Source organism: Schistocerca nitens, chromosome 9 (genome assembly GCF_023898315.1).
Source record: "Schistocerca nitens isolate TAMUIC-IGC-003100 chromosome 9, iqSchNite1.1, whole genome shotgun sequence".
In the NCBI taxonomy this organism is placed as follows: Eukaryota; Metazoa; Arthropoda; class Insecta; order Orthoptera; family Acrididae; genus Schistocerca; species Schistocerca nitens.
Genome location: NC_064622.1, coordinates 301,971,051 through 302,115,229, shown reverse-complemented (window position 1 = coordinate 302,115,229; position 144,179 = coordinate 301,971,051). Strand labels below are relative to the sequence as shown.

The 144,179-nt window shown below is 42.8% G+C and overlaps 2 protein-coding genes across 2 annotated transcripts; both read right to left on the bottom strand.

Annotated features, from left to right (window-relative positions):
- Positions 1-33,953: 33,953 nt before the first annotated feature.
- Positions 33,954-74,594, bottom strand: LOC126204195 (cytochrome P450 6k1-like). Its single transcript, XM_049938596.1, has 4 exons — positions 74,212-74,594; positions 49,287-49,411; positions 39,906-40,165; positions 33,954-34,214 (listed from the first exon to the last, which is right to left on the bottom strand). Exons 1-4 carry the CDS (start codon positions 74,592-74,594, stop codon positions 33,954-33,956), a joined length of 1,029 nt encoding a protein of 342 aa, XP_049794553.1.
- Positions 74,595-117,113: 42,519 nt separating this feature from the next.
- On the bottom strand, positions 117,114-143,927 carry LOC126203759 (uncharacterized). The gene is made up of 3 exons (XM_049938128.1): positions 143,822-143,927; positions 131,347-131,587; positions 117,114-118,378 (listed from the first exon to the last, which is right to left on the bottom strand). Exon 3 carries the CDS (start codon positions 118,142-118,144, stop codon positions 117,554-117,556), a length of 591 nt encoding a protein of 196 aa, XP_049794085.1. The 5' UTR covers positions 118,145-118,378; positions 131,347-131,587; positions 143,822-143,927; the 3' UTR covers positions 117,114-117,553.
- Positions 143,928-144,179: the final 252 nt, after the last annotated feature.

The window sequence follows — 144,179 nt, the reverse complement described above, 5'->3', positions numbered from 1 at the left end:
TCGCCGATAGAAAACATGTGGTCCATGGTTGCTCAACGAGTGACCCAGATTACATCCCCAGCTGCCACACCAGATGATCTTTGGCAACGTGTGGAAGCTGCTTGGGCTGCTGTACCCCAGGAACACTTCCAACGTCTCTTTGACTCAATGCCGAGACGTGTGGCAGCGGTGATCTCCAACAATGGCGGCTACTCTGGCTACTGATCCTGGCAGGAACCACATGTCACAGACGTCTGTAAACGTAATCATTTGATACTTGGTCAACATGTTATCTACAAAATAAATTTTGTTGTGCTACCTCTTGTCTTTCTTGGTGTTGCATTTACTGTGGCCAGCAGTGTATATAGGATAATGGGTGCGTTACAGTTTTGCAATAGCAATAAGTACGGGCAAATTCGAAAATCAATCAAAATCAATACTGTTGGTCAGAGCCAGTACATTCTATCATACCGTAAACGTATAAAAAAGTGTTACTCGCATAGTAACTGTTCGCGACTTCTTCGTCTGACTGTAATGGAAATGACATGTCAAGGCAATCGCAATTCACAACAGATCAATTTCGGCGACCTCGTCGCTCTCGTTAGGAAACCTTCTCGAAGGCCAGCTCAAACGATCCCTCTGACTTTCTTATCAGCTTCCGACGGTTTGCAGCCTGAGGTACTGGAGTCTTCTCAGTGACGCTCACACGGAAGTTTATCAGGACGTTCGCCAGGGCGATCTTCATTTGCGTTTGTGCTATTCTCAGTCCTGCAATAGAAAGACTTTGTATCAGTACAGTGTTGCCTGTATTGATGTGGATCCATTTTATTCCCATTAAGCAGGCTTATCTGTAAAAGCACATATAAAAGCGATCCAATCTCAGTCTCATTGTTTCACTTCTACAAGAAATAATTAGAAAATGGATAATGTTATAGAACCATATTTACTCAGAAAATACTGACAAGAAGTTTCTGTTTAGTTCTCCTTAAGCAGGTGACCGCTTCTTCTCCCTCATTCTGGAGGAATGAATTTTTAACAACAGTATGACGCATTTTATATAGTTTTTTCTTTGTTTCTCTTTCTAGTACACCGAAGAGTGAGATACCCAGGCATAAAGATCTTTGATCAGTTACCTAATAATGTTAATGTGGTGATGTTGCGGTCTTCAAACCCCAGACTGGTTTGATGCATCTCTAGTCTATACTGCCCAAGGCTCTTCATCTCTGAATAACTACTGCAATCTACATTCCGTTGAATCTGCTTACTGCCTTTGAGCCTTTGACTCCTTCTATAATTTTTATCCCCCACCTTCTCCCCTCTTACCAAATCGACGATTCCTCCATGCCTCAAGATGTGTGATATCAATCTATTCCTTCTTTTAGTCAAGTTGTGCCATAAATGTCCTTTTTTCCCCAATTCGACCCAGTACGTCGTCATTAGTTACCCGATCTACACACATAGTTTTCAGCATTCATCTGCAGCGCCACATTTCAAAATCTTCTACTCTCGCAATTCGCAACATGACCATCGCGAGAGGGTGAGCAACCGTGTGATACTTAAAATATTTCGTTTATTTTGTGATATGACTAGTTTTGATAAAAGTTGATCTTCAGGTCTGTGTAGTTGCATAAGCAACCGCTAGCATCCATACAGAACTACACATCGGAATACTGTAACGAAATGTAATCGAACTAAATTAGGCGTTACTTAGGGATTTCATTAGGAAACTGGAGAACTAAAGTAGTAGATGAGTTTCGCTATCTGGGCAGCAAAATGACTGATGATCGCAGAAGTAGAGAGGATATAATACACTTATTGAAAATTACAAGAAAAGCATCTCTTGTATGAACTGTCAAAAGTCAACATTTTATTTCCGTACAAGGCTACACCCCAGGCAAGCATCTTCAGAAAAAGACTTCGTAACACTTAAATTAATATTCGACTAGCGACCAGCCACGGCTGCGCACTGATAGTGCCAAGCATCTACAGTCGTAAGACTTTTTTATAATATGTGGTGATAAACACAAACCTTTCTCCTGAATCAGTCTATCTATTAGCAAAAACCCTACAGTAGTTCCTGAGATTAGCCATTACACACAAGACAGAAAAACGCAGTGGTTTACTTTAATTTATAGTACGTATAAATATTAACAACTTTCTTCAGAAATGATTTTCTTGCTGTTGTGAGCCTCTTTTTATGTCCTCTCTACTTCTGACACTATCAGTTATTTTTCTGCATAAACAGCAAAACTCATAAATAGCAAAACTGCGTTTAGTACCCAATTTCCTAATCTAACTGCATCAACAACGCCTGATGTAATTCGACTACATACTGTTACCCTTGATTTACTTTTGTTGATATTCGTCTTAGAGGCTCTTTGCAAGACACTGTCCATCACTTTCAAAGATATTTAGTCAAGAAAAAGTATTCCTTTACATAGGTGGAACAATCAAGAAGACAAAATTTCAGATTATGTCTGAAGCTAGTTCTATTATTACTAGATACATGACAACATTAACTAAGCGGTCAGAGAATTTTGTAGCTGAATGTCTCACACGGATGTGATCTGCGAGTTGGGGTGACACATTCAAACAAAGTGGTTTTTTTGTTGCAGCTGGATCTTCTCATCAAACTTTAATCACCAGCTTTCTCCTCAGAGTCTGAAGATATTTTGTTAACGTCCACCTACATAGAGAGAAATGATCATCATCATCCCTCTCTCTGTCTCTCCCCCCCCCCCCACCATCACCACCCCCACGTACACTGGGGAATGCGGCTCAGCTCGCCAGTCTAAGGGAAACTGAATTTTCGCGAAACCATTGTTTCTGACAGAAGATTGCCTCCTATATATTTTGAACGCATATATTATAACGCGTCACACGAAATATTTTGAGTGAAAGAGGAAATAATGTATAGGAATTATATGCATTTTTTGAAGCCTAAGATAGTGACCACTTTTCACAACCTAGAGGTTAATGTGGCCAGCGCTATCGCCAGAACATTCCATGTTTGTTGTTTTGATTTACAAAAATGGTACAAATGGCTCTGAGCACTATGCGGCTTAACTTCTGAGGTCATCAGTCGCCTAGAACTTAGAACTACTTAAACCTAACTAACCTAAGGACATCACACACATCCATGCCCGAGGCAGGATTCGAACCTGCGACCGTAGCGGTCGCTCGGTTCCAGACTGTAGCGCCTAGAACCGCACGGCCACTCCGGCCGGCTTTTGATTTACGGGCTTATTTCCTAGGCACCTTGATACTCCATACCTAAAGTAATGTCATGTGACTGGAGCAGACCGTTTTCAATTGCATTTTTCTATTAGGCCGAATACAAACGAACAGAAACGGTTTCAAACGACATAAATTTATTAATTCAGAATCGGCAGAAAGGGATAGGTTGACGGATATGTAAAAGGGTTTAGAACTCAAGCTGATCTGTAGTATTTTGTATGTTACCTGGAACTAACTAAATCTTATTGGGGTAAACACTGTAGCCACTATCTCCAATGGGACTCCATGTCGGCATTAGTGGTTCACGATATACTATCAAACTGAAAGAAACAAGGAACTACGTACTTTGTGAGACAAAAGACGATTTCAAAAAATGATTTGATGAAAAATTATTGTTCTGCGTGTGGGTGAGGGGATAATATAAACAATTTACTTTACACAAGGCGACTGAAAATCAGTAAAGTTGGTACTAAAAAGTAATAGGACAAGCTTCCTCTCTAAACTGACAACAGAGATAGTGTAGAATAGAACTAGTTTGACAACATCTCTGCAGGCAGCAACACTGTTAGAGGCAAACAATATGCAATGCCCGCTTTTGGTTCAAATGGCTCTGAGCACTATGGGACTTAACTGCTGAGGTCATCAGTCCCCCAAGAACTTAGAACTACTTAAACCTAACTAACCTAAGGACATCACACACATCCATGCCCGAGGCAGGATTCGAACCTGCGACCGTAGCGGTCGCGCGGTTCCAGACTGTAGCGCCTAGAAACGCACAGCCACTCCGGCCGGCAATGCATAAGTGCATTAAAACCTAAAGAAAGTTTAAGATTATTGTAAAAGACAGAGCTCAACTTGTTCTCTTTCCACCAAGAATGTGTGTTATAATAACAAACTGATTCGTTTCACAACATAGCGAGAAACCGTAATTATGATTTATAGAACGTGCAAATACCGAAGTAGCTGACTATAGAATTATGCACGAAAGTTGTAGTGCGACAGCGCAGCGCACTCACCAGGGCACTGCCTCGGGCCGTCCCCGAAGGGCAGGAAGGTGTGGCTGGGTCTCGCCTTGCCGCCCTCGCCGCTGAACCTCCCCGGCAAGAAGCGCTCTGGGTGCTCCCAGTACCGGGGGTCGTGGTGCAGGCCCAGCACGGAGACGACGATGCCCGTGTCCTTGGGTAGCACTATGTCTGTGCCCGGGATCCGGAAGGGCTGCGTCGTTTTGCGGTCCAGGAAGTTCATCGGAGGGTAAAGCCGCATCGTCTCTGCACAAAGCGGTGAACTTATTCACTCATCATTCTCACACACCGAAAACAGTTTCAGTGGGCAAAAATTAGTCGCCCCTTAAAACAGCATTGAAGATGGTGTGACCCCCCATAAATGAGAATGAAGTGTCTGCGCACCAGGAGATTGTATGCACACAGCGCACTGAGGTGCAACGATGTGGAAACGTGACAGGTTGCCAGAAAGGAGCTATCGTGTTTGTGTTTCCTCCGTGGCCCGCCGTGAAAAAAAGGCCGAATTATCTGCAGTACTGATGTCGAGTGTCCAACGTGTCTACAAGGACTGGTGTACCACTCGTAGGCTTGTAACACGGCGTAGGAACAATGGTCGTAAAAATAATTCAAGTGTAACAGACCTGGACGAGTGTCACACCTCGTGAATGGTAGTAATTTCAAACACGATGGGAACTGTTGCTGAGAAATACGGCTAAGTGCATCTCAACCAGTTTCGGAGCGAACATTGGACGTTTGGAGTTGGTTACGTCCTAAAAGCCTATTGCTCGTAGCAGCAAATAAAGCTGTCGATTTTCAGTGGGCCAGACAGCACAGAAACTGATTGGCAGACGACTGAACGTCTGTAGTGTTGTCCCAGGAATCGCGATGGTGCCTCTTTTCAAGCGATTCAAGATGTAGAGTGTACAGGCGGCCCAATCGAGCGTTTAGGACTTATTATATGGAGGCTGTGTAAGGGGCAGTCAAATGAAAACCCAACACCCGCGCCGGCCGGTGTGGCCGAGCGGTTCTAGGCGCTACAGTCTGGAACCGCGCGACCACTTCGGTCGCAGGTTCGAATCCTGCCTCGGGCATGGATGTGTGTGATGTCCTTAGGTTGGTTAGGTTAAAGTAGTTCTAAGTTCTAGGGGACTGATGACCACATATGTTAAGTCCCATAGTGCTCAGAGCCATTTGAACCCAACACCCGCAGCAGTGGGACCATGGAATGGTTCCATTAAAAAAAATCGCCCCACGCGGTAAGACATTTCTCCCACTGGGACAGGAGATTATCAGTTCCTGTTTCATACAATGCAGTCGGCCTTTGACGGATCCACAACCGCACCCACTCTCGCACTGACTCGTTCCGCTGAAACAGACGTCCACGTATGTTTTTCTCCAACGCCAAAGATAAGAAAATCACACGGTGAAGGATCGAGGGTGCACGGAGGATGTTGCGGTGTTACGCAACCAAATCGTTGAAGCATTATAGTCTTCGAGCGATTGGAAGGGTGAGGGCGAGCGTTATGATGTAACAGGGTTATTCCGTCCAACAGCATTTTGACTTGATGGCCCTTCGAGGAACAGGCGAGAAGAGGGCCTCTGCAGTCGGAGACCATCATGACCTTATCGGAATCTGTGTGAACAACTTTGGAAGTCTTTAGAGGGGGAGATGTGGAATGTTTCGGATGCTAGCTTTGCGGTTTGCCGTGGGACTGCCGGAATACTGTCGGACGGGATCACGACAACGGCCGCCCCCACCCTGCCAATTAGACTAAGGCTACGCTTCAGCAATTTGTTTGGCAAACACTGGACCACCCTCCGTAGAGTCCGGATCCTTCACAGTGTCATTTTCACATCTTTGATGACCTGAAAAAAGACGCTCATTTCAGTCGGACGGGAAAGTGCAAGAGTGGAGGCATTTGTGGATCTGTCAGCGGCCGACCGCGTTCTATCAAACAGGAATTGATCGTCTCGTTCCCCAAGAGAAACGTCGTAACGCATGCTGTGATTACTTTGCAATGGATCCACTACGTGGTCCCGTTGTCGCGGGTGCTCGGGTTTCATTTGACTACCTCTGGTAGTTCAGAATGGAGGAATCCCTATGATTACTTTTGAATACATTACGGGAGTGGCAGTGATCAATGTGTTACAAATATTTACTATTAAAAATGGTCTTGATCACAATTTATATATATCAAGACTGTTTTTAATAGTAAAAATCCCTATGCTGTTTTGCGGGGTGTTAATCGTACCATGACTTAGACTCACTCATCATGTAGATTGAACATGAACCAGAATGTTTATTTCAACATTCTCGGTGACTGAGTGTTGCCTCTTGTAACGGGACATCAAGCTCTACCATTACATTTCCTCAACAGTACTTGTCGATACCAGTATTATTTTTCGAATTTTGGACAGATTAATATATCTCAGTTGCTTTTCTGAAAACTTTCATATAGTTTTATGTGTGTGTGTTTGAGGTTTACGGGCGCTAAACAGCGGGGTCATCAGCGCCCCATATAGTTTTATACCCAGTATGTTATATTTAAAGCTAAAATTTATGAAAAGGAATTACTTTATAAAATATTTTAGTTTCTATGTTATAGTCGACATGTACTAGTTCTGAATGTACAGTAAAAATTATATTTTCTTTAGAAACATTTGAAATTACGAATTATTTGAACACTTAAAGTTTCTATTATTATTTACTCAATGCTGTACTGTTTACTATGTTTATTTGTGGAATCATTTATGAAATAATAATTAAAATTAGAATTTATTTGGTAAGGAAAATTGTAAACCCTTTCTAATACTGTTATTTCCACAGAGTGTGAGAGTGGTAAGCTTGCTTCTGATGCGATCGGACGTATTTTTGTATAATGGGTGCGAACGATGTAATTTCGGCTTTGTTAATGTGAAAAATCAAAATACCGTATGACACACTAAAATGTGAGAAAATCAGTGGAAAATATATTTAAGCAAAAAATTCTGCAACAACAATCTCCCAATCTATTTAGTTTAAACCAACCGTGAGGACCTGATCTTAGATATCCAGCTTCAAGAATCAGACCCTGAAAGAAGTCTACTGGGCCCCACTTGCATGTGGCACCGGAATATGATAATAATACTAATGTAAACTAAACTGAAAGTATGATATTATAAACGATGTATGTCTCTGATAGGCTTTATGAGGCGGATCGCTGACTGTGCACGACCGCAGATCCTAAGTTACTGTTTCTGGTCTGAGATTGTAGTGTTTGAGTAAAAGAACGCTTGGCGCACAGTCGTAGGTGTAGGCAGTTTTTGTGGTGTGCTCTGTGAAGCCACCAAGTGTTGGATTAATGTAGATATTACGAGAACATGGAAGCAGAAGTTTTCATGCGAGCAAGGTAAAGATGTTAAACAATTATGATTTTCGTTTTGCCAGCGCGTTAGTATAGATGAGTTGGCTGATAATTTGAAAGTGTTGAGTAACCCCAGAATTTATGTAAACTAGTTAGATATTTCACTTTTGTAATGCTTCAAAGATTTGTTAACAGAGCTATATGTAATTTGATGATTTGCATTTATGCTGGTTAATGAGGTTAGATAATACGAGTACCTGCTCTAAAAATGTCATTGTTTGTGGATCAGTTAATAGATATGATTTTTTGACCGATGTAACTTCAGTTGCCAAATATTTTTGGAAAACCAAACTTAACTTGCAATATAATTTCGCACAAAAACATCAGTGTCAGTAATTCACCACAATCATTACCGTCTCCCTGTCCAGGTCATATATTTTTCAAAGTAAAATTTTCTTAAATGTTCTTGTTTATCAGCCAAAAGAATTTCGTATGCATTTCATGTATAACGGCCAGCATTGCACACTGCTGAGCCTGTAGCTAGCATTCACATTTTTTTTTCTTTTTTTGTGAGAGACCAGAATACATCACGTTCCGCAAGTTGCTGCTTCAGAGGTAAGACAATTTAATTTATTGTTACGTGCACAGGGACCGAAGTTATCAGTTTTGCACAGGGCCAGAGGATTCAGTGCCTAAGGAGCTGAATGTACACTCCTGGAAATGGAAAAAAGAACACATTGACACCGGTGTGTCAGACCCACCATACTTGCTCCGGACACTGCGAGAGGGCTGTACAAGCAATGATCACACGCACGGCACAGCGGATACACCAGGAACCGCGGTGTTCGCCGTCGAATGGCGCTAGCTGCGCAGCATTTGTGCACCGCCGCCGTCAGTGTCAGCCAGTTTGCCATGGCATACGGAGCTCCATCGCAGTCTTTAACACTGGTAGCATGCCGCGACAGCGTGGACGTGAACCGTATGTGCAGTTGACGGACTTTGAGCGAGGGCGTATAGTGGGCATGCGGGAGGCCGGGTGGACGTACCGCCGAATTGCTCAACACGTGGGGTGTGAGGTCTCCACAGTACATCGATGTTGTCGCCAGTGGTCGGCGGAAGGTGCACGTGCCCGTCGACCTGGGACCGGACCGCAGCGACGCACGGATGCACGCCAAGACCGTAGGATCCTACGCAGTGCCGTAGGGGACCGCACCGCCACTTCCCAGCAAATTAGGGACACTGTTGCTCCTGGGGTATCGGCGAGGACCATTCGCAACCGTCTCCATGAAGCTGGGCTACGGTCCCGCACATCGTTAGGCCGTCTTCCGCTCACGCCCCAACATCGTGCAGCCCGCCTCCAGTGGTGTCGCGACAGGCGTGAATGGAGGGACGAATGGAGACGTGTCGTCTTCAGCGATGAGAGTCGCTTCTGCCTTGGTGCCAATGATGGTCGTATGCGTGTTTGGCGCCGTGCAGGTGAGCGCCACAATCAGGACTGCATACGACCGAGGCACACAGGGCCAACACCCGGCATCATGGTGTGGGGAGCGATCTCCTACACTGGCCGTACACCACTGGTGATCGTCGAGGGGACACTGAATAGTGCGCGGTACATCCAAACCGTCATCGAACCCATCGTTCTACCATTCCTAGACCGGCAAGGGAACTTGCTGTTCCAACAGGACAATGCACGTCCGCATGTATCCCGTGCCACCCAACGTGCTCTAGAAGGTGTAAGTCAACTACCCTGGCCAGCAAGATCTCCGGATCTGTTCCCCATTGAGCATGTTTGGGACTGGATGAAGCGTCGTCTCACGCGGTCTGCACGTCCAGTACGAACGCTGGTCCAACTGAGGCGCCAGGTGGAAATGGCATGGCAAGCCGTTCCACAGGACTACATCCAGCATCTCTACGATCGTCTCCATGGGAGAATAGCAGCCTGCATTGCTGCGAAAGGTGGATATACACTGTACTAGTGCCGACATTGTGCATGCTCTGTTGCCTGTGTCTATGTGCCTGTGGTTCTGTCAGTGTGATCATGTGATGTATCTGACCCCAGGAATGTGTCAATAAAGTTTCCCCTTCCTGGGACAATGAATTCACGGTGTTCTTATTTCAATTTCCAGGAGTGTATTTTGCAATGACTGTATTTCTTTATTGGTAATGGGAGTTGCATTGCCCAATCAGTTTGTATAAACTTTTGCTAACAATAACACAGAGTAACCACACCACTTGCAGTTACAACACGCTACACGATAATTCGAGTTTAGTACCCATTCCACAGTTCAGACATTCATTCAACGTAATCTAGCACTGATAATATTTTTTAAAGAACGTTACAACCCCTACACAAGAAGAACTAGAGCCATCTCAATATGACAAGCTAAGGAAACTTGAAAGTTTATTGTAATCTTCGATCTTCTCAAACCTTCATAAAAGACTTTGCTTATGAATTACTTGGACTGGGCATTGATCAATGTTAAAGGTAGATGGAAGAAGGAAGTACGGGGGAGATTACACCCCTCTTCTACTTCTTCATCACGAATGAGGTGTGAACACTCCCGTTTTCCATTAGGACAACAACATGTTCACAGAGCTGCAAGCATACATTCCTGGTTTGACGAAGAGTCAGGCATCCTATAGCTCCTCGGATGGCACCCTAAATCATCCGACCTTAATCCTATAGAAGAAGCCTGGGACTATTTCTCACAGCGGGTGTAACGCAATAGTCAACATCTCCGCAATTTAGTGTCTCTAGGGGGCCTAATCACATTCGCTTCAGCAGTACACGGCGTTCGTAAAGAATCTTCTGGACTCATCTTTTCTCGCCGAATTGAGGCCATTTTCAAAGATAGATACGGTGTTACAGGATATCGGCCTAATGCCTACTAGTGGTTGTCGATGTCTTGTCCGTTGTGATCATTGTCGCTACTTTACACGGATGTGGAGTTCCTAAAATATTAATAAGTTCCACCATTATGTAACACTACAGCTCAGTCAGATGTATTCTAGAAGTAAGAGCCGTTCAGACATTAAAAATAATCGTTAGAAACAGTTTTAATTGGCTGTTTCAGTTTTCTATCAATCTTCTTCGCATATCCGGCTCACCGCCGTTAAATTCTAAGCACTATTCATAACGTGCAGCTAGCTTCTTTAGTCCCTCAGCATAGAAGAAAACCCACTACAAATTGACACAGCTGATAACGGCCGTCTTGATTTTCTCGTCATTATGACGGAAGAAGTGGTACCCACTGGGTGTGAGGTCGGGACTGTAGCGTCAATGGTCGAAAAGTCCTCAACATAAATGTTGCTTTTTGTTCTTGGTACAGGCAGGTCTGTGTGGGCGCATGCTGTCGTGGAGGAGAACTATCCCGTGACAACAGTCTAAACGGAGTGCGTCTGACACGACGAAATTCACTAGTGTGAGCGTCATCGGTTAACTGTCGATCAGATTGCAGTTTCTGATTCACTTGTACGATTTCATTCCTTTGGACATACTGAGCGCTTCATCAGGCACATTTACACGGCCGCTTTCAAAAGTTCCTACACCATTGTATTACCTTTCATCACTCACTACTGTAGCCTCTAAAACTAAGTACAACGCATTGCGAATTTAAGCAACTGTAGAAGCATTTTCACACAAAACCGAATTACAAAATGCACATCACAACTGCAGGGAGCAAAGATTTTCGATGCCATTGTCGTTTGCTTTTATACACAGTCCAAGTAAATGGGTCTTATTTTCAAATATCCTTCGTATACTAAACATGTATAATAATTTTATAATTAGCTTCGTAACTGATTATGCAACATAATGTATATGAATGATCTCTGTTTTATTTAGTATAGCAATTTTGATGAAATAATGTTGAAAAGATTTTAAGTAATATTTTGGAAAGTCGATTACCGGAACCACATGTAGGGCTTATCGGCAGTTGGTAGGTAAAGCGGAGTAGGTGGGAGTGGGACAGACAGACCATAGCAAAGCCACCCACACTGTCCTTGTTAGTGCCGGAAAACAAATACACGGAGTGAAATAAAATTAACCCAGAAAATACGATTACAGATTTATGAAGCCGACAAGATGACTAGCTTACTCGTACCAGGCATGGAGCTATCAATTGGGTACTTAAAGAGCTACCTACTTAAATCAATCAGAACTAATTAAATCAATCAGAACTAATTTTCTCTATCGACGAATATTACCAATGTCATCCATACATGACAGACTATCGGTTGCAGGGGGCTAATCACTATCTCTGACAATGGAACGCGGCAACTTGTTTACATTGTGTACTTGTTCCCTAGTATAGTAGATAATCTGTGCATTCATAAACTATACTCATAGCCCAAAAAATGGTAGTTCGAGCGATTTGCTGTGGCAGTTCGCGAATTTCGCATAGACCGTTGTCCAAGCATGTCTGAATTGTAACTCTGCCATCGCTGTACAAATCTCCCACGGATTTTGTGGATAACAATATGGACTCATTCATAAGGTACTGCCGTATTCATTCTGTAAAAACGAAACGGAAAAAAATGTACACTTGGTTAATACTCTTTAATTATTGTACAGGACAGGCAGGAACCAATCTGAAAGTTTCATTTGTATCAGGTTTCTACATCTATACAGCTCAAGCCACTTTACGATGTGCGGAGGAGTGTCGGAGGATACTGGTTGTACCACTATCTTCCTCCACCAACACATCTTTCCTTGTCCATTCATGAATGACGCTTGAGAAGAATGACTGTCGGTAAAACTCAGTATGAGTCAATTTCTCTGAGTTTCAACTCGTGGTAATTTCTCGAGACATACGTAAGAGCAACCATGTTTCCCGAATCCTCTTGCAACGTCTGCATTCAAAAATTCAACGGTAAACATCTCCATGATGCATAATGCCCTCTTGTAGCGACTATGTTCGTTGAGCATCTACGTAATGCTCATCTGCTGACTAAACCGGCCCGTGATGAAACACACCGTGATTCATTGGATCTCCTCTATCTGCGAGTAACACTAGCGTCCCAATCTAATTACGGCACTCAAGAACAGATGGAACTAGTGTTTTATAAGCCATTTCTTTCGTGAATGAATTCCGTTGCCTTAAGATTCTCGCAGTGAATCTGAGCCTGGAATTTGCTTTTCATACTATTTGTCTTATGCTGTCATTCCACTGCTGGTCGCTCTGGATAGTTGCCGGCGCAAGAATATTCTTGACAGGTGGCAGCGGTCTTGTCAGCTTTCAGCTGCGATACTCAAACGGCTGCACACGCAACAATAGACTTGCGACAATACTGAAGCATTGCCGTAGAAACATATACAAAGTCTCTTTATGTGAGTGATTGAGGAAGGCGCGTGAAGCAGCAGCGCCACATCTGCTGCAGCTGTCAGGGATCTTCTTTTGCTGACTCTACTACAGTTTATTTATGGTAAATAATGTTTATGGTGTTTTGTTGCCAATAGTGTAATCGAACGGAACCGAAAATTGTTAATGATAACTCCAAGATTTTCAGATTTTCTTTTATTCTGCACGGAAGTTCCTTGAAGTAGTTTGTGCCTTTCCTGTAAATTAGTTACACACCGAAGAGCAAAAGAAACTGGCATGGGCATGCGTATTGAAATACAGAGATATGTAAACAGGCAGAATACGGCGCTGCGGACGGCAACGCCTGTATAACAAAACAAATGCCTGGCACAGTTGTTAGATCGGTTACTGCTGCTACAGTGGCAGGTTATCAAGATTTAAGTGAGTTTGAAGGTGATATAGTCGACGCACGAGCGATGGGACACAGCGTCTCCGAGGTAGTGATGTGAAGTGGGGATTTTCCCGTACGACCATTTCATGACTGTCAAATGCCTTCACAAAAGAAGACGAAGTAAATATTCCAGAATTCGAATCGAGAACAGCTGCCAACATGAGTAACGTAGAAGCAAATATCCTCGGAGTAGTGAAGCAACTTATCACTTAATAAAAGCAAGTCTTCTGGTCCAGACTGTATCAATTAGGTTCCTTTCGGAGTATGCTGATGCATTAGCTACGTACTTAACAATCATATACAACCATTCGCTCGACGAAAGATCCGTACCCAAATACTGGAAAGTTGCTCAGGTCACACCAATATTCAAGAAACGTAGTAGGAGCAATCCACTAAATTACAGGCCCGTATCATTAACGTCGATATGCAGCAGGATTTTGGAACATATATTGTGTTCGAACATTATGAATTATCTCGAAGAAAACGGTCTATTGACACACAGTCAACACGGATTTAGAAAACATCGTTCCTGTGAAACACAACTAGCTCTTTATTCACATGAAGTGTTGAGTGCTATTGACAATGGATTTCAGATCGATTCCGTGTTTCTGTATTTCTGGATCTCTGACATCGCTGCGGCCGGAAAAAGGTCCTGCAACAACGGGGCCGGCCGGCCGGTGTGGCCGAGTGGTTCTAGGCGCTTCAGTCTGGAACCGCGTGACCGCTACGGTCGCAGGTTCGAATCCTGCCTCGGGCATGGATGTGTAGGATGTCCTTAGGTTAGTTAGGTTTAAGTAGTTCTAAGTTCTAGGGGACTGATGACCACAGATGTTAAGTCCCATAGTGCTCAGAGCCATTTGACCCATTTTTTTGAACAACGGGACCAACGACGACTGAAGAGAATTGTTCAGCGTGACAGAGGTGCAACCCTTACTCAAATTGCTGCAGATTTCAGTGCTGGGCTATCAACACGTGTCAACGTGCGGACCATTCAGCTAAACATAATCGATATAGCCTTTCGGCACCGAAGGCCCACTCGTGTACCCTCGATGACTGCACGACACAAAGCTGTACGCCTCGCCTGGGATCGTCAACATCGACATTGGATTGTTGATAATTAGAAACATGTTTCCTGACCGGACGAGTCTCGTTTCAAGTTGTATCGAGTGGATGGACGTGTACGGGTATGGAGACAACCTCATGAATCCATGGACCCTGCATGTCAACAGGGGACTGTTAAAGCTAGCGAAGGCTCCGTAATAGTGTGGGGCATGTCCAGTTGGAGTGACAGTCTGACAGGTAACACGTACGGAAGCATCCTGTCGGATCACCTGCATCCATTCATGTCTATTGCGCATTCCGACGGACTTGGGCAATTCGAGCAGGACAGAGTGACACCGCGCACGTCCAGAATTGCCACAGAGTGTCTCCCGTAACATTCTTCTGGGTTTAAAGACTTCTTCTGGCCACCAATCTCCCCAGACATGAACATTATTGAGCGTATCTGGGATGCTTGCAACGTTCTGTTCAGAAGAGACCTCTACGCCCTCGTACTCTTAATGGTTGATGGACAGCCCTGCAGGACTGATGGTGTCAGTTTCCTCCAGCACTACTTCAGATATTAGTCGAGTCCATGTCACGTCGTGTTGCGTCACTTCTGTGTGCTCGCTGGAGCCCTAAACGATATTAGGCACGGTATCAGTTTCTTTGGCTCTTCAGTGTAGTACCTGTTATTATAAATCTAATTGTGTATATTTTCGTTTTTATAGTTTCCTTTAACTTTCAAAATGTGTTATTATCAGCTGTCTGTGAGCTATGTAATGACTCATTCCATGACGAAGTAACATGGACCCACATGGTACCTCAGAATCTGGTGAGTTAAAAAGAAAAAGAAAAAGCTGAAGGATAAAGGGACTCACCGTTGATAACGCAGTCGAGCTGGTTCATGGCTCCCAATGCCTGATATGTAAACTTGTCGCCGTGGCGAAACATGGCCTCGCGGATGTCCAGGCGGACCCTGTCTTGTATTTGCTGGTTGACGGCAAGCTGGTACAGAGCGTACGTCATGGTCGAAACAGACGTGTCAAGCCCACCAATCAGGAAAGCGACGATGTTGCCAACTATTGTCTCGTCATCCATTTCTGAAAATGTGAAGTGCTGTCATAGGAGACGTAAACCAAAGAGCAAGGAAATTTTTGGTACTGTATATTGCATAATTTCTTTAAAATCAACTTTACAAATTGAAAACGACATCGGAATTGAGGGTCGGACTGAAAGCTATGTGTAATAACACCTATACACGATGAGTAAAACAGAGAGACTGAGAGACTGTTCCGTGATTACTAGCTGCCGCCAGGATGTAGCTGTTCTGGTGTCTGGAGGCCGATCACGTGGAAGAAGTAGCGCTGCTACATTCTTCCGTCATGCGGTTGCTACTTTCAAAGATAGTTAGACTCCGAAGACGTAGTCACTGCCTCATTAAAGTGGGTGGCACGCAGAAGCGACCCGTGGTGAAGGGTGCAGTGTTTTGCATAGGTTGCTGATTGTGTCTGAACACGGTGCTCCAGCTACAAAATTTAGGGTGAGGTCATTTTCAGTGAACAATTCAATAATTCTGTGAAAAACTTCACCTACAGTTCCTTTTGTTGCTTTCTGTCTAAAGTGGTTTATTGTAACACTAGTATCACCCGAAAAAAGTAACAATTCTGCTTGAATCGGAAATGGAAGGTCATTCACATATGTAAGGAAAGGGGCGGTCCAAAAATTGAAACTCGGGGGGACTCCTATAATTTCTTCAGTTACTAAAATATCCTCTCCTTCAAACACTGTTGAACTGTTCAGCACACCTTTTTGTATTGTGTTTTCAGTAACTAGTTACGTGTAAAGTCATCAGTTACGAAAAATTTAAGATTTTCTAAGAGAGTATCACGATACATGCAAGCTGCAACCAAACACTTTAGAAAGTTAAAAAAAATACGTACTTGCGATATTTTATTATTTAATGCGTGAATGTACACAAATAGCATTCTCAGTAGAGCAGCCCTTCTGGCACCCAAACTGTGCTGTGTTAAGTAAATTGTTTCTGCTTATATGAAAGACAGCTCTTGAATACATCACCTTTTCCAATATTTTGGAAAAGACGTCAGTAATGAAAGTGGACGATAATTATTTAAGTCTTTCTTGTCTCCTTCCTTATGAAAAGGTTTAATAAATGCGTATTTTAATCTGCATGGTAAAGTTCTTGTGCCGGTAACGCATTACATATACCAGTAAGGACATTACATTATTAAGTTAGAACAACTTTACAGAATTCTGTCTGAAATTCCATTAACAGCGTTTGAGCATTTGTTTTTTAGAATTTTCAATATTATATTACTGTTAGTGATAGATGTTGGCACTATTTCCAATTGCTTGAAACTTCTTCTATATGCCGACAATTTAATTTCATTTTTGCTGCTATGTTAAAAAGTCATTTTTAAAAACGCCCACAGTTTGTGTTTTATCAGTCATAACATTGTCATTTAGTTTAACTGTTGTGGTATATTGTACAATGACTGGTTTTCTTTCTCCCGTTTCAAAACATCACATACAATTTTAATCTTATCATCTATATTATTAATTTATGTCAGCACAAGCTTATTTTTGGGCATTTTAACGACTTTACTTAAAACATTACAGTATTTCTTGTATAATGCAAGTATTGTTGTATATGGCGTATTCTCGTTTATGTATAAAATTTTTACATGAGATTTTAATCCTGTTATTTATCCATGGTTGACCTTTTTTGAATAAACTCCACAAATAATATTTTAGGAACGCTACTTTCTAATATCGATAAAAATTTACTATAGAATACATTGAAGTTCACTTTAGCATCTCTTTCTACACATAAATCATCGCATACCATCTCTTTTAGCTTATTCTTAAAACATTGTACCGTGTTTCATCAATAGGCTTCCTGCTTTCTATGAACATGCCACAGAGTAGTTCGGCGCTATATTGTTTACTTCTATTAATTATGCATCGTGGTCAGACAGCGCATTAACAATTTGTACACATTAACTGTTTCAGCCTAAGCATTGTATATAAAAATGTTAACCATAGACCTGTATCTTACTGCATGCGAGCTGGAAAATCCTCTACTGAAATCAGATTAAAACAGCCGAATAAAGATACCAGACCATTTTTACCTGTCAGAAACGTTTAAGACACTGTATTTAAATCTCCACAAACTACAGTTTCTTCTTGTCGGACGGGTAGCTCAATAAAGCATCTAGATTTCTCATACAAAGCTGAATGTTTTGTAGATGGTACTTGTAGAGTGCTGCAATTTCAAGAGAACTGTTCTGAAGTCACAACTCAGAAGTTCATGCCTCTAGGTTCTGATCTACAAAAAGCTGCTTGATTCAATATTCTTGACTTTGTGTCCAACTTTTACATATGTTGCAATCCCTCCTTTTTACCCTTGACCCCTAACCGAAACTGCTTTTACGATGTTCAGAGAGGCACAGAACATCTATCATTTCAAAATTTTTTGCATCTTCTAGACACACAAGAAGTTGATTTGTCTTGTTCTTCAGGCCTCTAATATAGTGGTGAAACAAATTCATTTAATTTTCTGGAAACTGTTATATACATGATGGTCCTGTTCTGTCAAGACTGTCTGTCATTAACCTGATCTTAACCTAAAAAATTGCCCCTCTGACTCCAGCAATCGCAGAAATTTTTGATTTCATGCTTGTACCCCCTTAGACTTTTTGTAAGATGCTCAGCTAACCTGTTCTACCCTCTCATTTTCAGGTGCAAGCCATGATTCGTACATCCTCATCTTCCAATTGCAGTAACAGGTACAGTGCAGATATGAGACTCTGTTTCAGACAAAAGCAATCCACTCAGCTCTTTGTTTACTGACTGACAGTTGCGTTAACCCAGTGCGAGTCAGAGAGTTGCAAAACCTCTACATACTCCACACGACTGTGTGCTCTGTTTACTCCTGTCTCCTCCAGTTCATCTTCAGTACTTTACTCTTAAGTTTCTATCCGCTCCTCCTACTATAAGTATCTGATCTTCATTATAACCTCTGTACAAAACCTCTACGTTCCCTGTCATTTGGCTAAGTTTGTCACTAGGCTTCACGATGCCTATGACCTTGTATTCCATCCCAGACTTTTCCTGAACCATTTGGCCTACATCCCTTCCATAATCGGTATCTAACAGTAGGACTCTTTTCATTCTATTTTACTTTTGTACCGACTTAGCCTTAACTGTTCCTATGAGGCTGCTCCATTCTACTTTGCTTAAGAGCTGGTTGAGAATCTTCTTCTAATTCAAGTAAGGAATCAAACTCATGGTTAACCAGAATTTGCATGTGATTTCTCAGGTTTTCTCCTTTCGTTTATGAATGATGTCCGTTCTTTTGGACATGTCCAAAGCAATAGACACCATTCGTGATCCCCCAGCCGTACACATACGTGATGAAATGAAATAAACCCTGACATCGACTGCAATTTGGCACTGAAATGAATTCAGTGGCAACAAGTGAAAATTTGTGTCGGGTCGGGGCACGAATCCGGATTTCCCATTTTACGCAATTACTCGCCTTAGCCACTCCGCCTTTTTTTTTTTTTGCCGAAGGAACTTTCCTGGCGCCGAAGAGAGGGGTGGGGACAAACTGGGCAGGGGTTGCAATCCGAGACCTGACGTCCATGTCCCATTCCCCCCCCCCCCAACCTCCAGGAACCAAGGAAAGCTTAGGGTAAGTGTAGTAGAGATATAAAACACATAAATGATTTATTTTATTTTATTCTAATAACACCAAGCATAGCAGAGGAAAGAGCAGCAAGTCGACACTCAGTGGGACTGACAATGCATATTTTTTCAGAGAAGGACATTCCAGTGACTAGTAAATACTAAGAGTGGAAAAGGCGTCGATCAATTCCTCATTGCAATAACAATCCAACTCCAGGGTGGGTTAAGGAAGACACTACAAAGAAAATTGAACAAAAATTGGCTGTATATGGGATTGCGGACAATTGCAAAACACCAAAAATCAAGGACATTTTTCTCGCCATCAGAAAGCAAATAGTGATCTGCGTGTCTTCAAATCCCCTTCGCGGAGTTCACTTTTCTTTGTCGGGAGTATCTCAAGCCCGGGAAGAGGAGCAGGTGAGGAGATATCTGATGAGGAGTCATACAGGTAATTAAGGCCAGCACATGTCGCACCAGAACTAGGCACCTATCACCGATCTGCTTACTAGACGATCCTCATCCATGTCCAGAAAATCATAAGTGACATACAAGGGGGGCCTGCAAGGTGAATCCCGTGATGGCGTGACAGGCATACCTGCTTCCCACAGACCATAAGATACCACGCAGAGTGGACGTCAGTGGCAAGATAAGGAGCACACAAGAGTCGCCAGGTGGCACACCAGAGTCGACGTGGTGATGCTTCCCATCAACTACATTCGGTGACCTGTTCTGCTGAAGAAAGCCATAGATCGCCTTCGTGGACATCAAGCGCGTTGGCAATATTGCAGTGCAGACATTCGAAGAAACAATGGCGAAAGTGAAAGAAGGGCGGATGGACGTCCGAAAGCTGGATACGACTGAGAGAGAGCGTGATGCAAGGACCTCCAGCAAAAGGCTGGTAAGGCACGTGGTACAACAGCCCCATACCACCATTTGAGAGCTGACGAAAAGGGCTATCACTATATCAGGGACATGGTACAGACCTAAACCGCTGCTGTACCGCGGGAGGGTGAGGGTCCCATACCGTATGTTGACCAGTAAGCTGTGGCAAACATATGAACCCAATGTTGCTAGCATTGAACGGTGGAATGGGGAGTGCCTGTGTCCATTGCAGAAGATGGAGGACTCGCAAACGATGATCTAGGAGCCTAGCTCGTAACTGGGACAGGAGGCACCGGTACACCGGTAGTTGAGGGCAATCATGCGCCACAGGCCACCCGTAAAATGGAGCCCTAAGCATTTGATAGTAGCCGCTGCATGCAGTGGAGCAGCGCTACCTCAGGAAGCTCTGCATCTATAGCCATAGCGCTCGATTTGTGGACGTCAAGCCAGCTACCAGAAGCTTTGCTGTAGGTGGTGACCCATGGCAGTGACTCGCTGACTTCAGCACCGCTACGAAGAACGAGAACGAGATCGTCAGAATAAGCAGTGCAGATGGCCGCTGAGAGACATCCAAGAAGACCGGCGTTGACAGACGCCGCAGAGCAACCGTTTCCTGGCAAAACTAAACAATAGTGACGAGAGCGGGTAGCCTCGACAAACTGACAACCGATCAAGATGAGAAGAGTGAGACTACTATTGTACAGTACATGGGAAGTTGCTCCGCGAAGGAGACGCATTACTACGTCGACAGTGGTACCAAGGTATTCCGTATTGCAGAGCATTCCTTCCAGGGGTAGCTGTGGTCGATCCGAACACCTGTCTGAAGTCAAGAACGGACAAAAGTCCAGGCACAGAATGAGTATGAGCAAGAGTGATTATGTCTCGATAGCGACAGAGGGTAGTGTGGATGTTATTGGCACCTTCCAGGGAGGTCTGATCAGGAGAAAGCATGTACCAGGCCATTCGTTTAAGCTGTGCAGCCAACAGCCAAGTAAAGATCTTTGTATCACTGTTGAGTAACGTCAAGGGGCGGTAATGACATAGGCGTGATGTTCCTTGAGGCTTGTGGATGGGAACGTCGAGGAAACCATCTTGGAATCTGCACGATAGGCGACATGTAAGTTCCCGACAAATTTACGTTCACATCCGAGTCAGTGGAGGACGAAACGTCCAATAAAACTCTAGTCGGTGACCATCAGGGCCACGTTACTCGTTCGTAAACCTGCCTGCATAGCATCATAGACTTCATCCTTCATGATGTCGGCAAGCAGAACCATTGTTGCATCCAAACGTACCGAGCCAAAGGAGTGTTGGCGGACCACAGTAATGTTGGCAGGGTGGTGAAGTTGGGCAGAGTACAGATTAACGTAATGTGCGTGGAGGGCAGACCCTATATCATGTTGAATAGCCAATCATCAGTCTGATGGTGGCGCCATTCCACTAACATTTGGTACATAGACGGCCCTCATGGACTAACCCATCAAGTGTGTACGCCCTGGCCACAGCTCCTTCAAGGTGAAATCAAGAGAGGACAGTGAGCTGTGGCCTGGCATGATTCACCATCACCTGATGCTCTGGCGAATATGGCATCATAACTCATTCCCAAATAACGGTGAAGCAGAATACTGGGTTTGTCGCCGCCATGCCATGACCTTCCTTTCATAAAACATCATCGCCTTGCAGAGGGCAGGCTTTGCACAGCGGACCCATCATAACAGAGCAGATTGGTATGCGTTACGGCCTCGACGACAAGCTGTCTATGTGGTATCGTTGAGGTGCGAGCAGTCTATTGAAGTAAGATGGATGGTGTTCAGTTTCCATGGCCCCAGGCCGCGCAACACTCTTTGATGGCAGAGACTGACAGCACAGTATCCGCGCCGTGGTCAGAGAATGCAACGGGCCAGACTTCAACAGCCTGCATCCCCCAACAGTATCGCAGTAAATATAAAAACGATCGAGGCAACTCGAAGTGAAATGCACCCGATCACATGAACATGCTACCAAAAATCCAAAATATTGAAGTGCTGGGCAATTGCCGCTAGCGACCCTCATGAAGAGTGATGCGGGAGTTCGTCTTTGGGCGCCTAGGTGGTGCTGAAGTCACCACCAATGACTGGGTGACTGCCTCGGAGAAGAAAGTTGAACGTTCGCGGCAGCGACCAGAACCAGAATCTGCATAGACATTGAGAATCCTGACGCCACTAAACGTGAGAACCATACGTCTAGCAGCAGCTGTATCAGCGAGGATATTGTCATGTAGGAGGATCACTACTCCACAACCAGTAGTGGAAGTATGGGAGACATATGCCTTAAAGCAATGGGGAGCATAAAAAGTTGCAACATGCACCTCCTGAAGCACGGAAACGTCAACGTCCACAGCATACAGCATTTCATGGAGTAATGCCAGTCTACAGTGCGCGCGAATGGTATTGTCACTGATGGTCCAAATGGCTCTGAGCACTATGGGACTTAACATCTGTGGTCATCAGTCCCCTAGAACTTAGAACTACTTAAACCTAACTAACCTAAGGACATCACACACATCCATGCTCAAGGCAGGATTCGAGGTATTGTCACTGACCACTTCTGGGCGGAGGGGGGGGGGGGGGGGGGGGGACAGCAGCGTAAAGCGTAATACGCCGTTCTGCAGCCTACAGATAAAGTTAAAAAACATAATGAGGAGATATAACAATAAAAACAGGTGATAAAACGGTGACTGCTTAAAACAAACATGGTGAAAAGTTGCGAAGAAAATATAAAAAACAAAGGGTGGGCGATGCTGATTAAAACACATAGTAATCATACAGGCACAGTTATTACACATGGAGACAGTCTGGTTTCCGTTCACAACACCTATAAAGGGGGATGCACAACACTGAACACTCACAGAAACACTTCACTATGGAGTAACAATGCATATGGGGGGGGGGGGGGAGGACCTGGACAGATGATGGGAGAAAAAAAAGAGGGGAGGAGAGAAAAATCAAAACATGGGGGAGACAATGGAGGGAGAGAACACAGAAAAGGAGGGGCAGGGCAGATGCGAGAAGGAGTGGGGAAGGCAGTGGAGGGGAAAGCAAAAGGTCTGGGGGAGAGAATGGAGTCAAAGAGAGAGTAGGCAGGGAGTAGGAAACAGGATGGAAGGGGGGGGGAGGTAGCCTGGAAAAAGGACAGAGGGAGGGAGGGGGAGGTGAGGATCACAGTTGAGAGGAGGGATAAATGGAGGGAGAGAGGGCATCATCTGGATGGGAGGGGGGGGGGGAGATGACGGAAGCCACCATGGGAGAGGAGATGAAGAATGTAGAGGTGGAGGGTAGGTGGGACACAACGGTCAAGACGCAGCAGTGGGCGAAGGTTGGAGAGAGGAGGAGCAAACCAGGGGTTGGCAGATCAAATCAGTGGGAGGTGTAGAGGACTTGGATATGTCTGGGGAAGAGGAGCAGATGGGGGAAAGGCATCAGGTCATAGAGGATCTGCATGGGGGACAGGAGGCGTATACAGAAGGCGAGGCAGAGAGCATGGCTCTCGAGGATCTGGAGGGAATTATAGAATGGGGGGGGGATATCTAGGTGGGACTGGCATTACAAAGGATGGGACGGAGTAAGGACTTGTAGGGTAGGTATGGAGGGTGGTAAAGGGATTCAAGCCCCATGTCCAATTAGAGAGGAGTTTAAGGAGACAGAGGCAGTTGTGAACTTTGGATTGGACTGAGTGGAGATTAGGAATTCAGGTGAGGTGACGGTCAATGGTGAGTCCAAGGTAGGTGTGCGTAGGGGAGAGGTGGACAGGACAGGCACAGATGATAAGGGAAAAATCAAGGAGCCGGAAGGAGCGACTGGTGCGAACTACGATGATTGCCTGACAAAATTCTGAGAGGGGTGCTATGTAATGGGAGAAGCCACAGGGTGTATTTTTGAGCGACTGTTTTTCTTGATTTTTTTATTCGCTTAGGTCAAAAGGAAGTGAAATGAACTAGGACGTTCAATAAGTAATGCAACACATTTTTACTCGGCTCATTTCCTGTGAGAACAAGCGGAACTTTTAATGGGACATCGTGGCCAATTCCCGCTTTAGCTCCTGTAGTGTCTTAAAGTTCCGATAGGTGGCGACTCTATACACAGCCTTCAAAACGGCGCCTCTAATGGGATGCGTTCCTTTTGCTGGAAAATCAGAGCACCGCAGATATTCTTAGGCGCTTGCATAACGTCTATGGAGACCTGCCAGTGAACAAAAGCACGGTGAGCCGATCGGCGAGGCGTCTGTCATCATCGCAACAACATCCGATCTCCCTCTTGCCCGCCGGCCGCACATACTTTCAGGAAACTGAAGAAACGACTTCAGTGTGTTCGTCGCCCAAAGTCAAACTATTTCCTTCTCCATGACAACGCAAGGCCTCACACAGGTCTGCACAACTGGGAGGAGCTCACAAAACTTCATTGGACTGTTCTTCCTCATCCACCCTAAAGCACGGATCTCGCACATTCCCACTTCCATCTGTTCCCAGTCAAGGATGCACTCCGCGGGATACAGTACGTTGATTATGGGGAGGTTACTGATGCAGCAAGATGTAGGATCCGACGTCGACAAGTCGAGTGGTACCATGAGGGCATATAGGGCCTCCCAGCGAGGTGGCGTAAAGCCGTCGCATTGAACGGAGATTACGTTGAAAAAATAGGATTTTGCAGCCAAAAGAGTGGGGAATAATATGGTGTACTGTAATCCTGAATAAAACCAACCTGCTGTCAGAAAAAAATGTGCTGCTTAACGTACTGAACTCCTTCGTAGTGTAAATAATGTATCACGTTTAGTGGCGGGCGATATTAGTTCGTTAGCACAGATTGTCGTTTAATTGCAATAAAACACTTTGCTCTTTTATGAAAGCTAAATTTTGCTATCATACGATGATCAAATAATCATTCAAGATGAACATTTTAACTCCTAACACCGAAGTCACATGTGGAACTCTAACATTCGGATATTTGTGCAGAAACCGAGTGAAAACAGTTATGCACTCTAAGAATGAGCTTCACGATCAGTGAGAGTGAAACGAGGAAACTTTTTTGCTGTTTTACTGACATTGTAAAACCTCTTTGGTGTCGTATTTTCTACATTCGGAAGCAATGTGTTCAGGCCAGACACTTCCACAAACTTCGTGCATGCCATTGTTCAGTAGACCTCGGAATTATAATTCCGCTATCCGTGTAATCCTTTGATTAATGGGAGGGTGTTCAATAACAATCATTAAAAAGAAACTGCACCATATACTCAGTGTAACTAAACAGCAAAGCTATATACTAGGACAACGATTCTACGAACTTGCATTTCAGTAGGCTACCAACAAAATTAATAAGTGTGAGTAATAAACCAAAAATTTCGGTTGAAAGGTTTACTTGTTGCACATTTCCTTTTTTCTGTACAGGAATTCCTCATAGCAGTTTACCATTTTTCACTAATTCCTTGCGGTCCCAAGGGATCTGGGAAAAATGTTATTGTCACGGTAGTATATCCCATGCGAAAATGAAGGCGGACACTTGTCTTCATAATTATAGCACTTCCCCCCTCTCCACACCCCGAAAAAGAAAATGCTATGGAACATATGGATTTCTTCAAGAGACGACGGAGATCAAAGTTATCCCTCTGCTTCACTCACAAAATATGAACTATCGAGTAGGATGAAAGATCAACAATAGCTACTGTAGCACAAAATCTTTCTTGTTTTTCTTTCGTCTCATACACTACAGGCCCTAATTTCTTCTGGTTTACCTCTCCGCGGTAATACTTGCCGTAGGCGTCTTTTAAGTTTCTTTAACGTCCCATAATTTCACGTTCCAGAAGCATCCGACGCAATGATAGTACATGTAATCATACAACAGAGGATCCTGATGCGTGTCATTAAATTTTCCATCCTCCTTCGAGAAAAATTTCCTCTAGATAATAATCGTTAACAGTACGATAAAGTGTTGTTTACTTTTCGTCTCTGGGTGAAGTACATGCCAGATTTCATTAAACCTGCAACTGTTTGCTTATCGTAAAACCGATATGATACCAAAGAGTTTTTGAAGAGTAGTTCAATGTTCTGGAAATAAACGCCTGACAAAAAGAAGTGAAGCACCCAGAAGATATGTCAGGATGTAAATGTACCTTTGTACATGCAAAGACCAACGGCGTGTATGTAAATGATTGAAATAGCTTATCAATAAAGGAAACAAATTTACGGTGTGAATCCGCGATCACCATGAATATTTTATGAAAGGAACCGCCTAGATCACAAAAAAAGTCTTTATTTATTAGTATGTTTCAGCATCTCCCATCATCAGATATCGTAAACTCTGAGCTTGCGAAGAACGGCCCAGTGTCAATCAACTGACACTAAACCGCGTTTCGCAGGCTGGGGGTTTTCTGTATCTGATGATGGCAGAAATGGCGTAATAAATAATGACATATTATTTAGCGATCTGGAGGATTTATCTATAAAAAAATTAGAATTGTAATTCTGCGCGTCACGCAGAACGGCAATCAGAGTGCATGAATGTTTTTCGTGGTTAGTATTAATACCAGGGACATGAACAGCGTTAGACTGTTGAGTCATTCAAAACAGCAGATAAAAATTCACTTGACGCCTTCCTGAGAGACAATCTCCACTCATTCCAAATTAATAATGTTAGTTTAGACCAGATGTGGCTTGAATTGAAAGAAATAGTATCGGCAGCAATTGAGAGATTTATGCCGAATAAATTAACAAACGACGGAGCTGAACCTCCTTGGTACACAGAAACAATGAAACAAACATGCAAAATTTAAACAGATGCAAAATCTCAAAGATTGGCGACATTTTACAGAAGCTCGAAATTTAGCGCGGACTTCAATGCGAGATGCTTATAACAGTTTCCACAACGAAACTTTGTCTCGAAACCTGGCAGAAAATCCAAAGAGATTCTAGTCGTATGTGAAGTATGTTAGCGGAAAGAAATAATCAATGTTTTGTCTGCGCGATAGCAATGGAGATACTATCGAAGACAGTGATGCCAAAGCAGAGTTACTAAACACAGCCTTGCGAACAGCCTTCACAAAAGAAGGCGAACAGTCATATACAACCGCCCGCTCGACGAAAGATCCGTACACAAAGACTGGAAAGTTGCACAGGTCACTTCAATATTCAAGAAAGGTAGTAGGAGTAATCCACTAAATTACAGGCCCATATCGTTAACGTCGAGATGCAGCATGATTTTGGAACATATATTGTGTTCAAACATTATGAATTACCTCGAAGAAAACTCTCTATTGACACACAGACAATATGGGTTTAGAAAACATCGTTCCTGTGAAACACAACTAGCTATTTATTCACATTAAGTGTTGAGGTCTATTGACAATGGATTTCAGATCGATTCCCTATTTCTGGATTTCCGTAAGGCTTTTGACACTGTACCACACAAGCGGCTTGTAGTGAAATTGCGTGCTTATGGAATATCGTCTCAGTTATGTGATTGGATTTGTGATTTCCTGTCAGAGAGGTCCTCGAGTAAAACAGAAGTGATTTCTGGCGTTCCCCAAGGTAGAGTTATAGCCCCTTTGCTGTTCCTTATCTATATAAACGATTTGGGAGACAATCTGAGCAGCCGTCTTAAATTGTTTGCAGATGACGCTGTCGTTTATCGACTAATAAAGTCATCAGAAGATCAAAACAAACTGCAAAACGATTTAGAAAAGGTATCTGAATGGTGCGACAATTGAAAGTTGACCTTAAATAACGAAAAGTGTGAGGTCATCCACATGAGTGCTAAAAGGAACCCGTTAAACTTCGGTTACACGATAAATCAGTCTAACCTAAAAGCCGTAAATTCTACTAAACACCTAGGTATTACAATTACGAACAACTTAAATTGGAAGGAACACATAGAAAATGTTGTGGGGAAGGCTAATCACAGACTGCATGTTGTTGGCAGGACAATTGGAAAATGTAACAGATCTACTAAGGAGACTGCTTACACTACGCTTCTCTGTCCTCTTTTAGAATACTGCTGCGCGGTGTGGGATCCTTACCAGATAGGACTGACGGAGTACATCGAAAAAGTTCAAAGAAGGGCAGCTCGTTTTGTATTATCACGAAATATGGGAGAGAGTGTCACAGAAATGATACAGGATTTGGGGTGGACATCATTAAAAGAAAGGCGTTTTTCGTTGCGACGGAATCTTCTCACGAAATTCCAATCACCAACTTTCTCCTCCAAATGCGAAAATATTTTGTTGACACCGACCTCCATAGGTAGAAACGACCACCACGATAAAATAAGGGAAATCAGAGCTCGTACGGGAAGATATAGGTGTTCATTCTTTCCGCGCGCTATACGAGATTGGAATATTAGAGAATTGTGATGGTGGTTCGATGAACCCTCTGCCAGGCACTTAAATGTAATTTGCAGAGTATCCACGTAGATGTAGATGTAGATAGATGTTATGTGATAAGTTTGAAAAGCTGCTAACGCCTGGAGGACAGGAGATGCAAACATGGAGGAAGCACAGGGAGCTCCCTGTTAGATCCCCGTGGAAGAGTGTAAGTGGGCTGCTTCTATGTTGCCAGCGCTGTGTCGCGCTTTGCATTGGATCTCTGACTGCGTTTTCTTTGTAAGAGACTCTGTGGCTGGTTGGACTCGTTGTCTGAAGTTAATCGCCAGTAGTGTTGGGCAGTTGTGGAAGTTTGTCGCCAGCAGCAATGGAAGTATTGTTGGGCAGTTGGAGGTGAACAGCCAGCAGTGATGGATGTTAAATGTGAGAAGTTAGCATTGATGGAGGGTAGAGGTGTGAAGTGTTAGCGTAGGCTAACGATCTGGAAATATCCAACTTGGAGATGGAAAATTATTCATGATTATATATCTTTGTACTGGATGTCAATGACGATTTATATTCGTGTTTGAACTGGATGTCACATTATTAAGGTAAAACATATATTATTTGGCTTGCGACAAAATCTTTCCTTTGCTAACCGCATGCCTATTAGTAGTTAGTGGCTTTAGTAGTTAGAATCTTTTTATTTAGCTGGCAGTATTGACGCTCGCTGTATTGCAGTAGTTTGCGTAATGAAGATTTTTGTGAGGTAAGTGCTTAATGAAATGTATAGGTTATTGTTAAGATTTCTTTTTAGTCATGGCCATTCTTAATTTTTTTGAGCAGTCAGATTGCGTTGCGCTAGAATATTGTGGGGTCAGTGTTGATATGATAAGAAAAAGTAAAGAGAAAGTAAGCTCAGTACTTTCAGTTATACTCAGCTGTTTCAGAATAAAATAACGTAGAAGTTTATCTTCTCAGTCATTCAGCAAGTTAAGTTCAGACACACTCATTTAAATAAAGAAGTTTCAAGAGTAATTCACATTCATGGGGAGAGAACCGACCTCATCGAATGGGATCCATCGTTCTGCACACCTCCAGAACGTCCATCATCAACATGACGTCGTTGGCGCAAGAAACAGACGTCTCACCGGGCTGTTTCAGTGGAACACTGTGAGAGGAGCGCTCATAGGTAGCATAAGGCGCAGAAACGAGGACAACAGCACCAGATGCAGGCGGGGAAATTTATATGTCCATAGATCTACGCTGATTGGAGACGGGCGCGGGAAGAGACGTCGCGTCGTCCGGTGTGAGGGCGTCGGAGGACAGCGCATCATCTTTAGCACAGCCTTCACCCTTTGCACACATCCGATGGAAGCAGTCATCAGAAGGGGTACGTCGATGTCTCTTTCGTTTCCTCGGCGACATTTGCGTCCTAACATGTTGTTCCAAACACGATGGCGATCGGCTGTCGTCCCACATGCGGCCACGCGGCAGAAAAGTAGAGGTCAGTACAGCTCCGCGATCAACAGCCTTGGAGTCGGGACAGATGTCTTGTTGTTGCTGACGGCCATCGTCCGTTGGTACTGCCTCCGGTGGCAATGTAGAGAGACAGGTAAAACGTCTATCATGACGTCGAGAGGAGTCGACACAGGTGCCGACTGGTTCAGAGTGGGCGCAGCAGGAGGCACGTGAGATAGAGGTGGGCGCCGCAGGGAGAGCGACGACTCCGAGTGGCGTCTGGACCAGTCTAAGTCGGAGACATTGAGAACGGACATGGCCTTCCTGACCAGAATCTGAACAAGTGAGCGGCTGGTCATCGTACATGACGACAGCCCTGCAGGCGGGAGTAACAAAGGAAGAAGGCACGTGTTTCCTCAGTTCAGTTTTTTTTTTTTTTTTTTCTGACAGCCACCATTGAGGACACAACCTCTTAAGGGGAGCCGGAGGTGGTCAAATCCAAAAAATTACGATTTTTTTTTTTGCTACCGAAAATTAATTGGAACATTCCTCTTTAATGTAAACTTTGAATTATTGTTCTACTCGCCCTAGAAGTGGCGTTATTACCATTTTCCCCCACGCCTGCAGAGGAAATGGGCGGCCGCTGAATGCATCTAACACCCTCTCGTGACTTCCTGGCGAACTGCTTGGGATTTTCTCGGCCTGTTACGTATACAGCGCCTTATGTTACGCATACAGCGAGTGTGCAAGGGCTGGCTACATTGTTTTCTGTGACAAATATTACCCGTATTTCCTTACAGCTTACTCCTATTTTCCTCAGAATTTCAAACATCTTGCTCCATTTAATATTGTCGTACACTTTTGTTCTGGTTACGATGCCACGTTTTAGTAACCGTGTATATAAGAAGAGGAAGAACGTAGGGAAAAGAAAATTAACTCCAATACCAAATTGCGATACTACAATGTATAAGAGCGCGGAACATCGTCTCTCTGCTGTTTACCGTTTCGAATTAGTTCAGTGTTGCGCCTGTTGTTGGTAGTATTATACTTCTTGTGTAAAGCGGGTAATATGCAGTATGTACAAGAATCAGGAGGGAACAATAAAACCAATTTTTCATGACTTAGCACAGCCAGAATTGTTACACAAATATCTACACGGAAAGACGCAGAATCCTAATGAGAGCGTAAACAATTTGATTTGGAAAGTGATTCCTAAAAGGGTGTTTGTAAGCATAAAAACACTGCACTTTGGCATTTATGATGCAATAGCAACCTACAAACAAGGGAACAGTGTGAAGTGTGAAGTTCTGAAGGCATTAGGATTTACAGCTGGGATGAACACTGTACGAGCACTAAGAAATATTGACAGAGAAAGGATAAGAGGAGCAGAAAGAAGAGAAAGGCATATGACGTATGATGGAACAACAGGCCAGAAAAGAAGACAGAAGAGGAAGCTTTTGGAGGATGAAGACCCTGATAATCCATCCTATAGTGCAGGAATGTATTGAGAAACTTTGATAGCCATTTCCCGTAAATTAGAATTTTTCGAATATAAGGAACATTTTCTCAAAATCCACTCAAGCTAGAGAGATGAAATTTTTATACAGCACTCCTAGTGGTCAAACTTACATTGCAACACAGCCATTTGGCAATATGTTCAGTAGTTTCATTTCAGTTTAATTATAAAGCAATTATTTGTAAAAAAAATTGGGTCATTAATAAAAAAAATAATTGGAAGGAAACTAGAAAAGATACTCCAAAATCCCTCTGTTATAACTGCAATACTAAACCACTCTATATGTAAAAAGAAATTCAAATTTTTCTATTTGGTAGTTTATTCATAAATGTTCCTCAAACTTAGTGATTTTAACATGGGCAGCATAGGCACCTCCGGCTCCCCTTAACCTCTTCCACACTTCAGCAACGTGACTAACGACGTTGCCATAAGGTTGAAAGGCGGCCTCCATGACGTCCAACAGCACCTCAAACGGAAGTTCTTAAAAACCTCAACGTTCGGAAGACAAAACCAGGATGGCACGAAGGACAGAAAAATACATCCCGAAAAGATCTTGCGGCAGAAGAGGCGTATCGTACCGAATAAACCATTCTATTCATCTGCTTCTGGTCGTTGATGATGTTAAGTGAAAGTTGATTTAATCGTGGCTTGGCGATAGGAAAACGTCATGACGATCGGTGAATTCAGACATAAAGATTAGCCGCTGCCAAGCATCACAACAAGTGAGACGCAGACAAGACGTGCTCGCCACACCACTGCCGAACTCAGACTTAAAAATGACTTCGACTATCCGAGAACGCTCTCTGTATGACCCAGATTCCCATCTTGTGGGACACTACTTAACGTACCGGCCCCTCTCTACTACACTCGTTGCTCGCCGCATGTTGCTGCATTCAAATGGCTTTAAGCACTGTGGACTTAACATCTGAGGTCATCAGTCCCCTAGACTTAGAACTAATTAAACCTAACTAACCTAAGGACATAACACACATCCATGCCCGAGGCAGAATTCGAACGTGCGACCGTAGCAGCAGCGCGGTTCCGGACTGAAGCGCCTAGAACCGCTCCGCCACAGCGGCCGGCTGTCACAGCATTCCCGCAAGAGTTCAGGAGAAAAGAGTGCATCCGCACTAAATTGATCTTAATGACCGTCCGGCCCTATTTAGTTATTTATGAGTGGTGTCTGTTCCTTCGAACATGTCAACAAGCTATACTAGTTTCTCAAACAATTAAATTCAAGAAGTAAAAAAGTTAGGCTTTGGGATTACATAAATATCACAAACTCAATTAAAAGACCCACTACGTAAAGTTAATGAAATGCTTTGCAGGGTTACTGTTAGAGGTGACTTAAAAATGAAGAAACTAGTTTATTCTGCATATTTCTATTCATTAACAAGTTATCGGATCATTTTCCGCGGTAATTCAAGTGACAAGAATAGTATTTACAGAAAATAGAAGCTTATTACAAGAATTATATCTGATGTTCATTCAAGAACATCCTGCAGACACATCTCGAAATAACTACTTCACAATATGAAACGTCCCCTTTTATCAATTTTACTAGACTGTGCTTAACCTGACACACAATATTTTGTTAGCGCAACGCAATCTGACTTTCAAAAATCTCTACAAGAGAATGGCCCTGACTAACATTAACCTGTACTTTTCACAAATCACTTACCTCACAAATATCTTGGTTACTCCCACTACTGCAATACAGCAAGCGCCACTGCTGCCAGCTAAATAAAAGATTCAAACTATGGAAGGCACTAACTACTGATAGGGATAGTTAGCAAATGAAAGATATTAATAGAGAACAAACAATGTATTTACCTTGATATCATCATATATATATATATATATATATATATATATATATATATATATATATATATATATATAGCAGTTCATGACAAATTACAAAACTCCGCCATCTCTCTCCCCACATCCACCACTGCTGGCGGCTCACCTCCGACTGCGCAACGCTACGCGCTGTTCGCAGCCAGCTGCCTAACACTACAATGGCGAGTATTACAACAATGCAAAGCAGCCACAGACTGCACACGGCACAGCCAGTGATTTTCATACTGAGGTGGCGTTACCAATAAAAAAACCTAAACAGCCTACTTACAACAATATAAATATTTTTAATGACCTTTGTCCCTACCAATACTTCTCTTTTCACAAAAAATAGTGAAAAACATGAATGTAATACTAGGACCAAAATAAAACTCTACAATGACTTCAAGGACTTAACATTAGTTCAGAAAGGAGTCAGAAACATGGATACACAACTATTCAGTTACCTACCAGAGTACATAAATGTCATGTAGATAATTTAGTGGAGTTTAAGAGTGAACTTTTTGTTGGACATCGCCTTCTGTTTCATTGCAGAGTATCTTCGCAGGTGTCTTACATTTAGCGTTCAATGTTAATTTACAATTAGAATTTGCACTGCAATACAGTACCGTATACTATGTTTACAATATTGCACTTTAATTTAATTAAATATACTATATATCCTTGACTTCTCTCCGCATCCCAGGGACCACCCTCCGTGGGGTCCATGAAATACGACTATGAGATGTAAAGTAATACCCTGTAAAGTAGCTGACAACTAACTGTCAATAAAGAACTCTTTATTTTTTCTTTTACTTTTATTGCATTTGTTCCTCCCAGATACCAGAAAGTCCTGTTTTCTGATGGGATCTATCGTACACGATTAATGAACGATTGAGTGAGGTAGGAGCATAGAAATGCAGTAGTGTGGTTCTGATGTGAAGGTGAGAGCACGTCTAGAAATGACGAATGGTGACAGTGTAGGTTCATACCCATATGATTTGTACCGGCTGACGACTTCCTGTCCGCACTGCTTTTGGGCTGTTTCTTATTTGCTGATGTCCGCAGCTGCATCAGCGTGTCCACCATGTCTGCACGGACTATTCCTTTCTGCCTCCGCTCGTTCATCATCTGCAAGAAGTAAGTGTCATTTTACATCGCGCAGTCTGAAGGAGTACTTCAGGTATAAAAGTCGCCACAAAAGTTAAATACGTAAAAAAACAAACATTTTTTTAAAAAAGAAGACATACGAACACTTCATTTGAAAAAGGCACTAGTATAAAGCAGTGAGGGAAATTCCTTTGGCGTACTGAGCGAGAGAAAAATTACCTCTATGTCTGTGTACGCACCTTGTTCTCAGTCAAATCAAATGGTTCAAATGGCTCTGAGCACTATGGGACTTAACATCTGTGGTCATCAGTCCCCTAGAACTTAGAACTACTTAAACCTAGCTAACCTAAGGACATCATACACATCCATACCCGAGGCAGGATTCGAACCTGCGACCGTAGCGGTCACGCGGTTCCAGACTGAAACGCCTAGAACCGCAAGGCCACACCGGCCGGCGTTCTCAGTCATCTCGCTCTCATGGCATACGATAGTGGAACAAAGAAATTGCATAGTAGAGTTACTTGAGTAACACAAGAGATATAAAATTTAATTGATGAAAGGGGAAAGTACAAACACGTAACAAATGAATTATCAAAATCGAATACAGACATCTGAAAATGAGACTGACAGGAAGCGCAAGCCGGCCATGTGGCCAAGCGGTTCTAGGCGCTTCAGTCTGGAACCATGCGACCACTACGGTCGCAGGTTCCAATCCTGCCTCGGGCATGAATGTGCGTGATGTCCTTAGGTTAGTTAGGTTTAAGTAGTTCTAAGTTACAGGGGACTGATGACCTCAGACGTTAAGTCCCATAGTGCTCAGAGCCATTTGAACCAAGGAAGTGCAAAATGGGAAAGCAGGAAGGTGTAGGGGAAAGGAAATAGATGAAGGTACGATAGGTGATGTAATACTGCGCGTAGAGCATGACACAGCACTGAGAGACGTAAACGTCTTCTGGAGCAGACGACATTACCTCCTAACTTTAAGCTTCACACACTGGAACGTAAATATTCTACCTGGAATGTAGGGTACATGAGACAGACGAATAACGTGATATTTCAAGAAGACTGTAATAATCCAAATTCTAAAGAACGCAGTTACTGATAGGTGTGAGCATTACGGAACCATCAAGTTAATAAATGATGATTACAAAACAGTAACGCGAAACATATGTAGAAAATGGAACGATTAAAACATGATTGCAAAATGCTAACACGAAATATTTCAAGGAAGATAGGACGACTAGTGGAAGTCGACCAAGGCAAAGATGAATTTGGTTCGGAAGAAATATCGGAATAAGCGAACCAATCCTTACGCTACGACCTACAAGGTAGGTTGAGGAAATGAGAACAGACATTTATAGCAGTTGTATATTCAGAAAAAACATTTGAAAATGTTGACTGGTGTACACTCTTTGAAATACTTGAATTATTAACGATAGCACGCAGGTAGCGAAATGCTATCTACACCTTGCACAAAAACCGGACTGCAGCTAACAGAGTGTTACCGTCATTTCCGAATGCCCCACAGATCTGCATATTAGATGATTCGACCAGTTGGCCAAATGGAGATCTATAACGAGAACCCTTTAAAACTCTGTCAGATGCTGATAACGCTGTCTCAGACGAGTGCTTGGCATCTCAGTGCTCTTAAAAGTGATCGCTCAACATATAACGCTGTTCACGCCCCCTATATGCCCTACCAAGCCTGGCAAAAACGTAAGCGTGAGTAACACTAATGCTCTCTGGTGGGCATTCTACCCGTCACAGAGAACTGCAACGCTAATCATTTACATACACAGTGCACGAAATTACATCAACATCCGACGTATCCTCTGGGTGCTTCACCTTTTTGTCAGGCAGCGTACTTTCAGAAAAGACTTCCTAATATCTAAATTTATTTTACATGCTGATAAACATCATTTCCACCCTTTTTTTGCTCATGAAAACCACACAATGTATGTTGTACCACCATGCAGCGAGACCTTCCGAGATGGTGTTCCAGATTGCTGTACACACCGATACCTGTAATACCCAGTAGCACGTCCTCTTGCACTGAAGCATGCCTATATTCGACGTGGCATACTATCCACAAGTTCATCAAGGCACTGTTGGTCCAGATTGTTTCACACCTCAACGGCGATTCGGCGTACATCCCTCAGAGTGGTTGGTGGGTCACGTCGTCCATAAGCAGCCCTTTTCAATCTTTGTCTCTGAGCACTGTGGGACTTAACATCTGAGGTCATCAGTCCACTAGACTTAGAACTACTTAAACCTAACTAACCTAAGGACATCACACACTCCATGCACGACGCAGGATTCTAACCTGCGACCGTAGCAGCATTGCGGTTCCGGACTGAAGCGCCTAGAACCGTTTGGCCATTTCAATCTATCCCAGGCATGTTCGCTAGGGTTCATGTCTGAAGAACATGCTGGCCACTCTAGTCGAGCGATGTCGTTATCCTGAAGGAAGTCATTCACAAGATGTGCACGATGGGAGCTAGCATTGTAGTCCATTAAGACGAATGCCTCGCCAATATGCTGCCGATGTGGTTGCACTATCGGCCGGAGAATGGCATTCACGTATCGTACAGCCGTTACACCGCCTTCCATGACCACCAGCGGCGTACGTCGGCCCCACATAATGCCTCCCCAACATGGGGTTGCTGTCAGGTTTCCTCCGAACCATAATGCGTAGATAGCGGTCATCCACTGCAGTAGTAGCTCTTGGGCGGCCTGGAGTGGGACATGTCATCGACGGTTCCTGTCTCTCTGTATGTCCTCCATGTCCGAACAACATCGCTTTGGCTCACTCCGAGACGCCTGGGCACTTTCCTTGTTGAGAACCCTTCCTGGCACAAAGTAACAATGCGGACGCGATCGAACCGCGGTATTGGTCGTCTAGGCGTGGTTGAACTACAGACAACACGAGCCGTGTACCTCCTTCCTGGTGACTGGAACTGATCGGCTGTCGGACTCCCTTCGTCTAATAGGCGCTGCTCATGCATGGTTGTTCACATCTTTGGGCGGGTTTAGTGACATCTCTGAAGAGTCAAACGGACTGTGTCTGTGATATAATATCCACAGTCAACGTCTATCTTCAGCAGTTCTGGGAACCGGTGTGATGCAAAACTTTTTTGATGTGTGTATGTTTCATTCATTTGGATTTGCAGCTCCTTGTGCTTACTGTGTTTGCAGTTAAAATTGTTGCATGTAAGGTCGTGACTGGGCTGGGACACAAAACAACCACGATTACAGTGTGTTTTGTTGAAGTGCAAAGTGCTTTTACGACCATATTTCTGAAAATATGTGTTATATTTACGTGTGCTTCACAACACCTCATCAGAACGATGAAAAAAATGGGCTTGCCACACAAAAAAGTAAGTAAGTAAATATAGGTACGAAATACCGCGACAAACTAAATTACATTTAAAGCATAAAATGATAGGTTAACTCCCAACAAAATTTCTCATCAACATCGTTTGGTTGCAGAAGACAAGCTACCTGTAATAAATAATACACAAGTGGTCCTGAAAAACCATGCAAACTGACTGTAAAGGTATTAACTAAAAGAAGCAAATTGTTGATTGAACTAAATATTCCCGTAATTTTGTAATTATTTAGTAAAAATGTTCATATTACAGATTAAATAAAACAGAAACCCACTGATGATGACACAGAGGTGCTGAAACATGTTTGGGAACTTAGAAAAAACGGCTTTTGCATAACTGGCGGACCTTACATCCAACAGTTACTGCCTTCACTTCATGTCCTTCGACCTGCACTCTGGTTTCTGTGTAAAGCCGCGGTCACAGTCGCATCGGTATTCGTGGATTCTCCCGGCGACCGATGTCGTCCGAACATCGTCCGAACACATCCGATCTTTGCAAGTCAATACGCCACCACGTGCGCGGTCACAATGTAGCCGATCTCATCGCCCGACTGCACAGATTTCGGACGACACGCGGTGAAATTCAAATCAGTTTTTTTTTGTCATAATTGCCGACACGACACGAAACATGTACTGTGGGAAACTGGTATGTTAGTCAAAGGAGGAATTTGTGGCGTCTTGAGAATGAAAAATATCGTAATCGGGATATAGCTCGGAATCTATGGACTGAGATCGCAGGTTTATTGGAAACCACAAGTAGGCAAAATCTTTACCAGAAATTTTATGTGTCGATTATAAGTTCGAAAAATAATTTTTTCAAGTGAAAAGAATGGTGTATCTTACGATTAAAGTTACTGTAGTGGATCTTTTGGGGTTGTGTAGGTGGACATTAGCTGTCTGCAGATTATTGTTACTGCTTTATGCCAGTAGGCTTGTTATTGTGTTCCATGACGTGATTTACGAATACGGCGCAGGAATGCTTTTCCGCTATACAGTGCTTTAGGTGTTCCGAGCACCTTAGTCCAGACCAGTGTTTGTCTTTCACACGTGTGCTGAATGACAGTCACTGAATGTTAACAGACATATGTTTGCACAAGTTCAAATAAATTCATCAAAACAGGTTTTTGGTTCTTGCCTAGAGGTGTGATTTGAGCTGTGTTAAAAAATCCTATACTCACATTAAAGATGCAATTATGGGTCATCTAAAACTAAAAGTGACAGTTTGACATTTTACCCCTGGCGATTACGTCCTTCCAATGATTAGGACTATACTGTGTTCTAAAAAGCACAATTTCAAAGTTTTTGTGTGATATGTTGGATGTTATTTACCATCCTCTAAATACTAATCTAAAAGCTAATATTTTCACTCTTGCACGCCAAATACTACGAATTTTTTTATTTATTCGATATCGAATTCTGGAGCTATGCTTTGGGCAAGTACCCAAAAAGACATTCTAATATAGTTGATTTTATTTATTAAAAGCTACATTGAATTCGAAATAACAGAGCAACCAGAAGGCTTGATACGTCCTTTCTCAAATCCTCCGGACAAGTGTGCAAAGAGTAGTGAAGTTTCCTGTACTAGAATCTCACTATCTGAATATACTTATTGCCAGTCCTGCATTAAAATAAATCGTTTTTAGGATAAAGTGAGCTGCTATGAAATCGAAAATCTATTTTTCATTAATTAAATAATGTTTGCTTACTCACACACAAATTTTATAATTCATCATATAATAGAAACATCTAGTTTCAAAATAAACCATACTCTGAATAATGTGTTTTGGACAGATCCTTAGTGAACCTACATATTTCCGTAATACATGGGTGTTTCGTAAAACATGGCTGGTAGTTCCAATAACTGAAGACAGAGTGTTCGGTATTCGAAAAGTTCTTTTCGAGGCAGATATAAGTGATTCGGCATATTTTTAATAGCAAACGGGACATTGTAGCACTCGTCTCCAAGCGCAGAGGCGTCCTGGTATCCATCCCACCCGTAGACGTTAAAATCTAATCTACTTCATACACAGACTAGATTCTAGCTTAACCTAACCTGCTCGATCCCGTCAAAAACTTACGAATGAGGTCGGTCACACAGTAACCAAGTTGTCGTCTGATCTTATCGGGCGACTTCTGGCGACGAAATCTGACGACCGTTGTAGGTGCCATTGTGAACGCAGCGTAAGGTGTAGTCAACCATTTGGTGCGTACACTTTATATCTGATAACTGCAGAATTCTGGAGAGTGTATTCCAGTCAAATTTATATCTGTGTTCATTACACACAAAACATTTTAGCTTTCTCGACTATCGCAGGCTTTCTTACCTGGACGGTGGAGAAGTAGAGTAGGGTCTCTTCCCTCTCGGATGTGAACGTCAAGGGAAACAGCTTGAAGAGTTGTGGAGCCAGGAGACTGATGGCGAGGGACAGCTGAGCCAGCACGTCTTTGTGTGTGAGGCTCATGACGTGTTCTCTCATCGGCGATTTGGCCTCCGACATGGAGCAGGCGTCCGCCCCCAGCACTATCGTACACAGCACGTGGGTCGTGTACCGAGCCATCACCTGCCACATGTCAATGGCCTCACCTGCAACGATGTGGTGAATGTCTTGAGCACTTACTTAACCATACTTAATGGACAGAAAGCAAAAAGTTTTGCTGAATAGCGCAAATAATATTGGTAGGGTGGTAAATTCTAGTGAATGGGGAGTTATCACAAAGGGAGTCCCACAGGGTTCAATTTTCGGTCCTCTGCTGTTCCTTATTCATGTGAATGACCTCCCACTTAACGTTCAGCAAGCGGAGCTAGCACTTTTTACAGATGACATGAGTGTTATAATAAGTCCCATTCCATAAAAAGCAGCTGAAGATATTGTTAAGGATGTCTTTCAAAGAATTATTAAGTGGTTCTCAGAAAATAGACTCTCCTCTAATTTTGAAAAAAACTCACTATATCCAGTCTGTACACTGAATAGAGTCATACCGACAATTGATGTAGCATATGAACAGGGGTCAGTTAACAGGGTAGATTTCTCCAAATTTTTGGGTGTTCACATTGATGACAACTTGAACTGGAAGAAGCATATTACTGAGCTTCTCAAACAACTAAGTTCAGCTTATTTCGCTCTTCGTAGAATCGCTAGTGTTGGTAATAAACATATCACTCTCCTAACGTACGTTGCATATTTCCTTTCAATAATGTCTTATGGAATAGTTTTCTGGGGTAACTCACCACTTAAACATAAAGTATTGATTGCACAAAAGAGATCAGTGAGAATAATTAGTGGTTTTCACCCAAGGCCGTCATGTAGGCTCCTTTTCAAGGAGTTAGGTACTTTAACTGCACCATCATAGTACATATATTTGCTAATGAAATTCGTTACAAATAATCCATCTCAATTCGTGAAGAACAGTGATGTTCATAAGTACAACACTAGAGGGAATAATGATCTTTCCTATCCGTTATTGAAGCTGTCAGTTGTTCAAAAAGGAGTACATTATTCAGCAAACAAAAATCTTTGATCATTTGCCCAACAACATAAAGTGTCTGGCAGGTAGCAGATCAAGTTTTAAATCTAGCTTAAAATCATTTCTGTTGCACAACTCCTACTCCATGGACGAGCTTCTGTTTCAGAAATGGTAAAAAAAATTGTACCTCTAAATGTAGTTGCATGTGTAGAAATAAAAACTTCAGTAATATCAATATTAGCACTATTCATGTGTGTTTGTATATCCTTTAATCTGACTTTTTCCACATCATATCGATAAAATAATTGAGGCAACAAAATAACTCCACATAATTCAAGATTAACTTTAATGCCAGAAAGAGAGCCAAAAGAAGTGTCAAAAGCCCACACTAGCATTTCTCGTTAACAGACGGAAATAATTTAATAATGGATAGAAAAGTATCGTTCTTTGAAGCTTTAAAGTCCATGTAGTGTAACCCAGGACTCAAGTAATATTACAATCTAGGTTTGTGGTTATACAGCAAAGGAACTAGATCTTCGATGACCATAACGTAAGCTGTTAATTACCTGAACTTTGGGAGGTCAACTAAGACAATTTTTGACGGGCTGTTGATTGATCATTGAATTTAACATATGTAGATCTCGTATGGGACGTCTATGAAGTAGTTAAAAACTCTTTCAGGCGATCGATAACACGAACATTACAAGTTATCAGCATCACATGATTGGCAAACATAGACTGTGTTGCCATAAGTACGCTAATTCTGTACATTATTTTCAAATCAACCATGATATAAAATCATAATTTTTTTGAAAGGAAACATCTTCCGCGTCACTCGTGAGAATGTCCTTTGTCGTAATGCTAGGCAGACATCTACTAAAGTTCACGGTATTTATTCACACTTTTCATCAACAACGGTACCTATGTTCTTAATGTACTTACCGCTCAGTAGTCGTTTTCTGTAATGGCAACACAACAATGTCAAATTTCGTGTTTCATGGTACCTTAGAAGCAACAGCCTGTAGACTTGTTTGAAAGCAGCAGAACTTTCCCTGATCACTCTCAATTCGACGGTGTGCTCCGTCTCTAATGCCACATTCGTCAGCTGACTATCTTGTCTTCGGTAACGCAGCAAAAAATGAAGGGTGATTGTGCAAAAATTCAACATTATTATTATGAAACGCGAAATTTAGTCGCCGTTAGAGTGAAGATGTTTGTGGCTGCTCCATCTGATGTGTAGATATAACGAAATGTCTTACGTCAGAGAAATCGATTACAGCAGATCGACGGATGGCGGCTACAAAGTTTCAAAGTGTTACCAATAATCCCGCTAACAGCTAGCACTATGATTGCGCGTAGGGACTTAAAAGAACGTGGTGCAATGTCCGAGCAGTTCCTCATAAGCCACACATTTCTGTAGCCAGTGCTAACTGACATTTGAGGTGGTATAAAGAGCGACAGCACTGAACAATGGATGACTGGAAACGAGTGATTTGGAATGATGAATCACGCTATACCCTGGGGCAATCAGGTGGAAGGTGAATGCCTGGAAAACGTTACCAACTATCATATGCCGTACCAACAGTGAAATACGAACAAGGTACTATTAAGGCATGGAGGGTGTTTTTCGTGGTTAGGGTGTGGTTCCCTAAATCTCGAAGGGTACGAACACATTTTACGGCATTATGTACTGCGTACAGAAGAGGTACAGTTCGGAGACGATGACTGTATCAGCATGACAATACAGTCTGTCATGAAGCAGCATCCATGAGGCGACAGAGTGACGACTTCGCTTCAGGCCCTAGCGTCCAACATCACCACCTTCTCTGGTTTCAAATTTTGATATAAAAGAGTTAGTGACCTTAACGATGAAGCTGAGATTAAAATGCACTTCCGGTAGTCCTACTGCCCTTTAAATCCGTTCAAGGGATTATCTGCTGTGCCCCAGAAACTACACTCCTGGAAATGGAAAAAAGAACACATTGATACCGGTGTGTCAGACCCACCATACTTGCTCCGGACACTGCGAGAGGGCTGTACAAGCAATGATCACACGCACGGCACAGCGGACACACCAGGAATCGCGGTGTTGGCCGTCGAATGGCGCTAGCTGCGCAGCATTTGTACACCGCCGCCGTCAGTGTCAGCCAGTTTGCCGTGGCATACGGAGCTCCATCGCAGTCTTTAACACTGGTAGCATGCCGCGACAGCGTGGACGTGAACCGTATGTGCAGTTGACAGACTTTGAGCGAGGGCGTATAGTGGGCATGCGGGAGGCCGGGTGGACGTGCCGCCGAATTGCTCAACACGTGGGGCGTGAGGTCTCCACAGTACATCGATGTTGTCGCCAGTGGTCGGCGGAAGGTGCACGTGCCCGTCGACCTGGGACCGGACCGCAGCGACGCACGGATGCACGCCAAGACCGTAGGATCCTACGCAGTGCCGTAGGGGACCGCACCGCCACTTCCCAGCAAATTAGGGACACTGTTGCTCCTGGGGTATCGGCGAGGACCATTCGCAACCGTCTCCATGAAGCTGGGCTACGGTCCCGCACACCGTTAGGCCGTCTTCCGCTCACGCCCCAACATCGTGCAGCCCGCCTCCAGTGGTGTCGCGACAGGCGTGAATGGAGGGACGAATGGAGACGTGTCGTCTTCAGCGATGAGAGTCGCTTCTGCCTTGGTGCCAATGATGGTCGTATGCGTGTTTGGCGCCGTGCAGGTGAGCGCCACAATCAGGACTGCATACGACCGAGGCACACAGGGCCAACACCCGGCATCATGGTGTGGGGAGCGATCTCCTACACTGGCCGTACACCACTGGTGATCGTCGAGGGGACACTGAATAGTGCACGGTACATCCAAACCGTCATCGAACCCATCGTTCTACCATTCCTAGACCGGCAAGGGAACTTGCTGTTCCAACAGGACAATGCACGTCCGCATGTATCCCGTGCCACCCAACGTGCTCTAGAAGGTGTAAGTCAACTACCCTGGCCAGCAAGATCTCCGGATCTGTCCCCCATTGAGCATGTTTGGGACTGGATGAAGCGTCGTGTCACGCGGTCTGCACGTCCAGCACGAACGCTGGTCCAACTGAGGCGCCAGGTGGAAATGGCATGGCAAGCCGTTCCACAGGACTACATCCAGCATCTCTACGATCGTCTCCATGGGAGAATAGCAGCCTGCATTGCTGCGAAAGGTGGATATACACTGTACTAGTGCCGACATTGTGCATGCTCTGTTGCCTGTGTCTATGTGCCTGTGGTTCTGTCAGTGTGATCATGTGATGTATCTGACCCCAGGAATGTGTCAATAAAGTTTCCCCTTCCTGGGACAATGAATTCACGGTGTTCTTATTTCAATTTCCAGGAGTGTAGAAATTAAAAATGGTACCGGGAACTGTTTTGATAATTCATTTAATTTCATTTTAAAATTTTATTTTTAACAAGTTGTAGAATATGCACACACAAACTTAAGCACTCCTGTTGTTAAATACTATTTGTGTAAGCTAGAGTTGAAATTCTGGGCTCTTTCTGTTCAAATACACGGACTAAAGTGACTTCCAGTGAATCGGGACTTTTTGTTTTAATTTTAATATACAGTTATAACTGACTTATAAATTACCGTCCGTGTATGCTGAACGGATACGCGAAGAATTATAAGTCTAGATGTTGACAAAGGTCTGAAACTAAACAACTTTGGGATAACGTAATGACAATGGGCAACTTCACGGTTCAGTCACATTAATGCGACCACCGTCTAAGTTCGACCTTAACGAACCAATAAGCACCCACAGACAGCAAGTTGCAATGCTAGCAGTGGCGGATATATAAATCGTGTCGGGGGACGCGAAAAGCAGTGCAGTCGTTTTGGTTATGAGAAAACGGAGCGGTTTATCTGACAACCAAAATGGCATGATCATTGACTTTCGGGCCAAGGGTGGAAGCACATCCGAAACGAACTAGTTTGTAAACAGTTAGCGTGCCGCCGTGGTTAATGTGTACCGTGAGAGAGGCGCAGGAGGAGGAGGAGGAGGAGGAAAAATGGTTCAAATGGTTCTGAGCACTATGGGACTTAACATCTATGGTCATTAGTCCCCTAGAACTTAGAACTACTTAAACCTAACTAACCTAAGGACATCACACACATCCATGCCCGAGGCAGGATTCGAACCTGCGACCGTAGCGGTCACGCGGTTCCAGACTGAAAAGCCTAGAACCGCACGGCCACACCGGCCGGCGAGGAGGAGGAGATTAGTGTTTAACGTCTTGTCGATGAGGAGGTCATTAGAGACGGAGCAGGCGCTCTGATTAGGGAAGGATGGACATCGGCTGTGCCCTTTCAAAGGAACCATCCCGGCATGCGCCTGAAGCTATCGAGGGAAATCACGGACAATCTAAATCAAGATGGCTGGTCGCATGTTTGATCTGTCGTCCTCCCGAATGAGAGTCCAGCGTGATAACCACTGCGCTGTGCGACCTCGCTCGGTAAAAGTGTGCCTTGTGTGTATGACAAAATTACGCTATTCAAATCAGGTACTGAGGCAACTATGGTGCACCGTGGACCATAGATGACAGGGTTGAACGACGGCTCCGGATAGAGATGGGGACCCTCCACGCCCGCACCAACGTGTTGACCAGACCAAAAGTTCTACTGTCACCTCCGTCAACATGTTAGTTATCTAACAGGTGGATCACAGGATGCTAGGCTGTGATGTTATCCGTGCGTCTGGGTAAGACTATGCACTGGCACGGTTCGTCAGGTGATAGAGAGTGGACGAAACGCGAATGAGGGAAAAAAGTGCCAAGGCTCGTGCCGTGGGAAAGAAACCTCTGCGACAGTGGGATAGGTAGTAAGAGCAGTAGTGGCTTATTAGCTGCGATAGTTCATGCAAGGTTGGATTTGTTAGTATGGGTATCATGCATCGTTGCCGTGGCAAGCGATGGCCATGTATCCCAGCTTGCTGCAGCCGCTGCATTCCTGCAACAATCAAGATCGTTATATAGTAGTGGGAGATCGGCCATAGATCATTTCACTGTGTGTGGGGGGGAGGGGGGGGGGAGGTGGAGCTTGTCTGTATGCAGTGTACGGTACGGCTTCCCTGCGTCGTGCCAGTTATTCGTCAAGTGTGTTCCAGCTGGATATCCAGTAATGGCGTCTGATTAACAGGGGCTCACCTGTACCGTTGTGTTTACGTGTACTTGGCCATAGATGTTAGGTCCTTACAAGTATGTCTTTTGGTCTTTTATGTTTCCATCTATGGTTGTAGTCGTAGTTTCCCAGATTCAGAATAAACGGTTTCTGCGAATGTCTGGAGTTTCTGTATAGTCTTGTGGTGATTTTGTGGATTACCTCCGCGAAAGTCTCAAGTCGGTATTCCCGGTGAAGGTCCACGATGCGTGTATATCGTGGAGCATTGCTTATGATTTTGAGTACTTTGTTTTGTATGAGATGCAGACGGCGCAGGCGTATGGGTGCAGCGTATCCCCAGACAGGAGCTGCGTACGTCATAAGGGGTCGAATAAGTGTCATGTACATGGACCTCGACACCCTTCTGTTCAGTGTGCTACGCCTGTTGAGCATAGGGTAGAGCTGTTTGAGCCTCGCGCTTGCTCGGTTGGTCATGTGTTATATGTGGTCCCCTCCCCCCCCCCCCCCCGAGTAATTTCCGGTCCAGCCAGACACCGAGGTATTTGACTTGGCTCCGGAGATACGCGCGGGCTGATAGACGTGCACCTGTTGAACAGTTGATTGCTCAGATGAACCACGGAACTACCAATAGTGTCTCCTCAACGACTCTTCAGCAAACGTGGCTGCTTATTTGTGTCCGCAGCAGGCGCCTGGTCCATGCACCCATGTTGGCTGCTGTTCATTGTCGACGAAGGCTGGAATCTGCACCCCAGTAGCGCAACTGGGCGTCCAATGAGTGGCCACAGGAGGCATCTTTAGATACATGAGGTTTTATGCTCTGTCAGACAGACGGCCTATGGTGTGAACGGCCCTACAATAATCGTCGGAAGGGTCCTGCCAGAGGAGGGAGCGTTGTGATCTGTGAAATGTCTTACTGTTATCCCCTGCGTGATCTCGTCATTCTGGAAGGCACAACGGATCGATACAAGAATGCATCTATACTTGGGAACCCCATATGTGCACTTTGTTTCTCCTTGCCACGACGGCATCCACCAGCATGACAATGCAACGTGTTACACAGACCACAGTAAACTACGTGTTTCAAAGAGCACCAGGATGAGTTTACAGTACTCCGCAGCCCACCATACTCCCAGGATGTAAACCCAATTGAGAATCTGTGCCACCAACTCGATCGGGCTGTTCGCATCATGGAACCGGCAAAACTTAGCACAGCTGGTCGGGGCATTCAAGTTGGCACGGCTCTACATCCCTGTCGGTATTTCTAGATCCTCATGACACTCTTCCTGCACGTCCACGTTGCAAATGGGAGCTATTCAGGCATTTGACAGGTGGTCACGTTAATGTGAGTGGTCAAGGTATAACTGAACGAAAAAACGCTGGAGCTGGAACTAGGAACGTGTGACCACCCGAGATAGGACGAGACCGACGGAACGAGACCGAGTGGGAACGAGGTCGACCTGAAGGGATTGGTGAGTGGCCTCTCCTCTGTCAGTTTAGTGAAGCGTTCCTTTGGGTCCCTTCAATGCGTGAACGACCCAGTTCTAGTGGACACACACCTTGGCTCTGCGGAGGGCCACAGGGCAGCACACGTAGGCCCGCACAGATAGGTACAAGCAGACTCGATGGTTCTGGTCGCTTGATGCTATGTGCCTACTCTGGCCGCTTCACGGATGACGACTCTTGCTTATCCCAATAACTCCCTACGGATTATTGAGCTGACAGGACCTTCGTGTTGTGTTTAAAGACAACTTCATCTGGACTTGGGTCTGAACAATGGATTTTTGCTGTGTGTGTACTGTTCTTGTGCCTTGTATTCGATAAACGTAACATTTACCACGTCAGAACAGTTCAGTTTAACTACCTGTCAAATTTCGTTATTTCATTTTGCTTACATCATTTCGCTAACGTTCTAGAGGCATGAGATTTAATAAGAGTAACTTTTTGGACAATACTTTTTTTTGTTCTTATAATGTGGAAACAATAAATGGTTCAAGGGATCACAAGAATATATATCTTTTATAATTTGTTCTTACACTGAAGCGCCAAGGAAACTGCTATAGGCATGTGTGTTCAAATACAAAGATATGTAAACAGGCAGAATACGACACTGCGGTCGGAAAAACCAATATAAGGCAAAAAGTGTCTGGCGCAGTTGTTAGACCGGTTACTGCTGCTATAATGGCAGGTTAACAAGATTTAAGTGAATCTGAACGTGGTGTCATAGTCGGCCCACGAGCGGTGGGACACAGCATCTCGGAAGTAGGGATGTAGTAGGGATTTTCCCGTACCACCATTTCACGAGTGTACCGTGAATATCAGGAATCCGGTAAAACATGAATATCCGACATCGCAGTGGCCGGAACAAGATCCTGCAAGAACGGGACCAACGACAACTTGAGAGAATCCTTCAACGTGACAGAAGTGCAATCCTTACGCAAATTGCTGCATATTTCAGTGCTGGGCAATCAACAAGTGTCAGTATGCTTTTACGGATTTATGGACAGCCCTGCAGAATTCATGGTATCAGTTCCCTCCAGCACAACTTCAGGCATTAGTTGAGTCCATGCCACGTCGTGTTGCGGCACTTCGCGTGATCGCTGAGGCCCTACACGACATTATGCAGGTGTACCAGTTTGTTTGGCTCTTCAGTGTATGTGATAATACTGTGTGATAATGAAAAACTATTTTTAACTCTTAGTGATATTTATTACCTTCAGAATAGCTGATATTGTAACTGCAGGCAAACTTTTAATTTTTGCCGTCAAAAGCTAATATTTTCACACCTGTAAAGGACACGGAAGTCAGAGACACCAGACGTCTGGATACTCCGTCTCAGTCCGAGAGGAGCACATTGTCATTTGAGTATTCACTGGCTGTTTCGCTTTTAAATAATGACAAATAACACACATTCTTTATAAACACCATGTCATACCATAAATAGCTTCAGGATGGACCTCTGCCACCCCGTAATTGAACATGCAGTGAGGTAGCCCGTAGCACCATAGTAAGTCTCAAAGATTTAATGTGTCTGTCGTTTCATCTTAATTTTGCTTCACATCTTGCTGCTAGAAAAACAAGCACCGGTACCTTTCTCAACTTCGGCAGCGAGGTGCTGCACCAAGTCCTGTCCAACGTCCTCCATCAGTGGGAACATCGTCTTTATCTTGCCGGGCGTGAATACTGGCGCCAGCTTCGTCCTCAGCGTTTCCCATCTGCGAAATAAACGTGGTTGTTAATTACGAGCTTCGTAAAATAAAGCACTTCCTCAGCATCTATTCATTACACTGACAACAATACTTCTATAAATTTTTGGTCGTATCGTGACAACAGACAAAGGAAGAATTATACAAATGGTTTAAATGGCTCTACGCACTATGGAACTTAACATCTGAGGTCATCAGTCCCCTAGACTTAGAACTACTTAAACCTAACTAACCTAAGGACATCACACACATCCATGCCCGAGGCAGGATTCGAACCTGCGACCGTAGCAGCAGCGCAGTTCCGGATTGAAGCGCCTAGAGCCGCTCGGCCACAGCGGCCGGCGAAGAATTATACAGATTAGATTAGATTAGATTTACTTTCATTCCAATTGATCCGTAGTGAGGAGGTCCTCCAGAATGTAGAAAATGGCTCTGAGCACTATGGGACTTAACTTCTGAGGTCATCAGTCCCCTAGAACTTAGAACTGCTTAAACCTAACTAACCTAAGGACATCACACACATCCATGCCCGAGGTAGTATTCGAACCTGCGACCGTAGCAGTCGCGCGGTTCCGGACTGCGCGCCTAGAACCGCTAGACCACCGCGGCCGGCCAGAATGTAGAACATGTCAGAAAAACAACAATACATGACAAATATTTACAACTCAAACAAATAAGCTAATGTGCCATTCCACAGGTCCCAAGTGGAATGATTGTCATTTTTTAATGAACATTATATGAAAGAATCACTTTAGAAATACTAATGCACTGAATTTAAAATAAAAAAGTTTTTATTTATTTATAAGGTAATAAACGTGTAATACAACTACTATAATACTTATTTACAATGAACACATTACTGCACAGAAATGGTGCAGAAGATAGATTGCACTTACACACACACACACACACACACACACACTCATTTACAATGAACACATTACTGCACTGAAATTGTGCAGAAGTTTTATATCAGTTGGTTCTACTGAGAAATTCATAAATGGAGTAGAAGGAGTTGGCCACCAATAAATCCTTTAGGCTTCTCTTAAACTGAATTTCATCGGTTGTCAAGCTTTTTATGGCTGCTGGCAAGTTATTGAAAATGTATGTTCCTGAATAATGCACACCTTTTTGCACAAGACTAAGTGATTTTAAATCCTTGTGAAGATTATTCTTATTTCTAGTACTGATTCCATGAACTGAGCTGTTGGTTTGAAAAAGTGATATATTTTTAATGACAAATTTCATTAAAGAATAAATATATTGGGAAGCAGTAGTTAGTATCCCTACAATAGACAAACATTCTCCTTAACAGCCTAGACAGGTGACTTTTGCTAATACGTTGCGTTCAAGCATTAATTTCAGTTTTTTACTCCGATTTAAGCGCAATATGCTCTCCATAGGCGAATAAACAACGAGAAAAAACATCGTAACTATCTTACAATAGAGCTTTAAAATTGAGTTGCTATTAGTTGTAGTCTTCTTTTCATTGATAATTTGTGTTTGTCAATACCAGATGACTTTCATAATGTTTTACTTAAAATTTAACTTTAATCGTATAACTGGAAGAATTTGTAATGTTTATTGTGTCTTTCATATCAGAATTCAGGCATATGCTCGTCCTTTTATTTCCACTTGATCATGGTCCACAAATCACTAATGGCACTTTTGGAATAGGTTGCTAGTTTCACTACGCACATCAGATAAATATGCAACGGGAGATGTCTATATGGTCAGTAAACCGAACGCCTCTAGAGAATAAATCAGTCAGAAAGATGTGCTTGCTTGAGAATAAGGACATTACTGAGATGTGTTGTACTTTAGAAGGGCGCGGCCACTGATTTACCCAAAGTAAATGTAATACAGAAAAGTAAGTAAGTATAGTCATTTGCGTCTCCGCTGAAGAAGTGCAACGGGCTAACATCAAGGAAGCTCCAGACATAAGACTCCTAATGTAGTTCCAAAATGCACCATTATTCTTCTAGGCATATATTTTGATCGCTCAGATTATAATTCCAAGTCTCTCGCTTATCTACAATACATAAACAAGTGTGCATGAGTGGCTGCCACCAATCCAAAACGGTTCATCCACATCTACATAAGTATGTACCCAACGTCAGCCTACAAAGTAAAAACCACAGAAGTTTCTGCAAATGAAAGATAGGTTGTATGGATCACACTTTCGGAATGATTAAAAGAGCGTTGGAGCGAAGCTAGAACGCTACCTTCCATGTGAAATTGTTTTACCGACTGAGATATCCCCGTAAATGGAAATGCCGTGTGGCTAGGGCCTCCCGTCGGGTAAACCCTTCGCCTGGTGCAAGTCCTTCGAGTTGACGCCACTTTGGCGACCTGCGTGTCGATGGGGATGAAATGATGGTGACAAGGACAACACAACACCCAGTCCCTGAGCGAAGAAAATCTCCGACGCAGCCGGGAATCGAACCCGGGCCGTTAGGTATGACATTCTGTCGCGCTGACCACTCAGCTACCAGGGGCGGACTGGCATGACTCCCTAGCTAGTGTTTACTGTTTTATTCAGCCAATATCTTGATCTATGAGGACGGGTCTTGAGTTGTGCCCGGGTAGCACAATCACTAAGAGCGCTGACTTGATAAAAGCAAGAATTTGGGTTGGACCACATGTAAGAGGTAGCTCTGTTGTGCACCCAAAAGTAGTCGCCAGAGGCAGATAACGTTGCATTTTCTGCAAACTAGCTTCAGAGACACTGTTGTATAATACGCAAACTTACTATTTGTACTTGCAGTTCAGTTTATATCGAGTCGTCATGTACTTGGGTAGGTACAGATGTTTTTTACATTTCATGAGTGTGAGGCTTTTCGTTCTGTAAGGAGGAGGAAGTAAAATTGGCTTAAGTGTATCATAGATAAGTAGTCTTAAAAATAATATACACGCTCAAGGATCTGTACAGTGAAACGCACTGCGCAAAAATTTGTTAGTGCAGATTAGTTTTTTGAAACTGTTAATTTTTTTATTATGACCCAATTTATTTCTGACGCTGCTGCATTATCCTCAATGATTGTTTTTCATTTAAAGATTCAATTTAAAAAAAAAACAAGTTTTGGCAATATAAACGTATTATGGATTAATAATAATGTTTCTGTGGCACTTGGTTGCGTTCTTAAATGTTCTGCGGTTACAGCATCTCATATGCAGCTATATCGATATATTAAGGAAAGTTTGATTGAAAAATAACTTATCAATCGTAAAAAAAGAATAATAACCGCAGACATGTATTAGTTCTTTGGTGGCGGTTCTGACTGGCAACGTTCAAATGGTTCAAATGGCTCTGAGCACTATGGGACTCACCTTCTGAGGTCATAAGTCCCCTGGGACTTAGAACTACTTAAACCTAACTAACCTAAGGACATCACGCACATCAGTGCCCGAGGCAGGATTTGAACCTGCGACCGTAGCGGTCGCAGACTGTAGCGCCTGGAACCGCTCGGTCACCCCGACCTGCTAACTGACAAACGTGTCTCCATGTGTTTGCTCTCGGTAAATTGTTACAATCTGTCAAACAATTAGATCCTTCTGGAAGAGCTGATGGATGAAGTCCAAACTGCAGTTTGAGAAGGTCCTAAATGGTGCTTGTTTAGCTTTTCTCAGATAGAGGGGTGCAGCTTTGCACTTGTAACTAAGAACAAGGTCTTTTGTGTGTTCCTGAAGAGAATCGCGACGTTGACACATTGGACTTACAACCTGGGCAGTAAAACTAGGCCACGGCGAAAGCGCTATCGCTGTCGTGTTTACAGCTCACAAACGTCACAAGTGGACGTCTGCAGCCATGACTTGGAAGTGGAGGCCAACTCCGCCTGTAAAGGGACGACTCCAGAAGTTTCCACTCCCTGGAGAACGATTTATACCAACACGCGGCATCGTTGCTCAAGAGTAAAAGTCAGGCGCCACAGCTATAAGTGTCTGTTTTTGTCCCAGTAATAGACGGGAGACAAGAGCTTCGATACCACAGACTACTTTTCATGGTGAATTCAAAAGTTATCTGTTGAGGTACTGGTCATGTAGCTAAAGTACCTATTGTATGCTGTTACACATGGCAATATATAGTTTCTTTAGTTAAAGGATAAGAGGGAATGGGAAGTATTTTACCCTCGTAGGTGACGCATTGAAAAAATGGTTCAAATGACTCTGAGCACTATGGGACTTAACATCCGAGGTCATAAGTCCCCTAGAACGTAGAACCACTTAAACCTAACTAACCTAAGGACATCACGGACATCAATGCCCGAGGCAGGATTTGAACCCTCGACCGTAGCGGTCGCGTGGTTCCAGACTGTAGCGCCTAGAACCGCTCGGCCACTCCGGCCGGCTTGAGACGCATTGAACAGTGGGTTTTATTCCACTAACTGAATACGTCCCTGAGGAATAGTGAAGGCAAAACGCACATCGTAAGTCTAGTGTTGCAATGGATCCAGAGATTTCGTGTGGTAAGAAGATAATGTAATAATGTGATCCGTGTAAAAATTAGTCTCAGTCTTTGTTATCAAACTGAAGAATAACTTCAAGAAAAGTTAAGAAATCTCTACAAGCGCACATAAGTTTGGTTTGGTATACGGCAACTCACGTGCGTGCGTGATTTGTGTGTTGGCCAATGATGATATCAGCCTTAACTGAATGGGAGCACAGGACGCAATGTTTTTACCAGTATTGTGTTTGCTTCTGCCAGTGTAATTCGTGCAGTACTGTTGCTTTTTGTCGCCTTTGTTTTGAATAACATAAAGTTTCTACTGTTTTAGTCGTTGGAAATGTAAGTACGGGAACACGTTTCCTAGGTTATCCTAACACAACAAAAATTGTTAGATTCACAACCGTTTATCAAAAATGCACGGTGCGAACACCGGAGAAAATTTTCGAAGCTTAGTGGCTGCTACCTTCGAAAATGAATATCCCAGCAGTAAAAACTGAATTCTCATCAGAATTGTCTGGAAGTATACTCTAAGACAACAAAAAAAAAAAAAAAAAAAAAAAAAAAAAACAAAAAAAAAAAAAGAAAGACGACGCTCCCGGATGTGACGGAGATCGCTGGCTGTGACGTACATGAACAGACAAACAAATGATTGAAAATTCAGAAAAATTGGGTGATTTATTCAAGAAAAAGAGCTTCACAAATTTTGGAAGTCAATAACGCGTTGGTCTAGGTCTGGCCCTTATACAGCCAACTGTATGTCCTCTTGAGGAATATCGGGCCGTTGTATAGTCAAAATCTCGAGCTGGCTAGAAGGCACTGCCCATAATGCTCCGAACTTTCTCAATTGAGGCGAAATTCGGCGAACTTGCTGGCCAAGGCATGGTTTGGTAAGGATGAAGACAAGCAGTACAAACTCTCATCGTGTCCTGCGGTCATAGTCTTGCTGAATGTAAGCCCATGAAGGCTTGCCATGAAAGGCAACAAAACGCGACACAGAACATCATAGACGTTCCACTGTGCTGTAAGGGTGACGCGGATGACAACCAAGAGGTCATGCTACGAAATTAATTGCCACCCCTAACCATCACTCCTGGTTGTCGGACCGTAAGGCTGGCGACAGCCAGATTAGTATTCAACCCCTGTCCGGGACGTGCCTGGACACGTCTTTGGCCTGGAATCTCATTGGCTGGAATAAAATTGTCTTCAGTGAAGAGTCCCGCTTCGAACGGAGTCCCGATGACCATCGAAGACATGTCTGGAGACGCCCCGGACTGTCACCTGAAATATGGCTTGATAACCAAGAGTGGTAGTCTGGTGTCATTTCATTTCATAGCAGGATCCCTTTGACCAGCGAGATCGTCTCCTCAGCTGAGAACGTTTGGAACATTATGGGCAGGATCTTCTACTAGCTCGTTATTTGGACTATCTAACGCGCCAGCTGGACAGAATTTGGCGCGATATCCCTCCGGAGGACGTCCAATAAGTCTTTTAACCTATGCCAAGCCGAATAACCGCTTGTATAAGGGTCAGAGGTGGATAGAAGCGTTATTGACTTGTTCAATTTGTATGGCTCTTCCCCATGAGTAAATCATTCATATTATTTATTTATTGTATTAGAGTGGGTCTTATCTATATTTACACGACACCGTATTTTGCTTCAGCCAGCGTTAACAGGAAATTTTTAACTACATTGTCAATTGGCTTATTTGAACCACCGTGAGATATTGCCGTGAAATCTACACATGGATGATACTGTTCTGTTATCAGCTGACTTTAGGAAACAATGTTCTCTAGGAACCTCTTCTGCCACACCTAAGTCGACGTCGAAAACGTTGTGCAGCAGACGGGTGAACGTCGAATCCATACTGTGCCGCTGATGCAATTACAGTTGTGTGTGATGAACCTCGCTTAAAACTATGACGAATCTTTGTAAGAGCGCTATCCTGAACTTCATCATCGGGAGTTAGACGTACAAGTGCCCAGTCATTAAATACGTTTTTTTTAGAAATGAAAGGACAAGAAAAGACACAAGAAGTCGAACTACAAGCTACTGGGTTCTAAGAGTGGTCTTAATTTGTGAACGAGCTCGTAAATGTGACTACTAGAAGACAAGAGCAAAGTAGAGTGAACACGAGTATCAGAAATGTTACTAGCGTTGCAAATCAGCCGAACCCGCTGGAGAATTGTACTCCAGGTTTTCATTAGTGACAACGCTGGCAAAGATATCAATAGTGTCGATGCAGCTGGTGATATTTTCTCCCGCTCTGCTGCATACTTCTCCCGCTTCTGTTTCCGTGGTATATCGAACCGGCTCTGAACATGATGCTTTTGTACCTGCTGCAGTTGCAACTTCAGCTACTGTTGCTACCACAATTCAGTAAACTATGCGTCGCAGAATATGAATCAGTACTCGCCGCTTCTGTGTCGTAGCCTGATGTACACTAGGCAGATCACTGCCTCGTACAACATAGTGCCTGAAAGCCACTATAGAGTAGACGTTACGACTGACAGTGACATAAGTTCAAATCAGTACCAATGCACAATGCCAGAATTATCTTAAGCAACAAAAAAAAAAAAAAACAAAAAAAAAAACGATCGAACAGACTTTTAATTCAAAGTCTAGATCTAGAAAGTGAGTTAATGGTTGTATTCAATAATCAGTGTACTGAATCTTCAATAACGATATACGAACTGCCGATCCACCCACGGAATCGGATGATTATCTCATGTGAAAGGTCAAGGACATCCCATGTAATGTACACTCCTGGAAATTGAAATAAGAACACCGTGAATTCATTGTCCCAGGAAGAGGAAACTTTATTGACACATTCCTGGGGTCAGATACATCACATGATCACACTGACAGAACCACAGGCACATAGACACAGGCAACAGAGCATGCACAATGTCGGCACTAGTACAGTGTATATCCACCTTTCGCAGCAATGCAGGCTGCTATTCTCCCATGGAGACGATCGTAGAGATGCTGGATCTAGTCCTGTGGAACGGCTTGCCATGCCATTTCCACCTGGCGCCTCAGTTGGACCAGCATTCGTGCTGGACGTGCAGACCGCGTGAGACGACGCTTCATCCAGTCCCAAACATGCTCAATGGGGGACAGATCCGGAGATCTTGCTGGCCAGGGTAGTTGACTTACACCTTCTAGAGCATTGTCCTGTTGGAACAGCACGTTCCCTTGCCGGTCTAGGAATGGTAGAACGATGGGTTCGATGACGGTTTGGATGTACCGTGCACTATTCAGTGTCCCCTCGACGATCACCAGTGGTGTACGGCCAGTGTAGGAGATCGCTCCCCACACCATGATGCTGGGTGTTGGCCCTGTGTGCCTCGGTCGTATGCAGTCCTGATTGTGGCGCTCACCTGCACGGCGCCAAACACGCATACGACCATCATTGGCACCAAGGCAGAAGCGACTCTCATCGCTGAAGACGACACGTCTCCATTCGTCCCTCCATTCACGCCTGTCGCGACACCACTGGAGGCGGGCTGCACGATGTTGGGGCGTGAGCGGAAGACGGCCTAACGGTGTGCGGGACCGTAGCCCAGCTTCATGGAGACGGTTGCGAATGGTCCTCGCCGATACCCCAGGAGCAACAGTGTCCCTAATTTGCTGGGAAGTGGCGGTGCGGTCCCCTATGGCACTGTGTAGGATCCTACGGTCTTGGCGTGCATCCGTGCGTCGCTGCGGTCCGGTCCCAGGTCGACGGGCACGTGCACCTTCCGCCGACCACTGGCGACAACATCGATGTACTGTTGAGACCTCACGCCCCACGTGTTGAGCAATTCGGCGGTACGTCCACCCGGCCTCCCGCATGCCCACTATACGCCCTCGCTCAAAGTCCGTCAACTGCACATACGGTTCACGTCCACGCTGCGATGGAGCTCCGTATGCCACGGCAAACTGGCTGACACTGACGGCGGCGGTGCACAAATGCTGCGCAGCTAGCGCCATTCGACGGCCAATACCGCGGTTCCTGGTGTGTCCGTTGTGCCGTGCGTGTGATCATTGCTTGTACAGCCCTCTCGCAGTGTCCGGAGCAAGTATGGTGGGTCTGACACACCGGTGTCAATGTGTTCTTTTTTCCATTTCCAGGAGTGTATTTGTCATTCCCTTTGGAGTCGCTGCAGCCGAAAGTGAAACTATGTGCTACATAAAAATCAATGCTTGTCTTCGACCCGGTCTCCAAGCCACTGGAATGGCAGAATATTATAAGGGGGCGATGAAACAGCTATCCTTTGAAGACCTTACAGTTCAGAATCGGCATGTCAGTCAGACAAATCGCCGTGGGCATAGAGGAGGCCGTCATCCCACCGACGCACCAGGTTGGAAACACCCATTTGATAAACCACCATGTCCTGCTGCGTGAATGAGTCCATAACTGCCTGCTGCCCATCCTCGTCCGACAGGAATCGACGACCCATGAAGTCCTTTTTTAAGGGACCTAAGAGCCGGCTATTGTGGCCGATCGGTTCTAGGCGCTTCAGTCCGGAAGCGCGCTGCTGCTACGGTCGCAGGTTCGAATTCTGCCTCGGGCATGAATGTGTGTGATGTCCTTAGGTTAGTTAGGTTTACGTAGTTCTAGGTTCTAGGGGACTGATGACCTCAGATATTAAGTCCCATAGTTCTTAGGGCCATTTGAACCATTTTGAAGGGACCGACGGCGCGATAATCGCATGGGGAGAGATCGGGACTCTAGGACGGGTGCTTGAGTGTCTCCCACATGAGTTCGCGTAAATTCTGCGTTAAAACACTTGCAATGTGGGGACTTGCGTTATCATTAACGTGCCGCACCATCCCACATCGGTGGTTTTCGACTGACATACTGCCCGATATGCGTTCTTCATTCTCCGGTGGATGTCTGCAGTTGTTTGTCCTTCGGCAGCCAAGAAAAGTGTAACAGCACGTTGGTCCTGTTTGGACGCATTTTTTAATAACGTCGCCGTAGTTGACGTTTCCATGTTTACCACAAGCAGTCGAAAGTACATGAATGTCACACTAATTCCTGGCCTACATGCTTATCACCCGCATTGGAGTCGCGCTACTCTGTATATACGCTGCAGCAACGCTATCAAATGGTTCAAATGGCTCTGAGCACTATGGGACTTAACTTCTGAGGTCATCAGTCCCCTAGAACTTAGAACAACTTAAATCTAACTAACCTAAGCACATCACACACATCCATGCCCGAGGCAGGATTCGAAACTGCGACCGCAGCGGTTGCGCGGCTCCAGACTGTAGCGCCTAGAACCGCTCGGTCACGCAGACCGGCCAACGCTCTCAAACAGAAACATTTTGGTAGCCTCTTGTAGAATTGTATTAGGCAAAATGAGATCTATCATTCAGTCTAATTAGTAATCAGCAGACTTCTCCCACTTCCAAGAAAATAGCTAATATTAAACAGGAAACATTTTCTTATGTTCTGCACAATTTACATGTATTTGGCTACAAATCGGCTTCTGGCATATTTTTAAGCCACCTTCAAGTGACAACTGATCAGGGCAAACAAAGATAATATTACGTACGACTTGCAGAGATATTATTTACACAGAAGAGACAAAAGATACGACAATGATGACATACAGAGTGCCCGCATCTCGTGGTCGTGCGGTAGCGTTCTCGCTTCCCACGCCCGGGTTCCCGGGTTCTATTCCCGGCGGGGTCAGGGATTTTCTCTGCCTCGTGATGGCTGGGTGTTGTGTGCTGTCCTTAGGTTAGTTAGGTTTAAGTAGTTCTAAGTTCTAGGGGACTGATGACCATAGCTGTTAAGTCCCTTAGTGCTCAGAGCCATTTGAACCATGACATACAGAGTGTTTACGCATTACGTTATGACCAAGGAGCAATAACTGTTTTATATATTAAAATTATAGAGCTTACGTGAATAACATAGTGTCAGGAAGGCAGTTTCGAAGGTTTTGCTGTTTTGTCTGAAACTGACATAATGAGACCGTGGCTGTGTACAATTAATGTAGGTTGATTCTTACAAAGGAGAAGACAGCAACCAGCCACTATTAATATTGCTATTTATTTAAGTAAATAGCGCCGTAACCGGTTTCGAACTGGCAAGTTCATCATCGGACGGCTGTTCACATGATTTGCAAGATACACTTTATATAATCGTCAGTTTTCGATTTTTATTCTTCCACTGTGGCGAAATATTCTTGGTGTGTTGGTGCTCTAAGGTAGAAAATAGTGTTAGAAGCGCCCTATGTGAACATAACTAACCTCTGAACGATGAAACACAGAGTAAATAAATATGTAAGGTTAAGTGGTTATGGTCCTTACATCGAAAATTCCGCGCGATTTTGGGGTACCAACACACCAAGAATATTTCGCCACAGTGGAAGAATAAAAATCGAAAACTGACGATTATGTAAAGTGTATCATGCAAATCATGTGAACAGCCGTCTGATGATGAATTTGCCAGTTCTAAACCAGTTACGGCGCTATTTACTTAAATAAATAGCAATATTAATAGTGGCTGGTTGCTGTCTTCTTCTTTGTAAGAATCAACCTACATTATTCGAAAGTTTTTATGTTCTTGAATGCGTATTTGCCCTAGTACTACGACACAGTCAGAGTGACGTCATGGAGAAGTGTCACGGCGGAACTATGGGGGTATGAACGCGGTGAACCTAATGTTTTGGGCTAGTGGAGATGGCGGACACCAGCTTCAAGTTGTGACGTAAAGCCACCTCCCTTCTTTTCCTAGGTCCATGGTTATGACGTCGCTGTCACAATGTTACGTTATTGCCACATGTCACTATGCAATATTGTTACATTCTGCAGCAGATAGCTGATGAATATTCTGGAGTTGTGTGCCTGAGAAGGCAGCCCTGCTCCTGCTCAGTGGGCGATATGCCACCAGAAGCATCTCTGTAACCTCTTCTCAATGACAGGAAGACCGTCGCTGAATCTCATTAGCGCGAACGGACCTGCTGCGGGGAGAATGGGCAGTTTGCAGAGGTCGGGCAACGACCTGATATGCGGTTACTGAAAGCTGCGCTGGCTCCTGCACATCCTGGGGTACGTGTACACCACGGCCACCCACAGCCCCCCAGTGAATAACAGCGTGCGACATTGCTTCTTCTGTGCGCAGCTACAAACAGCAGACGCCGCTGTGCCGTCTAACCAGCATGGGAGGGTCAGCTCCTTTCGCTCTAGAAATTTGGTTCAGCCATATAATGTTGCGTTGCCCTGGACGGGGTTCTTGGTACATGAGACTGACCAGTTGTAATGTCTCTTGCAGCGGTCTCTCCGCGATATTTTCAGAAATTTTATAAATTATATAACTCAGTACATATCTCGAAATATCTCTTCTTATCTTACCGATTATCAATGCAAAGTAGTTTCAAGCCCAATTATTCCTTGGAGCATCCATTTACTCCATGGAATAGCTTCTCTGCTATCTATGTTTTCTCTTATGAAAAGAATGAAGGAATTCTTGCCGATTAGCCGTTAAAGAAGGAGGATGTATATGTATGTATTGTTGAGCTAGTCGCCATCTTGATGAGATTCTGCATGAGAAGGAATTTAATACATGAACTAAACTAAAGTAAGTGTGTTCGCGTATTATTTAAGTGATTATTATTGACAGTGTCTGCTTACTACGCTGTGTTGCACGGGATCAGTGGGGAACGCCTGATTTACACTGGACGAACCTGCCGTTTTGTATGCTCAAGAGATCCAGTTATTTCAAATAAATAGGCTAACACGGTCTTACCAGCAGATCTCCGGTCTTCCCCATGTGATCACCGAAAGTTAATAATTATTACAAATGTTTTCAGGAGATCGACTGACAATTTTCGTCGCACCGAGACTTCGAAATTGCTTCACTGCCTTATGGAATTTAAGTTAAGCTCAATTGAATAAGGATAGAACAGTATTGAACTGTGTGAATGTGATAAGCCTGCTTTGTGAATGAAAATTCCCTTAACATACGCATGTTTTTACTATCCTGATCAGTGAAGCTAAATCAGGCCGGTGTCAGAGAGGTTTTTAAATTTTAGATTCCACACAAAAAATATTAAACAGTCATGAAGACACTGGCCGGCCGGAGTGGCCGAGCGGTTCTAGGCGCTTCAGTCTGGAACCGCGCGACCGCTACGGTCGCAGGTTCGTATCCTGCCTCGGGCATGGATGTGTGTGATGTCCTTAGGTTAGATAGGTTTAAGTAGTTCTAAGTTCTAGGGCACTGATGACCTCATCTGTTAAGTCCCATAGTGCTCAGAGGCATTTGAACCATGAAGACACTACCCGAGGTGAGTGCAGACTTCGTATGCTTTCTCCTGCTTTTTCATGGATGTAGGAACAATTCTCGCCCGTCACATTCACGACAGCATCCTCTCCATGCAGAAGTTTCAGAGAGCTGAGGCCCATAAACTTGGATTCTCAAGACTCTGCTCTCGGCTTTCGTAGAGAGGGCACTCTGCTCAGGGCTGTCGAGCGGAGACCGTTAACTCCAGCTGCCTTTCATTGCTAGTCGGCGCACAAAAGCTGTATAAACGAATGTAAGTGACACAATTACAGTTCGCAGTCTGATCCATATTCTGCGCAACTCATTACATGCTTGCTTTGTCACCCAACCTGTGTTGCTATTTTGATTATACGTGTGGCTTGTTGTAGCATTGTCCTCGATTACGTGAGCCGCCCAAATGAGCAGATATTGCGCACTAGTTGTATACAGTCTTCCACAGTTTTTGGTATTTTCACTGGGTTAGCATCATTTTGTAATCTAATCTGAACTACACATAAATTTTATTTCTGTTAATTTCATTGTGATTCATGCCAATCATCTTAGCAATAAATAACTATTAGTTTTAGTCTTAGATTTCAAGATCCTCCAACTTGTCCTACAACATGTCCTGGTTAGGCGGCCCTTTAAAACTGAATATAAGTGATTGTATTCTCATTTGGTTCACTGCACTGTGTCAGCCATGTCCTTGAGCGCAGTAGCCCACTACAAAGATAACTTATTATTTTGTCAAAGCAATGAACATGGCAGTCCCTCGTCTTATACTAATACGACTTCAGGTATTATTTTGTCAAAGCAAGGAGCATTGCATTCACTGAGTGTGCATCACTACACAGTACTCTTTAAGTGTTGCTTTGTGAAAATCATGAGCATTGCACGGCCCGACTGCATCACCAATGATGGCCTCAGCAGATTATGTAGACCCAGGTCTAGGACCTTACCTTTGGCGTCTATTGAGTCTCCTGCAGTCAGAACGGCACAAAGAAACGACTCTTGGGGTAAAAAGTTATAGCGACCATTTTCTCCTATTTCACTTTCTTGTGTACTTGAATTAGCAGCTGCAGCATGGGATAGTGTGGCGCAAACTGACATTTTACTTATGTAGTACGTACTTGAATTTTTTGTTTTGTATCCAAGTGTAAACGAAATTTAATGCTTTCTATAAGTGTCTTGTAAGGTGTTATGTAGCTCTGACTGTATGTAATTCACGTGGGAAAGAAAATACTTCGGTGCAGTAGGAAAAGTTTTACCCATGCAAAATTTTATTAAGGAGAAAGTGACAAGTGAATGGAGTCAGTCTACTCTGGGACGCAGTTCTGTAATGACAGATGGATGAGACATGTCATTTAATTACTGAAAATAGTGATAATTTTGCGGAAGTGGAGGCAATTTCTTTGTGGTGAAGGTCCAAGGCTTTCATATACAGGACAGAATTACAGTAGTGGGCCGGATGAAGTAGTTTGAGTACGCAGAGACAAGCAGAAGTTTCCAGCAAGCTATTATTGCCACAAAATATTAAATTTTAATAAGAGACGCAGATTTTGAGGTTGTAAACGAAGAAGAGAAAGACGCAAGAGGCGAACTACAAGAAAGAAGATGGCTAGAAAGAAGATTCAAGACTAAAATTTGGTGGTGGATCTACCTAGAAGAACAGACAACCGGTCATCACTCCAAAACCCAAGTATGAGCACACCGTGAATTCGCTAAGGCTGTGTAGCGAACAATTATCAGCTTTATTTTGATTGAGAAAAGACTATAAATTACAGTAGTAGTACAGATTGCATTATTAAAAGCTACTGTTACTGTGCGCTACTCACTTATTACTCATGATCCCACTCACGGATTCCATCGGCGAATACCTGTTTCCTACTTTCCTGGCTCTACAAATGGTACTGCGTATACATTAACGAACTAGCACCTCCTAGAGGCTAGATTTTATTGTTGTGATGGATCCTGATCAAACGACTGTGTCTGACTCTTGGTCCAGGGCACACTTTGAATCGATTCAGAAGCCTCACTTTTATTTTTAAGTAGTGTAACAAGATCCCACCCACGAAGATGTTTTGTGATGTGTTGAAGGCGTCTGAGTGTGCAAATCACAAGTTCATTATTATGGAGAAGCTTGTAGTTTATGGCGTTTGAGGCATAATGAGAAAGTGGTTCACTTCGGAGTTAATTGATAGGACACAACGGCTCCCAATATGAATCTTCTTCTTAATGAGAAAAAATTACTACTGAGGTTCAACAGGGTTCAGTTCAGGCACCACTTCCGTTCTTGCTATACATAAATGTCCTACCACTCACATTCATAAAGCAGAAGTAGCTAGCGTTCTTTGACGATGTTTCAAACATAATACTGAAACTCAACAGAACTTTAACAACAGAACGAACAATACATGAAGTATTTAAAAGTATTATTGATTGCTTCTCATTTAATGGCCTGTCAAACTTCCTGGCAGATTAAAACTGTGTGCCGGACCGAGACTCGAACTCGGAGCCTTACCCCGGGAATGGTCTGTCAGTTAACTTATAAAAACACAGGTAGTTGTCCTCGAAGGTGAGTGTTCACCGGAGGTGATGGTATCATCTGGAGTGCCCCAGGCAAGTGTGGTAGGTCCGCTGTTGTTTCCTATCTACACAAATGATCTTTTGGATAGGGTTGATAGCAATGTGCGGCTGTTTGCTGATGATGCCGTGGTGTACGGTAAGGTGTCGTCGTTGAGTGACTGTAGGAGGATAGAAGATGACTTGGACAGGATTTGTGACTGGTGTAAAGAATGGCAGCTAACTCTAAATATACGAGGGCAGTTCAATAAGTAATGCAACACATTTTTTTTCTCGGCCAATTTTGGTTGAAAAAACCGGAAATTTCTTGTGGAATATTTTCAAACATTCCCGCTTCGTCTCGTATAGTTTCATTGACTTCCGACAGGTGGCAGCGCTGTACGGAGCTGTTAAAATGGCGTCTGTAACGGATGTGCGTTGCAAACAACGGGCAGTGATCGAGTTTCTTTTGGCGGAAAACCAGGGCATCTCAGATATTCATAGGCGCTTGCAGAATGTCTACGGTGATCAGGCAGTGGACAAAAGCACGGTGAGTCGTTGGGCAAAGCGTGTGTCATCATCGCCGCAAGGTCAAGCAAGACTGTCTGATCTCCCGCGTGCGGGCCGGCCGTGCACAGCTGTGACTCCTGCAATGGCGGAGCGTGCGAACACACTCGTTCGAGATGATCGACGGATCACCATCAAACAACTCAGTGCTCAACTTGACATCTCTGTTGGTAGTGCTGTCACAATTGTTCACCAGTTGGGATATTCAAAGGTTTGTTCCCGCTGGGTCCCTCGTTGTCTAACCGAACACCATAAAGAGCAAAGGAGAACCATCTGTGCGGAATTGCTTGCTCGTCATGTGGCTGAGGGTGACAATTTCTTGTCAAAGATTGTTACAGGCGATGAAACATGGGTTCATCACTTCGAACCTGAAACAAAACGGCAATCAATGGAGTGGCGCCACACCCACTCCCCTACCAGGAAAAAGTTTAAAGCCATACCCTCAGCCGGTAAAGTCATGGTTACAGTCTTCTGGGACGCTGGAGGGGTTATTCTGTTCGATGTCCTTCCCCATGGTCAAACGATCAACTCTGAAGTGTATTGTGCTACTCTTCAGAAATTGAAGAAACGACTTCAGCATGTTCGTAGGCACAAAAATCTGAACGAACTTCTCCTTCTTCATGACAACGCAAGACCTCACACAAGTCTTCACACACAAGAGGAGCTCACAAAACTTCAGTGGACTGTTCTTCCTCATGCACCCTACAGCCCCGATCTCGCACCGTCGGATTTCCATATGTTTGGCCCAATGAAGGACGCAATCCGTGGGAGGCACTACGCGGATGATGAAGAAGTTATTGATGCAGTACGACGTTGGCTCCGACATCGACCAGTGGAATGGTACCGTGCAGGCATACAGGCCCTCATTTCAAGGTGGCGTAAGGCCGTAGCACTGAATGGAGATTACGTTGAAAAATAGTGTTGTGTAGCTAAAAGATTGGGGAATAACCTGGTGTATTTCAATGCTGAATAAAACAACCCCTGTTTCAGAAGAAAAAAATGTGTTGCATTACTTATTGAACTGCCCTCGTAGATAAATGTAAATTAATGCAGATGAATAGGAAAAAGAATCCCGTAATGTTTGAATACTCCATTAGTAGCGTAGCGCTTGACACAGTCACGTCGATTAAATATTTGGGCGTAGCATTGCAGAGCGATATGAAGTGGGACAAGCATGTAATGGCAGTTGTGGGAAGGCGGATAGTCATCTTCGGTTCATTGGTAGAATTTTGGGAAGATGTGGTTCATCTGTAAAGGAAACCGCTTATAAAACACTAATACGACCTATTCTTCAGTACTGCTCGAGCGTTTGGGATCCCTATCAGGTCGGATTGAGGGAGGACATAGAAGCAATTCAGAGGCGGGATTTGTTACTGGTAGGTTTGATCATCACCCGAGTGTTACGGAAATGCTTCAGGAGCTCGGGTGGGAGTCTCTGGAGGAAAGGAGGCGTTCTTTTTGTGAATCGCTACTGAGGAAATTTAGAGAACCAGCATTTGAGGCTGACTGCAATACAATTTTACTGCCGCCAACTTATATTTCGCGGAAAGACCACAAAGATAAGATAAGAGAGATTAGGGCTCGTACAGAGACATATAGGCAGTCATTTTTCCCTCGTTCTGTTTGGGAGTGGAACAGAGAGAGAAGATGCTAGTTGTGGTACGAGGTACCCTCCGCCACGCACCGTATGGTGAATTGCGGAGTATGTGTGTAGATGTAGATGTAGATGTAGATGTAGTACATTTCTGTGTAATTCATACCTTCATCAATAACAATATTATACAGAGGACAGGAAATACCAATATGTAAAATTGATAGTTCAAAATTGCTGTGTGCGCAGACTGATCAAAGATTCAATTGAAAATCATATACTATTATAGATCGTCTCAAATGCTTGGTTCAGAAACATTTGCTCTACGTGTAATTACTGATTTGTTGACTAAAATACCAGAAGATTAGATTACTTTGCATACTTTGGTCCTATGATGTCATATGGAGTAATTTTCTGCGGCAATTCAGTACAAAGACACAAAGTATTCACTGCACAGAAAAGTGCTGTAAGGATAATACATATTCGAACATAATTTAAGAAATTGTTTAAAAAATTGGTGTACTAGTAAAAACCCACAACACATTTACTGTCTTATGAAGTTTGTTATGAAGAATTTTGTAAAGAATATTAATAATACACTGCTCTGCAAACACTTAAGGATGATATACACTGAAGCGCCAAAGAAACTGGTATAGGAATGCACATTCAAATACAGAGACATGTAAACAGGCAGAAAACAGCGCTGCGGTCGCCACGCCTATATAAGATAACAAGCGTCTGGTGCAATAGTTAGATCGGTTACTGCTGCTACAATGACAAGTTAACAAGATCTAAGTGAATTTGAACGTGTTGTTACAGTCGGCGCACGAGCGATGGGACACAGCATCTCCGAGGTAGCGATGTAGTAGGGATTTTCCCGTACCGTCATTTCACGAGTGTACCGTGAATATCAGGAATCCGGTAAATCATCAAATCTCCGACACGCTCCGGCCGGAAGAAGATCCTGCAAGAACGGGACCAACGACGACTGAAGAGAATCGTTCAACGTGACAGATGTGCAGTTCTTACGCAAATTGCTGCATATTTCAATGCTGGGCCATCAACAAGTGTCACCATGCTAACCATTCAAAGAAACATCGTCGATAGGGGCTTTCGGAGCCGAAGGCTCACTCGTGTACCTTTGATGACTGTACGACACAAAGCTTTAAGCCTGGCCTAGGCCCGTCAACAGCAACATGGACTATTTATGACTGGAAACATGTTACCTGGTCGGACGAGTCTCGTTTCAAATTGGATCCAAGGACCCTGCACGTCAGCGGGGGACCGTTCAAGCTGGTAGAGGCTCTGTAATGGTGTGGGGCGTGTGCAGTTGGAGTGATATGGGACCCCTGATACGTCTAGATACGACTCTGACAAATGACACGTACGCAAGCATCAAGTCTGATCAACTGCACACATTCATGTTCACTGTGCATTCCGGCGGACTTGGGCAATTCCAGCACGACAATGCAACGCCATACACGTCCAGAATTCTACAGAGTGGCTCCAGAAACACTCTTCTGAGTTTAAAGACTTCCGCTGCCCACCGAACTCCCCACACATGAACATTATTGCACATATCTGGGCTGCCTTGCAACTTGCTGTTCAGAAGAGATCTCCACCCCCTCGTACTCTTACGGAATTATGGACAGCCCTGCAGGATTCATGGTGTCACTTTCCTCAAGCACTACTTCAGACATGAGTCCATGCCACGTAGTGTTGCGAGATTTCTGCCTGCTCGCGAAGGCTCTATGCGATATTAGGCAGGTGTACCAGTTTCCTTTGCTCTTCAGTGTAGACAAAGTAAAATAACAAACAAACTACTCGGTCGAAATGAGTGAAGGCACATGAGCTTGATCCCGAAGGTCTTCCTGTCTTGCACAGAAAGTTGGACTCCATACGCTGTGAGGTCAGCTTGACTATAGCGCCAAATGGTCCTGCAATACGAGGCAATTCAAGGAACGGGAAGCGACAGTGTGTCTGCACTATGGTGATGTTCTTTGCTACAACACGGCGCGGCGACAACATTTGGATGACTTCGTACGGCAGGAATCATCGGGAAACTGGATGGAGGACGAATTGTGAAGAGGTTAGCCAAGGAGTTTGGTATTGCTCACAGCATTGTTTCACGTGTATCGGTAGCATTCCGACCCAAAGGCACTGCTGCCAGGATTGAAATGATGTGGTCGACCACGGTCAATTACGGCAGCAGATGACCGCTACAGTGTGCATGCAGCAGGCAAGAAGGGACCCATGTCAATCAACAGCTGCAATTGCACCCACATTTAACAGGACTGCAAAGCTGAAAACTCGTGCTGCACAGTGGAGCGACAGCGCCGGGGGGGGGGGGGGGGGGGGGGAGGGGGGGGGAATCTCTTTTCCCGACGACCAGTACTTTGAGTTACTTTGATACCCGCTCATTGGCGGCACTGTTCACGATAATGCCACGAACACAGAGACAGGACCAGTGAGGATTGGAGTCACATGCTCTTCTCGGAAAATGATGATGATGTTTGGTTTGGGGGGCGCTCAACTGCGCGGTCATCAGCGCCTGTACAAATTCCTAATTTTTCCACACTACAATTTTTTTCGCAGTCCATTCTGGCCACTGTCACGATGATGATGATGATGATGATGATGACATCATGATGAGGACTACACAAACACCCAGTGCCCAGGCAGAGAAAATCCCCATCCCGGCCGGGAATCGAACCCAGGAACCCGTGATCCACAGGCAGCAACACTGGCCACTAGATCACTAGCTGCGGACTTTCTCGGACAGTACATGATCATTTTGGTGGTCCAGATGTTAAGGTTGTGGGGGGATAATGCTGCAAATCTTTGAACACGGTACACTCGCCGACCAACGTTTTTGTGACACCATATTCGTACCCCATGTGCGTCGTATCAGGGATGCACTCGGCCCTGACATCATTTTTATGGATGGCAATACGCAACTGCATCGAAGAGCATGTTTGAAGGAGCTCTTGGGACGAGCGGATATTCGGCGAAGGAACTCGCATGATCGCCCCCACCCCCACCCCCCCCACCCCCAATCCCCCACCCGCACTTAAATACCTCAGAGCACGTGTGGGATGCGTTGGAGAAACCTACTGCAGCACGTCCACATGCACCAAGGACCATCCAGCAGTTGTCAATCGCGCTGGTGGATGAATGGAACGGCCTACCACAAGAACTGCGCCGGCCGGTGTCGCCGAGCGGTTCTAGGCGCTTCAGTCTGGAACCGCACGACTGCTACGGTCGCAGGTTCGAATCCTGCCTCGGGCATGGATGTGTGTGATGTCCTTAGGTTAGTTAGGCTTATGTAGTTCTAAGTTCTAGGGGACTGATGACCTCAGATGCATTTGAGCCATTTTTAACAAGAACTGCTTACCAGCCTTCCAACCTGCTTGGAAGTACATTGCAGAGCATGCATTGCTGTCCGTGATGATCAACTGCTGATGGCATAATAAGCCGAAAGCCGGCACGTAACCAAATAGATGTTCTCCAGGATATCAGGAAGTGTTCCTATTTAAAATTGTTGTCAGGTTCTGTCAAGCATTGAGGAAAAATTAAGTTCCTGGTTATCGGGCTTTATTTGAAAACAATATTAGCATTCATAAATACACTCCTGGAAATTGAAATAAGAACACCGTGAATTCATTGTCCCAGGAAGGGGAAACTTTATTGACACATTCCTGGGGTCAGATACATCACATGATCACACTGACAGAACCACAGGCACATAGACACAGGCAACAGAGCATGCACAATGTCGGCACTAGTACAGTGTATATCCACGTTTCGCAGCAATGCAGGCTGCTATTCTCCCATGGAGACGATCGTAGAGATGCTGGATGTAGTCCTGTGGAACGGCTTGCCATGCCATTTCCACCTGGCGCCTCAGTTGGACCAGCGTTCGTGCTGGACGTGCAGACCGCGTGAGACGACGCTTCATCCAGTCCCAAACATGCTCAATGGGGGACAGATCCGGAGATCTTGCTGGCCAGGGTAGTTGACTCACACCTTCTAGAGCACGTTGGGTGGCACGGGATACATGCGGACGTGCATTGTCCTGTTGGAACAGCAAGTTCCCTTGCCGGTCTAGGAATGGTAGAACGATGGGTTCGATGACGGTTTGGATGTACCGTGCACTATTCAGTGTCCCCTCGACGATCACCAGTGGTGTACGGCCAGTGTAGGAGATCGCTCCCCACACCATGATGCCGGGTGTTGGCCCTGTGTGCCTTGGTCGTATGCAGTCCTGATTGTGGCGCTCACCTGCACGGCGCCAAACACGCATACGACCATCATTGGCACCAAGGCAGAAGCGACTCTCATCGCTGAAGACGACACGTCTCCATTCGTCCCTCCATTCACGCCTGTCGCGACACCACTGGAGGCGGGCTGCACGATGTTGGGGCGTGAGCGGAAGACGGCCTAACGGTGTGCGGGACCGTAGCCCAGCTTCATGGAGACGGTTGCGAATGGTCCTCGCCGATACCCCAGGAGCAACAGTGTCCCTAATTTGCTGGGAAGTGGCGGTGCGGTCCCCTACGGCACTGCGTAGGATCCTACGGTCTTGGCGTGCATCCGTGCGTCGCTGCGGTCCGGTCCCAGGTCGACGGGCACGTGCACCTTCCGCCGACCACTGGCGACAACATCGATGTACTGTGGAGACCTCACGCCCCACGTGTTGAGCAATTCGGCGGTACGTCCACCCGGCCTCCCGCATGCCCTCGCTCAAAGTCCGTCAACTGCACATACGGTTCACGTCCACGCTGTCGCGGCATGCTACCAGTGTTAAAGACTGCGATGGAGCTCCGTATGCCACGGCAAACTGGCTGACACTGACGGCGGCGGTGCACAAATGCTGCGCAGCTAGCGCCATTCGACGGCCAACACCGCGGTTCCTGGTGTGTCCGCTGTGCCGTGCGTGTGATCATTGCTTGTACAGCCCTCTCGCAGTGTCCGGAGCAAGTATGGTGGGTCTGACACACTGGTGTCAATGTGTTCTTTTTTCCATTTCCAGGAGTGTATAACAGTAAGAACAAAAATAGCCTCCATTATTCAGAGCCGAACTTTACTCTTGCACGGGAAGTAGCAAAGTACACAGCTACAAGAGTATTTGACTCTTCCCTTGTGAATTAAAGGTGCTGGAGGATAATGAAAGTTTTTGCAAAAATTGAAGTTATTTCTGCTCGAGAACTCCTTCTACTCCATAGATGCATTTCTGAGAACGTAATATGTATAAATTATATTTATCTAATTTTGTTGTAGATGAAGATTTAAAAAGACAGTTATGTAAGTATACACTTAGAGGGACATCCAAAACTCTCGCTAAATTTTTTCGTGTTGAATAAATCCGCTCCAGCTGTACTTTGCGATTCCTTTATTCGGATAAAATCGTAGACACAATTCGGGTTTCAGGATGTAAATCCTACCTTCAGGCACTATTAAAAACAAGAGGAACTATCAGAAGAGTCCGTACAAATGTGAATATCAGGTCATACTTTTATTGTGTACGAGAAAATCATACCAGTCAAGTACAAAATCCAGTAAATTTATGAAGTAGCATTCGAGATTCCGTGCGGGTGAGGCTTGGGAACTTGCTTTGAGTCAACTAGTACCAGTAAAACGGAACCTCAGCCAAAAACCGTGAATGTATCAACAAATAAACACTCATTGCCAGCCTAACATAACCTACGAACTAACTGCGAACCACGAGACATGTGGCATGGCCCTGAGAAAGTAACATGAATGACTGCCCGTTCATACAGTAATATGGTTTTAGCGCTATTATTAGTGGGTAGCGTTCGAGAGTAAACGTGAGGGTATGGCCATGTTATTAGTTATGATTTCTGCAGTTGTCCCTGCCGATTAGTTCTGGCGACGGCCACTCTATGGCGTGTTGCGTACTGAGACGTCTCATTGCAGCTCACGGGGCAATCCGTTGACAGGTCCTGCTGGGCGTCCACGGCATGCGGTGGGCTGGGCGCGCATATAGGGTAAGCCCTTCTTTTTACTTTCTTATGCTACACATCTGATAGTTCGCAGTCGGTGCGTAGGTCATATTAGGCTGGCAATGATTGTTTAGTGATACATTCATGTTTTTTTCGGTTAGCTACCGTTTACCTCACGTACTACTTCATAAATATGCTGGATTTTTTACATGACTGATTACGCAAACAGAGTATGACCTGATGTTAATATTTTTATGGACAATTTTAATGTTAATTACAAGGTGTACAACTTTGCTTCCGCTGTTTTTTCCCCAACATTTGAGGTTTTAATGAACCAAATTGGTTACATATGCATCATTCAAAGTATATTTTCCATCGCTGGCCACTACTTTCTCCCATCCTCCGGGCAGTGTTCGAATCCTGCGTCGAAAAAATTGTTCATCTTTTGAAGCAATCCACGAATCGATCCAATTTATGACTTCTTCATGAGATTACAAGTGTTGGTCAGCCAGGCCATGCGCCATTGATCTGAACAGGTGATAGTCAGAGGGAGCAATGTCTGGAGAATCCGGCGGGTGGGGTAGGACTTCCCAGTTTAACGTTTCCAAGTACGTTTTGACCTCTTTTGCAACGTGGGGTCGAGCGTTGTCGTACTGCAAAATCACTTTATCGTGCCACTCGCTGTATTGCGGCCGTTTGTCTTTTAATGCTGTGCTCAAACGCATTAACTGCGTTCGACAACGATCACCTGTGATTGTTTCACTTGGTTTTAACACCGCATAGTACACGACGCCGAGCTGGTCCCACCAAATGCAGAGCATGATCTTGGAGCCGTCAATATTCGGTTTCGCCGTCGACGTGGAAGCATGGCCGGGACATCCCCATGATTTTTTGCGTTTAGAGTTATCGTAATGAACCCATTTTTCGTCCCCGGTCACAATGCGATGCAGAAATCCCTTCCGTTTTTGCCTCTGAAGCAACTGTTCACAAACACACAAACGCCGTTCAACGTCTCTTGGTTTCAGCTCACACGGGACCCAAGTTCCTTCTTTCTGAATCATGCCCATAGCCTTCAGATGTTTTGAAATGGCTTGCTGTGTCACTACCTCGGCAAACGGCGGAAGCAAAGTTGTACATCTTTTAGTTTCTCTTGGTTTTGGCAGCGTCTGAAGACGGAATTTACATCCTGAAATCTGGGGCGTCTGTACGGCTTTATCCAAATAAAGAAGTTGTAGAACTGACGCGCATTTATTCATCGTCAAACAATTATGTAAATGTTCAGTACCTAGGCACTTTTGTATTCACAGAGAAAATGTATCTTATTTCTGAACCTACTGACACGTACTACATCATATTGAGTTGTCGCAAATATGATCCACGGGGCTTACAATAATAATAATAATAACAATAATAACTACTCTCACCTGCCTCCATTTACACCCAAGACAGACTTTGTCAACAGTGAGTCACTTCCGACAGCGAAGTTACGGCTGTTAAATGCTGGAAAATCCGTCGCCAGCACACGGGACAACAGTTCCGGGTCCTTGACCATGAGCAGCGGATTGCCGAATGCGAACATGCCCATGAAGGGCGCATCAGCAGCCTCCAGGTAGCAATCGTATATGGGATCTCCGGCGTGTTGCTCTCCGATCGCCATCCCGCCCATGTTGCCGAGGAACGACGTGGGCTTCAAGTAAGGCACTCCCAGCTTCTCCCAGAAGAAAAAGTTGCGCCTGCGGTGCCAGTACGCGAGAGGCAGGACCATCAGTAGAGCGTCCACCACCCAGCTCCCAGTCACCACACACATCTCCGACGCTTGGTTCCTCAACCTGGAACAATAAAAGATAAGTGGAGGTGTTAATCACTGACAGAGTTATTAATAGCGGATATTACCGGGCAACTATTATTGGACATTAATATGGAATTCGTTCACCATTCGCATTTATGAAGTCCTGAATTCTGCTGGGGGACACCTTCAGTGTGGTCTCTGAATGTGTCTGAAAGAATGACAGCCCATTCTTCCCCAAGAGCCGAAACCAGAGTTAGTGTTGATTTTGGACGCTGCGGTCTCGATCGAAGACGACGTTCTAACTCATCCCAAATGGTGGGAACAAACAAATGGAAACAATCGATTCCGTCGCTTGTTCATAAACGATCACTCGGCTGTAGTTCTACGTATCGGTTGAATTATTCATTCACTCCTTAGAGTGGACCCAGTCTATTGGAGCAACCGATTCAGTCGGTTGTACCTTTACGTATCGGTTTTATGAGGTTTATTCAAATGAAATCTGGTCAGTGCATCTACCTCTGCCTTATACGTAAGGTGGCACCACGTAACTGTGGGTATGGTGGCGCCATCTTTTGGTAGACAGACAGACGCTTGCGCACTATTTGATGTTGTTTAGCGCTAGTGTGGTTTCCACGCCGAAGAGAAGGTGGTCACACAAGCTATCGTCCGCTACCTACAATGCAGGCGAGTAAGCAGGAACAATGAGGAGTCATTCGATTTTTGGCGGCGGAGGGAGTTGGAGGCCGTGAAATGTATTGACGGATGAAGGCTGTGTACAGTGAGTACAGTCTGAGTCGTTCAAGTGTTCTGGAATGGCGCAAACGATTCCTTGAGGGGCGCGAGTCACTAGAAGGCGATGCTCGTCCCGGACGGGCTCATCGTGTCATCACACCGAAAATGATTGCGGAAGTGAGTGCTTTAGTTTTGGACACCGAGGACGAGATTCATCGGTTACTGGGTATTCGCGGACATCGATTCGCAACGGACGGCGAAGCGTGTGACTGAGTCCAGGCCTGGATCCGACAGTAGCCTACTAACTTCATCATGGATTGAATCGACCGGCTAGTGTCGCAATGGGATAAATGTGCCAATAGTTCTGGCGAATATTTTTGAGTGTGTGTACTGTGTATAACTACATTTTTGAGTTAATAAAATCATTACCATTATTTTACACTAGTGACCGGGTTTCATTTGAACGCCCCTTATACTATTCTTTCGTTCTTTTAAGTGAAACCAGTCTGTGGGAGCAACCGAATCAAAACAGTAGACGCAGTTCGGCACATTCAGTATTGAGCGGAAACATTTGAACGTGCTGCCATTGTTAAACCACTACCGTTCACAATACTCTGTTATCCGCCTGTCGCCCCTGTCATTGTAATGCCGATGTTTACCTTTCATTGACTGCCTGTTGGCAGCTCTTAGTCCAGTTTTTCGTCCATGCTTGTGACTAGGCGTTTTCTTATTTAATAGTGAACTTTTGTGCCTAGACTAGAATGCCGAAGTTCTCAGTGGCTTGAGAATAAGGAAGTCATAAGACTGGATAAATTCAAGATAAATTCAGTGTGATATACAGTATCTGTAAGGATGATTAATATTAAGAGATGATACTAATTAAAGACATTCAAACAAGAATAACGAATGATGACAAATATTTCTCGCAAAAAATACCCCCCACAGGCGACAGTGTATGCTTAAAAATCAAGTAATCAAGTCACCAAACTACTTAAAAAATGGTACCTTTCATGCTTTCTGTTCACGATGCAACCCATAGACTTTTCTTGGACAGATCCAGCACGTAACGAAGCCACTTTAAAGACTTTCGTTCCCAGTGGCAGCCAGAAGGAGAGAGAGTGACGTAAAATTAATACAGAAAATCCGGTTCCACATTCACATTGCTGGCGAGATGACGAGCAGATTCATACCGAGCACGGACGTATCAAGTGACTAATTATAAAGTCTGTAAATGAGTCCGCAATCATTTTTTGGCACTTTATTTTTACACGTCCGTCTTGATCACACAGATTTCTTACACTTTATTACCGGTTTCGGCTACCGCGATCTTCGGATCTGTTACAAAAGTAAGTATTGTGTAAGCGAGAGCTACAATTAGTTAACGCTAAATCTAACAAGTCCTAGTGGTGCATAAAATATAAAACTATAAAATGCTTATAGTCCCGTATAGTAGCCATACATACGATTAAAATATTCTGATGTAAATCGTCGCCAAGTTAAACATGTGAGTACATGGTACGTGCTGGTAACACGCAGATTGCGTCTGGTATTTGTACAAGAAACTAATGCCAGCAGAGGGCACTTTAGCTAGAGCGCATACTAAACCAGTGTCGCCAATATCATGATTAAATAGCGGTATGCACAGCCATTCGTTAAAAATTTTATTAATTGAATCATTCAATTTGAATGTCGACACTAATTTTCTCCGACCTACAAACCATATCGATATCATGCCGCCGCGCGTACTATTGAGTGGAGGGGGCTGAATGTTTTTCCTTTTCACTGTTTAATTAATATTAAAATTCCCCAAGGTGGTGGGCTATCTTAAAATTTGGAGCTATGAGGTTCAAATATGACTAGCAGCATGCGGTCGCGCAGGGACACCAATTCGCCACATACTTCGGAGAGTTGGGGCCCAAACAGGTTCTGCAACCTAGCCTTCAAACCGCCGAAACCCACATCAATATGGGTAACAGGATCTGTTAGCACCCACCTTCTCAGTTATGTTGGCTACAGGCGCATTTTCGCCTATCACGTAAGGGCACTGTTTAGAGGAGGCCATAGATTAGATTAGACTTACTTTCATTCCAATTGACCCATAGTGAGGAGGTGGAACATGTCAGAAAAAAATAATACATAACAAATATTTACAACTGAAACAAATAACCTAATGTACCTTCCACAGGTCCCAAGTGGAATGATCGTCATTTTTTAATGAACGATATATGAAAGAATCATTTACAAACACTAATGCACTGAATTTAAAATAAAAAAGGTTTTTTTTTTTATTTATGAGGTAATAAACACGTAATAGAACTACTAAAATACTTATTTGTAATGAACACATTACTGCACTGAAATGGTGCAGAAGTTAGATTGTACTTACACACACACACACACACACACACACTTATTTACAATGAACACGTTACTGCACTGAAATGGTGCAGAAGCTATACAAATCAGTTGGTCCTACTGAGAAATTCATCAATGGAGTAGAAGGAGTTGGCCACCAATAAATCATTTAGGCTTCTATTAAACTGAATTTCATTGGTTGTTAAGCTTTTTATGGCTGCTGGCAAGTTATTGAAAATGTGTGTTCCTGAATTATGCACACCTTTTTGTACAAGAGTAAGTGACTTTAAATCCTTGTGAAGATTATTTTTATTTCTAGTATTGATTCCATGAACTGAGGTGTTACTTTGATAAAGTGATATATTTTTAATGACAAATTTCATTAAGGAATAAATATATTGGGAAGCAGTAGTTAGTATCCCTAGCTCCCTAAACAGGTTTCTGCAGAATGTTCTTGAGTTCACACCACATATAACTCTTACTGCACGTATTTGTACCCGGAAAACTTTAGCTTGGCTTGATGATTTACCCCAAAAAATAATCCCAAATGACATTATGTAATGAAAGTAAGCATAGTATGCCAGCTTTTCCATTGCAAACAGAGACTTGTTAAGACGCTTCAGCAGTTCTGTGGTGTGCTCCTCCCAGTTGAATTTATTATCAAGCTGTAATCCCAAGAATTTAACACTGTCCACTTCTTCTATCTGCTTGTCACCGTATGTTAGGCATATACTCGTGGGACACCCCTTACAAGTTCTGAACTGCATGTAGTGTGTTTTTTCAAAGTTTAGTGACAAATAATTGGCTAGGAACCAGTGATTAATGTCCACAAATATTTTATTAGGCGATCTTTCTAAGACTATACTTGATTTGCTATTTATTGCAATGTTTGCATCATCGGCAAACAAAACGAACTTGGCATCTGATAATGTTACTGATGAAAGGTCACTGATATGCACAAGAAAAAGTAAGGGCCCTAAAATGGAACCTTGTGGGACCCCACATGTAATTAGTTCCCAGTTGGATTATGCCTGATAGCTTAATACATGGTAACACAAATCCTGGGAGACCATCTCCCAGACCTGTCGTAGGCTGTTGCTTCTAGATGCTAGACGTATAGCTTAATGAGTAACCATAGTAGAACGGCCGCCAAGGTACAGTAAAATACGAAGAGTAATCAGAACTCCAGCAGCGTGGACCAGGGCGGTGCCGTCGCTGCTGGTATACTGGCTGTTCTTCCTGTCTTACCGTCCCTGTTAACACACATCCATAACAGGTATCGCACTAGACTAATTAGGGGCCACTCTGTCGAATTGGCACCTAAAATTCCAGTTTAAAAATCATTTTGTTTGTAACTAGAAACAAACCGATGCTTTCTCTCCACGCTGGGCATCGCATGGAAGACGTGATCAGCAGTATTTGTTTGCAAAAACTAAATTGCAAATATCTGCTGAAACACCAGAGAAAATGCGCCTGACGACTCCTAGGAAAGACACCTTGCATACAGTATATGAAAAGAGGAAACGTCAAACGAACAAATGCCATTCTTTCCTACGAACAAATCAGGCCGATACTCAATTCTCGTTTCCATAATACGAATCTCATTGGTGGGTACAACTTTTAACTTGTGAGTGGCAGCCAGTGAACTGACTTCCAGGTCTCTCATTGGAAGAGCACTTAGTGCCTTTCTGCGACTGGCTAGGAAGATTGTGCTTGGTGCCTTTCCGAAGAAGGCTGTGAAGAATTACTGAGGCATTCTGGTATGGAACTCAGGAAACATTTTACGGCTAATGAGGCGTCTAGCGACAGCTAATTTATTATTTTGATACCTAAAATTTAACTCCGCAAGTCCGCATCCCGACAGAGACCGCGTATGTAGTATCATAATTATGTATGCACCGTAGATGAAGCAATATTCGAAGAGGGCGCAAAACTCGACAGAAGTACATCATGTAGCGGCTGATTTTGCGCATACGTCCCAGCGACAATGCTTTGGTATAAATTTAACGTCGTGAACTAGCAATCTCCAGTGCTAAAAACTCGCCTGAAGGTGGCCGAATGCTCGTCAGTCGAAACATCGTGGCAAAAATTCTATATCACCCAGCTGCAGACTCTTGAAACTTCATGGATTGTTGCCTATAAAAATGGCAACAATCAATGTCCTTCAATCTTGCTGCACGTGAGCTGGAAAAGTCACTGCTGAAATCATATTGAAGCAGCCGGTTGGTGATTACTGTTCGTTTTTTCTGTCAGAAACTTTTAAGAAGACCACACTAAAATATCCGCAAACTACTGTTTTTTCTTGTCTGACTGGTAGGTCAGCAATGAACTGTGCTGAAATCTGGGAGTCACTGGGAGAGACAGCAAAACAAATAAAGGAATAAGGGGACAAACTGTAAAGGAAGACGTCATTGTGATTGGAAAGAAACTGATAAGGAAGTGCGCGGGACATCAGCCGAGTGAATGGATAGCACGAGTGTGTGCTGAAAAGTAATGCCACCGAATTTTTTATTCTCATCTCAATCACCATTTTAATCTCGAAAAAAGAGAGCACCAATGAAGTTTCGCTAAATAAGATCACCGGCGCCAAAAAAGTTCAAGACCATGCCATCAGGAGGCAAAGCCATGCTCACAGTATTTTAGCACGTTCGAGGTGAAGTGCATTTTGGATGCATGCGTAAGGGCACCACCATAAACTCTGCAAGGTAAAGCGAAACCCCAGGAAAACTGAAAGCACGGATTCAAAGAGCCAGTCCATACATGGAGCACCCTCTTCTTCAGCATGATAATGGCAGACCACACTCGAGCGCTGCGTCATTTGCAGCAACCCGACGCCTTGGGTTCATTGTCATCGACCATCCTCCTTACAGTCCCGACTTGGCCCCATCCGATTTCCATAGGTTCCCAGAACTTAAGGAACACCTTAGAGGACTTCACTTTTGAGAGTGATGAAGCGGCGCAGGCAGAGGTGGGAAGGTAGTGGCTCCGTCAACAGACATTCTACGGTAACGGTACCAGCAAACCGATTTATCGTTGAGAGAGATATGTAGACATTAAAAACAAAGATATGGAATGTTAATAAATTTTGTTTTATTTAGCATAAAAATTCTGATGTCTTACTTTTCAGCACATCCTCGTGGACGCATTAAGAAAATTCTTAACTGGATTCTAAGAGACAATAGAAGATCGAGAAGACGATCTAATGGAAGTGGGGAGTGGTACTGAAAATTATACAGGAGCGGCATAGACGTAATACGTAGAAAATTCTGTAGCATGCGATTATCCGGCTGTTGACGTCAAATGGGGGCACCTGCTGTTCCTAATGACGATGATCAAGCAAATGCAGACACTCAAGGAAGGATTGTCCTGACAAAGCAGTTTGTATTACTGGCATATAGAAGCCACTGGTTAAGGCGTCGCTATATGCCATCCCACACCTTCCTTTCACTGGCCGCCTCCGTCCTGACATGAAGACGCGTTGGCACCATCTCTACACGCCACATAAGCGTTCTGTCTGAACGATGCTTAATAACACTTTACTACAGTGTCATTATAACCTGCTTAGTGTCCGCCCTCGGTAGCTGAGTGATCTAGCCGGCACGGTAGCTCAGCGTGTTTGGTCAGAGGGTTAGCTGCCCTCTGTAATAAAAAAAACTGAGTAAATGGATCAATAACGAACTTCAACGGCCGTCAGGTGACGTCCGCCACGAACAATTGAAACGAACAATAACGAACAAAATGAGAGTAAAAAAAAAAAAAAAAGTGGTCAACGCGACAGACTGTCAATCCTAAGGGCCCGGGTTCGATTCCCGGCTGGGTCGGAGAATTTTCTCCGCTCAGGGACTGGGTGTTGTGTTGTCCTAATCATCATCATTTCATCCCCATCGACGCGCAAGTCGCCGAAGTGGCGTCAGATCGAAAGACTTGCACCAGGCGAGCGGTCTACTCGACGGGAGGCCCTCGTCACACGCCATTTCTATTTCTACCTGCTTAGTGAACTTAGGCCAGTTGTTTATTAACCAGAGAACACCCGATTCTGGAAAGAATCGAACTCCCTTGCATAAAACAAATGGTTCAAATGGCTCTGAGCACTATGGGACTTAACATCTGAGGTCATCAGTCCCCTAGGACTTAGAACTACTTAAACCTAACTAACGTAAGGACATCATACACATCCATGCCCGAGGCAGGATTCGAACCTGCGACCGTAGCAGTCGCGCGGTTCCGGGCTGACCTGCCTAGAACCGCTCGGCCACCGCAGGCGGCTGCATAAAACAACTTCAAACTACTGATTACTTTACAAATGAGTTTTAATGTGTAAAATATTTGACGTTAAGCATGAATGGAAAAACTGGTAGAAGCGGACCTCGGGGAAGATCAGTTTGGATTCCGTAGAAATGTTGGAACACGTGAGGCAATACTAACCTTACTAAGATTAAGAAAAGGCAAACCTACGTTTTAAGCATTTGTAGACTTAGAGAAAGCTTTTGACAACGTTAACTGGAATACTCTCTTTCAAATTCTGAAGGTAGCAGGGGTAAAATACAGGGAGCGAAAGGCTATTTACAATTTGTACAGAAACCAGATGGCAGTTATAAGAGTCGAGGGGCATGAAAGGGAAGCAGTGGTTGGGAAAGGAGTGAGACAGGGTTGTAGCCTCTCCCCGATGTTATTCAATCTGTATATTGAGCAAGCAGTAAAGGAAACAAAAGAAAAATTCGGAGTAGGTATTAAAATTCATGGAGAAGAAGTAAAAACTTTGAGGTTCGCCGATGACATTGTAATTCTGTCAGAGACAGCAAAGGACTTGGAAGAGCAGTTGAACGGAATGGACAGTGTCTTGAAAGGAGGATATAAGATGAACATCAACAAATGCAAAACGAGGATAATGGAATGTAGTCAAATTAAATCGGGTGATGCTGAGGGGATTAGATTAGGAAATGAGACATTTAAAGTAGTAAAGGAGTTTTGCTATTTAGGGAGTAAAATAACTGATGATGGTCGAAGTAGAGAGGATATAAAATGTAGACTGTCAATGGCAAGGAAATCGTTTCTGAAGAAGAGAAATTTGTTAACATCGAGTATTGATTTAAGTGTCAGGAAGTCGTTTCTGAAAGTATTTGTATGGAGTGTAGCCATGTATGGAAGTGAAACATGGACGATAACCAGTTTGGACAAGAAGAGAATAGAAGCTTTCGAAATGTGGTGCTACAGAAGAATGCTGAAGATAAGGTGGGTAGATCACGTAACTAATGAGGAGGTACTGAATAGGATTGGGGAGAAGAGAAGTTTGTGGCACAACTTGACTAGAAGAAGGGATCGGTTGGTAGGACATGTTTTGAGGCATCAAGGGATCACAAATTTAGCATTAGAGGGCAGCGTGGAGGGTAAAAATCGTAGAGGGAGACCAAGAGATCAATACACTAAGCAGATTCAGAAGGATGTAGGTTGTAGTAGGTACTGGGAGATGAAGAAGCTTGCACAGGATAGAGTAGCATGGAGAGCTGCATCAAACCAGTCTCAGGACTGAAGACCACAACAACAACAACAACAACAAAAGCATGTAAGAGAGAAAACATTTAGAAAAGGTTTGAAATTATGTTTAAGATTTGTTGGAAGTCGCTAAATGTTCTCATTATGAAACACTGGATGAGTATGGTCCGAGTACTTGGCTGGTCTTTTAAGCATCCCAGTATTTATGACGTCATATCTCCCGAACTATGCATCAAAAAATTATATAAATTTGCTGGCACGCTAAGTGGTATACAAGGATACCGTCTGCAAAACGTGTTGCGATTAGAGTTAGTAGTAAAGAAGTAATAAATTAAATCGCCTTGACTGATGCTGAAATTTTGCTGCATGAACAGCGGTAAACTTCTCTCCTTCCATCATTTTGTGGGGGCATCCAACGAATACACATTCGTAGAGGTTTGTAATTATGTGTAAAGTTGTCAGAAGTTGCGAAGAGTTCTCATTCTCTAATACTGGATGAATATAGTCTGGGTAATTTGCGCGTCGTGAACTACGCTGCCCCACGCCATATACGCAGTTTCTTACTGTAGTACTTGTCTTACTGTGTTAAATCTTTAACATAAGATTATACCTTTAATGAGCAGATTGTGACAGAACTTTAAATTTTTTAATTGGTTAAACAGTTTTATGAAATATTGAAAATGAATTTTTATTGCCCCAGGAAGCCGTTGGATAGGTAACCTGCAATTGCAAACTTGAACCATCAGCTAGGTGAGCCGTTCAGTAATACAGGTATGTTGCTAGTCAGATACAGTCATAATTACGTGAACACCACAACATCAGATGTTAAATGACTTCTCGAATGGAACAGTTATTTACTAAAAAGTCCAGTATAGTAATAATGATTGTACATAAAAATGTGATAATATTTAAATTATCCTCGATTCGCATTGGTCCCACTAACTGTATATTAGATGCGCAGAATCACTGCTTTTGAACTAAATAATGTAAGATCTTTTTAGAGACGGGATAATGCCTTCAGAGATTCACAGTTTTTGGTGAGTGTATCGTTCTTTCACTCCTTGTCGTTAACAGTGCAAACCTGTCAACTTGTGCGAGTGGTAGAGCGGTGTAAACATTCATAATATGTTCAAGTTGGATAATTTTACAGAAAAATCTGCGTTACTTGTTTGTTAGCCTTGCCTTTTCACCCTTCGCTGGTTTTGTTGCATCACCTACGACCAGAAATCGATGTCACTTTAATAAAACCAGTGGAGGAGTAATATGACAAGCGACGCTCAGTTACAATATTAAATATTTTGAAAGAAACGCATCCAAAGTGAACCTCCACATAGGAAGTTCTCCAACGTTATTAGCTCTTTACCAGCCACAAAGGATGACAGGATCGCACTATGGAAGCCAAGGGGACGGATTTGTGGAACAGAAACACCACAATATGTTTCCACTCACCAGTCTTCTTCGAAAAACTGTCCGAAAACTTTCCAACACTACCTTTGAAAGAGAGGATGATCCTGCAACTTTACTGTTAACTTCATGAGGCTGCTACAGTACCACAATAATGTATTCGGAATTTATTCCGACAAAGGAAATACAGAGCAGAACCAACGACTCCAGATTTTTTTCCCCAATCTTGGGGGAAAAATATTACCTGGAGGAACTTTCGTGGAAACAAAAACCTTGGGGACATTTCTGGGGGAGAAATGCCGGAATGATGTTCAGTTATTGTGTGGTTCTGCTCAGCAATTCCAGATAGTGTTTTCGAAATTCCTCCATGGCAGAAAAAAAATTCCCCAAATGATACCATTTCAGTGACTTTTCCTCAAATATCTGAAACCCATCTATTCCTTTAAGCTACAGTGTTGGCAGGTTGAAGAGGTAGAATTAAATGTTCAGGGCCATGAAATTGTCGTACATATCAAAAAATTATAGTACATAAGCTAATTTTTTTAATTTGTAAATAAAAACACATACCATGAACAAAGAAAACCTGCTCTAGGGGCGTCACATTTGCTTCCTCTATGCTTTTTCCTTTGTTTTATTGATTTGCCATTAGCGCGCAACCTATACGAGTATCTCATTTCGCAACTCGACAACTCTATCTACTACGTTGCTGTGAAATCAATGCCTATGCTTATTAGTTACACCTCCTGAACCATCTTAAACGCCGATCTGTCATTAAATTACATTTAATTATAACAAATCAGACCAATAATGAAGAGTTTCTGGGAGATCCTCCACATTTGAAACAGTATATATTCATAGGACATACGTTATAACACAAAACTCTTAAAAAACTAAGACGACGAAATCAAAATGGCGTCTCCTTAGAAGATAGACAACCCAAACGGTCACACTGAAGTCACAGAGGGATATCACTGAGGTGAGCCTGGCGTCTCCTATAAAAGGAAAGATGCCTCGATTGCTTTGAAAAGAGAGTGACATGTAGTGAAATCTATAAAACTTAAGTATGTGTCGTTTAAACTAAATGTCAGAGAAGGCGTTAGTGGTAAGGCTAGGCAGATGAAAAATACTTACCTTATTACCCTGGCACCGAAATTTTCTCCCCCAGAAATCTACCCAAGGTTTTTGTTTTCACAAAAGTTCCCCCAAAAATATTTTTCCCTCAAAATTGCGAAAAAAAATCTGGAGTCGTTGGTTCTGCTCTGTATTTCCTTTGTCGGAACCAATTCCGAATACATTATTGTGTTACTGTGGCAGCCTCATGAAGTTAACACTAAAATTGCTGGATCTCCACCTCCTCTTTCAAAAGTTAGTGTTGGACAGTTTTCGGACAGTTTTTCGAAGAAGACTGGTGAATGGAAACATACTGTGGTGTTTCTGGAAGAGAATCCAAGTATGGAAGACTTTTGAGGTTTAAATTTGGATGACAGTTTCAATAGTTTAAAAAATATAATCAGCTCATCTCATGTTAGATTTCTTTTGAAAACATTGGAGCTGAAGATGAAAGCGGTGAAGTTATGGACTTTAATTACACTTTTCCAACTGCAGAAAAATGTGTCTCGATGTTTAAGCTGGGTGACGCATGATCTGAAGAATATCGCTCACACTTCTTATAGAGTCATTATGACATAATTAGTGAAGTGAATAAGAGTTTGTTTAATAAAAAATGAAGGTGAACCTGCCGTATATACACCTTATCATTCTTCTTGGATAGAACGGTGTTTAAAACCTAATGTTCGTTAAGTGAGACAGCTGTTAGAAGCCAACAGTAAACTGAACTCGATAATAAAAACAGCTTCTGGAATCGGAAATCTATGCTTTTGTACAGCAAATGCCCACCTCTTTCGTCATGGAACTGATGAAATTAATATCAGATGTGATATCGATCCCCACTTTAACAACAGCAGGAAATGTCGTGTTAAGTGTCAGACAAAGAGTCCAAGCACTCTCTCTATGAAACTTACATTTGCTAAATCTGATGGATACTGGAGTTTCGATGAAACTGAAGTGAATAACAGCACCCAAAATTCTACTCTTGTTCTGATAGCTCCCATCACCCCATCATTTCATTTCTTGTAGCACTGTGCTTCCAACGTGGTTTTCACAACTGAAGCAGCTGTAATGTTTTATGAACTCTATGTGGCACCGTACAGTGATTCTAAGGATACATTCAATGATGCATGTGACTTCTTCTCCTATTTTTCTGCTCCGTTGTGGTCTGATATTTTAATTACTGTAATTTTGGCTGTTGTCATGATATGGGGTCTAACAATTATAATGGGTATCAAAACTGTGGAACAGTTCGATAACCCGAAAAGAAAGGCAGTCGCAAGTAATTACACCGATTAGTCGATATTAGGAAATTTTTAACAGCTGTTTCGGATTTTTTTTTAAATTATGGTTTGCCTATCCTTGTTACAATGCAAACGACACTGAAGAGCAATAAATGAAGTAAAGTTATTGTAATGAGCCAGTAGAAGTTGAATGTGATATGTAAGTTCACATTAGAGAAGTCACACTGCACAATGAACGAATGTTATTTTGTAAATTTATGAAACATCTAAAGTTTGGTGTAATAGTTGCTAATTTACTATGATATGATTGAATGTAGAAAATGTGTGGAAGCCCTTTGTGGAAACTGCGCATGGGATTTAATGTTAAGACATGTAATAAGATTGTAAAAATGTTCATTGTTATATCTATGCTAATTATTAATAATGTCAAAGCCAACATTTTTAGTAGTATTATGATGTAGAACAAGCAACTGTTATAAAGTTAGAACATTCGCTATTTGTCAGCATTGATGCAATAAAGAAATACAGTGACTGTTACAGCTGGTTACTGTTGAACCTTATTTAAAATATTAGTGTATTTGTAGTATTTTGTGACTGTATATTCCTTTATAGTAACTTATTCAGAGTAAACAGAGATGATGAGTAAAACTTAACAGAGTAGAGTAGTGTAGATATCTAACTTGTAAAATAAATCCTGTATATACTATGCACGTAATTTTAACGTATTATATTGAATAAATTAAGTGGCATTATAGTGCCATTAGATGAAAAAAGAGGATGACCCGATACCAAAAGGAAGAAGTGTGGACCTCCAGGTCGCAAATCCTGCCCTCCTCCCAAGCAAAACATTGTTTCGTAGATTCTTGATGTGAGTTAAACTTTAGTTTAAGAGCTAATGTAGTAATGCTTTGTGCCGTACCCCAGATACTGAGAAGAACACAGTCGAAAAGAATTGTGTTTAATGTTATTACAGGCTAACATTATTCAACTATGCGTGATTTGAAGCACGAATATATTAAAAAGTAACCACTTAACTTATTCAGAGTGGTCGCGGTGTCTTCGGCTCACGTCCAGTGTGGCAGAGGCAACTGTTTTGCGGTGCCACGTCGCTTCCACTGACGCAACACCAGCCGCTGAAGGGATTCGGCTCACTAGACCTAATACAAACAATCAGCTGGCTCTCGCCAAGAAAGCACGTTCCGTCCGTCCTCGTCGCATTCTGAACAGCGACTGAGAGACAAGATATTTGGTGAGCGCTCCACCTGCACAACAGCAACCAACTTATTTCCCAGTGATCTCTTCCTAGTTCCTCTTCATTTTGTACTTTATCTATCCAGTTAATTTATTTTCGTCCTTCTCTATCACTACATTTTAATCCTTCCAGATTTCCTCCATTTTCAACGGTCCACATCTTAGACTGCATCTTAATCCTTCCAGATTTCCTCCATTTTCAACGGTCCACATCTTAGTTCCATATAACGAAATGCTCCAAATAACACTTTCAGTAACTTCTTCCTCAATCCTATGTCAGTTTTGACGGAGCATGTATCATAATCAATTAGATTGGAGATGCAGTATCAGTAGTAGCGGTTAATGAAATTATGATTAAAGTATTTGATTGGTCTTCTGTAAACCAACATCAACTGCAACTACCATTTGCGAGCCACTGCTGGATATGAACTCGCAGTACAGTCAGTTACTGGTCCTCTCCCCATAACTTGAATATTTTGGACATACTGAATTCAGCTGTACGAGGTTTGTTCAAAAAACCTTGCACAACCATTCCGTTGTTGTATGTCTGTCAGTTATTGTCTAGTCCTGTATTGAGTAGAGCGTTGTGTCTCACAGTTTGGAATTTCGTGATCGCAGAGTTAGAGGAGTATATTAAATTTTGCGTGAAACGCCAGGAAAACCTCTACTCAGATACATCAAATGATGCAGGAAGCCTGCTATAATGAGTGCTTAAGCCGCATTCGAATGGTTCACATGGTTTAGAAATGAACAGACGGAAGTTGAAGATAACTCTCGTTCAGGACCCCTTTCGACGTCTACCGACAACGCTCATGTCAGAGACGTCAACGAAATTGTGCGTGCCAATCGAAAACTGACTGTCCGAGAGATTACTGAAGAATGTAACATTTCATTGTGATCATGTCATGAAATTGTGACGCAGCATCTTGGAATGCATCACGTTGCCACCTAGTTCGTCCCACGGCTCATGAGTCAAGACCAGAAATATCTTCGCCTCGCAATCTGTGAACAGTTTTTGAATCCCGCAGATGAGAACGAGATGTTCTTTACATCTACATCTACATGGTTACTCTGCAATTCACACTTAAGTGCCTGGCAGAGGGTTCATCGAACCATTTTCATACTACTTCTCTACCATTCCACTCTCGAATGGCGCATGGGAAAAAGGAACACCTAAATCTTTCCGTTCGACCTCTAATATCTCTTATTTTACTATGATGATCATTTCTCCCTACGTAGGTGGGTGTCAAACAAAATAATTTCGCATTCGGAAGAGAAAGTTGGTGATTGAAATTTCGTAAATATATTTCGCCGCACAGAAAACCGCCTTTGTTTCAGTGACTGCCACCCCAACTCGCGTATCGTATCAGTGACACTCTCACCCCTATTGCACGATAACACGAAACGAGCTGCCCTTCTTTGCTCTTTTTCGATGTCTTCCGTCAATCCTACCTGGTAAGGATCCCACACCGCGCTGCAATATTCCAGCAGAGGACGGACAAGTGTAATGTAGGATGTCTCTTTAGTGGGTTTGTCGCATCTTCTAAGTCAACAAAGCGTAGTCTTTGTTTCGCCTTCCCCACAATATTATCTATGTGGTCTTTCCAATTTAAGTTGCTGGTAATTGTAACTCCTAGGTATTTAGTCGAATTGACAGCCCTTAGATTTGTGTGATTTATCGTATACCCAAAATTTATCGGATTTATTTTAGTACCCATGTGGATGACCTCGCACTTTTCTTTGTTTAGTGCTAATTGACACTTTTCGCACCATACAGAAATTCTCTCTAGATCATTTTGTAATTGGAATTGATCGTCTGATGATTTTACTAGACGGTAAATTACAGCGTCATCTGCAAACAGTCTAAGGGGGCTGCTCAGATTATAACCTAGATGATTTATGTAAATCAGCAGAGGGCCTATGACACTACCTTGCGGAACGCCAGATATCACTTCTGTTTTACTCGATGATTTACCGTGTATCACTACGAACTGTGACCTCTCTGATAGGAAATCACGAGTCCAGTCACACAACTGAGTCGATACTTCATAAGCACATAATTTGATTAATAGTCGCTTGTGAGGAACGATATCAAAAGCCTTCTGGAAGTCTAGGAATATGGAATAGATCTGAGCTCCCTTGTCTACAGCACTCATTACTTCGTGGGAATAAAGAGCTTTAAGAGAATCGTAACTGCTGATGAGACGTGGGTCTAGCGTTATGATGTTGAGACCAAGGTTCAGTCTTCACAGTCGGTCGGGAAAGGTTCTCCAAGACCAAAAAGTGCTCGTCAGGTCAGGTCAAATATCAAAGCCATGCTCATAGTTTTCTTTTACTTTGAAGGATTAGTTCATCATGAATTCGTGCCACAGGAAAAAACTGTTAATCGCTGGTACTATCGGGACTTGCTGCGACGCCTGCGAGAAAATGTGAGAAGGAAACGGTCTGCAATGTGGCGAAACAATTCATGGCTCCTGCATCAAGATAACACTACCGCACGTTCATCCCTGTTGGTGCGTGACTATTGCACAAGAAACGAAATCACTGTGCTGCCTCATTCTCCGTACTCTCCGTATTTGACCCCTGCGGACCTTTTTTTATTTCCAAAGTTGAACACTCTGTTGAAAGGACGAAGACTTGCAACGAAAAACTAGATAAAAGAAAATTCATAAACGGCGTTTCGTGCGATCCAGGAGCCGTTTAGAGCCGGAGCCCAAAAATCAAATTGTCTGAGAGGACAGTAGATTCTGAGTATCCTCATATGGTTCCATACTGTTTGAGATTGACAACCCAGGTGACTCACATTGTTCATTGAGCATGAATTAATACTATCGTTCATACTCAGTTCTAGTCTTGCCTGGCTCTATCAGCCATTTACAATTTTATTCTTGGGTGGTCCATTTCTAGTACTGCTACGATCCTCTAATCTGTTTCGTAATTCCCTATCCTTCCAATCTGTATGTTGTTGTCGGCTCTACAACAGATCTTTCAAATTTCATCTTCTTCTCGTCTTACAAGAGCACCGCACCTACTCATCATCTCCGATTTCGTGAGGAGTGAGCGCTCCAGAGAACCAAGCATTTAGAAAAAATGGCATTTATGGCGCTGGTCATGCGAGGCACGAAGCCATTTATGACAACAAAGTTACCAGGTGGTGGCTGACGCGGCAAAAAGAGTATAGTATGGTGATCCGAGGGTCGTTGGGTCGAGTCCCTACGCAGAAACGCTTCTTTTTTCAATTTTTACTTTGCTTATACCGAAAATAAACTGAAATAATGCCCAGTATATTGCAGTTAATATTTTGATAAATGGCATGAAAAGGAAACACAAAGTAAAAATTTGTGTCCACAAATAAATTTCGAGGAAGGTATTGCAAGCGTATACGAAAACTTCGCATAGAAAATTACTTACATTACTGTGCTGTTGATGATCTACACGTGCCAGGGTAATATTCATCATAAAATTGCGGAAGCAGTACCTGTCTCGACATTTTGCACATGCTATAAACATCGCGTTTCTACAATTACATGGTTGTTTTAAAGTTTCTATAGAAAAATAAACATGGTTCACATTCATAAAAGTTTCTCTTTCATCGCAAAATTTGACAGCAAACCACGCGTAACGCTTCATTCCGCCAAACATTTGGGAGGAGAGCTGGTGATGTAAAATGGAATGTATTTTGACGCAGTCTTCTCGGGATGTGATCTCTTTCTCTCCCGATGGGCCAATTTTTCCTGGTTCAAATTGCTCTAAGCACTATGCGACTTAACGTCTGAGGTTCAAAAATGGTTCAAATGGCTCTGATCACTATGGGACTTAACATCTGAGGTCATCAGTCCCCTAGAACTTAGAACTACTTAAACCTATTTAGATTAAAGTTCAGTCTTGATCACGTTATGTCTGTTTTAATGAGTAACCGGTTTCGGTTTTTTCTATAAAACCATCGTCAGACCCATTGGCTCCTTTGGGCTGGTAGGTGGAGCTCTCCTTGCTGCTGTGAGTTGACTGCACAGCAGCAAGGAGAGCTCCACCTACCAGCCCAAAGGAGCCAATGGGTCTGACGATGGTTTTATAGAAAAAACCGAAACCGGTTACTCATTAAAACAGACATAACGTGGTCAAGACTGAACTTTAATCTAAATATAACAATTAATTGATCACTGTATTCCAGAAATGTTTACCAAAATTGTACTTAAACCTAACTAACCTATGGACATCACACACATCCATGCCCGAGGCAGGATTCGAACGTGTGACCGTAGCGGTCGCGCGGTTCCAGACTGAAGCCATCTCAGGCCATCATTCCCCTAGACGTAAAACTACTTAACTCTAAATAGCCTAAGGATGAAACACACATCCATGCCTGAGGCAGGATTCGAACCTGCGACCGTAGCAGCAGCGCGGTTCCAGACTGAAGAGCCTAGAACAGCTCGGTCACAGCGACCGGCTGATTTTCCTGCAGTGGGAATCTACACTGAGGTGACAAAAGTCGTGGGTTACCTCCTAATAAAGTGTCGGGCCTCCTTCTGCCCGGCGTAGTGCAGCATCTCGACGTGGCATGGACTCAACAAGTCGTTGGAAGTCCCCTGCAGAAATATTGAACCATGCTGCCTGTATAGCCGCCCATAATTGTGAAAGTGTTGGGTGCAGGGTTTTGTGCACGAATTAACCTCTCGATTATGTCCTATAAATGTTCGGCGGGATTCATGTCGGGCGATCTGTGTGGCCAAAGTATTCGCTGTAATTTGGAACGTCACAAGTTTACGCTTCATTTAACTGACTGATTAATTGCTACATGTTTAATAATTCATTTTACGCCGAGAGCGTCTTTTCAATGTTTCGTCTATCTAATTAACCTCTGGATTCAAGAATGCTTCCGTGTGTATTTTTTCTTCTGTTGGTGTCACAGCTCCTCTCTCATTCTTTGATCCCATGATGTATGTGGATGGATAAACGTAATTATGCATGGAATATATAATAATATGGGTTAGTCAAAGATGGTAGCAGTAGGGTAGTTTAGCACCAACATAACAACGTGGGCAGATTCGGCAGAGAGTTCGTGATTCCAAAGATAGTGGGGATGAGCAGGGCAGAGTTTGTGAGGTTGGTTCTCACTGAGGTCCTACACCCACCAACAATTTTTTGAACGGTCGGCGGTTGGTCCTGGAACGCGTCATGTTAGAACACTCTGGGGCCGCCGATTGAACGAGACGGACGCAGGGGTGCGGCGCTCGTCACTGATGGTGAGAAAAGTTATTCATAATGTAGGTTTTTTGGGGTAACATTGATTATGAAGCATGTTCGGGTGTGAATTAATACCAGGAAACGTTCAGCGATATTTTATTTGTAGAAATTTTTCAGATTTATGTGTTTCAACTAGCGGTTTTAGGCGCGAGGTGATTGAGGGCATGAACCAACGGTTCTTGTTCTTAGGTCAATAGCGGATAGGTTCAGTACTGTTTCATTTGTTGCATAGTTTCGTTCTGGATACAAGCAATATAAATTTTTCATGATTCAACGGTTTACTTTACTCGTTTCTTTGTTGTCGAACTTGGCCACGTGTTGCCAGCATTCATAGCGGCAGTCACTGGATTTGCCATTCGTTAATCATAGTATGAATAATGGGGAGTCATGAAACCTGGGCTGGTTTGCTCACGGTGCATTGCGGTTGCATAATACGCGGTTTCAGCATGAACTTAATCCGCATGGTATCTGCATGTGTAGTAACACAAGTAATGTGTGAGAGAGTGAAAGGTAATATCCTTCCTTACTCCGCGCGTTAAATAGGTGCGACAATAACTAAATGGTGTTAAGAGGCCACCATTCAGTAACATCCATTTTCACCCATTTTAATCATTAGTAGATGTACTGGCGACTAAGTGTTGTCTGTGTTTCCTGTATGACGAGATGCAAGAGATAGTGAATAGATTTCATGTATGTTTTGTCACAAGGAGTAATAGTTTCCTTAAATGTTTTATCACAGAGAGTAATAGTTTTCTTAAATGTTTTGTCACAGAGAGTAACAGTTTCCTTAAGTATTATTGAAATAAATCAGAATGATAATTGAAATCCTCTCTTAGCGTTATTTAGTATCCTTCATCCATACCACTGAGATAATGACTATATTCTATGAATTTTCAATCCAGGCATATCCATTGTATGCATTATGCACTTCATGCGACTAACTGAATTCATAGTCTCAGAAAAAGAAAGTCTTACCGTCCCTAATGTGCACGTATTGTTCCTTGGCCATTCACCGATGTTGCGTTATTCGTTGCTTCATTTTTAAATTAGAATACTATCTTTTCTAGCAGGTTTGGTTACCCATATCTCAATTCATCGGGCCTAATTGAAAGAATTAGATACATAACGGTAGAAATGGCAACCATGGAGCACTGCGTCCGCATGTATTAAAGCGAGATATTTCTTACATCAAAATCAGTCAGCTTAACAAACAAGGGGTAGACTTTCAAATTGTCCGGAAATTTCTTCATACCAATCGCGGACAATTGTGGCCCGGAGACATGGCGCATTGCTATTTGCTAACATGAATTCCATGAATGGCCGCAAACAGTCTGCAGTCAATGATCGGTTCAGCTGATCCAGAGGACCCAGTCGATTCCATGTCAACACAGCCGACACCATTATGGAGGCACCACCAGCTTGCACAGTACCTTGTTGACAACTTGGTTTCATGGCTTCGTCACGTCTGCGCCACATTCGAACCCGCGTATCAGCTCTTACCAACTGGAATCGGGCCGCGGTTTCCCAGTCGTGTAGGCTCCAGCCTACATGGTCATGCTCCCAGAAGGGGTCCTGTAGGCGATGTCGTGCTGTTAGCAAAGACACTCGCGCCGATCGTCTGCTACCATACCCCATTAACGGCAGATTTCGTCGCACTGTGCTAACGGATACGTTCGTCGTACGTCCCATATTTATTTCTGCGGTAATTTCACGCAGTGTTGGTTGTCTGGCAGAAGTGACACCCCTACGCAAGCGCCGCTGCTCTCGATTGTTAAGAGAAGGCCGTCGGCCACTGCGTTGTCCGTGGTGAGACGTAATGCCTGGAATTGGTATTCTCGGTACCCTCTTGACTCTGTGGATCTTAGAATATTGAATTCCCTAACGATTTCCGAAATGGAATGTCCCATACGTCTAGCCTTTCGTTTGCCTTTCTTTTCAAACCTTTAATTAAAATACTAAATCGCACAATATACGGAGCATTATTTCGGTTTATCTACAGTGTAACTGCCGTAAAAATTGAAAATAAAAAGTAAAAGTCTTTCAGCATAGAGTCTCGATCCCAAAACCTACGGATTACCTTTTATTTTTATTTTTTTCCATGCATTTATTTTACCTGGCAAGATTAGTGCCTTCAGGCCCTCTCTTACACCTAACCAGGCATACTCAGATTCAACAATTTTCAGTTTCTACAGAACATTAAGGACGTATAACATGTTATACAGTATTAATGTCAAAGAAAAAAATAGAGATTATAAAAGTAGTACAATGATAATTATAACAATCAAAAAATAATTATAACAATCAAGAATAATAATAATAATTATAGTAATGACTATGTATATGAAAGTAAACATATTTTTCTTTTATGCATGTCAGTCCTATTGCTAGTTGGGAATTTACTCGTTATATTCTTGCAGCTTGTGAGTTATTCTCATCAAGCAGAGACATAAGACGATAGAATGGGGTGAAACAGATATAGAAGAGGTGGATAGGTTAGAGGAAGAGAAATAGAATGGTAAAATTCGAAGCTATGATGGAGAGGAGAAAGAAAAATAATTATAACAATCAAGAATAATAATAATAATTATAGTAATGGCTATGTATATGAAAGTAAACATATTTTTCTTTTATGAATGTCAGTCCTATTGCTAGTTGGGAATTTACTCGTCATATTCTTGCAGCTTGTGAGTTATTCTCATCAAGCAGAGACATAAGACGATAGAATGGGGTGAAAGAGATATAGAAGAGGTAGATAGGTTAGAGGAAGAGAAATAGAATGGTAAAATTCGGAGCTATGATGGAGAGGAGAAAGAAAAAGATGAGAGGGGCTCAACAATGGTGGCTATACCGTCCCTAATATGTACGTCTTGAGTTCCCTCTTGAATGTTGAGTGGTTCTGGATAAGACGCAGATCACAGGGGAGCGCGTTCCATAGTCGTATGGCTGAGATGGAGAATGACACGGAGAAAGATTTCGTGTTATGTAAAGGTACAGCCAAGATGCTAGACGTATCCGATCTGGTATTGCGGTTGTGGAATGATGATAGGTGTTTAATGTGAGAAGATAAGTATTGGGGGCACCAGTGGCTAAGAAATCGATGAAGTAAGCACATCGTGTGGAGATCGCGTGCCTTATGTGGGCATATCCAACCTAGCTGGGAGTATGAAGGACTGATATGATCATACAACCGTATATTGCATATGTATCTAACGCAAGCATTCATCACTAGCTCGAGGCATCTCGAATTTTCACTATTTGTGCCGTGTTGAACTACATCACAGTAGTAAAGATTAGGCAAGACTAGTGTTTGGACTAATTTTTGTTTAACATGGGTTGGAAATATTTTTCTAAATTTTTGAACTGCATGTAGGGAGGAGAGCGATTTCCGGCAAGCTGTGACTGTTTGTTCTTTCCAGTTTAGGTGTTCTCTCCACTGCGTCAACCGCTGCATGGCTACTAAGCTAACGTGAATCGTTCATTTCTCATCCGGCCCGGGTCAATTTTTTTCCTAAACTAACTCCCACTTCTGTCACTTCCATTTCTGCGCAGGTCCAGCTTTTACAAAATCAGTGATGGCGAGTAGGCGCACTCAGTGAAGTAAGGTATCTGACTGCTTATATTTCTTCCTTGCACAGTTCTAAATGCTGCAAAACGTTATAAAGTGGCACACTCATTAGTGACAAAAATGCAGAGAAAATCGAGAGATAAAAAGTGGATGGAAATCGTAACCGTTTTCAGGAGGTTTTGTCGAACGGCTCCAATGAGGTAGCAGATTTCAATGGCCTACAATCAGCTGTGTCTTACACCCTGTCGCAACAAGACACTGTTCAGAAATTTGGAATTAATTCCAGGACTATGGTGCACAATTTGGACCTGTTCAGAAATTTGGAATTAATTCCAGGACAATGGTGCACAATTTGGCGATAATCGATGATGTATTGCCAAACCTTCTCTTGTCAGTCTAGTTCCGACGGTGTAAATTTATTTCGCCAGCAGAAAGTGAACAACTTGCCTGCATCTTTGCAGCTACCAAGTTTTCGTGCTTTAACGACTGAATAGACCCATGTTATTGAACGACATTAAAAAGAAGAGGGTAAAACTCACCTCCATGACAGTGATTTTCCATCCATATTCACAAATTTCCTGTAAGACGTTCGACTTTCCACACAATTCAAAAGGAATTCCATTTTTAATGTGCTTTGGCATAAACCTTGACTGTGCAAACTGTCATTTGACGATATACAACACGCACATTAAGGCATTCCTCCTCCAACCACTACTTCACACTGGACATCTGATAAAAGTTTTGGTCTATTTCACGACAAGGTAGATTGACAGTCACATACAGTGTTAAGAATATAGAATGATATGATTTAACAAGGTAAATAATTAGGTTATTCTGGGTGCTAACAGCAGTGATACAATTCTATAGTTTTCATACTCTGCTAAGTGCTCATATTAATGGAAAATACATGAAGTTTTGTTACTGGAAACCATTGGCAGACATATTGTGTTCGTACATTATTGTCATAAGTATTCTTCCTCACTGTGAACAAATAGCTGGGAAGCCCGATAGCATGTGTTTTTTTACCTAAAGGCTCCGGCAGTCAGATGGAATTACTTTTTGTAGTTGATACGTTACAAATTTCAATTCAAAGTTATTCAATAGCACCATTGCAATAAAATCCATATTTTCGAACTCAGAGCAATTTTGTGGCCTGAATGAATTATTTTCTTTTCAGTAAGCTTTGTTCTGTTTCATTTCTCAATCAAGGAAGGTCCAGGTATTAAGACAAAGTTTCCTTTATTCAAAAAAGTGATATTTTTTGTTTGCAACGACATTTTAAAAAAGAGCTACAGAATGGGGCTTAAACCCTTTTATTCTTTCACGTAAGACAATGATAAAAGTTAATGAATTGACACGGTTTGTGCGAGACCGGATCAGGAACGTACTGTATGTTTACGTCCTGCCTCAGTGAGCGACTGTAGCATGTTAGCACGTGCTCGTTTTTCGAATGACGATCACACACGTTCTGTGATGAGGATACGATTTATGAGAGCTCGAGTAATCCTAAAGCCTTTTCGTGGGTAAAGAAAAACCGAACATTTTTTTAACAACTCAAGCGCTGCCCACCACATTTGATGATATGGGCAGCGTTGACAGCCAACTATCCGTTTGGCTTGCAGTTTTTGATGGTCCAATAAACAGCACATTTACCTGAACGTTATTAAAAAGTGGTGGCTTGCTGAGGTGAAGGACAGAGGAGAAACTGGCATACTTACATTTCAGCAACTGGTGCTCTTTCATATTTTGTTACAAATAGAAGTAGACTCCTCCCTAAGCCGTTTGTCGAACATGGATCGCAAGGCTTACCTGCCTCATCACCATTAACCACACGAGCCCCGGACTTCGCCAATATTGACCAAACGCTCTAAGAGGAAGTGCATCAATTGCGATAATTGAATAACTATCATTTAAAGGGAGAGTTCGCGCAGAATTTCCAACGATCACATCCCCTCTACTGCAGTAACTGCAGCAAAGTTTGCTCCGCCGTAGAAATTTGTGATTGCGCTCGAACATTATATATCTTCATGCCTGACTATATTTACAGATCACCATCTACTTCGAACATTAGGATTTTCGACCAGTTGCGAAATTGAGATTTCTGTCTGGTCTTGTGCCTACTAGTCAGTGGAAGCCCCTAGACTGATGCCCGTGCGATGATACTGGTCAAACTGCAGCACTCATCCGGTCTACATTCAATCTCTTAAAATGGGGGTAGTGGTACGCATGCGATAGTATGCGCTACCTAGTACTCGTATATTCCAAAACGCCGCGCATAAACAAGGCATTTTTCTGGGACTCGTACTTCCGGTTTTACTGGTGGTAGTGCTTTGGATAGTCCTTGGGCTATGGACCATTTGTATACCCACCAGAAGGATCGTCTTACTGTAATTATCCTACAATACAGTGTCACAGTTTGAACATTGCACAGTTCCTCCAGCTTAGTCATATGAAGCAAATCGGGTGGTTCTTTCTGCCTGGTATGTGGTGTATAGCGCTCCTTCAAGGGCTTATGAACGCACCATTTAGTTCATGGGCGATTTCTGAGAAAACCCGAAAAACAGGGTTTTTGGATACCAAAACCGAGCCGTGGATTCCAAGACGGCTATGCACAACAAATGGCTGTAATTTTTATGATATATTTCTAACATCTCGATCTCGAGCAAACTTGAACAGAGGTTCAAAATTACCCCACTTGTACATGTCAAATACGGTGTGAGGCGAAAACGTAGTTTATAAAGTGACGTAACGCGGAGGAATATGCTTTACAGTGTCTCCGTTATCGTCGTAAGGGTTCTAGTAACTCCATGTTGTAGTACTGAAGCACACGCAAAATTTTTGTGCACGTCAAATCCGATCTCAGGTGCTAAATTAATATTGCGTTATTTCAATTTCACATTCACTTACTCATAAAGTTCTTCTCATAGGCGTGACATGCACTGCTGCAACAGGATAAACAAGGAAGCCAGCGGAAAAATATTCCTATCGGAGCACAATAAAGGCTAATACGCTCCTGTTTTAAAGACTCAGACTGAAAAATGGGGTACCATCTGCCTCAGTCCAACTTCCTCAGCACCTTTAAAAATTTTCCCAAATATTCTGGCATGCTATCATGCTGAAATAAACGAGTAGTGGCGCTGGGAAAGAGACGGAAAAGTAGTAAATACTGGAACGTAGTACACGATGTTTGCGGTACAAAAAGAGCGAAGGAGACAATGGCAGTGTGAGTGAAAAAGAGAGAGACTGTGGCAATGGAACGTAGTTGACAGTGACAGAACAGTGCTAGGAAAAGAGTGAAGGCGACAGTCAGTGGGAGAGAGATAAATATAAGAAGAAAGTAGAAGTCGGTAAGAGTCAGTGATAACGTGAGTCAGAGTCTACGACAATGGCAACGAGGAAGAGAGAGGTACTGACAGTGAAAGACAGCAGCAATGGGAGGGAATGAATGCGATAGTGGCAGAAAGAGAGAGCAATAGTGAAACAGTGACATTGGGAGGAGGCAGTAGTAGTATGGCAGAACGAGGGAGACTGTGGCTGTGAGAGAAGAGACAGTGACAATTAGAGAGACACGAAGAGATAATGACAAAGAGCTGGGCTTCGTGAAAGAGAGAGAAGAGGCAAGTGGTAGTGGATGTGTACGAGCGACTTACAGGGATGGAATAGCGGATGTGAGCGAGTAACAGTTAGTGGAGCTTGTGGAAGTGAGATGTGAGTTGCATGTTAAGAAGACCGTGAATATGATCGCGTGGCAAAAGTTTTGGAAGAATGTCGAAAGGTGCTGAGAAAGGTAGACTGAGGCAGCTGATACCCCACTTTTCAGTCGGAGTCTTTTAAAGCAGGAGCATATCAGACGTTTTTGTGCTCCAGTAGGCGCGTAAAGGAGTGATTCGTATAAGTATGTGAAGTCTCTTTCAGCCGCGGTGCGCGCTATTTAAAGCAGCCGTTGACCCGAGGTTTAACCCATCCTTTGGCGGCCTCTGCTGCCGAGCGGCTGACTATGCTCTTCCCCCTATCGAGGCGACTAATCGATTCGATCTCCATATCACTTCCCCCTGGTGCAATATCATCTTCGCTACTTCACAGAGATATAATGCTAATTATTATATCACATATCTCTTAGATTTCACAATTTTGTGTTTCATCTCTGCTTACTCAAAAGTGAAAGTAAGGATAAAAGCAATCTAAACGTATCGACTAATTTATACAGTTCACAAAATAAAGATTTAAAATTATTTGAATAAAGACTTTGTAATATAACATATTTTTAAACCGTACTAAAAAATAGAAAATAATTTCTCCTAGTTGCATACAGATACATAGCCCCATAGAGATAGTCCTGAGAATTTGTTGTGAATTTTTAATAGCAATGAAAATGCTTTTGGAATTTAAAGCTAAAAACGTGGAGCGCACCCAATACATAACAGATGCATGAACAATTCACTACTTACTATTATCTATTATAATTAATAATATTATCTATTATAGGCGTTCCACGTCTTTTGTTTTAAATTCTACAATTATTTTCATAGCTATTACAAATTCACAATCACAAATTTTCAGGACTATCTGCATGGTGTCAGGAACCTGTTTGGGCTAAGAGTAATTAGTTTATACTTTAAAGCCCGTTTTCAAAATGTATTATATTAAAAAGTTTTGCATTTAACCCTCCTACTACCAACATTTTTCTGTCTCACTGAGTATCACTGGGGACATAAGGCCGGATATTATGGCGTATTTTAATCAACTAACATAAAAACATACATTACAGTTGTTCAGTGTAATAGTAACTATTCTATTTTCGTAAATATTATGATCGAGAAACAAAAAGAAATTTAGATTTGGTCATATTGACCCCAGTGGCACTCAGTGCAAATAACCGTTTATAAATTTTTATGTGTTTTAAACGTAAATCTGAAGGAAATATCACTGGATACAACTGACTCAGAGAAAGAAAGTCATACATTTTGAGAAAAAAAAAGCATTGCAAACAAAGGAGATACGACATTCCAGGTGCTTAAGGGGTCACATTGACCAGGGTGGTACTAGGTTCAAATGGCTCTGAGTACTTTGGGACTTAACATCTGAGGTCATCAGTCCCCTAGAACTTAGAACTACTTAAACCTAACTAATCTAAGGACATCACATACATCCATGTTCGAGGCAGGATTCGAACCTGCGACCGTAGCGGCCGCGCGGTTCCAGACTGAAGCGCCTAGAACCGCTCAGCCACACCGGCCGGCGTGGTACTAGGATGGATACAACATCTGATGCAAGAAATCCAAACAATAGATACTCAAACAAGCGGGAAATAATTTTTTCACTGTTGCTAGGGTTTCGTATAACAGCTGTTCAACATAACATCCATCATTCCATTTTCATAAATGTAATAGGTGGCTACACTGAGCCACAGCGCCAGAGATTGCGCCAAAGAGTTTTATTCAGCCGCCTCCACTGGCAGTGCTTGTCGAGATGTGGCAGTAGTCAGTGCTTGTCGAGATGTTGTAGTAGTGAGTCGGTGTTGAGATGCTGTAGTAGGGAGTGCTTGTTCCATGTTTTATGCAGTTGTTTGATGGGCTAGACAGCAGATGTTGTTCGAATGGAGATATTGTAATGATCAGAGTGCTTTTCGTCAATATATATGAAGGTAAAAAAATTCCCTTTTTTTTATTATTTCAATGTCTTAAATAATGCGTCATTACAGGTTCTGTCAACAAAGCATCTGGCTTGTGTTCTTGTATTAGAGTGTAATTCTGGTTTCCTTACGCAATTATAGTATTTATATTTTTTTAATTGCTTCAGTATAAATGGTATTTAAAATTTCTTGTCTTATTGAAGAAGAACCGTGCCAGATGTGTACGTTGAATCACACTTCCACATACAGAACAGCGACACTTGTGCCTTGTTGTTTCGTAGGTTTTATAGTTGCTGGGGACTTAATTAATTGTGTTAACGGAAATTTCCTTTCATTCCTTGTTGTTATTCTATGCAGTCAGATTGCGTACAAGTACCAGTCAGGGCCAACCGTTTACGAGACTTCGTAATCGGACAGACAACTACTAAAAATTAAAAGTATTTGCATTTCATATCTATATAATTAAGCCCCCATGCACGTGGCGACCGCTGCTTCGGATCGTCCCTTGGAATTCTTCTGATTGTATAAATAGCAGACAGTAGTATTGTTGTAGTAATTTGTAGTTTAGTAATTGTAGTCTATATTGCATGTGTAGATTTGGTAATTGTCATTCTTCTAACGGTATTTTTTTGCAGTAGTTAATTTTTGTTGTCTTGCCTACGGGTTTGACAATTTAGTGCAATTATTTCAATTGTTCGTTAATCGTGATTGAGGGAAGCATTTCGTGTGAATGATATTGTTGGTGATAGTCATTGTGTGTAATTTTCGTATAGTGACGAGTTTTGTATTTTTTGTAAATGATTACGCGATCAATGAAAAAGGCAAAAATGATGAATAGTGAGAATGACGAAATTGTTAACATGGCGAACTCGCCAACACAGGAGAAAAGTATGATGAATAATGAAGTTGAAAACAATTTAATAAGTCGGGAAAATAGTCCGGAACCATTTCAAAATTTTTCACAATCAAAAAATTTTCAGAATACGAGATTAATGACAGAAGATTTTGGAATAGTATCCAACACTGATAGCTTTACAGCTATGACGAAGGAAAGTGGTTTTGCGGGAAATGTTAGGGGCGAAAATAATTTTGAACCAGTTAATATGGAGCAGTTGATGGGTGTAATATTAAATTTGGGATCTGAATTAAAAACACGGTTAGACTCACAGGGATCACAAATAGGAACAATTAAAACTGATATGGGAACAATGGAAACACAGTTAAGATCTGAATTAAAAACACAGATGGGAACTTTGGCAACACAGTTAGAAACTGATATGGGAACAATGGAAACACGGTTGTTGTTGTTGTGGTCTTCAGTCCTGAGACTGGTTTGATGTAGCTCTCCATGCTACTCTATCCTGTGCAAGCTTCTTCATCTCCCAGTACCTACTGCAACCTACATCCTTCTGAATCTGCTTAGTGTATTGATCTCTTGGTCTCCCTCTACGATTTTTACCCTCCACGCTGCCCTCCAACGCTAAATTTGTGATCCCTTGATGCCTCAAAACATGTCCTACCAACCGATCCCTTCTTCTAGTCAAGTTGTGCCACAAACTTCTCTTCTCCCCAATCCAATTCAATACCTCCTCATTAGTTACGTGATCTACCCAACTTATCTTCAGCATTCTTCTGTAGCACCACATTTCGAAAGCTTCTATTCTCCTCTTGTCCAAACTGGTTATCGTCCATGTTTCACTTCCATACATGGCTACACTCCATACAAATACTTTCAGAAACGACTTCCTGACACTTAAATCTATACTCGATGTTAACAAATTTCTCTTTTTGAGAAACGATTTCCTTGCCATTGCCAGTCTACATTTTATATCCTCTCTACTTCGACCATCATCAGTTATTTTACTCCCTAAATAGCAAAACTCCTTTACTACTTTAAGTGTCTCATTTCCTAATCTAATCCCCTCAGCATCACCCGATTTAATTTGACTACATTCCATTATCCTCGTTTTGCTTTTGTTGATGTTCATGTTATATCCTCCTTTCAAGACACTGTCCATTCCGTTCAACTGCTCTTCCAAGTCCTTTGCTGTCTCTGACAGAATTACAATGTCATCGGCGAACCTCAAAGTTTTTACTTCTTCTCCATGAATTTTAATACCTACTCCGAATTTTTCTTTTGTTTCCTTTAATGCCTGCTCAATATACAGATTGAATAACATCGGGGAGAGGCTACAACCCTGTTTCACTCCTTTCCCAACGACTGCTTCCCTTTCATGCCCCTCGACTCTTATAACTGCCCTCTGGTTGCTGTACAAATTGTAAATAGCCTTTCGCTCCCTGTATTTTACCCCTGCCACCTTCAGAATTTGAAAGAGAGTATTCCAGTTAACGTTGTCAAAAGCTTTCTCTAAGTCTACAAATGCTAGAAACGTAGGTTTGCCTTTTCTTAATCTTTCTTCTAAGATAAGTCGTAAGGTTAGTATTGCCTCACGTGTTCCAACATTTCTACGGAATCCAAACTGATCTTCCCCGAGGTCCGCTTCTACCAGTTTTTCCATTCGTCTGTAAAGAATTCGCGTTAGTATTTTGCAGCTGTGACTTATTAAACTGATAGTTCAGTAATTTTCACATCTGTCAACACCTGCTTTCTTTGGGATTGGAATTATTATATTCTTCTTGAAGTCTGTGGGTATTTCGCCTGTCTCATACATCTTGCTCACCAGATGGTAGAGTTTTGTCATGACTGGCTCTCCCAAGGCCATCAGTAGTTCTAATGGAATGTTGTCTACTCCTGGGGCCTTGTTTCGACTCAGGTCTTTCAGTGCTCTGTCAAACTCTTCACGCAGTATCGTATCTCCCATTTCGTCTTCATCTACATCCTCTTCCATTTCCATAATATTGTCCTCAAGTACATCGCCCTTGTATAAACCCTCTATATACTCCTTCCACCTTTCTGCCTTCCCTTCTTTGCTTAGAACTGGGTTGCCACCAGAGCTCTTGATATTCATACAAGTGGTTCTCTTCTCTCCAAAGGTCTCTTTAATTTTCCTGTAGGCAGTATCTATCTTACCCCTAGTGAGACAAGCCTCTACATCCTTACATTTGTCCTCTAGCCATCCCTGCTTAGCCATTTTGCACTTTCTGTCGATCTCATTTTTGAGAAGTTTGTATTCCCTTTTGCCTGCTTCATTTACTGCATTTTTATATTTTCTCCTTTCATCAATTAAATTCAATATTTCTTCTGTTACCCAAGGATTTCTATTAGCCCTCGTCTTTTTACCTACTTGATCCTCTGCTGCCTTCACTACTTCATCCCTCAGAGCTACCCATTCTTCTTCTACTGTATTTCTTTCCCCCATTCCTGTCAATTGTTCCCTTATGCTCTCCCTGAAACTCTGTACAACCTCTGCTTCTTTCAGTTTATCCAGGTCCCATCTCCTTAAATTCCCACCTTTTTGCAGTTTCTTCAGTTTCAATCTGCAGTTCATAACCAATAGATTGTGGTCAGAATCCACATCTGCCCCTGGAAATGTCTTACAATTTAAAACCTGGTTCCTAAATCTCTGTCTTACCATTATATAATCTATCTGATACCTATTAGTATCTCCAGGATTCTTCCAGGTATACAACCTTCTTTTATGATTCTTGAACCAAGTGTTAGCTATGATTAAGTTATGCTCTGTGCAAAATTCTACAAGGCGGCTTCCTCTTTCATTTCTTCCCCCCAATCCATATTCACCTACTATGTTTCCTTCTCTCCCTTTTCCTACTGACGAATTCCAGTCACCCATGACTATTAAATTTTCGTCTCCCTTCACTACCTGAATAATTTCTTTTATCTCGTCATACATTTCATCAATTTCTTCATCAGCTGCAGAGCTAGTTGGCATACAAACTTGTACTACTGTAGTAGGCATGGGCTTTGTGTCTATCTTGGCCACAATAATGCGTTCACTATGCTGTTTGTAGTAGCTAACCCGCACTCCTATATTTTTTATTCATTATTAAACCTACTCTTGCATTACCCCTATTTGATTTTGTATTTATAACCCTGTAATCACCTGACCAAAAGTCTTGTTCCTCCTGCCACCGAACTTCACTAATTCCCACTATATCTAACTTTAACCTATCCATTTCCCTTTTTAAATTTTCTAACCTACCTGCCCGATTAAGGGATCTGACATTCCACGCTCCGATCCGTAGAATGCCAGTTTTCTTTCTCCTGATAACGACGTCCTCTTGAGTAGTCCCCGCCCGGAGATCCGAATGGGGGACTATTTTACCTCCGGAATATTTTACCCAAGAGGACGCCATCATCATTTAATCATACAGTAAAGCTGCATGTCCTCGGGAAAAATTACGACTGTAGTTTCCCCTTGCTTTCAGCCGTTCGCAGTACCAGAACAGCAAGGCCGTTTTGGTTAATGTTACAAGGCCAGATCAGTCAATCATCCAGACTGTTGCCCCTGCAACTACTGAAAAGGCTGCTGCCCCTCTTCAGGAACCACATGTTTGTCTGGCCTCTCAACAGATACCCCTCCGTTGTGGTTGCACCTACGGTACGGCCATCTGTATCGCTGAGGCACGCAAGCATCCCCACCAACGGCAAGGTCCATGGTTCATGGGGGAAGTGCGGTTAGGATCTGAATTAAAAACAGTGGCAACACGTTTAGAAACAGAGATGGAAACAATGGAAACACGGTTAGATTCACGAATAGGGACATGTTTCAAAAACATGAAAGATGAATTAAAGAAAGAAATTAGAGAGGAAGTACAACCGATTTTGAATGCTCACAATAATAGATTAATTTCAATAGAAATCAGACAAAAGGAACAGGATAGAGAACAGGAAGAAAGAGATCGCGCGATAGTACAAAAATTTTCAGAGTTAAATTTACAACGTGCACATGATAAGGAAGAAATATTTGAGAGAATCGAGGATTCCGTACCAAATGACAGATTAAATAACCTAACACAACAGTATGAACAGTTAACTACTAAATGTGTTAATACTGAAACCCGAGTCGCGACACTTACGGAAGACGTCAATAAACAGAAAGAACAATTAATTGACTTATCGGAAAGAGTTGAGGAGATTTCAGATAAATTGACAAGTCGTAGCTTAAATGGGGACAGAGATTTGGATGATAAGCTCCATTACCATTTGCAGAAACTGAAGAGTATCAGAACATAAATAAACATGTTGAAAATCAGGGAAAATTTAATGAACGCGTTAAAAGGGAAGTTGAGGCATTACGAAAGCAAGTCAAACAAATTGAAGGCGAAATCGTAGGAAAAGACAGCAGAAGAAATTTAGAATCACAGATAGCAGAGGGCTTTGAAGAAAATAATTTATTTCATTTACGGGATGCAACAAGAGAGCGCCAGGCGCACGAACTTGACAATAATCGACATTCGGACTGGGACAGACGAGGTAGGTCTTTGTCGCCACGAGGCGAAAATTTTGACTATAAACACTTTTTGACTGTTCGGAAATTTAAGATCTTTCGCAATTCTAAGAACGACATACATCCATGTTTATGGTTAGATCAGTTTATGTACTCACTTCCACCAAATTGGCCACTAAGTCACAAACTGGAATTTATGTGTGGATATTTAGAAAACGAACCGGCGACGCGGATGCGCGCACTTATTAGAGATTGTAATAATTTAAATAATTTTTATCATGCATTTCTATCGGCATATTGGTCCGAAAACACGCAAGACAGAGTCAAACACAGTCTTATTATGCAGCGTAATTTTAAACAGTTCCGCACGCCGGCAGAATACTTTGAAGACATGATTCGAAAGAATCAGTTCCTGTCCAACCCTTATAGCCCGACTGAATTAATTCGCATTTGTTTAACTAAGCTGCCACAATCCATAAGACAAATTGCTTTAGCCGGAAGATGTAAAGACGACATTGAGACTTTTAAGACTTTGCTACAAGAACTTGAGTATGACAACGAGGACGGGACTTCTTGTAATTTTTTCAGTAACAGCAATTACAATAGATTTTCAGAGAAAAGGGATAGTGATCGGAACGGGCGTTATATGGGTAATTTTGAGAATGACAGACGAAACAGACAGGACAATAGATACCAGCCTTATGACAATAGCAGACGTTATAACAGAAATTACACAGACAATTATAATAACGGTAATTCCTACCGGAATGATCAATCATACGGAAACAGTAATCGGTATCATCAAGATAGAAGTGATTCATACAGTAATAGAAATTCTTACTACAGAAATAACCAGGGTAGTAGATACAACAATAATTTCAGAAGTGACAGTCGAAATTACACAAGAAGTAGTCATGCAGACAGACAGGAAAATAGAAATTTTAATAACAGACACAACCAAGAATTTGCATCTAACAGACAGGAGGGACCTAATTGGCATCCTCCACGTGACAGAACTTCAGAGAGACAAGTGCAAATCGTAGAAATTGATCCGCGAGGTGACGCGAATAATCAAAGACGTGACGCAAGCAATCGACAATGACTTGTAGCTTCGGCTTCTGGCAGCAATATAGACGGTTCAGAAAGTAATGACACAACAACTTTACACTACGTACGTTTGGAAGACATGAGAGACATATTGCTAGACGAAAAGGAAAATAATGTAGACGCATTTTTACATCCTGTTATTGAAGTATGTGTGGGTAAGAATAAGTTCACTGCAGTTTTAGACTCTGGGAGCCCATTGAATGTCATTAGTGAATCAGTTTTTCCTATATGTGTAAGAGCTATTGCTTGTCCTGTGTTACCTGTTTCTAAAACTACAATTCGAGGCGCTATTTCTGGAAAATGTGTGGAAGTTAAACAACAGACCAACCTAAATTTCATTTGTCAAGGATACGAATTTTCTGCTAATTTTATTATTGTTCCATTACTCAATACACAAATTATATTAGGTATGGAGTTTCTTAACACACATAAGGCAATTTTAAACTTTAAAGAAGGAAGTGTGAATTTGACTGTTGCCGGAATGCCGAAATGTTTGAAATTTTTCGAGTGTTTAACAAGATCTGAATCAGATACAAAATGTTTAAGGTTTCTTACTTCTGATATTTTCGTTGAACATTATGACGACAATGTGTTCATTCATTACAACGACAATAGATACAGAGACGCGATGGATGATATAATTAATAGCGAAGAATTAATCAATGAAAAGGTTAAGAGAGCTGAAGTGCCAGATGACGTTGCAAGAGAAGAACTGCACCAAATTTTGACTTCACATGCTACAGTATTTAGTCATCACACAGGAACTATACAAGGCTTACAATATTTGTTTAAAGTAAAAGAACACACACCATTTCGCGGGAAAACGTACGCTATTCCTTTGGCTTACAGAGACAAGGTTAAGAGTGAACTTCAATACATGTTAGATCAAGGCATTATTGAGCCAGCAGTCAGTCCTTATACCAGCCCATTACACGTCGTTCTTAAAAAGGATGGGTCAATTCGTTTGGTTCTGGATTCCAGACAGATAAATAATATCATCATTCCTGAAACTGACCGCCCACAAAATTTAGATGAACTTCTTCAACATTTCCATGGAATTAAAGTTTTATCCACGATTGATATGCGCGCAAGTTTTTGGCAAATAGAACTCCACCCTGATTGTAGAAAATATACTGCCTTTTTAGCCTTTGGTAACTGTTACCAGTTTCGGAAATTACCGTTTGGACTTACTGTATCTTCAGCAGCATTCATTCGTAGTTTAAACGAAATTTTACCTGTTTATCTTCGTGACAATATTACTTCATATGTTGACGATATTCTTATTGCTAAACGTTCTTGGAGTGAGCATAACAAAATTTTGGATTCATTATTACGTATTTTTGCAAGAGTTGGCATTACAGTGAACTTGGAAAAATCTGAATTTGGTCGTTCTCAGGTGAAATTTCTTGGTCACATTATTTCTACAGAAGGTTTTCTCCCTGATCCAGAGAAGCTAGACGCAATTCGTAATTATGCTGTTCCTACCACAAAACGTGATGTTCGTAGTTTCCTTGGTGTCTGTAATTTTCTTAGACGCTTTGTTAGATTGGACAATTTGGCAACACCTCGTTTATGTGAACTATCTGGAAAGAATTCTAATTGGTGTTGGGATGAGGAAGCTCAATCAGAATTTGAACAACTTCGTGATGCTTTAGTTGCTGCTCCACTTCTTTCACATCCGGATTTATCTAAAGATTTTTGTTTGGCGACGGACTCATCATACAAAGGCCTAGGTGCACATTTATTTCAAGAGATAGAAGAAAACAGCGTTGTAGTACAGAAGACTATTGCATTTGGAAGTCGTGTTCTCTCTAAATCCGAAAAGAATTATTCGATTACGGAACTTGAAGCTTTGGCTGTTGTTTGGGCTTTCACAAAATTTCGGACATTTTTGTTTGGCAGACATACTAAGGTTTACACCGATCATCGAGCTCTGGAATTTCTTATGTCAACAAAATTAACTCATGGAAGATTGTCACGATGGGCGTTGTATCTACAGGAATTTGATTTTAGTATTGTTTACATACAGGGTTCTTCAAATATTGTTGCTGATGCTTTATCACGTGCACCTATGGGTTTGAAACAAAATGCTGAAGAGGACTGCAAAGAAAACAATTATTGTTTGATGTATATTCAAGGTGTTGCGTTTGAGAATTTTATTTCGTCTTCGCTCCAGGACATCGCTAAGGAGCAAAATAAGGATCCAATCTGGAAGGACATTAAGGAGAAGTGGAGGAGAAAGGAAAGCGTAGCGATCAGACAGTATTATTTAGTTCGTAATGAGATTCTTTTTAAACGAAAATCGGTCGACAACTCTGTTTGGTTAGTTTGTATTCCTGATGAGTGGGTTAATAAACTTATTTGGTATACGCATTTCAGTTATGCACATTTTGGTCCCAGAAAATGCTTTCATAAATTACGAGAAAATTGCTACTTCAGTAATATGGAAAAACGTATTCGATCTGTTCTTGCCAAATGCAAATTATGTCAAAAGGCTAAGCCGCCAACTATTTCTCACAGAGCACCGTTGTTTCCTATCATTCCAGCGAAATTAAAGGACATGGCTGCAGTCGATTTGTTCGGTCCAGTGGTTCGTTCTACTAATGGTTTTGCGTACATTTTGGTAGCAGTGGAATTGACATCAAAATATGTGTGTTTTACACCTTTACGCAAAGCAACAGCCCGTTCAGTATCTAATGCTTTCATCAAAAATTTTCTTAAAGAAGTGGGTCATGTTGATAAGGTTATATCAGATAATGGATCACAGTTTCGTTCTAAAATTTGGCTTCGTACTCTACGGCGTCGTAAGATTAAACCAATTTTCATTTCACTTTTTCACCCTCAATCTAACGCTTCCGAGAGATAGATGAAGGAAATCAATAAATTGTGTCGACTTTATTGTCATCAGAATCACAGAACGTGGGATCAGTATCTTCATATTTTTCAAAACATTCTGAATGAACTCTCTAATGATTCAACTTCTTTACCGCCTATATTGATATTAAAAAATAAAGCACCGACAAATCGCATATCTGAAATCGTTCCTTTTCCGCCTACACGGAAACTGCGGCATTCTGAAGTTGTCAATCTGGCTCTACGAAATATTGCATCTGCGGCTGCTAGAAGAGAGAAATCAGCTAAGCGTCCTGGTCGTTTAAAAACTTTTTCAGTTGGCCAAAAGGTGTTAATTAAGTCTCATCGTTTGTCTCACAAAGGAAAGGGCTTGTGTCGCAAATTTTTTCTGCTTTATAACGGTCCATATAGAATTCGCAAAATTATTCATGATAACACTGTCGAAGTAGAAACTCTTAAATCTCGGCGCTCTAAGGGAATACATCACATATCGAACGTTAAAATTTTTGTGGAATGACATACTTTCGAGAAACCAACAGTTATACGTAAACATGCAGAGAATACAAGGATACCGCGCTGTGTTTTGGCGGCGGCACATACTCAAAGCAACAGTCAAGTCTGCGCGCCGCACAAGGCAGTCGTTGACCGCAAACAATTACTTCCTACGTCACGCGTACCTACAGCTGATCGAGCGCTCAGTGCGAATGCACTGACAGTCGTAAACAAATACACAGTCTAATTTCTCGGATTAAATTCAGTATAAAGCTATAGTGACTTGATAAATTATGTTATTAACGTTCAGTATTTTTCAGGATACGGTTGTATAAAATATTTAAGACCTTCAGGTAAATTCAGTGTGTGTCCCACGTTAAGAGGACTTGCTATCGAGAAATTTTCAGGAAGAATGTAATTTCGAAGAAGAAACTAATAAACTAAAAAGGTAACTATTAATTGAGTTTATTTTTCAGGTAACATATTTCCACTTAGGTACGTACTTTAGACGTAATTTGCTGCTCGCGATTACGTGATTCATACTTTGTGCTAAATTTTATGTTCTATAAATTTACTTGTGAAGCGACGTGCTTGTGTACATTTGCTGAATTTGACAATGATTGATTAATGAACAGGGTTGTTACTTGTGTATATTATGCATCGCTTGGCTGCACTGCTTTTTCACTGATGTCATATTTTTTTATTATGTGCCTGCTGTGCTTATTTATTTGTTCTATAAATTTACTTGTGAAGCGACGTGCTTGTGTACATTTGCTGAATTTGACAATGATTGATTAATGAACAGGGTTGTTACTTGTGTATATTATGCATCGCTTGGCTGCACTGCTTTTTCACTGATGTCATATTTTTTTATTATGTGCCTGCTGTGCTTATTTATTTAAATTATAATTGTCACATGATTAATTGTGCTGATATGGTTATGTATGTGGGTTACACTTTGTGATTTATCTGCTTGCACCTTCATGTTTACTTATTAAGATTACATATGAACATTTATTTGCTTATGCTGATATGATGCTAATGACCTGTTTATTATGTAAGATACATATTTGCTGCTTTGCGTATGGATTGCATATTTACACATTTCTGTTTTGTTGTCATAACTACTCTTTAATTTGGTATATAGAAATGCTGATATACTGTGTACAAACATAGAGTTTAGGTCACACTATGGTATTAATTATAGAGTGTTCGCTTGGCAGAGCCTCGTTATAGGGATTGTGCTGCATCCACTTGTTGACATTCTGTTCTCTACTGGTATATTTACTCGCTGTTGCATGTTTTGCTTACGCTCAGTGCCTTATATTTTTAAGATAAGAAAATGAACTGCTCTAATTCGACGTACGACATTAGTACAAGAAACTTCATACAAGTCACATGAGCTGGAGGTTTTATGAAAGCTGTATAAATTTATGCTAATAGGAAGGAAGCTAACGACATGACATACCAATACTAGGTTTAGACCATTAACAATTATTACACTGCATTCTTCGTGAGCAATTGAAATAGCAAGTGACACTTGATACAAAAAATACTCCACGTTTGCTTCTGCCATGATTCTTGAAGTGGTGTACACACTGTGAAATATTTTGATCATTCACACTCCGTACTCGTACTTACTTACTGAAAGTTATTCAAACTAAAGGCTGTTAGAGGTCATGTAGGCATTTCTTTTATTTAATGATGGACAAGGTAACCAAAATGTATTTTATGATTCATAATGAGTAGAAAGATTTGAGTCAGATGGATTACACAGAGGTTGTGTGTGGACATTGTGTCTTCGGATTGCATGGGATGATAAATTGAAGTTTGCACTAGGATTTTGTCTGTACTTGTTCGAGGAGACTGACTAGAGGAAAGAGTTGTTATGGAAGTGAAATGATATTGGCAATAAGGTTTATATGTATCGACGTATTGAAGAGGTATTATTGAGGTATTGAGATTGTGTGAAGTTGATGATTATTGGAGTTTTGGTGGACGAGAGGTACGGTAAATGATATTGATGATAAGGTTTATATGTATTGATGTAAGAGATATTATTGAAGTATTAAGATTATGTAATGATTATTGGAGTTTTGGTGGATAAGAGGTGAAGTAAGTGAGGAGCATATTTTTTTTTGTTGGTTTATATGAAACAAGGAGGATGAAGATGGCAGACTAGAACACTCAAGTAGAAGGAAGATTGTCTATACACATACTTTGTTAAATCACTACGTTTTTTGGAGAGAGGAAGTATTTGCATAACTTGGCACACTGGCAGTTGTTCAGCAACCGTACATTTGATTGGCTTGGCAAACATTGGTCTTGACATGATGACTATGACGTTGACTAACTATTATTGACTGTTATACACTGTGCCACTACTTCTTGATACACAACTTGAACATCAAATTTTGACAGAATTGCATTCACACAGTTAACACTATTCAATTACACAGTAGCACTTAATGTGGATGTAAGATGAGTGAGTGTGTTTTGTGTGTTTTCCTTTCCTAATCCCAGATAATTGCTACCGACCTATCTCCTAAATATTATCTTACTTGTTTGTAGTGGCTTGCACTGACACCCATAAATATTATAGGTTTACTGATATTTGTGTATTTGTAATAGTTAATATGACAATTATCTGATATCATTTGTGTGTTTATTATAATTTGTTTGTTGAGTGTAAGAGCATTGATAATAATTTTGTAAAAGCAATTGTGTGTGCATTCAAACTGTTGTTCATACCTGCACCTGTTCAACATTGATGTGTGACACTTAGAAATGTTTAATTTCTGCTGATGAACTGTGTGATTAGTGATAGTGAATATTATGGACTGTTACTTGCACTTTTTCTACATGATTGGTGCCACTAGGACATGTTTAATTTCTGCTGATAAACTCTGATGAACAGTGTGATTAGTGATAGTGAATATTATGGACTGCTGTCTGCACCTGTTCAACATTACTGGGTGCCACAGATGGAACTGCTTCTACTGAAATGATGCCACTTGTTGCTGTCTGCACCTGCTCAACATTGCTGGGTGCCACTGATGGAACTGTTTCTACTGACATAATGTCACTTGTTGGTGTTTGCACCTGCTCAACATTACTGGGTGCCACTAATGGAACTGCTTCTACTGAAATAATGTCACTTGTTGGTGTCTACACCTGTTCAACATTGCTGGGTGTCACTGATGGAACTGCTTTTACTAAAATGACGTCACTTGTTGGTATTTGCACCTGTTGACCATTGCTGGGTGCTACTGCTGGAACTATCAACTACTTGTTTTTTTTTTTTTTTTTTGAATCATTGAAAGCATTTTATGTGAACATTTGTATAAACTGATTTTTGTGTATTGTGTAAACTATTATGTAAAGTCACATGTATGAAAGAATTTGTATTGCTTACTGTACTTTATATATTAGTTTATTGAAAGGTCAGTGCAAAGCCAAAATTTTGTCTAATTATGTGATATTTACGTATTAATATTATCTTTTATTTTTGTCTGTAATTTTGTGGACGAATTTGGTGGTATTTTCACCACCAATGCTGGCAAAAATACCATCAAATTCTGGCCCGTGGAGGAAGGGCATATGAAAGGTGGCTACACTGAGCCACAGCGCCAGAGATTGCGCCAAAGAGTTTTATTCCGCCGCCTCCACTGGCAGTGCTTGTCGAGATGTGGCAGTAGTCAGTGCTTGTCGAGATGTGGTAGTAGTGAGTCGGTGTTGAGATGTTGTAGTAGGGAGTGCTTGTTCCATGTTTTATGCAGTTGTTTGATGGGCTGGATAGCAGATGTTGTTCGAATGGAGATATTGTAATGATCAGAGTGCTTTTCGTCAATATATATGAAGGTGAAAAAATTCCCTTTTTTTTAATTATTTCAATGTCTTAAATAATGCGTCATTACAGGTTCAGTCAACAAAGCATCTGGCTTGTGTTCTTGTATTAGAGTGTAATTCTGGTTTCCTTACGCATTTATAGTATTTATATTTTTTAAATTGCTTCAGTATAAATGGTATTTAAAATTTCTTGTCTTATTGAAGAAGAACCGTGCCAAATGTGTACGTTGAATCACACTTCCACATACAGAACAGCGACACTTGTGCCTTGTTGTTTCGTAGGTTTTATAGTTGCTGGGGACTTACTTAATTAATTGTGTTAACGGAAATTTCCTTTCATTCCTTGTTGTTATTCTATGCAGTCAGATTGCATACAAGTACCAGTCAGGGCCAACCGTTTACGAGACTTCGTAATCGGACAGACAACTACTAAAAGTTAAAAGTATTTGCATTTCATATCTATATAATTAAGCCCCCATGCAAATGTTGTATTGAAGAAACAGACAAGTAATTTCAGTTGGGGTCATATTGATCCCAGTGATACGTAATGCAAAAGCCATGAATAAATTTTAATGTCTTGTAAATATAAAAACGGACAAAACATCATTGGATACAGATGACTCAGAAGGTGTAAGTCATGTATTTTGAAAATAATAGTTTTGAAAACAAGGTAGGTATACATTTCCAATGTGCACATTATGGGGTCATATTGATCCCAGCGGTACTAAGAGAATTAAATAATTATTTTCTGCATTTTAGTTCTCTGTGTGTGAAATTTTTCGGTCACTTTAAAACATTTTGATGAGAATACAACAGACGTGCGGTAAATTTCAGGGTTATTTCAGTTTCTCTTCAGCTGAGTCAACCAATACATTGCTTCCTCCCAGTATTACCTCACGGAAAGACCTCTAAGGTAAAAATGAAGGAGAATAAAGCTCACATGGGGACTTTACCAACAACCGTTCTTTCCACGAAACTTTCGCGGGTGGAAAAGGAAAAGGGGAAAATGGCGGTGGTACACAAAGTAACTCCTGTCACACACATGAAGCGAAAGCGGGTTAATATTGCAATGTCACTGAGCTCTGAGCTATGTTGAAAGTTTTAAGTCTCCAGCTCATCGGGAAGTTAGTTTATAATCATAACGTGTTAGAAATGACAACACACTCTCTTTTATTTTGGCGCAGTGTAGATGCATTTCTCGCTTATATCACGTACGTATCTATCAGTTATACGTTGTTTTTTATTTCCATATGGAAGAGAAGCAGTGGATAACATACATTTCAGTCTTGAGCCAAGTCCTGTGGCCATACATAGTTCGTAGGATAAAGCTGGAATTGCTGCTCAAACCTATTATTGAATGCTGGGTCGAGACTGCTGACCTGCCACGCAGACCCGTTGCAGTCCCCAGCGAAGAAGTCTCCATCGCTTCCCAGAGGGCTAACTGGGAAATTCGCCTGTGGTCCCTGAAGGCCACCGATTGGTGGTGCCTGCCACTGGGAATGAAATCTTCCCTGTTCCTGGGTGGGAGGCGCGATCGTGGTGGGCAGGTATGAGGGCGGCTGGTAGTCTGGGTGGTAGCCAGATGGCGTTGGCGGTTGCCCAGGAGAGCCGTCGGGTCTGTAGTCGAAATACGCCTCAGTGCCGGCAGGAGGAGGACCATTTGGTGCCCCCTGGTGATAGTTTCCTGCAGGGAATCCATTGAGATTGTTTGGTGGGTTCAGATGGCCGAAGTTCTGCTGCACATCATTTTGGTAGCTCTGGCGCTGACGAAAGTTCTGAGGATTCTCTGGGAAATTTTGATGCTGTGGAGACTGCAGGTAATGTTGATGCTGCTGAGTCTTCAGGTAGTCCTGGTTCGCTGGAGCCTTCATATAATCGAAGTTCTCTGGCGGCTCGTAGTAGCCGCCATTTTTTGGAGTCTTTGTGTAATCGTAGTTCCGATACTGTCTCTGATGATAACTGCCAGTTGGTGGTAGCAGTGGTGGACTCGTAGACGAAGGCGGTTGGTAGTGGCTGTTGCGTTTACCAGGAAGGTAGTAGTATGATGCAGGCTTCTTATAGTAGGGCCCATTGTTATTCTGGTAACCTACGTCATTCCTGTCGATCTGAAACATATAGAGCGATTTATTTAATACACGCTACACAGTTGTTGTTTTTGCTCTTTCTGGAAGCAACAAGCTCTTTCCAATTGCTAAACTAAATGATAATTGTACCAGTCCACACTGTGAAGCCAGACGAAGTTGGCTCGGAATAAAATTGTTGCGTCTGTCAACCACTTTCCACAAATCGCATTTTCGCAATTTGTGTTCATGTTTTCAGTTTCTAACAGCAAGCACATTTATAGATAAAATGCACAGAATTGCCTTGGACAGTTCTGTAAGGCTACAGTAATGTCATCAATGGATAAAAGCGTGGTTGTACCTTCTCAGGCTAGTAGTGTATAGTGCTTGTCTCATGAAAAAGTAAGGAAAACGGGGAGATGAGAGGGGAGGAGAAGGGGGGCCCATTTTCCTTCATGGAATCTGATATCAACCTTACATATCTTATCATTGTTCATTTACCTACCGTGGTCTGGCGTCCAACCATCAGTCTGACAGAACAGTAGAGTTACAACAGTGCCATCCCCAGTAGAGGGGGACGGGAGAGGACTGGGGAGAGGGAGAGGAGATGGATAGAGATGAGGGACAGGGTAGGATGGGGAAATGAAGGGGAGAGGAAGGAGGAGAGGGGGGAGGAGGAGTATAAGGTAAGAAGAGGGAGAGGGGAGTAGAAGGGGAGGGGTGCGAGGAGGAGAGAGAGAGAGAGGAAAAGGATGATTATACAGGACAGGGAAGTAGGGGATAGTAGTAGGAGGTGGAGGAGAGGATGAGGCGTGAGACGAGGGAGAAGAGAAACGATAAACTCACTTCTACATATTACCGATAACAGTTGAAATTTCTTTTGCAAGTAAGACTAATCTAGTGGAAGTTCGAGTTTTCGGCTACAGTGCCTAGACTGTTAAACGAATTACAGCAGAGTCCCGCTAATCTGAACCCTGGCAATCTGAACGTTCGGTTAATCCGAACATGAAAAATGTTAGTCTAAGTATGGAAAACTGTGCGGTAAACTGCTGTTGTTGTTGTGGTCTTCAGTCCTGAGACTGGTTTGATGCAGCTCTCCATGCTACTCTATCCTGTGCAAGCTTCTTCATCTCCCAGTACCTACTGCAGCCTACATCCTTCTGAATCTGCTTAGTGTATTCATCTCTTGGTCTCTCTCTACGATTTTTACCCTCCACACTGCCCTACAATACTAAATTGGTGATCCCTTGATGTCTCAGAACATGTCCTGCCAACCGATCCCTTCTTTTAGTCAAGTTGTGCCACAAGCACTTCTTCTCCCCAATTCTGTTCAATACCTCCTCATTAGTTATGTGATCTACCCATCTAATCTTTAGCATTCTTCTGTAGCACCACATTTCGAAAGCTTCTACTCTCTTCTTGTCTAAACTATTTATCGTCCACGTTTCACTTCCATACATGGCTACATTCCAAACAAATACTTTCAGAAACGATTTCCTGACATTTAAATCTATACTCGATGTTAACAAATTTTTCTTCTTCAGAAACGCTTTCCTTGCTATTGCCAGTCCTAGTTTTATATCCTCTCTACTTCGACCATCATCAGTTATTTTGCTCCCCAAATAGCAAAACTCCTTTACTACTTTAAGCGTCTCATTTCCTAATCTAATTCCCTCAGCATCACCAGACTTAATTCGACTGCATTCCATTATTCACGTTTTGCTTTTGTTGATGTTCATCTTATACCCTCCTTTCAAGACACTGTCCATTCCGTTCAACTGCTCTTCCAAGTCCTTTGCTGTCTCTGACAGAATCACAATGTCATCGGCGAACCTCAAAGTTTTTATTTCTTCTCCATGGGTTTTAATACCTACTCCGAACTTTTCTTTTGTTTCCTTTATTGCTTGCTCAATATACCGATTGAATAACATCGGGGATAGGCTACAACCCTGTCTCACTCCCTTCCCAACCACTGCTTCCCTTTCATACCCCTCGACTCTTATAACTGCCATCAGCTTTCTGTACCAAATGTAAATAGCCTTTCGCTCCCTGTATTTTACCCCTGCCACCTTCAGAATTTGAAAGAGAGTATTCCAGTCAACATTGTCAAAAGCTTTCTCTAAGTCTACGAGTGCTAGAAACGTAGGTTTGCCTTTCCTTAATCTTTCTTCTAAGATACGTCGTAGGGTCAGTATTGCCTCACGTGTTCCACCATTTCTACAGAATCCAAACTGATCTTCCCCGAGGTCGGCTTCTATCAGTTTTTCCATTCGTCTGTACATACACACTATTTTAATTTACACAGTACAGTAAACATGTATTAGAAAAATTAGCAAGAAAAACATTAGGTTTAATCAATGCATAACAATGAAAGAAAAGCTGTCAAACTTACTAAAATACAGCGAACATTTTATCTCTACTTTTTCGATGACAAAAACTCAGTCACTGTTTATTGGCGTAATGAAGACAGACTGTTATATGACCCATGGTTGCGCCCTCGTCTCATAAACATCAAATCAGCGGGTGTAGCAGTGGGCTGTTGCTCCAAATAATGTAGCGCGAGGTCAAGGGCTTCTGCTGCGTCACTGTGTGGCACCAGCTCTCCTTTGTTGCTTTCAGGCTCATTGTCACTTCCGTCACAGCACTCCACTTCTTCCTGGTCTTGAGTCACAGCAGCAACTAAATCAGGTTCTCCACACATACCCCATACGCTGCCATCCACTCATCTCTGTCTCCTTCACTAGCTTCTTCACATCCAGGGATTGTATCCTTTGTAGAAGATTTTCCTCTTCATTTTCAACTAGGTTGTCCTGAAGTTCAAGAGATGTCCACAGTTTTCTCCACGATTTTGTCAGAGTATTTTCTGAAATATTCTGCCTTGCCTCAGCGGCCTAATAAACAAAGTCCTTCACATTGGTCTTTTTTATTTTGTCCACTAAATTAATGCTATCATCTCGGATCAGCATTCTTAAAAATTGTTTTCTGTAAATCAGGTTTAATGTTTGCAGTACGCCATGGCCCATCGGCTGTAGAAGTGGTGTACATTCGGCGGCAAAAACTTCTCCACAATTTCTCCATCACATAATTCCTCAGTGCTGGGGTGAGATGGCGCGTTATTAATCAAAAGGGTTGCACGGAAGACAAATGATTTTCCATAGAAAACCGTCGAACAGAGGGAACAAACTGGCAGTGAAACCATTCTTTGAACAGCTTACCGTCCATCCACTTTTTTCTGGTTGTGATACTATACGGGCAGGCACTTCATGTTGCAGTTTTTAAAAGCTCTGGGCCTAGCAGATTTGTCGATCAGAATTAAAGACAGCTTGTGATTACCAGCAGCGTTGCTGCACGCTAATAAAGTCACACAACCTTCGCACATTTTAAAACCAGGAGCATGGTTTTCTGCTTTTCATGCCGAGCTTTTTGTTGGCAGTGCCCTAAAATTAAGGCCAGTCTCGTCAGCGATATAAATTTGTTGGGGAGAATACTTTACCTCTCTTAACATTTTTTCAAACTCACCCAAGTATTCCTCCGCTGCGTCACGGTCAGAAGAAAGCTTCTCTCCAGTAATTGTTAGCTGACGGATTCCATGACGTTTTTTGCATCTGTCCTTCCAACCCATAATCGCACTAAAAGACTCATCACCATTTATTAACTTGTTCAAGCAAACAGCCTTCTCCTGAACCCGTGCTTCATTCAAAGGAGTTCCCCTTTCTCTATCCTGCGTAAACCAGGGACTGTTTCAAAGGCTGCCCGAAGACGTTGCACAGGACAATTCAAGCTTCACTCGGTTCTTCTTCCAATCACAAATGGTTGCTTTACCAATATCCAGTTCCGTTGCCAGTTTAGATACATTCTCACCATTGTCTATCCGCTTCAAAGCATTCAGTTTTTCTTTGAAAGTTAAAGTTGTATGTTTCCGTTTACTCATGACGAAAATACGTACATCACTGCACCTTAATGAATACAATACAACTGTTACGCATGCCAGCGATCGATGACTAACGTAACCAAGCGCTTTGCGAGCCAAGTGGCAGTGCACAGACCACAGACACTGCAGAGGTCTCAACAACGCACACAACAAGGGCGGAGAGCAGTGTTGCCGTCCTCGCGACAAAGTCGCTAGAATTAGCGCATTTTATGAACGTTTAGCGGGCAAAATTGTGGCTTTAGCGGAAAAAAATTTTAGCGACTTTTTAGGCAGTCAAGACTAAGATACCTTTTAAATCTTTTGCATATGAGTCGGTCTTAAAACTCAGTCACTTTTGGCTATGGACCACCGCTACATCCTCAGTGTTGTGCTAATTTTCTCTTCCTAATAAATATCAACATTCCTTTACTTCCCTAATTCCCCTTGTGGAGAGAGAAAATAAAAGATTACTCTATGGAGAAAAACTCAGCGCATGCATATTGTACCGCAAAATACTTTTACACCACCAGTATCCGCTAGAGACTTCAATTAACTCTTCGTTTATACTCGCATAATGTAGTCAATTGCAATTTAAAACGCTTCCTTGCTATCATGAACTTTCTTACGACCTGCTAATTTTAACAATTTTCTTGGAAAGTTATACACGGGTATCTTAATTATGTACAAAAGGATCCACATATTTCCTTAATGTAGTAAAAAAATGCACAGCTGTGTTTACTTTTCTTGTTTAATGAAACTGAAGTATGAAACCAAATACTAGTATATTAATAGGTACAGATTGGAAAAGTTTATTTGTATCCGAGAAACGGTCCGCCATTTACATAGTAGTAACATCATGTAAAGATGATAAAGAGATTTTTGCGTCTCGTTAAGTGTCAAAGTTCTGATGCCAAACGAGTGAATAGAAAATGTGAATATTTTCTCGCAAGCCTAAAAGTGTAAGTACGTTAAAATGGGCATTTTTTAAAATTCCTATAATAATTATTCACATTCCTCACAGCATTCTTTGGAAATCGAAAAACTGATAGTTTTGAAAGCTGCTGCAATTTATAGTGCCATAATATGGCCGAAATAAGACCGCATTTTTATTTTGAATGTGCTTTTGCACTTCATTTACAAAACGCATAATTGTTTCGCAGCGTTTATACAGAACAGCCGCTTGGCGGCACTGCAGTAGCGAACCCGCAGAAAAACTGTAGGAGCTTCGTGACTCAACAATGAATAAGAACAAGCATACTAGAGATGGGCAAACTGAAACACGTAGCTGTTTCGAAACAAATGAAACAGTACAATGTAATGTTTCGATACATTGTTTCGAAACAGTGAAACAGTTTGTGTTTTGTAATCTAATATCCCTACACATTTTATCATCTTGAATGTCTACTGTATAAGTATGTCCATATAAACACAAATGAGGTGCGAGAGCGCTAATCATATCGCAGAAAGTATGAAACTATCACTTAGGTGTCTTGGCAGTTTCGTATTTCCTGCAGCAAATGCACTGCTTTCGTGTCGTGTGACTTTCATACTTTTCAATTGGTTGAGGACAGCCATAGCTGAAGACAGAAGAACCACCACGAACGGAACTGGAGATGGGAGAAAGCTGCAGAAACAACGGATATGCTACTGGGATTCCCACATTCCGTTAATATGGGTAATACACCCATCCTGCTAATTTCCATGCACACAAAGGGAATCATTGTGGATAATAGGCACAGTGACTATAGACTCACAAATAACGCCAAATAATTCGAATAAGTAACAAAATATAACAGAAAAAAATTTTGTGTTTCAATGCGTTTCGAACCGTTACTATAAATTCACCATGCTTCCCAGCCCTTCCCGTTCACCATTACACTATCAGTGATATGTCAAACAGATTGCTTGCAATTATACCTACATCAACTTTATGTATATGTCTAATAACTGTCACTCTACGCCTTTTTTTTATTCAAAATGTTATAGGCTTACTTGCGTTTCTTAATATGATTACTGCACATGAACAGAGAAGCGTATGTTATTAAAAAGTTTAATTTAACTAAATGATTTTCACATATTTATTATTTTGAATGTGAATAGTATGCGTTGTTTTATTGTTTGGTTAGTGTTTACTAAGCAGATGTTATGCCATTTCGGAATAGGACAGTCAGCTAGAAACGAAGTTTTATTTTCGGATATCTTAAGCTTCACGCTATTGCTTGTCAAAAGATTTCGACACTTGAAAGTGTTTCATGAAGTGGTATGTTGTGTTTCAGTACCTGTGCCGAGCCCGAATCTCGTCCGACACAGAGCGGAATGAAACATCGATGTTTCGATACAATTAGTCCGTTCCAAGCACAGGTGGACTGAAACAGCTTTATTTTGAAACAACGATACAGTTTCTGTGTCTGGCTCGAGATCGAATCTGGTCCGGTTATCCGAGACAGGGGCGGATTGAAACACCACTGTTTCGAAACAGTGAACCACAGCCGTTCCGAAAAACTGAAACAGTTCCACGTATCGATACACTGTATCGAAACATAGAAACAGTGGACAAGTCTAAAGCATACTGTATTGGAACTGGACTGTTTGGAATGTCACATTCATTTTAGTTGTATCGATATATTGCGGTGTCGTTAGTTCTTGCAGTTGTTTACAAATTATCGGTTTTGATTGTGTAACGATAGTATTTGTGTGGAATTAACGCAGTTATAAAAAAAATCATGGAAGTGCCGCCTAAAAGAAAGATCTACAGCCAGAGTTATAGAAAAGAGTGGGAACACTGCATGGAGTTCAAATATTGGTTGAAGCCTGTGCCAGGTAACTCAACTAAAGCCTATTGTAGCTATTGTCAGTCCGAAATGAATGTAAAAATTAGCGATTTGAAAAAGCATTTGGAAACGAAAAAACATACGAGCAAAATATGAACTAATTTCTCAAAATAAGCAACTGACATTTTCCGCAGTACCAGTGAAATATGAACTAATTTCTCAAAATAAGCAACTGACATTTTCCGCAGTACCAGTGAAAACATGTAACTCATGTGCAAGAGCTGAGTGTACGTTAGCGTTGAATGTTGTTGAACATAGCTCAATTTCCAACATTGATCACTGGAATGACGTGTGTAAAAAATGCTTTAAGGATTCGAAATCAACAAATGACATGAAATTACATAGAACCAAATGTACGGAGCTAATAAATTATATTCTAGCACCTCATTTCAAAAAGGAACTTTTAAGTGACATAGGTGACCAAAAATATAGTTTATTATTAGATGAATCAACAGATGTAAGCATCAGGATCGTCGTAAGATATTTCAGTTTAAATAAAAAAAAGTAGTGTCTGCGTTTTTAGCTTTGCAGCCCCTGGAGAGTTCTGATGCCGTTTGAATGGTATCGGCACTTTTTCAGTGTTTAAAAGCTAAGGGCCGCAAACTACAAAATTTAATTGCAATATGAACCGATAATACAGCTGTTATGAGTGGTTCCAGCTACAGCGTGTATACAGTTCTGAAAACGCAGCACTATCTTCCACATCTCATTTTGATACCTTCTGTATGTCACTCATTACAGCTGGCAGTAACGCACGCATTAGAAATCACTTTGCCACGAAACATAGAGTTTCTGGTCCGTGAAACCTACACATGGTTCTCACACTCGTCAAAGCGCCAAATTGAGTATAAAAATATTTTTCAGCTAATTAATTGCGGTGAGGCACCGTTAAAAATACTGAAAGCGTGTGACACACGATGGCTATCTATCGAACCGGCCACAGCAAGAAATTTATCCCAGCGGGATGAATTAAAATGGCATTTTAAGACTACTAAAGATCGATGTTACACAGCGGAGATGCTTTATAATATGTACTCAGATGAACAGAATCGACTCTTATGTAATTTTTGAAAACAATTCTTGGTGAAGTGCATAAAAATGCGATTGGAATAAACACCTTCAAGGATTTAAGTGATTTCGCTATTGCTGTTCTATCGTTACCATATTCAAACGCCGAAGTGGAAAGGATGTTTGTTGTTGTTGTTGTGGTCTTCAGTCCTGAGACTGGTTTGATGCAGCTCTCCATGCTACTCTATCCTGTGCAAGCTTCTTCATCTCCCAGTACCTACTGCAACCTACATCCTTCTGAATCTGCTTAGTGTATGCATCTCTTGGTCTCCCTCTACGATTTTTACCCTCCACGGTGCCCTCCAATGCTAAATTTGTGATCCCTTGATGCCTCAAAGCATGTTCTACCAACCGATCCCTTCTTCTAGTCAAGTTGTGCCACAAACTTCTCTTCTCCCCAATCCTATTCAATACCTCCTCATTAGTTACGTGATCTACCCACCTTATCTTCAGCATTCTTCTGTAGCACCACATTTCGAAAGCTTCTATTCTCTTCTTGTCCAAAGTAGTTATCGTCCATGTTTCACTTCCATACATGGCTACACTCCATACAAATACTTTCAGAAACGACTTCCTGACACTTAAATCTATACTCGATGTTAACAAATTTCTCTTCTTCAGAAACGATTTCCTTGCCATTGCCAGTCTACATTTTATATCCTCTCTACTTCGACCATCATCAGTTATTTTACTCCCTAAATAGCAAAACTCCTTTACTATTTTAAGTGTCTCATTTCCTAATCTAATTCCCTCAGCATCACCCGACTTAATTCGACTACATTCCATTATCCTCGTTTTGCTTTTGTTGATGTTCATCTTATATTCTCCTTTCAAGACACTGTCCATTCCGTTCAACTGCTCTTCCAAGTCCTTTGCTGTCTCTGACAGAATTACAATGTCATCGGCGAACCTCAAAGTTTTTACTTCTTGTCCATGAATTTTAATGCCTACTCCGAATTTTTCTTTTGTTTCCTTTACTGCTTGCTCAATATACAGATTGAATAACATCGGGGAGAGGCTACAACCCTGTCTCACTCCTTTCCCAACCACTGCTTCCCTTTCATGCCCCTCGACTCTTATAACTGCCGTCTGGCTTCTGTACAAATTGTAAATAGCCTTTCGCTCCCTGTATTTTACCCCTGCCACCTTCAGAATTTGAAAGAGAGTATTCCAGTTAACATTGTCAAAAGCTTTCTCTAAGTCTACAAATGCTAGAAACGTAGGTTTGCCTTTTCTTAATCTTTCTTCTAAGATAAGTCGTAAGGTCAGTATTGCCTCACGTGTTCCAACATTTCTACGGAATCCAAACTGATCTTCCCCGAGGTCGGCTTCTACCAGTTTTTCCATTCGTCTGTAAAGAATTCGCGTTAGTATTTTGCAGCTGTGACTTATTAAACTGATAGTTCGGTAATTTTCACATCTGTCAACACCTACTTTCTTTGGGATTGGAATTATTATATTCTTCTTGAAGTCTGAGGGTATTTCGCCTGTCTCATACATCGTGCTCACCAGATGGTAGAGTTTTGTCATGACTGGCTCTCCCGAGGCCATCAGTAGTTCTAATGGAATGTTGTCTACTCCCGGGGCCTTGTTTCGACTTAGGTCTTTCAGTGCTCTGTCAAACTCTTCACGCAGTATCTTATCTCCCATTTCGTCTTCATCTATATCCTCTTCCATTTCCATAATATTGTCCTCAAGTACATCGCCCTTGTATAAACCCTCTAAATACTCCTTCCACCTTTCTGCCTTCCCTTCTTTGCTTAGAACTGGGTTGCCATCTGAGCTCTTGATATTCATACAAGTGGTTCTCTTCTCTCCAAAGGTCTCTTTAATTTTCCTATAGGCAGTATCTATCTTACCCCTAGTGAGACAAGCCTCTACATCCTTACATTTGTCCTCTAGCCATCCCTGCTTAGCCATTTTGCACTTCCTGTCGATGTCATTTTTGAGACGTTTGTATTCCTTTTTGCCTGCTTCATTTACTGCATTTTTATATTTTCTCCTTTCATCAATTAAATTCAATATTTCTTCTGTTACCCAAGGATTTCTATTAGCCCTCGTCTTTTTACCTACTTGATCCTCTGCTGCCTTCACTACTTCATCCCTCAGAGCTACCCATTCTTCTTCTACTGTATTTCTTTCCCCCATTCCTGTCAGTTGTTCCCTTATGCTCTCCCTGAAACTCTGTACAACCTCTGCTTCTTTCAGTTTATCCAGGTCCCATCTCCTTAAATTCCCACCTTTTTGCAGTTTCTTCAGTTTCAATCTGCAGTTCATAACCAATAGATTGTGGTCAGAATCCACATCTGCCCCAGGCAATGTCTTGCAATTTAAAACCTGGTTCCTAAATCTCTGTCTTACCATTATATAATCTATCTGAAACCTGTCAGTATCTCCAGGCTTCTTCCATGTATACAACCTTCTTTCATGATTCTTGAACCAAGTGTTAGCTATGATTAAGTTATGCTCTGTGCAAAATTCTACAAGGCGGCTTCCTCTTTCATTTCTTCCCCCCAATCCATATTCACCTACTATGTTTCCTTCTCTCCCTTTTCCTACTGACGAATTCCAGTCACCCATGACTATTAAATTTTCATCTCCCTTCACTACCTGAATAATTTCTTTTATCTCGTCATACATTTCATCTATTTCTTCATCATCTGCAGAGCTAGTAGGCATATAAACTTGTACTACTGTAGTAGGCATGGGCTTTGTGTCTATCTTGGCCACAATAATGCGTTCACTATGCTGTTTGTAGTAGCTAACCCGCACTCCTATTTTTTTATTCATTATTAAACCTACTCCTGCATTACCCCTATTTGATTTTGTATTTATAACCCTGTAATCACCTGACCAAAAGTCTTGTTCCTCCTGCCACCGAACTTCACTAATTCCCACTATATCTAACTTTAACCTATCCATTTCCCTTTTTAAATTTTCTAACCTACCTGCCCGATTAAGGGATCTGACATTCCACGCTCCGATCCGTAGAACGCCAGTTTTCTTTCTCCTGATAACGACGTCCTCCTGAGTAGTCCCCGCCCGGAGATCCGAATGGCGGACTATTTTACCTCCGGAATATTTTACCCAAGAGGACGCCATCATCATTTAATCATACAGTAGAACTGCATGTCCTCGGGAAAAATTACGGCTGTAGTTTCCCCTTGCTTTCAGCCGTTCGCAGTACCAGCACAGCAAGGTCGTTTTGGTTAATGTTACAAGGCCAGATCAGTCAATCATCCAGACTGTTGCCCCTGCAACTACTGAAAAGGCTGCTGCCCCTCTTCAGGAACCACATGTTTGTCTGGCCTCTCAACAGATACCCCTCCGTTGTGGTTGCACCTACGGTACGGCCATCTGTATCGCTGAGGCACGCAAGCCTCCCCACCAACGGCAAGGTCCATGGTTCATGGGGATGTTTAGCTCCATGAATATTGTGAAAAATAAGCTTCGGAACAGACTTTCTGAACAAACTGTAAATTCTCTTCTTCTCATCAGAAACCAACTCGAGATTAAAAACATGAGTTGCTCGATTTATGATCTGCCAGAAGATGTTATTGACCAAGTCGGCAAAGGAAGACCAAGAGAAACCGGAGAGGCTTCAACTTTTTCTTCAGTTAACGCAATTGATGAACCTGGAGACTTCCTACATGATTTTGAAATTTAAGTAAAAGCATTCAGTTAATAATTATATTTTCTTTCATGAACGTGCAGCGTAATATATACATCGTGACATGTTGCATCAAAAGTCGAATCGAAGTTACTCATCATTGCGAACAACTTCTGCTATCGGACCAGCCGTGAAATCGCAAAAAACCAGCTATTCCATATATTTTTTGAGTGGCATTGGTCTTTTATGTGAAACAGCCGATTTTTTCCGCGATTTTAGGGTTTGTCTCATAATAAAAGTTGGATTTATGAACAGCTAAATTATTTGGGCTTTCAATGTAACACGTTTAAAATGTCACAATGTATGTATTTTATTTTATTACTAATCTCATGTACAACTACATAATTTTAATAGCTAAAATCATACTTTTCATTTTGTCTTTTCGGATAGGAAGCTTGAGACACGAATAATTTCGATTGAGTGGAACATTTAATGGCTTCGTTTACAAATTTACTTTTTCAGATTTTTCCAACTGTGCATATGTTAGACTAATTTTGTTGTCGAAAATAATAAACTTTCAGTACCATTTATCAATAAATTAATGTGATTTGTAGTGTTTCATACCAAGTTTCTAAAATATCGCTGGAATAAAAGCAAAATAGGACCATTAAAAATAGTAGGCGTTGTAGTACATTATTGTCTGGCAATACCCAAGTGCTGAAAATAAATTAAATAATTCCCTCCCCCCACCCCCCCCCCCACCTGCCCGCAGACATATCTTTGCCCTTAAGAAAGTTTAGCGACATCTAGCGGATTTTTAATGACCGTTATTTTACATATCTAGCGGGAATTTTAACACTGGCTAGCGACTTTACATATTATGCAACGGCAACTCTGGCGGGGAGTGAGAGTGAGCCATTGTTCCCACACTTGTTCCCATTTGTTACCATGGTGTACTTACTTATATGATTGGTATACTTCATTGTAGAAACTCGTCACCGTAATTCCGGTTAATCCGAACAAATCGGTAATCCGAAAAAGGTCCGGTCCCAATTAGTTCTGATTAATAGGACTCTACTGTACTTGCATGTGAAGACAGCCATTGATTGGACTGGCCAGTGACTTTCCCACATCAGAATCCTGTCGAGAACGTTTGGGATGCATTGGAAAGACGATCTGCAGCCCTTTAGTCTCCATTAAGGATGTTTCCAGATCTCCCCATACCTCATTCGTAGGATTGGATCACATGCCAAAAAAAAAAAAAAAAAATAAATAAATAAATAAATAAATAAAAAAATAAAATCTAGAACCAGTTCATTGATAGTTGTCACATCGCTAACGAACATGTATAGCAGTAAGGGGTAATCGTATTCGCTGTTGACTGTTTTGCTGAGACAGAGATTTTACAATTTTGTTATCTTTTATCGAAATTTCACAAATTTTCTAAGTGCATACTGTTGTACTCCTAATTGCTGTGGTCAAGTTTCACCTTGTACTATAACGTTTGAGATACCCTGTTCGGTAAATAGGTGCCCGTTAATAGATTATATTAACCTTTTGGATAGCGTTGTGATTTATTCCTTATGTCACTCACCTGGTTGTAGTAATAAGTGGGTGGCGTCTGGTAAAGGTTGTAGTTGCCGGTGATCTGCGTGGGCGTCGGTGGTCGGTATCCGGGCTGGTAGCTGGGGGCGCCGAGCACTTGCGCCAGAACGGTGAACGCGCCAGTGGCGTTTCCAGACGCATTGCTGGAGGGCAGCACTGTCGCGTACGTCACTATAGCAACTCCACCCTCCGTGAGAACGGCCGTGCTCCGGTTTTCAGAGCCGCAAGCCCTGCGAAAGCGCGGAACCACGTTTAAATGGTCTTCTTTGTCTGATTAGAACATTCCTTAGGAAACCATTTATTTTCAATTACGAGAAATGCGCGCATATACGAGGTGTGGCTAGAAAAAAACCGGACTAGTACTGGTGAAACAATAAAACGAATGCAATAAGGCTGAAAGTCGCGTGGCCTGTCACGTGACTCTAGCTCCGCCTACTGCTCGAGTTTCATCTGCCTCCTGCACTCAGTCTGCCCGTGGCGTCTGTTTTAAGTAGTTGACGTTTTGTCTGTGCGTCGTAAAATGTTGAGTGTACAGAAAGAACAGCGTGTTAACATCAAATTTTGTTTCAAACTAGGAAAATCTGCAAGTGAAACGTTTGTAATGTTACAACAAGTGTACGGCGATGATTGTTTATCGCGAACACAAGTGTTTGAGTGGTTTAAACGATTTAAAGATGGCCGCGAAGACACCAGTGATGACACTCGCACTGGCAGACCATTGTCAGCAAAAACTGATGCAAACATTGAAAAAATCGGTAAACTTGTTCGACAAGATCGCCGTTTAACAATCAGGGCAGTGTCTGAGTTAACAGGAGTTGACAAGGAAAGTGTTAGGCAGATTCTTCATGAAAGTTTCAACATGAACAAAGTGTGTTCAAAAATGGTTCCAAAGTGTCTCACAATTGAACAGAAGGAACGCCGAAGAATGATTTGTTCTGACATCCTGGAAAACATTGAAAGTGATCCCACCTTCTTACAAAATGTTATTACTTGCGATGAATCGTGGTTTTTTACTTACAATCCCGAAACTAAACGCCAATCGATGCATTGGAAAACTCCTGGTTCTCCACGACAAAAAAAAGCACGAATGTCAAAATCGAAATTCAAGACAATGATGATTGTTTTTTTTTTTTTTTTGACATCAAAGGGATTGTGCACATTGACTGGGTACCAGAGGGACAAACAGTGAATCAGCATTACTACATTAGCGTCCTGGCTACCCTACGTGAGCGAGTACGGAGAAAACGGAACGATTTGTGGAGAAAAAAGTCATGGATCCTTCACCAAGACAATGCCCCAGCTCACAGTGCGTTGTCAGTGAAGACGTTTTTGGCAAAACACAACATTCCCATCTTAGATCATCCACCCTACTCACCTGATTTGGCCCCCTGTGACTTTTTTCTTTTCCCTAAAGTCAAGTCAGCTTTGAAAGGAACTAGATTTGAGACTGTTGAAGCAGTAAAAGAAAAAGCGACGGAAGTAATGTATGGACTTACCGAAAATGATCTGCAGCATTGCTATGAACAGTGGAAAATTCGTATGGAGCGGTGTAGAGACCGAGGAGGAGAGTACATTGAAGGAGATAACATGAAATTGTAAATAATTGTAAATAAATGTTTTTTCCAGCATCAGTCCGGTTTTTTTCTAGCCGCACCTCGTATATAATGTAACAGGTATGTGTAGGTATTTCTGTTGGTGACTGAGGACGTTGTATTGAACAACATTACGCTAGTATTTACTTCATTTGCAGACTAATTATTGTAGCTATTACAAGTAATGTGTTTTTAGCTTGGGTAGTACCTCCAATTACATTGACAAAAGCAAGCCATTAATGCTTATTTCTTATTTCCCCCCTGGGTAACACGTCAGTTGTTGAAATGTGGACACGTGCACAGAAAATGTCTGCCGGCCGAAGTGGCCGTGCGGTTAAAGGCGCTGCAGTCTGGAACCGCAAGACCGCTACGGTCGCAGGTTCGAATCCTGCCTCGGGCATGGATGTTTGTGATGTCCTTAGGTTAGTTAGGTTTAACTAGTTCTAAGTTCTAGGGGACTAATGACCTCGGCAGTTGAGTCCCATAGTGCTCAGAGCCATTTTTGAAAATGTCTGGCTATACTGACAGGGGTAGTCCACTTAAGTGATGCAGTTACAACCATACAGAAAACGTCAGGTAGAATGTTCGACGCAGAGAAAAAACAACCAGCACACTGATGTGTGTACATATTAAGGTACTGCATGTAAAAATATCCTTACTTACACCCATTACACACTATATATATACTCGTATATATACGGAGTTGGACTCCTTTGGTTGTCACCCACTGCAGCCTTCGACATATAAAGAGGGTGAAGTGGAACTATACCGAAAAACTTTTAGTGGAGGTAGTATTAACTAAATCAAGGAAAAAAAGTCTAGTCAATATCTGCTGTAAAATGCATACCGGTACTTTAAGAGCCGAGCGCACGTTCACCTTCGCTCCTGTGAGGCACTGCTCTTCTACTGAAAGCACTTCGCTTTCCAAATTTTAAAAAATGGGAGCGTGGACCAAAGCAAGGAAGAAAGTCCAGTGAACTTGGCTTCTAAAGCGCATACCTTAAGAGCTATAACACTGTTTCGTCTTCCCTACTGCGAAACACATCTCTTGTGCTAGTCCGCCAGCTTAGCTGAGTGGCAACTTGTTTCCCTACCATGCAGTAGGCCCAGGTTGGAGATTTGCTGCCCTTGTGGACTGGGTCCTGTGCTGTCCTCGTCATCACTTCAACATCACCAACGCGCAGTTCGTCCAATGTCGGGTCACCTGAAATACAGACTTGCACCCTGAGGCCGAACTTCCCCGGATGGGTACTCCCGGCCCTCAATGCCCAATGCCACACGATCATTTCATTTCCTCTCCTGTACTGAACAAGTACTCAAAGTTATTAAGGTATGCAGTCTAGAGCCCACTTTTATTGGATATTTTATCTCGTTTTCGTCCATACTACCTCCTCCCAAGTTATGAAAACAAAGAGCTTGCAACAGAAGAGATGTGTTCCACAATATCGAAGATAAACAAGTTCTCACAGGTCTTAAGGCAAAACGAAAAAGTGCAAAATACCTTACTGCAAGTTGTGCAAGCTCTCTTGTAGATAAGGCCGATCGAACAAACTCACTGCTGAGAAATAGGGCACTTGCATATTACAGTGCAATGTATGAATTCCTAAGGGGCCAAACTGCTGAGGTCATCGGTCCCTAGACTTACACACTACTTAAAACAACTTATGCTAAGAACAACACACACACACACACACACACACATGACCGATGGAGGATCGAACCTCCGACGGGATTGCATATTACAGAATAAACTTCCGTTAAATCAATATGAAAGTCCTAGAACATTGTAGAAAACTTGAAGGTGAATAAAAAAATATATATGAACTTGGTAAGACACGAACCAGCTCCACATCGCTTCTTAACTACACATCTGTATTCACTACACTATGCTGAACTGTCATATGACTACGCCCTGTATGTTACCATCTGCTGAAGGCATAATCCCTAATGTACTATTAATAGACATTTAATTTTAATAAATCGTATCAAGAACAACGCTTTTTGATGGATTATTCAATATGCCATTTCCTTGGAATCGCATACCTTCTTAACAAGCAAGTTGTAACATGAAGATTCTTTAAGGACGTGTACGACGTTTCCTGTCATTTTATTACAACATATCGCACAAATAACTGTGCATTTTCGAGAGCTCCTCAATGCGGTGGAGCGCTGAGGTGGCATCTATTCATAGGAAGTAAGCTGTAATATGAAATCCACCAAATATAGACGTCAACTAAAATTTATTATGGCATCTCTCGAGTCTGCACTGAAAAGAGAAATGATTTTTGTCACAACAGTTCTCCTCTCAGATTAACTATATTGGTTACATTTCATAAGCTGATTCACCAAATTAATAACTAGAATCTTTTCTTGAGTGATGGTTTCTCTAATCCTACATGGCCATCAGCCAACCAATTAGTTCTCACGTTACCTTGTTTAGTCATTATACAAAAGTTTTGCCTTGCAATGTTCTGCTGTACTGTAGTTTGTTTCTACACAGGCAATGCTTTGTGAACTAACACCCCGAGACGATGACTGTAGTTTACTGCCACGTTCTATTGTGTGAATTCAAATCCTGTTACTGTGACTGCTTATCGGCCTTATGTTTCATAAGCGATTACGAATTTATTTTGAAATATGTGTTGGGCTCATGACATGCTAGAGAATAATTTATCTTAGTAAATTTGAGATTTTGCTTACCAGCGTCTATGATGTACATATGCAAATTGAAGCGACGATGTTTGAGAGTTGGAAAGATCTCTGAGACCATACAGTTTCAGACATGCGTCATCAATGGGTTCAGAAGGGCCTTATCTACACCATGCAAGATGTCAATGGCCCCATGCGACTAGAGCCCGAGAGGCCACATATACTGCTGTTCAGTCGTGCAGGATCTGACAGCCATGTCACGTAACTTAATTCGGGAAAGAGGCGTGCCCAACAAGACATCCATCTACACAGACAGTGCACAATGCGACGACGCCTGGAGTCCCATGGACTGTCAACACGGTCGCCATTATTGTGGTTTTTCCTTTACACGGCAGCAGAGAGAGGCGCGGCTGCAGACAACAGAGGACATAGGATTGGCACAACTCCGTTTGGAGAGAAGTGTCCCGCTTGTATGTATAGCATTATAATTGACGGGGAACGGACGTTGGTAGACAGCGTTCATCGTCGTCATATGGATCTAGCACCTGGTGTGATCGATGGTACTATTCGTAATTCGGTATACAACATGAGTGCCTATGCTCCAGAGCACTGATAATTTGGACGACAGGTGTTACGTTTCCGACGTGTTAATCCCATACCAGCTGGTACTTTGTGACATTATCTTTCAACAGCATAACACAAGACCTCACACTGCCTGTGGTGTCTGCACCTGCTTGTTCGACTTTGGCTCTGGTCAGCCCTTTCTCCAGATCTTCCGTCGATTAGAAACACCATGGATTTCCGAGAGAGCGACTACATTCCCACTACTCACCAGCCATAAAGACAGAATTGAAGCAGCATCGAATGACACGCCCATACGTCACCCAGACTCAGTTCGATACGATGACTAGCCGAGTCAAAGCTACTGTCGCTGCCACAGGTTCCAGCTCTGCTTACAAATTTCGCACGCTGTGTCCCCCAAATTATTTAGAAATTTTGGATTACATTCTTTCTTCCATTCTGTGTACGCACCATAAGCAACATTTCGTTACTTGCTATCCTTCCTGGTCCTGTAGTTTTAATGTCCAGCAGCGTACGCTGGTCTGACGACGCTTAGCTACATTGTACTGTGGGAGACGAGTCTTTGGTACTGACAGCTCAGCAGCGTCGCCTGGTTTCCTAGCAAAGCCACCCAAAGACGGTCTGCGCGTGAGCAGGCAGCACGAGCCACTTTGCCGTCCTCAGAAACTAAAGCGCGCTTGTCTGAAACTTAACAATCGATTATCTTGCATGTTAACTGGTGTTGTAGTTTCGCTTTGTTGAACTAGAAGTCTAGTTCGTAATTTATTTTCTTTTTGGTTTTGCGTCTCCATTTACCTCTGTTTCATTTCAAAACATGTCCACTGCGACTAGTCGTGCAAGCCCAACATGTGAAGTGAAAAAGAAGAACGAAAGTATTCTACCGAGCCAAGCCCGCAAGTTCATGTGTGCGGTAACGTACTGCTTTCAGAAAGAAAAGGAAAAAAGAGGACTGCAATAACTTCATAAATACGAAAAAGCAAAGGTGTAGTGACTGGTGAAGAACAGTACAATATAGATTGTGATGAGGCTGGCACAGCAACACCACGGATAGCAGGACATAAGCAGTCGAGGAAAAATGTAAGAGACAGCTACGAAAAGTTTATAGATAGACGCTATTAGTCATCATATGCAGGTTGTAACTAACTTCCCTTTACAGACTTTGAGAATTTGTAATGGTGACCAAAACGGTTAATTTTAGCATAGGAACTCTTGTCCGGAAATGTCCCGTTTTCCTGCTTCACACAAAATACCACAACACACGTTGCTCTCTGACTCCTGCTTCTTGTCGTCTGGGTTCACTTACAAGTAGTGCTCGATGTGACGACTACCAACTTCAGCACAGATACGGTACCTCGGTACCAATGTCCTGTACACACTATCAACAATCCCTTATCCTCCAGCATCCGCCGCAGCCGTAATTCGCGCCAGTAGGTCTTCTTCGGACGCCACAGGGGTCTCATAAATCGTGAATTTTGTGTGGCCCCTCAGGTAGTAGTCTAGCATGTTTAAGTCGGGAGATAGTGCAGGCAACGCAATCGGGCTACCACGATCTATCCACAGTTGCCCAAATCGTTGGTTCAGACCTCGGTTTTCACGTGAAATATCAGGTGGTGCGCCATCGTGCTGGAAGCATATATTTTGACGCACATGCAGTGGTACATCTTCCAAGAGACCATGCAGTACGTTGTCAAGAAATCGGAAGCACGCGGCACCCGTGAGATGTGATGTAAGAAGGTAAGGTCCAATCACACGTCCATCCAGGAACCCTGTCCAAATGTTCAGACCGTATCGCTCCTGGAGGCCGCGGGGGCCCGGAGCATGTAGGTTTTCGTCAGCCCACACATAACTGTTGTGGAAATTCAGAACACTCCCCTGGTGAACTTGGTTTCATCCATGAATAGGATCCGCTCATCCACACAATGGTGCAAGAACCACCTGTAGAAGTGTGTTCATGACGCAAAATCCTGCGGTTGCATTGCCTGTACTACTGGTGGTGGTACAGTTATGTACGAGGGTTGGAACTACACTCCTGGAAATTGAAATAAGAACACCGTGAATTCATTGTCCGAGGAAGGGGAAACTTTATTGACACATTCCTGGGGTCAGATACATCACATGATCACACTGACAGAACCACAGGCACATAGACACAGGCAACAGAGCATGCACAATGTCGGCACTAGTACAGTGTATATCCACCTTTCGCAGCAATGCAGGCTGCTATTCTCCCATGGAGACGATCGTAGAGATGCTGGATGTAGTCCTGTGGAACGGCTTGCCATGCCATTTCCACCTGGCGCCTCAGTTGGACCAGCGTTCGTGCTGGACGTGCAGACCGCGTGAGACGACGCTTCATCCAGTCCCAAACATGCTCAATGGGGGACAGATCCGGAGATCTTGCTGGCCAGGGTAGTTGACTTACACCTTCTAGAGCACGTTGGGTGGCACGGGATACATGCGGACGTGCATTGTCCTGTTGGAACAGCAAGTTCCCTTGCCGGTCTAGGAATGGTAGAACGATGGGTTCGATGACGGTTTGGATGTACCGTGCACTATTCACTGTCCCCTCGACGATCACCAGTGGTGTACGGCCAGTGTAGGAGATCGCTCCCCACACCATGATGCCGGGTGTTGGCCCTGTGTGCCTCGGTCGTATGTAGTCCTGATTGTGGCGCTCACCTGCACGGCACCAAACACGCATACGACCATCATTGGCACCAAGGCAGAAGCGACTCTCATCGCTGAAGACGACACGTCTCCATTCGTCCCTCCATTCACGCCTGTCGCGACACCACTGGAGGCGGGCTGCACGATGTTGGGGCGTGAGCGGAAGACGGCCTAACGGTGTGCGGGACCGTAGCCCAGCTTCATGGAGACGGTTGCGAATGGTCCTCGCCGATACCCCAGGAGCAACAGTGTCCCTAATTTGCTGGGAAGTGGGGGTGCGGTCCCCTACGGCACTGCGTAGGATCCTACGGTCTTGGCGTGCATCCGTGCGTCGCTGCGGTCCGGTCCCAGGTCGACGGGCACGTGCACCTTCCGCCGACCATTGGCGACAACATCGATGTACTGTGGAGACCTCACGCCCCACGTGTTGAGCAATTCGGCGGTACGTCCACCCGGCCTCCCGCATGCCCACTATACGCCCTCGCTCAAAGTCCGTCAACTGCACATACGGTTCACGTCCACGCTGTCGCGGCATGCTACCAGTGTTAAAGACTGCGATGGAGCTCCGTATGCCACGGCAAACTGGCTGACACTGACGGCGGCGGTGCACAAATGCTGCACAGCTAGCGCCATTCGACGGCCAACACCGCGGTTCCTGGTGTGTCCGCTGTGCCGTGCGTGTGATCATTGCTTGTAAAGCCCTCTCGCAGTGTCCGGAGCAAGTATGGTGGGTCTGACACACCGGTGTCAATGTGTTCTTTTTTCCATTTCCAGGAGTGTATAATAGTGGCAACTATTTATTTACAGCTCGTACAAAATAGATACGTGTTCCAAAGTTTTGCTGACTTTCATAGTAGTCACCAACGTTGTGTATAACCCGTTGCCAGCGATGTGGAAGTCGTAGGATACTCTTAGCAGTGCCAGTTGTGTTGACAGTTCGAGCGGCGCGGTCTATTTCCCGACGAATTTGTAGCAATTCTGAAGCGAATGCCGTGAAGTGTTTCCTTCAGCTTAGAAATCTAGTTGAACTCACGAGGGCTTAAGTCAGGGGAGTGCAGTAGGTGGTATAGCACTTAGCAGCCCCATCTGTCAAACAAATCAGTAACTGCTTGCACGGTACATGCTTGAACATTGTCCTTCAAAATGATGGTCAGGTCCTGCAGAAAGTATCATCAGTTCTGTTTATAAGCTAATCGTAGGTTGTGTTTCAGTATGCAATGCGCTCTAGAGCTTCGACACATCAGCGATTTATCTGATTTTTAAAAAATGAAAGATAATTAAATTTAGGGGGACTTACCGGGGCCTATTCTTTTTTATTCGACTTTTAAATACTTTTTTACACATTTGAACTTAGAAAAACATCCCAAGAAATTGACAAGTTTTTCAAATTGTGGCAATTTGTTTTTTCGAGGTATTTTTCAAAACCCCACCGTGAAGTCCCCCAAAATTCATTCTAATTTAAGAATTGTCTATTTTTATGCGTTTCAGAAATAGGTAAGAGTCTGTTCAAGGCTTTGTGCAAACCAGGACTTTGAAAAGTGCTGCAGCCATTATTTTTAATTTTTTATGAGATAAAAACATTTTTTCACACGAATGTATGTACAATACAGTGGTAAAACACCCATTTTAAAAAGAACAATCCGTATATGAAAAAATTCTAAACTTCGCCTATTTTTCGTTCCTCTCGACTAGAACCTCCCCTTAAGGAGAGAGTCCACCCTAAAAGTTCAGTTTGTAATTTTTTTTTCAAGTAGATCTTAATGGGTATTTCCCATGGAGTGTCTGTTCTTCGGCCTGAAAACGATTTCATTGTATTCGAGTTAAAAGTATGCCTAAGAAACATTTGAAATGTGGACTGCGCCAGGGGCTTTGGTTGACAGCTGCCAAAGTGATCAAGATAGTCTGCCAGAGACTTGCACCTGATGCGCTACTGGGAAGATGCACTGATGGCAAGGCACAAAAGGCAAATGAAAGTTTGCACAGCACTCCTTTCTCACCCTCCCAGAACATCTGCTTACCTAGAAATCAACGGCGGATGAAGTAGTCTACAAGAGAAGAGAAAAAAAAATCAAGAAAAATGCTACCCTGCTATTGAAATCACCAGAAGCAGGAGTAGGTAGGGAAAACGTGCGGTGTTGCTGAATTTTAACGTTGTGTGTCTTGTACTAGCTTTCATATTTTAACAAAATTTTAAAACCCATTTTTCCCTTAAGCTTGTTTTTCTAAGTTTAATGGCAACTTTTTTTATCAGAAATATTAACCTATTTCGGTAAACTTTTTACAATAAGTGGTCTTCAGGTATTTGCATACTCCTGTGCATTAATATTATAGGAAATGCAGTTTATCTCTTTTGTTTTGAAATTTATTTACCGATAATTAAAGAAAATTTAAGTTTGAAATGTGTAAAAATACTGTACGTAAATTAGAACATTTTTCTTAAAATGATTGCATAGAACTATTGAACAACGTCTTGTGAATTTATTAAATGCCATACATCCATTACATATATTCCCGTGCAGGGCAGTTATGTTACTTGACAGTCGCTTGCCTGGTGTGGGCGGATAAATACAATATTGCAGTGACTGTGTTATTTCGAATTATGATGCAAAGTCCGAAGAAACACGCACTGCGGCGACTGCAGCTGTTATGAAATACATTAATTGTATTCGCAGTTGCGATATCAATAACCTTCAGCTGTAAAATGGAATGACGACAATGAACATGCAGGCCGGAGTGACCGAGCGGTTCTGGGCGCTTCAGTCAGGAATCGCGGGACCGCTACGGTCGCAGGTTCGAATCCTGCCTCGAGGATGGATGTGTGTGATGGATGTCCTTAGGATAGTTAGGTTTAAGTAGTTCTAAGTTCTAGGGGACTGATGACCTCAGCTGTTAAGTCGCATAGTGCTCAGAGCCATTTGAACCATTTGAACAATGAACTTTGGTGCCGGGCCGAAATTCGAACCCCGATTTCCCGCTTACTGGGAGCGGTCGCTTTACTATTTGGTTGCCCGAGCACGACTGACGGCAGGATCCAAACCTCTATATGTCGTTAATCGTCGGTCTACATCCCGTACCCGTATATCCATTATACACTCCTGGAAATTGAAATAAGAACACCGTGAATTCATTGTCCCAGGAAGGGGAAACTTTATTGACACATTCCTGGGGTCAGATACATCACATGATCACACTGACAGAACCACAGGCACATAGACACAGGCAACAGAGCATGCACAATGTCGGCACTAGTACAGTGTATATCCACCTTTCGCAGCAATGCAGGCTGCTATTCTCCCATGGAGACGATCGTAGAGATGCTGGATGTAGTCCTGTGGAACGGCTTGCCATGCCATTTCCACCTGGCGCCTCAGTTGGACCAGCGTTCGTGCTGGATGTGCAGACCGCGTGAGACGACGCTTCATCCAGTCCCAAACATGCTCAATGGGGGACAGATCCGGAGATCTTGCTGGCCAGGGTAGTTGACTTACACCTTCTAGAGCACGTTGGGTGGCACGGGATACATGCGGACGTGCATTGTCCTGTTGGAACAGCAAGTTCCCTTGCCGGTCTAGGAATGGTAGAACGATGGGTTCGATGACGGTTTGGATGTACCGTGCACTATTCACTGTCCCCTCGACGATCACCAATGGTGTACGGCCAGTGTAGGAGATCGCTCCCCACACCATGATGCCGGGTGTTGGCCCTGTGTGCCTCGGTCGTATGTAGTCCTGATTGTGGCGCTCACCTGCACGGCGCAAAACACGCATACGACCATCATTGGCACCAAGGCAGAAGCGACTCTCATCGCTGAAGACGACACGTCTCCATTCGTCCCTCCATTCACGCCTGTCGCGACACCACTGGAGGCGGGCTGCACGATGTTGGGGCGTGAGCGGAAGACGGCCTAACGGTGTGCGGGACCGTAGCCCAGCTTCATGGAGACGGTTGCGAATGGTCCTCGCCGATACCCCAGGAGCAACAGTGTCCCTAATTTGCTGGGAAGTGGCGGTGCGGTCCCCTACGGCACTGCGTAGGATCCTACGGTCTTGGCGTGCATCCGTGCGTCGCTGCGGTCCGGTCCCAGGTCGACGGGCACGTGCACCTTCCGCCGACCACTGGCGACAACATCGATGTACTGTGGAGACCTCACGCCCCACGTGTTGAGCAATTCGGCGGTACGTCCACCCGGCCTCCCGCATGCCCACTATACGCCCTCGCTCAAAGTCCGTCAACTGCACATACGGTTCACGTCCACGCTGTCGCGACATGCTACCAGTGTTAAAGACTGCGATGGAGCTCCGTATGCCACGGCAAACTGGCTGACACTGACGGCGGCGGTGCACAAATGCTGCGCAGCTAGCGCCATTCGACGGCCAACACCGCGGTTCCTGGTGTGTCCGCTGTGCCGTGCGTGTGATCATTGCTTGTACAGCCCTCTCGCAGTGTCCGGAGCAAGTATGGTGGGTCTGACACACCGGTGTCAATGTGTTCTTTTTTCCATTTCCAGGAGTGTATATATTCCCCTACAGGGGAGACATTTTACTAGAAAGTCGCTTGTCCTGTGTCGGCGGATAAATACAATATTGCAGTGCCTGCGTTATTCCGAATTACGATGCAAAGTTCCCTCGGACATTTACGCGTATACCTTAAAATTCTGGAATGTGAAAATTGAGCCCTGGGAACCAAAAGTTGGTTTTCAAAAGTACCATTAAAATCACATTAAAAATCAAAACTCAAATCCAGTGAAGTTTTGGACTTTAAAGCTTGGATACTACTACATCTTTACGTCATGGACACGATTTTAAAATTCGGTTGAAAGCGGCAAAGTAGAAGAAAAGTTAAATTTTTGAGTGGAGTCTCTCCGTTAAGGTACATCTGGCAACGTTGCTATCTGACTGCGTGAATTTTCAGTCCAAATCAACTACAATTGCTGCGTGCCAAAGTTGGGCGGGGACGCTGCAGGAGGAGCCTCACCTGTCGACCAGGGTGAGCTGGCCGTCCTTGTAGGAGTAGACGCGCACGGAGGCGAGCTCGCACGAGAAGACGCCGGGCGCGACGTCGACGTAGGCGAGCTGCACCAGCAGGCGGGCGCCGGGCTGCGCGAACAGCGTGGCCGCGAAGCGCGTCTGCGAGCCGCCGGGGAAGCGCAGCTCGGTGACCGTGTGCTCGGGGCCCTGCAGCGGCACCGCGCTCGTGCAGTTGCCCTTCTCTGCGGGGGCCCCAGTGGCTGCAGGGGACGAGTCCTCTGCGGCTGCCGTCGAGGCCGGGGGTGAAGACGAGGAGGCGGCGGGGGAGGGGCGAAGAGTCTGGCCGCTACACAACACGGCCCCGC

What these genes read in the sequence shown, in the direction of transcription:
- LOC126204195 (XM_049938596.1), bottom strand. Translation starts at nt 74,594, where the DNA reads ATGTGTGTGGTGACTGGGAGCTGGGTGGTGGACGCTCTACTGATGGTC. An exon ending in TTGGGTGTAAATGGAGGCAG is followed by an intron (nt 49,412 to 74,211) that starts GTGAGAGTAGTT and finishes TTTATTTCGCAG; the next exon opens with ATGGGAAACGCTGAGGACGA. An exon ending in TCTACTTCTCCACCGTCCAG is followed by an intron (nt 34,215 to 39,905) that starts GTAAGAAAGCCT and finishes TACTTCTTGCAG; the next exon opens with ATGATGAACGAGCGGAGGCA.
- LOC126203759 (XM_049938128.1), bottom strand. Translation starts at nt 118,144, where the DNA reads ATGAAGGCTCCAGCGAACCAGGACTACCTGAAGACTCAGCAGCATCAA.